We start from the raw sequence: 144,179 nt of genomic DNA, 5'->3' as shown, positions 1-144,179 counted from the left end.
TTTATCATCCCCTCTTTTCAAGTAGATATTGTTTTTAAATCATTCTATCAGAATCACGGACAAGCCATGAGTGTCCATTACTTCTGCCTAAGTATATTCCCTCTAGAGTTTCTCAAGAGTTATGAGAATTTTTTCTCCCAGGTAGGGATATAGCCAGTTTCATCTTATTGGCTAGCAGTTTTTTCTTTTCCTTTTTTTTTGGGGGGGGGGGTTTGCAAGGCAGTGGGGTTAAATGACTTGCCCAAGGCCACACAGCTAGGTATTCTTTTCCCTTTTTTATCTTTTCGTGTATCTGTTGAGCCTCCTGTTTGAATCCTAAATTTTCTATTTAACTCTGGTCTTTTCATCAGGAAAAGTTGTAAATTTTCCATATTGTTAAATATCCATCTTTTCCCCTGGAAAAGAAGGCTCAGTGAATTCTTGGCTGCATTCTAAGTGCCCTTGCTCTTCAGAATATCATATTCCAAGCCCTTCAATCATTTAATGTTGTTGTAGTCAGGTCCTGTGTAATGCTTACTGTGGCTCTTTGTTTTCTAAATTGTTTCTTTATGACTGCTTACAGGATTTTCTCTCTTATCTGATAGTTCTGGAATTTTGCCACAATATTCCTTAGTGTTTTCATTTTGGGATCCCTTTCAGGAAGGGATGGATGAATTCTTGCAATAATTATTTTGCCCTCTGGTTCCATGATATCAGGGCAATTCTCCTTCACTAAATCCTGAATTATTGACACAGGTTTGTCTTTTTTTTAATCCTCAGTGTTTTCAGGAAGCTCAATGATTCTTAAGTTGTTTCTCCTGGATCTATTCTCCAGGTCAATTGTTTTGCCAGTGAGGTATTTTACATTTTCTTCTATTTTTTTTTTCATTTTTTTGGTTTTGTTTGACAGATTCTTGTTGTCTCATGAAGTCATTAATTTTCACAATTTCCGATCTTTTTTTAAAGAAGAATTTTCTTCATTTACCTTTTGCAACTCCATTCCCAATTATCAATTTTATTTTTGAAGGAGTTTTCCATTTTCCTAATTGTTGTTTTGAGAAAATTAGTTTATTTTTTGTTCAATTTGTTTTCTTGTTACAAAATGATAATTTTCTCTTCCAAAGTGCTAATTTTCTCTTGCATTTCTTTTCCCATTTTTTTTCTAATTGATTTTTAAAGTCCTTCCTGTTCTCTTCTAAGAAGTCTTTCTGGGCTGGAGACCAATTCATATTCTCCTCAGAAGCTCTAGATTTCTCTGAGTTAGGATCTTTTCTTCAAGGTAGCTTCCAATGGAACCCCCTTCCACTGGCTTTCTTTAGGATCTTGTAATGGGGAAGGGGCTGATTCATAGACCTTTGTTGTTGAAATCCTTAAAGGCTTTGCTCACTGTGTTTAATAACTCCAAGGGGGCTGGCCAGTAGGGGATGCTAGACACTTTCTCTGGAGTGTCTGTGTCCTTGATTTGTGGCCCACACTCTAGACCTGGGAGGGTAAACAGGGCAGCAGGGTCTGGATTATCCTCAAACAATGTGGGTTGGGCCCTCAGGCTATATAGTTAATCTCCTTAACTATACTCAACACTGAGGGAGATCTGCAGCCCACACCTGAGCCTGGGGGAATGGGAGGGGGCTGTTACTGTGTTCCTTCTGGGAAGAGTTACTTTCTCCCATGGAGATGGGGGGGGGGAACTCAACTGGAAACACAGGGACTCCATTGAAAATATGAGGCTTGCAACCCTGTTTTCTAGACTAGGCAAGCTGACCAGATTGATGTCTAGCTGCACTCTGGAATTCTCCCACCTACTGCAATGTAACTCTCCATCCAGCCTTGCTGGAACTCTCCTGCCCTCTCCTCACACAGTCAAAGCTTCCATGGCTATGCTCAGATTAATCCCCTGGCCTCATCCTGCCACCCCTGTGCTGGCTCTCTATTCTCTGGCCCTGTCTCACCCATGCTTCTCTGAGACAGACCTTATTGGTAGATGTTCTCCTAAGTTCTTTTCTGCATTTTGTGGATCCAAATTCTGTTAAGAGGCTTGATTCATGTTAGTTCTGAGGGAAAGCCAGGAGAGGTTAGGATAGTGCCTGGTTTCTCTCTGCCTTCTTGGCCAGAATTTAAAAAAAAATAGGATATTTGTTAATGTTTTTCATGCAAATCTTTCTGAGTAAATCCTCTCCCAATATCTTTCATCTTTTGTCAATATTCCTTTTTAATATTTTAATATTTCATTTCCCCAATTGCAAATAAAAACAATTTTTTAAATATACATTTCATAAAATTTTGAGTTTCAAATTATCTCTCTTCTTCTCTGCCTCCTCCCTTCATTGAGAAGACAAGCATTTTGATATAGGTTATATTTGTGCAGTCATGAAAAGCATATCTCCATGTTAGCCACAAAAACACAAAAAGCCCCAAGAAAAAAATTTTAAAGTATTCTTTATTCTGCATTCAGACAAATACAGTTCTTTTTTTTGGAGGTGAATAACATTTTTCATCTTCACTTCTTTGGAATTATTGTGGAACATTATATTGCTAAGAATAGTTACGTCATTCATAATTGATCATCTTACAATATTGCTGTTACAATGTGCAATATTTTCCTGGTTCTGCTTTTTTTCATTTTTCATCATTTCTTAAGTCTTTCCAGGTTTTTCTGGAAGCATCTTTCTCATAATTGCTTAATACAATTATATACCTTATATACCATAGCTTGTTCAGCCCTACCCCACTTGATAGGCATCCCCTCAATATCTGATTCTTTACCATCACAAAAAAGAGAGAGCTATTATAAATTTTTTTTTGTTTCTTATTTCTTTGGAATATAGATCATATTGTGGTATTGTTGTATCAATGAGTATGCATGGTTTTTATAACCCTTTGGGCATCATTACAAATTCTTTTTCAGAATGTTAGATCAGTTTACAACTCCATCACAATGAATTTTCCCACATCTTCTCTAATATTTGTTATTTTCCTTTTCTGTCATATTAGTCAATTTGATATATGTGAGGTGGTACCTCAGAGTTGTTTTATTTGCATTTCTTTAATCAATAGTGATTTAAAGCATTCTTTTATATGACTTTGGATAACTGATTTCTTTGTCTGAAAATTTCCTCTTCATATCTTCTGATCATTTGGGGAGTGACTTCTATTTTTATAAATTTGAGAAGTGAGACCTTCATCAGAAAAACTTGCTGTAAATTTTTTCATAATTACAATTACTGTATATTTCTCTTCATCCTACTGGTCCTCATTGTATTTATTCTCTTTATTTATTTATTTTTAAATTTTCTTTATTTACAAATTACTAAAATATTCTTGTTTAAGAGTAAACATAATATCCCCTCCTCTATCAAAATTTAAAACCTCATGAGAAATAAAGTGAAAGAAAGAGAAAAAAAATGTTTTAGTCTATGTTCTGATATCATCAGCTCTGTCTTGGGTGGATCACAATCTTTATCTTAAGTCCATCATAGAAGTTACTTCCATATTTTTCCACAGTTGCTGTTGTTGATTGTAATTTTCTCCATCCATTCCTCCCCACTACCATCTATTATATTTTCTCTCTCCTTTCACTCTGTCTCTTTTCAAAAATGTGCTATAGGGCAGCCAAGTGGCACAGCAGACAGAGCATTGGCCCTGGGGCCAAGAGACCCTACGCCCATATCCCATCCCAGAGACCCAGCAACCACCTGGCCCCATGGTCTGGACAGGTCACCCAATCCCACCACCTTGCAAAAAGTAAAAAAGAAAATGTGTTATATTTGACTATCCTCTCCTATGATCTACCCTCTCCTCTTTTACTCACATCCCCTCCTCCCCTACCCCTGTCCCCCTTTTCTCCTTTTTCTACTAGATGTCTATATACTATTGAGTGTGTATGCTGTTTCCTCTCTGAGTCAATTCCGATGAGAGTGAAGGCTCCCTCATTCCCCCGTTCCCTCCTTCCATACCATTGCAAAAGTTACATGAAATATCTTAACCTATTCTACTTCTCCTTTCTCTTACTCCCAGAACATTTCCCTTTCAGCCATTGACTCCATTTTTACAATATATTATATCTTCAAATTAAGCTCTCTCCTGTGTCTCATCTATAAAAGCTCCTTCTACTTGCTCTATTAAATGAGAAAATTCATATGAGTATTATCAATATCATCTTCCCATGCAGGAAGGCCCTCATACTTTACCCTTCTTGTCCACCCTCTCTATGCTTCACCTGAGTCCTGTACTTGAAGATCAAACTTTCTGTTCAGCTCTGTTGTTTCAATAGGAACATCTGAAATTCCCCTGTCTCATTGAAAGTCCATCTTTTCCCCTGGAGGAGGATGTTCAGTTTTGCTGGGTAACTGATTCTTGGTTGAATTTCAATTGCCCTATGAGACCTTAATATATACATATACATATACATAGATAGATAGATAGATAGATAGATAGATAGATACTGCTAAGTCCTAGGTAATCCTGACAGTAGCTCCATGATATTTGAATTGTGTCCTTCTGGTTGCTTGTAATATTTTCTCTTTGACTTGGGAATTCTGGAACTTGACTATAATATTCCTGGGGGGAGGGGGGGTTGGAATCTCTTTCCGGGGGAGATCTCTGTGGATTCTCTCAATTTCTATTTCAGCCTCTGCTTCTAGGATCATAGGGAAATTTTCCTGTAGAAATTCTTTAAAAATGAAGTCAAGCCTCTTTTCCTGATCATGACTTTCAGGTAGCCCATAATTTTTTAATTATCTTTTCTGGATCTGTTTTCCACATCAGTTGTTATTTTCAATGAGATATTTCACATTTTCTTTGAATTTTTCATTCTTTTGCTGTTGAATTATTGTGTCTTGATTTCTTGCAACGTCATCAGCTTCCTTTAGCTCCATTTTACATCTGAAGGATTTTCTTTCCTCAGAGAGCTTTCTTATCTCCTTTTCTACCTGGCCAATTCTGCTTTTTAAAGCTTTCTTCTCCTCAATAACTTTCTGAACTGTTTTATTCATTTGACCTAAACTGGTTTTTTAACATGTTATTTTCTTCAGCATTTTTTTTTTTGGATCACCTTGACTAAGTGCTGACTTCATTTTCATATTTTTCTTGCATCTCCCTCATTTTTTCCCAATCTTTTTCTACCTCCCTTACTTGATTTTCAAAATCTTTTTTGAATTCTGTTATAGACTGAACCCAACTTCTATATCTCTTGGAGTCTTTAGATACAGAAGCTTGGACTTTCTCATCTTCAGAGTGTGTATTTTGGTCCTCCATGGTACCAAAGTAATTGTCTCAGGTTCCTTTTTCCATTTACTAATTTCCCCAGGCTGTGAGAAATTTTGGGGTGCTTTCTGAGCTTTTGAACATTATTGGGACACCCCTTGCAAGGATCTCAGTAGGTAAGGCTCTGACTGCTCTCCTGGTCTGCTGACTGGCCACAAGCTCACCCCTCTGAGGCCCCAGACTGTAACCAAGGTTGAATATGGTCAAAGTCCCAAAGTACTGTCCCAGGGACAGAGGACAGACCTCTGCAGTCTCCCTTCACTCCCTTACCTTCTGTGGTCTGAGAGCTCAGGGAGCAGCTGCCAGATGGCTCCTACTGGGTGGTCCCACAAGCCTGCTTCCATTTCCTGGAATCTGGGCTGCACTGAGGACTGTGGTCATGCTGAGGAGGGCCAGGCTGGACTGGGCTTCACACTCTCTCTGGCAGAGGTCTCCCTGATGATCTTCCAAGTTCTGTTTGGTGCTCTCTGGGGTGGTGGGTCAGGAAAGTGCCTCTGCTGCCAGGAGCCCAGGGGCTGTTCCCCAAAGGCTGAAGTTCCTTTGTTCCAGCATGCTGCCACTTCTACAACAGAGCCTTCTCATTATTTTTCAGGTAACCTTGGACTAGAGAATTGCCTCACTGGATGTTTCTGTGGGTTCTGTCTCTCAAAAATTTAGTTAGAGTTATAATGATAAGGTTTTTGAAATGTTTTGGAGAGAGCATCTAAGAGAGGCTGTTCTCCTGCCACCATCTTGGCTCCCCTATTCATTCCTTTCACTGGATCATCTCATAAAGTGTTTTTCTTTTGGTTGCCAACTCTCTCAATCCACCTTTCTTTCTATTAGCACTTCACACTCTTCTCTTATCCTCTTCCCCTCCTACTTTCCTGTAGTTTAGTGGAGATTTCTATATTTAACTGAATGTATATGCTATTCCTGCTTTAAGTCAATTTCAAGGAGATTAAGGTTCTATTACTCCCCTATCTTCCTCTTCACTGTACAATCTTTTTAACACTTCTTTAATGTGAGATAATTTACCCCAATCTACCTTTCCATTCCCCTTCTCCCAGTGCATCTTTTTTTCTCATACTTTAATTGAATTTTCTAAAATGTCATCCCATTGGGTGGCTAGGTGGTGCAGTGGATAGAGCACCAGCTCTGGAGTCAGGAGTATCTGAGATCAAATCTGACCTCAGATACTTAATAATTACCTAGCTGTGTGGCTGGCCTTGGGCAAGCCCCATTGCCTTGCAAAAACTAAAAAAAAATATCATCCAATCAATTCATACCCATACTCTCTATCTATATATACTTTTCTAGCTTCCCTAATAATGATAAAGTTCTTAGAAGTTATAACTATCATTTTTCCATATAAGAATATAAATAATTTAAACTTATTGAACCCCTTATGATTTCTTTTTCCTGTTTACCTTTTTATAGTTCTCTCAGGTCTTGTGCTTGAATGTCAAATTTTCTATTTAGCATTGGTCTTTTCATCACAATTGTTTGAAGTCCTCTATTTCACTGAAGATTAATTTTTTTGTCACTGAGGGAGATGATTATTGTGAAGACAGCTCCTTTGCCTTTCAGAATATCATAGTCCAAGCCATCTGATCTTTTAATGTAGAAGGTGCCAAATCTTGTGCTATCTTGTTTGTGGTGTCACAATATTTGAATTGTTCCTGGTTGACTTGAAGTATTTTCTTTTTTGATCTGGGAGTTCTGGAATTTGATTATAATAGTCCTTGGAGCTTTTGTTTGGAAATTTCTTTCAGGCAGTAATTGGTGCTTTCAATTTCTATTTTACTCTCTGATTCAAGAATAGCAGGCCAGTTTCCTTGACAATGTGATGTCTAGGCAGTTTTTTTAATCATGAGTTATAGGTAGTCCAATAATTTTAAAATTATCTCTTCTGGAACTATTTTCCAGGTATGTTTTTCCAAAAAGATATTTCACATTGCTTCTATTTTTTCAATCTTTTAATTTTGTTTTTGTTGTTTCTTGATTTCTCATAAAGTCATTAGCTTCTATTTCTTCAATTCTAATTTTTAAGGAATTATTTTCTTCAGTGACTTTTTGTACTTCCTTTCCATTTGGTCAGTTCCATGTCTTATGGATTTTTTTTCAGTGAATTTTTGTACCTCTTTTTTTTCCATTTGGCCAATTTTGCTTTTCAAAGCATACTTCTCTTCATTGACTTTTTGTATCTCTCTTTACCATTTTGACTTGAGACCACTTCATATTTTTCTTGGAGGTTTTGGTTATTGGAGCTTTGATTTTGCTATCTTCTTTTGAGTGTGTTTTTTATCTGCTTTGTCACTATGGTAACTTTATATGGCCAGAATTTTTTGTTGTCGTTTGCTCACTTTTTCAGTCTATTTCCTAACTTTTCCCTCTTTGATAATGTAGGACTCTATTTCCAGGGAGGAGAGTGCATTATCCCAATGCTTCAGGATTTCTGTGCAACTTTTCTCAGAGATAATCTAGGGACCTGTATGTTTTCAGTCCTTCTAAGGAAGTATGATCTGAAGAGAAGTGAGTTTACTACTCTTCTGCCCTATGAGTGACCATGAGCACTACTTTCTGCCCTGGAACTATAATGAGGGTCCCTGATTCTCTGTTGCCACAGACTCTGGTGTACTAGTGCTCCTCCTTGCCCTGGGAGTGCCAACCATGACTGTGAACCAGATCTAAATATGGACAAAGCAGAAGAGTCCTGATTGACTGCTAGAAAAAAGACCTGAAAACTCTAGAAGTAGCCACTGCCACTGCTGATTCAGTCACTTCCAAGTTCTGTTCCTGGTTTACAGAGGCCCAGTATTTGCCAGCACAGTCTACACTGGATTATGTTCCACTCTTACCCAGGTGCAACAGATCTTTCCTACTGACTTCCTAAATTGCCTTTGACTGAAAAGTTATTTCACTCCAACCTTTGAGTTTTGCCACTCCAGGAATTGTCTTATGGCATTAATTAAAGTATACAGTGGAGTTTGGGAGAGAGTTCAGGTGAACCTGCCTTTTTTTCTGCCATCTTGACTCATGTCCTCTTTCTAATTTTTTTTTTTTTTTGCTTTTTACAAGACAATGGGGTGATTCGCCCAAAGTCACACAGTTAGGTACTAAGTGTTGGAGGTTGGATTTAAACTCAGATCTTCCTGACTCCAGGGCCAATGCTCTATCCATTGCACTACCTAACTGCCCCTCCTATTCTAATTTTTAAGAAATTTTCTTCAGTGAATTTTTGTATTTCCTTTTCCATGAGGCTAATTTTACTTTTAAAAGGAATTCTTCTCTTCAGTGAATTTTTGTTCCTATTTTCACATGTGGTCAATTTTGTTTTTTTAAGGCATTTTTCTCTTGAGTTGATTTTTTTTGTCCCCTTTACCATTTGGCCTATTTTGTTTTATGAGGTTTTATTTTCTTCAATATTTTTGTGCCTCTTTTACCAAGATATTGACTCCTTTTTCATGATTTGAAAAATCATGTATCACTCTCATTCATTTCCCCAGTTTTTCTTATTTTTCATTTACTTCTATTTAAATATCATTTTTGCACTCTTCCATTAATTCTTTTTGGACCTGAGATCAATTCATATTTTTCTTTGAAGCTTTGGATGTAGTGGTTTTAACTTTCTTGTCTTCTTCTGAGTTTGTGTTTTGATCTTTCCATCACCATGATTACTTTCTATGGTCAGATTCCATTTTTGTTGCTGTTGTCTCATTTTTACAATTTACTTTTTAACTTTTAACTTTATGTTAAAATTCATTTCTGCTCCCATGGTAGAGGTGATAGGGGTCCAAGCTTCAGGTTTTTTGTGCAGCTGTTTTCAGAATTAGTTCAGGGTCTCTAAGTTTTCAGTTCTATCAAGGTGGTATGATCTAAGAAGACTGTAAACTTTTCTCCTGGCTCTGATCTGTGAATAACCTCAAGCACTCTTTTCTGCCCTAGAACTGTGTCCAGGGTCTGCATTCCCTGTTGTTGCAAGTTGTAGTTAGTTCTTCTCCTCACCAAGATTATGACTCAGATCCATGTATGGAAAATACAACAGAGTCCTACCCTCTAGTTCTCGGAAAGAGTCCCTTTAATCTTTGCTTAATGCCTTTAGGATCTGTGTATGGAGAGCTCTAAGAAGTCTCTACTGCTGATTCAGCTCTACTCAAGGTCTACTTGATCTCTTGTTTTCTTGGTTCAGCTTCAATCTTCTGGACTTCTGGACTTGATATTTATGAGCATATACTCTAATTTCTTCCTTAGATTCCTCTTTCCTGGAGTGAGAAGTTTTCCTTCATGTATGACATTTGTCCTAATTATTGTCATATTGGTCCCCTGAGAATGTTCTGACATAAAGATAAATGTGAATTCCTTTACTTGGGTTTTGGGAAAAAATTATATGCATGGCTATCCAAAATGAGGCAATCATCATGGCTAGACAATGATTCTATGAAAAGTCTAGAGAGCTTTTTAGTGGACTCACTATGAGCTCACAACATCACTTGGCTGCTAGAAAAGATGATTCAATCTTTGGCTACATTTTGAGAGGCATGGTTTGCAGAAGAAGGCAGTTATGAAACCTGGCTTTATCTTGAGTGTTTTTATCTGCTTTTGTTGACTAAAATAAAGCCTTATAGCCCTGAACTGTCCACTCCCCAACCCCATTAACCACAAACACTCTTGGAGACAGAGACTTTACTGACCATAGAAGTAAACAAAATATGTGAAGATCTGCAGAATTGAGGGAAAGGTAGGTAGATCTAATAAAATTTTATTTTGGAATCACATTGTTTTCACTTGTATTTATGTTTTATATAAATTAAGCCTTATGTTTCTTCTCCTTCCCCATCCTTCTCCAGTAAGAATAGACTCCTTATCCCAGGAATCAAGGAAGTATAGGGAGGTATCTGAAAACCAGCATCAAGGAGAAACAAATGGTTCCCATTGTAAAATTGGATTTCTGATTGATGATAGATTTCTAAAGGAAGCCATGTTCCAAAATGATCTCTATATTTTCTCTTGTACTTCCTACCGTAAGTGAACAGAAATGGGAAAATCATTTGATTAAATTGCAGGTACCCATCCTGTAAGTTGCATAGAATTTTGGAGTTGAAAGAACACTTAAAAACACTCTAGTCCAATGCCCTATTTCATAGCTGAGGAAGCAAAAGCCAAGAGAATTCCATACAAAGTCATGAAGCAAATGCCAGAACCCAGGTGTCCGCCCTGACCTCTTGCTGTGGCTGTCTGGTAGACTTTCTGTTATAGTTCTGATGTATTTTTTCCCATATATTCAGCAGGAAAGGGCTTTCTCCTTCAGTAGAGGTGGCTTTGTTAATATTCTACATTCTTGGATTAAATATAATCCTGATGCATTAACACATTGCCTTTTATGTTCTTTGGAAACAGAGCCCTCTGACCTTCAGATATTTCTGGTTTTAAAGAAAAGCCTTTTCAGCAGCTACTTGTTTTATCAGCTGTTACACTGGCCTTTTTGCCTCCTAATAAGGTTTAAAATGTTTTCCCAAGGCAACTTTCTTTAGATCAAAGTGTCTAGTAACCCTGGCTTCTCCAAAGTATTCTAGAAGGGAGAACATAAAGAACTGAGACAGAATAAAGTTTACTCTTGCTCCTAAAACAAAAACTTGTACAGCTTTACCAGACATTTTGAAAGCTCCTTGCTAATTGAAAAATTACATTTGTATTTCAAAGACCTACAATTTTCAATGAGATCACTACTGCCACAGATCCATTCAATTCCTATTTTCCTTCTCTTCTCTACTTTTCTCTACTTTGTCATTTATCCATTTATCATCCTCTTGCTCTTCCTTCTCCCATTGACTTCTACTCTCTATCTATGTACACAAATATCCACCTATTCCATTCATTGTCTTCCATCCTTCCTTTTATCATTCATTCATGCATTCAACCACCCATCCCTCCTTCAATTCACTTCTTCCTCCCCATTGTTTCCCACCCTCCTATCCATCTTTGTATCCACTCAGCTTCTTTTTCTCATTGCCCTACACCTTTTTTTAATCATCCATCCATCCATCCATCCATCCATCCATCCATCCATCCATCCATCCATCCATCCATGTTTCCATCCATCCATCTTCACCTCCTCCTCTTCCTTACAAAGATTCATCACTCTAGTGTTAGAAAGGACCTCAGGTGCTTTATGGTCTACATTTTTCATTTGACATATGAGGAAACTGAGATCCAGGGAGATGAAGTAACTTGCATGAGGTCACTCATGTAGTAAGCATCAGAAGGAAATAATAATAATAATAATAATAATAATAATAATAATAATAATAATAGTTACCATTTATGTGGGGTTTTTAAAGTTTGCATAGGACTTTAAAAAAATCTCTTTTCATGTTCTCAATATCCCTAGGAGGAAATGAATGATATTATCCTCATTTTATAGGTGAGAAAACTGAGGCTGGCAGCAGTTATTCAAGATCACACAGTTAAAGAGAATCTAAAGTGGGATACGAACTTTGGCCCTCCAAATTCCAGATTCTGCCCTTTATTTTTTAAAAAATTTATCCATTTATTTTCATCCATATGTACATGCATAATTCCAAGTTACAAAATTTCTCCACCCTCCTTTCCCACCCTGCTCCCCTCAGCAGGGAATAGTCAGGTTAGCATTTTACATATGTACTTTGTTAAACATGTTCACAAATTAGTAATTTTTGGCATGAGGAATTAAGGGAAAGAGATACATAAAATATAATTTTTATAAAGTGTTAATCAGATTTGGAAGGTTTGTTTTTTTCTGTGTGTTTTGTTTTTCTTCCTCTGGTTGGGGATAATATAGTATTTGTGTACCATTACTTCTTTAGCCATTTCCCAATTGATGGGCATCCCCTCAATTTCCAATTCTTTGCCATTACAAAAGAGCTGCCTTGAATATTTTGAAACATGCAGGACTTTTCGCATTTTTTGTAATTTCTTCTGGATATAGACTTAGAATTGAAATTTATAGGTTAAAGGGTATGAACAGTTTTAATGATTTTGGGGCAAAGTTCTATATTGCTCTCCAGGAAGGCTGGATCTATTCACAGCTCCACCAGCAATGCATCAATGTCCCAATTCTCCCACAACCTTTCCAAGATTGATCACCTTCCATTTTTCTCATCTTGGCTAATATAATAGGTGTGAGATGATACCTCATTTTTATTTTAATTTGCATTTCTCTAATAAATGATGATTTGGAGCATTTTTTCATATGATTATATATATATACATATATATATATATATGTATATATATATATATATATATATATATATATCTTTAATTTCTTCATTTGAAAACTGTTCATATCCTTCGACCATTTATCAATTGGGGAATAACTTGTGATCTTATAAATTTGATACAATTCTCTCCATATTTTAGAAATGAGACTTTTATCAAAACTCCTGGTTGTGAAGATTGTTTCCCAGCTTTCTGCTTTCCTTCTAATTTTGGCAGCATTTATTTTATTAGTGCAAAACCTTTTTAATTTAATAAAGTCAAAATCATTCATTTTACAGATTTTAATGTGCTCTAATTCTTCTTTGGTCATAAATCTCTTTTCTATAGATCAGATAGAGTATTTTTTGTCTATTAATTTATCTGTGGTATCACTCTTTATGTCTAAATCCATTTTGACCTTATTTTGGAATAGGGTGTGAGATGTGGATCTATGCCAAGTTTTTGCCATACTATTTTCTAGTTTTCCCAACAATTTTTGTCAGATAGTGAGTTCTTCTCCCAGAGGCTGATGTCTTTGGGTTTGTCAAATGGTAGATGGCTGTAGTCATTTACTTACAGTTTCTTTCGAACCTGTCCTAATCCTCTGATCCATTACTCTATTTCTTGACCAGAACCAGGCAGTTTTGATGACTGCTGCTTTTTAGATCTAGTAGAGCTAGGCCACCTTCCTTTACCTTTTTTTCATCATTTCACTTGCTATTCTTTCCTTTTTATTGCTTTGGATGAATTTTGTTACTATTTTTTCTAGTTCAGTAAAATAGTTATTTAGTAGTTTGATTGGAATGGCACTGAATAAGCAATTTGATCTGGGCAGAATTGTCATTTTATTATATTATATATTTTATAATATATATTATTATATATTATATAATATATTATTATATTAGCTTGTTCTGACCATGAGCATTGGACATTTTCCCAAATATTTAGATCTGACTTTATTTGGATGAGGAATGCTTTATAATTGTGTTTATACAGTTTCTGGGTTCTTGAGAAGTAGATTGCCAAGTATTTAACGTTGTCTAGAATTATTTTAAATGGAATTTCTCTTTCTACTGCTTGCTCTCAGGTTTGTTGTTCATATATAGACATACTGATGGTTTATATGTGTTTATTTTCTATCCTGCTACTTCGCTGAATTTGTTAATAGTTTCAGGGTTGTTTTTTTAAGATGCAGGTTCACTAGGTATACCATCATATCATCTACAAAGAGTGAAAGTTTTACTTCCTCATTGCCAATTCCGATTCCTTCAATTTCTTCTTTTCTTATTGCTACTATTAGTATTTCTAATACTATATTAAATAGTAATGGTGGTAATGGGCACCCTTGTTTCACCCCTGATTTTACTGGAAATTCTTTAAGTTTATTCCTATTAAATATAATATGAATGGTTTTAGATAGATACTATTTATTATTTTAAGGAAAACTCCATTTATTCCTAACTTTCTAGTGTTTTTTTAATAGCAATGGATGTTGGATATTATCAAAGGCTTTTCCAGCATCTATTGAAATAATCATATGATTTCTGTTGGTTTTGCTATTGATATATTTAATTATGCTGAGTGTTTCCTAATGTCAAACCACCCCTACCTGCCTGGTATAAATTCAACCGATAATGTATTATCTTGGTAATAACTTGCTGCAATCTCATTGCTAAAATTTTATTTAAGCTTTTTGCATCAATATTCATTAGGGAGATTGGTCTCTAATTTCTTTGTCTGTTTTGGTTCTTCCTGGTTTAGGTATCAGCACCATCTTGGGGTCATAAAAGGAGTTTGGCAGAACTCCTTCCACTCCTATTTTTTGAGATAGTTTATGTAGATTAATTGTTCCTTAAATGTTTGGTAGATTTCATTTGTAAATCCATCTGGACCTGGAAACTTTTTCTTAGGAAGTTTATTGATGGTTTCTTCAATTTCTTTTTCTGAAATGGGGTTAAGTAATTTATTTCCTCTTCTGTTAATCTGGGCAAATTGATTTTTGTAACTATTCATCCATTTCACTCAAGTTATCCAATTTATTGGTATACAGTTCATCAAAGTAGCTCCAAATTATTTCTTTAATTTCCTCCTCATTGGTGGTTAGTTCACCCTTTTCATTTTTGATACTGGTAATTTGGTTATCTTCTTCCTTTTTTAAAATAAGATTAACCAAGTTTTGTCCATTTTATTAGGGGGTTTTTTCATAAAACCAATTCTTAGTTTTACTCATGAGATCAATTTTTTCTTGCTTTCAATTTTATTCATTTCTCCCTTGAGTTTTAGAATTTCTAATTTGATATTTAATTGTGAATGTATATATATAATTTGTTCTTTTTCTAGCTTTTTTAGTTGCATACCCAATTCATTGAACTCCCCTTTCTTTTATTCATATAGACATTTAGAGATACAAAGTTTCCCTTCCAAACTGACTTGATTGCATCCCATAAATTTTGATATGATATCTCATTATTATCATTTTCTTGTATTTCTATTATTTGCTGTTTGATCCACCCATTATTTAAGATACAGTTATTTAATTTCCAATTTGTTCTTGGTTTATCTTTCCCTAACCCGTTATTACAAGTAATTTTTATTGCATCATGGTCTGAGAAGTGTGTATTTATTATTTATGCCTTTCTGCATTTGATTCTAAGGTTTTTGTGACCTAGTACATATTCAATTTTTGTAAAGGTACCTTGAACTGCCAAGAAAAAGGTATCTTTTCCTATCCCCATTAAGTTTTCTCCAGAGGTATATCATATCTAAGTTTTATAAGATTTCATTCACTTTCTTAACTTCTTTCTTGTTTATTTTGTGGTTAGATTTATCTAGTTCTGAGAGAGGGAGATTGAGGTCTTCTATTATTAAAGTTTTGCTGTCTATGTCTCCTTGTAATTCTTTCAGCTTTTCCTCTAGGAATATGGATGCTATACCATTAGGTACATACATGTTTAGTAATGATGTAGCTTCATTACCTTCATTGTATGTAGCTTCATTGCCTTCTAGGAAGAAGCAGTTTCCTTTCTTATCTCTTTTAATGATATTGATTTTTTCTTTTCCTTTGTCTGAAATTAGGATCTCTACCCCAGTTTTTTTTTTTTTTACTTCAGCTGAGGCATAATATATTTTGCTCCAACCTTTTACCTTTACCTTGTGTGTATCTCTCTCCTTCAAATGGGTTTCTTGAAAACAACATATTGTAGGATTCTGGTTTTTAATCCATTCTGCTGTCCACTTCCATTTTATGGGACCATTCATCCCATTCACATTTACAGTTAAGATGATTAATTCTGTATTTCCCTCCATGCTATCTTTCTCCATTTATATTTCTTTCTTTCCTTTTCCCTGTTTCCTCCTCACCAAAATTTTACTTTTTCCCTTTGACTTTTATTTTAAAAATTTAATTTTCAGTTTATTTTCACTTATACCTTCCCATCCCTTTTATCCGTCCCTTCTTCCCTTATCTCTCCCTTTCCCTGTCACCCTCTTCCCTGTAGATTAAGTTAGACTTTTAAACCCAAGTGGGAATGTATCTTATCCCCTCACTGGGTTAAATCCATTGAATAGAATTCACTCAGCATTCGCATGCTCCATTTTCCCCCTCTAAAACTATAAATCATTGTTCCTCTTCTCTTGGTGTTATTTATCATTCTAATATTATTAATCAGGTATCATCAATCACAATTTCATTATTTGATTGCTTGATAAGCTCCTATTGTTATTAAGATATCATCATAGACTGTTTACTTCATTGCTTGATAAACAACATTGACTCAAATTCCATCAAATAATAATTATAATCATTTTTACCTTACTTCCTTCATAGGTATTTTTCAAGGACACACAATCTTCCTCAGGAGCCAAAGTATCATCCAGAGCCATATCATTTCTTGAACTATTTGTGCTCCCCCCCCACACCTATTCTCTTTCACACTTTACCTCACCTCCCTCCACCAGGTACTTAACACCTTGTTAAATGATGCAAGGCCTATTCTCTCTCCCACTTTACCCCCACCCAGGGTACTTATCTCCTTATTAAGTGAAGTGCGGGAACTAATTAACTGTAAGAATCTTAAAGATCTATAAGTACTGGGGGGCTCTGGAGGTCTCACTTGAGAAATTTACAAAAGATTATAAATTACAAGGTACTAAGCAACCTGTGATTAAAGTGAGTCAAAGGATAATGAGACAATTAAGTTAAAAGTTAACAGCCCTGCATTTCTTTAGGGCTTTCTGTCTCAAACTTAAGATGTGATCTTAGACCTCTACAATGGAGAGATAAGATCCAATTATACTCATATCCTTTAGGTTCATTCTCTTCAATTATAGTCTACCCTCCAATTATCCTTAGAGAAATAAAGTTCTAAAGAATTACAAATGTTATAAAAGGGAAGACCTTTTGAGGGTTATATGCAATTTGATAGTTTTGATTAACATTTGTTTTGTTTTGTTTTTTCTTTCCCTTTTTCATTTATCTTTTTTATGGAACTCCTGAGTTATGTATTTGGTGATTGAATTCTCTGTTCAGTTCTGTTCTTTGTGTCAAGGAATTCTGGAATTCTGCTATATCATTGAACATCTATCCTTTTCCTTGACAGCATACACTGAATTTTTCATGGTAGTACATTCTGGGTTGTAATCCTAAGTCTTTTGCTCTAAAGTCTTCCAGTCCTTCAGTGTTGAGGCTGATAGTCCTGTGTGAATCTAATTGCGTTTCCTTTATATTTGAATTGTTTTCTTTTTGCTGCTTGCAGTATTCTCTCCTTTATTTGAGAATTCTGAAATTTGTTTATTACAGCCCCTGGAGTTTTTATCCTGGGGTCTCCTTCTGGAGGGGTTCTGTGGATTCTTTCAATGGTAATATTGTTATCTTGTTGTAGTAGATTTGGACAGTTTTCCCTTATAATTGCCTGCATTATGTTTTCCAGGTTCTTTTGTTGGCCCAGGCTTTCTAGTAGTTCTATGATTCATAGATTTTGTCTCCTGGATCTATTTTACAGGTCATTTGTTTTCCTAAAGTGAACTTCATATTTGCTTCATTTTTTTCAGTCTTTTTATTTTGTTTGATGGAATCTTATAGTATTGTAGATTCATTGGTTCTTAGTTGTTCAATTCTAATTTTTAGAGTTTTATTTTCTTCAATTAGCTTCTGTGTTTCCTTTTCCAGTTGGTTATTTTCACTTTTAACAGAGTTCATTTCTTTGGTCAATTTTTCATAATTTTCATGCATGATTTTAACTTCTCTTTTCCATTTTTCTTCCTCTCTTCTTTGGTTTTTAAATTCTTTTTAAAGCTTATCGATGAGCTTTGTATTTTACTCCAATTTATAGACTGTTTTGATACTTCCCCTGTGAGTGATTTTTCACTGCTTTCTTCTTCAAGCATGGCATTGCTGTTATCTTTGTCAGTAAAGTAGTTTTCTATAGTGAAAGTTCTTTTAGCATTCTTGTTCATCTTTGCTGTTTTAGTTCTACTCCTGGGCTACCTGGAGTATAGATCCTGTTAGGATCCAGTTAGACTAGCTGCTCCGTAAGTGTTAGGTTCCTGCCAGCTAGCCTAGCCTCCTTACTCAGGCGAAGTTGAAGGGGTAGGAGACAAGGATGACAAGTTCTCCTTAAAGTTCTCCTAGTTCTCCAAGTACTCCAAGATCTCCATTTATTAAACCAAATCCCACTCCCATGGTACTCTACAATAAAGCAGTAAAACAAGGCTCTGATGCTTAAGGACACCAGGTGATGAAAGTTTACAGTGCTCCCACACACAACAGTCCCTAATAAGATCCAAGCTTTTTTTTTTTTTTGGCTGGGGCTGGGATCTGATCCCTGGCTTACCTATGCAGTCCAGGCCTTGCCTTTGCAGGGGTTCTCCCCTGCCCATTTTATATTGAGGTTCTGACAGTGGTTCATTTCTGAGTCCATCCTATCTTTTACTCCAGTGTCCAGTGTTTACTTCCAGAGTTCAGACTTTGTTGGGGCTAGAGTACTCCCTACTGGTTTGCTAAATAGCTTCTGGGACCTCTGCTGTGTAGTTAAGCTGTAGGAACCTGGATTGCATTTGGCTAAAAGCCCTCTGCTGGCTTTCCCACTCTCCTGCCTTCTGGACTTTACTTCCACTTTTCCCCCAAAGAGACAGGCTTTCACTGAAGATCCTCCACAGTGTCTACAATTGAAAACTTCTTTGAATCTTCTCTTTTCCTTGGTGGGATCTATAGTTTGAATTTCAAAGTAGAGGCTTCATTTATCTTTGGTAGGGAAAAGCTCCAGGAGCATGTTAGTTTCACACTGCCATCTTGGCTCTGCTCCAGAAGTCCCTTTCTCTGCAGATCCTGCCTTTTATCCCCAGCACTGAACTTCCTATTTGTACTCAGGTTTTCTTCTTCTCTAGCTCTGACTTTTTCCTCTTACACTATATTTTAAGCTTTCAATATATAATACATATATTATCTCATTTTATTGTCACTGCTTCCTAGTGAGGGTAGTACTTTGGTTATTATTGCTTTTATTTTGTAATTGAAGAAACCAGAGCACATACTGGGGAGCTCAATTAAATCTTGTATTAGTAGTTGTGTGAACTTAACAAATCATTTAACTTCTACCCTGCAAATTGAAGGGGTTGGACTAAATTATTTCTAAAATCCTTCTTATTGTCTTGATGTAGTGGTCTCCTCAGTCCTGAAGGTTTTCAAGTTCTGACTGAAGAATCACTTGTGGGGATGTGGTAGGAACAATAAATGGAAATTACAGGGAGACAGATATAGATTTGAGATAAGGTAAAAAATGTAACAATGAAAGCTGTCAAAATTTGGGAAGGTTTGTCTTGAGAGGTAATGGGTTCCCCATCAGTGGAGATCCTCAAATAGAGGCTTGGCTCACCACTTAATAATGATATTGTTGGCTATTGGTTCAGTATGAAATTGGTGACCTCAAAGGTTCCTTCTGTATCCAAAAACCCACTTCTTTGACTCCTTCTATCTTTAAATCCTATGTGCTGCACAGAGTCCAAATAGGTTGTAAGGTCAGCCTCGTAACAAATAAATAGTTTTGTTTGCATTATATATAACACAGTAATACTCAAGACCATTCAAGAGAGATCTACCTAGTCTATATTTGTACCTAGGAAACACAGTTATTGGCCAGATTATGTTATATAGTTGGGTGGGAAATATATCCATATCTAGATCGATCTATATTGTAATCTCTCTTGTGCTGTGCTTTGTCCAATATGGCACTATCTAACTGGCAGACAACTATAAAGAGATAGATAGAAGTTTCTATTTTTTTCTTGCCTCTAGCACCTAACACAGTGCATATCATGAGGTAGGAACTCAATAAATGCTTGCTGATTGATTAGCATTCCCAATATATAGTACTCATACTAGAAATGTTCACCTGACCCAATGCACTGGTAGCTGGGGCAGTGGCCACTGAATCCTGCAGATGTTTTGGCTTAAAAGTTTATCAAAACGTTTTCTTTAAAAGTTTGTCAAACCTTTTCCAAAATACAGAATGAAGGAAACAAGCCTTTATTAATTACCTACATTATGTCCTGTATGTAGAGTGATTTACAAATATTATCTCATTTGATTATAGTAAGTGCCATTAATATTCTCATTTTATCCATTGAGGAACCTGAGGCAACCGAAGGTGAAGTGATTGGCCTGGGATTTTACAGATTTGAATTCAGGTCTTCCCACTTAAAAGTTCCATCACGGTATCACCTCATTGCTTCTTCTAAGATAAGCTCAGCCTAGCCCTCACGCACCAACGGGTGTCCTACTACTGTTAAAAGTGCACTGGATGGGTTCCATCTGATTCTACTAGACCACATACTAGCTGTGTCCTTGGGGCAGTGGTTCAAAAGCTGTTACTTCCTTATGCTGACTAGATGATAATTAAGTCTTGACATTCTCTGATCAGTGAGTGCTAGGAACTTAGAGGATGACAAGGAAGGGAGAAGAGCAACAGACAAATTTCTTCTAAGCCTTTTCATTTGCAAAGAAGTGAGTTCCAACTTCTACCTGACCCTTCCTACATGTCAGCTGGAGGATTAGAGATTAGGGTTAGCCATAGTAATTATAGAAATTTTTGAATTCCTCATGCTAATTACTTTGTAGAACAAGCACATTAATTGCTATAATTAGATCTGTATCAGAATAGCTTTGCTATAGGCTCCATTTTCTTTTTTAGCATCAAACTTTCTTCATGCTCACAAAGTCTGCTATTCTTAGAATCATAGAAGCTTATAATCATTGAGTGACAATGTGCTGTAGTAGGATAGGCAGCTGATCTTGAAGCAAGGAAGTCTCTGAAGTACTAATAGGTGTGTGATCCCAGGAAAGTCATTTAAATTCTCTGTGCCATTGGAAATTCTCTGAAACTGCACCTTGTAGTTTTAAAGTTTATGGAGTAGACACAGGAATTTCCTTGGCAGATTTTTCTCACTTAGAATTTTCCATATCAGTGAAATCTTAGGATTTGTTCCTATTCCATAGACTGTGAGAAATAGAAAACTCCCTAGAGTTTGGATAGAGTATTAAACTTAAAAGTCAAGAACACCTGAGCTCAAATCCAGTTTCAGATACTTTCTAACTGTACGACTCTGGGTGAGTCACTTAATCTCCATTTGCCTCAGTTTCCTCAAATGTAAAATGGGGGTAAAAATAGCTCTACCTTCTAGAGTTGTGAGGATAAAAAGAGTTAATATTCTTAAATTACATTGGACATTATTATTGTTTTTATAGTTATCACATTCATCTCAAATAAGGACTATATTGGACAAGGCATTTGTAGTTATCAAAACAAACAAGGGCAAATTATCTGCTTTCTCAAAAAGAGAAGGAGAGAGGGAAAGAATTTGGAACTCAAAATGTTAAGAAATGAATATTAAAAAGTGTTTTTATATGTCATTGGAAAAGAAGAAAATATTTAATTTAAATGAGAAAAACTCCAAACAAATAAGAGATGGCCTCAGCTAGTTATGATATAGTACAATATGATGTTCACATTGAGAATGAGTTGGTCAAAAAATAAGGAAGTCATTAATGTCTTGGTAGTCTTCCTTAGTCAGATAACATTTAGTATATCATGTTTGGTTCTGGGCACTACATTTTAAGAGGGGAGACCTTATAAAGGTGAAAGGCCTTGAGTTCATGAACATTGCCTGAAAAACTTGAAAATATTTAACTTGGAAATGAGAAGATAAAGGAAGGACAGAATAGCTGTATTCAAATACTTGAAAGGGGGGTGGCTAGGTGGCATAGTAGGGGCAACTAGGTGGCATAGTGGATAAAGCACCAGCCTTGGAGTCAGGAGTACCTGGGTTCAAATCCAGTCTCAGACACTTAATAATTACCTAGGTGTGTGGCCTTGGGCAAGCCACTTAACCCCATTTGCCTTGCAAAAAACCTAAAAAAAATATCAAATACTTGAAAGGAGATGGTGAGGCATAAATTAGTTGCCCCTTTTTCATCAAGTTTCCTTGATGAAAAAATAGGAGTAGCATGTGGAAGTTGTTACAAAACAGCTTTAGGTTTCAAGTCAGATAAAACTTCCTAACAATTAGAGCCATCACCAGAAGGAGGGAATGGCCTGCTTTGGCAGACTTAGCAACCCTCCTTATAAGAAGTTGTTAAGTAAAGTACCTATTATGTACCAGATATTATACAAATATTGTCTTCTTTGATCCTTGCAACAGCCTGTGAGGTAGGTTCTATTATTATTCCCATTTTACAGTTGAGGAAACTGAGGCAACAAGGGGTGAACTGAATTTCCAAAGGTCACACAGTAAGTGTCCAAGGTTAGATTTGAACTCTAGTCTTCCTAACTCTAAGCCCAGGATTTGATCCATTGTGTCACCTAGCTGTATGAACATTGGTTGAAGGCACTGGGGATGTTTAGTGTGTAGATTTAAGGAAAACATAGCAGGAAATGATAGATGTCTCTAAATACTAAAATTCTGTTCTGTGGAAGAAGGATTACAGGAGTTTCTCATGGCCCCAGAGGACAAAATTTCAAGGAAATAGAAATAGCAGAAAGGAAATTTTGGTTTGATACAAGGAAAGATTTTCAAATAATTAAAATTACCCAACAGTGAAATAAGATTCCTTCCAGGAGTAGAAGTAAGATAAGATTCTTTCAAAGGTAGCCAGAGAGCCAGGAAGACTCCTCTTCAAGAGTTCAAATCTAGCTTTGACCCTGTGCAAGTCACTTAAACCAATTTGCCTCAGTTTCCTCATCTGTAAAACAAGCTGGAGAATGAATGGCAGACTTTCCAAAAAAAAACTCCAAATGGATTCACAAAAAGTCAGATACAACTGAAAAACAACAAAAGAGCAAGGGGTGAAGGACATCCTCTCACCTGAGGTCTTTAAGTCCTGAAAAACTTCTTTCTGGAAGTAGAGAGATTTTTGTTGTACAGCCTCGGGTTAGAATATACAGTTTCTTATATATCTCCTAACTCTGCACTGCCATGGCATTGCGGGCAGGGATCAAGAACCAAGTAAAAAGTCTAGATCCATCAGGCTACTAGAAATGTTGGATGCTGATAACAACTAGCCTCAGATTGGGCTCCCTTGGCTTTTGTCCAGGTGGGTGACTGGGGTTCCTCCTTTCTCTCCCATCAGCAATAAAGAAAATCAGAGTAGCAGCCAATGTCCTCCAGGTCACTAAGTATAGGAAACTGATTGTCCACTTGTTTGTCATGGCCATAACAAGAAGCTACGTTTTTTAGGTTTTTAAGGTAATGGGGTTAAGTGACTTGCCCAAGGTCACACAGCTAGGTGTATCAGTTAAGTGTCTGAGACCAGAATTGAACTCAGGTACTCTTGATTCCAGGGCCAGTGCTCTAATCAATGTGCCACTTAGCTGCTCTAAGAAGCTATTTTGATGACTTCTAAGGTTTTTTCCCATTCTAAGAGTGGTTGATGGAAAGGTGATTTTGAGACCCAAAGCCATGGAAGATTTAGCAATTAAACAAAGATCAGAGAACATTGATATTCACTATTTTATTGCATATTTCTAGGGACAACTTGGGTGACCCGAACTCTGTGAATTCATGGCCAGTTACAACAGGTGCATGTAGTATCAAAGACAAGACCTGCCTGGCAGTGTTGCTCATAGGTATGTCCATTCGCACAGTTGTAGAAGGAGTTCTTGTTACCAGGGACAGGATAAAGGCCACTGGCCCTGTTGGCACAGAATCCAGTGCCACCAGAACTGCCTCCAGAGCTGCTGCTGCTACCGCTGCTACTGCTGCCATCACTGCTACTGCTGTCACCACCGCCAATGGGACTGATGTTCTCAGTAGGGGACTTGCAACCTGGGAAGGAACAAAAGTAGATAATTAGTTCTCTCTACCCATGGTCTGAGATGCCAGAAGTAAGGCGGCTCCCTCTCAAGTCCTGTTTCTGGTTCCTCCAGGTCTCTGCATGGTCATTCCCCAATGGTTGGCCATCCTCTTCTCATGTTCCCATGTTAACCTGGCTGATCCAACTCTGACACATTCTTCAAGGTCTTGCTTAGTTCCCATTTTTACATGAAGCCTTCCTTGACCACTCTAACCCTCAGTGACTTCTCTCTCCTAGAACTCAAGAAATTACTAATCCAAACAAAATAATAAACTGCTTATACCACAATTTAAATTTTAATATGTCCTTGAGATATCTCAACTGGTCTGAAAATTCCCTATAGCCAGAAAGTTTAGCTCATGCCTCTTGATATCCATCAGTGATTTTCATATTTTCCTGATAGGATTCAGGACTTGATCCTAGAGTCAGGGGACTAGTGTAGTTGCAAGTGCACTTTCTCAAAAATTTCTTCAAGATCTAGTTGAACCAACAGACCTGGCATGAAATATGCATTTCTCTCTAGTATCTTTCAAAGTTATTGGATACCTTGTGCAAGAAAATATTCTTTTGTATTCTTTGTATGAATAAATGGATTAGTGTAAGGTGACATGGGACTATCTCTGTTAAACTACCTTGAATGGCTTGGTAATCATTTGTTGACTTAGGGATTTTCCCTAATTATGAACTTAATAAAAACTAGTAAGATTTTAATTTGGCCAGATTTCATAATTTCCAAATATTCTGAGATTCTGAGACTAAGTGGTTCATTTCTCAGTTAGAAAGCAATCAAATATTAAGAATTCTTGTTTGAATTTCTCTCTTTTGTAATAGTTTCAAATTCCAGGGATTGGAATGAACTCCTTTCCTCAGTATTTTTTTTTCTTTTTAAACAAGTATTGAGGAAAGGAAAGGGAAAGGACACACCTCTAAATCCCACTCACTTGCATTCTCCAGTCCCAGGGTTTTCTTCAAGGTGCTGATCAGGGGGTATTTTCCTTGGTTACAGAAACTTCCAGTGAAGTCATCCAGATCAATGGCCCAGACCATGGCTCCTCCAAAGTTATTCCTCTTTAGCCACTCAGCCTGTGGAGGCAGGAGTTATGTATACTCTAGGCCCAGTCTTGGACTCTTCCAAGGTTTTGAGCTATACATTGGAATTCAAGGAAACCCAGTGAATTACTCTACCTTAATTTGGAAGCTCTTGGGGTTGTCATAGCCAATCCACTCATATCCTTTATAAGCATAGGGGACCTCCTCAGAAGCATCCCACACCTGAGTAGCACCCTCCTTCAGGAAGGGACAGATCTGAGAAAAGAAAATGATGAGATCAAACGTTTGACAAAAGTTTTCAGGAAAGAAGCAGCTAGGTGGCCAAATGGATAGAGCACCAGCCCTGGAGTCAGGAAGATAGTTCAAATGTGGCCTCAAATACTTAATAATTACTTTTCTATGTGACCTTGGGCAAGTCACTTAATCCCAATGCCTTGTTAAAAAAAACAAAAAAATTTCAGGAAGGACATTGATAATATTTTTTTTAATTTTTTGAGAATAAATTTTAAAAATTCTTTCAAAACTTATTAAGAATGTCACACACAAAAACATGAGCATTTCTATTTATAAAATATATCAGAAAGGAGTCATTTAGTCACTCAGCAATCATTATGTCCCCATAATGTGCCAGAAGTATGATAAGAGCTGAGGACAAAAAAGGAGTTTAATCTAGACTTTGATCTTCAAAAGCTCACCTACTATTGGGGAGTCACCATGCAAAGAATACATAAAGCAGAAAATATATAGGATAAATTGAATATAAAACCAAGGAGAAGGCACTAAGAATAGGGACTAGAAAACATTTATGGCAGGAGGTAGGACTTAGCTGAGACTTGAAAGGAGCCAGAATGCTAGCAGGTGGAGATGAAGAAGGAGAGATTCAGTCACTGGGGATAGCCAGTATATTATAGTGTGATTTAATGTAAACTATTTCAAAGGGAAAGCACATTACCCTGTCTGTTGTCATAATTAACAAATATTGGAATTTTAAATCCTGATCCTTTTTAGCTATTTATTTTCAGTAATTAAAAGGATGATGGGAAGGTTAAAGTGAGGGTCTTGTCTTGGATGGTGAATGTATCCCCTTCAACTGTAATATTTTCTTCTTGCAGGACTAAGCTGCATTGGAAGGAAGAGCTGCCCTTCTCTAGATGTAGGGAGGCCCTGTGCTGTGTACAGTAACTGCTTAAACCAGGTCTCCAAATGTGGACTGCAGAAAACTCTAATGAATTCCAACTTAAATAGACAAACAGTCACCTACTTCTTACCTCTGATCTGATACATTTATTTCATGAATCCCTGATATCACATCAATACTACTTCCTCTGAAACAAATGACAACCCCTTCCATTCCTTAAATGGACAGTTTCATCACTGCTGTGGCCCGAAGTCATCATTGTTCATTGGCCAGCCCTCTAGTCAAAATATACAATGGTCCTATGTCAATAGAACATTAATGGACCCAGAATGAAAGTCTCTCTAAATTGATAGAAATTGCCAAAATTTGTTCTCTCATAGTTTGGAAAATCTGCTATCAACTTCATGGCAATAAATCAGACTAGGACTTTGATTGAAATCTTCCAGTGAATAATCCCTTTGTAATAAAATCAAATTTTATATTTCCAAATTTAATAAAATTTGACAAAGAAGAAAAACCAAGCATTGTTGGGGGAACATGTCACCTTTGTATTTTTATATATGAGGAGACGCCACAAATAACCATTTATCATCTTTACACAGCTTTCTAGCTACACACCTCATAGTATGCCCAGAATCCAGCCTGCCTGGTGTAGGCTCCAGCAGGGCCGGGGCCAGTGGTGGCTGCACCGATGCCATGGTTGGAGGGGTTACTCAGCATGAAATTATGTCCATAGGTTGGGAATCCAACAATGAGTTTCTCAGTGGCAGCTCCATGATTTTTCCAGTAGTTCATGGCATAATCCTGGAAGAGAGGCACATTAGATAGACCTGGAACCATCTCTCTTTTCTGCTCCATTTCTCCCTGCCTCCCCAGTATAAAAGTACAAAAGGGATCCTGCCCTCATGTGGTCTTCTAACTATGTACTTCTGTTAAGTACTTTTTTTATTTAGTATGCTGCTTATTTGTGTTTATAGGCAGTCAGGTAGCACATTGGATAGAGCCTAGAGTCAGGAAGACCTGAATTCAAATGAGATCTTAGATTCTTAGTAGCTTGTGTGACCTTGGGCAAATCACTTAATCCAGTTTGACTTAGTTTCCTCATCTCCAATATGAATTGGAGAAGGAAATGACAAGCCACTCCACTTCCTATGCCAAGAAAATTTCAAATGGGGTCAAAAAGAGTCAGACATAATTGAAACAATTGTTCAACAAGAAATATCATGTCTTTCTTTTTGGATTGTTAGCCTATGAATGGTGACCCTCATTCATGACTTTCTTATATCATTACATCTTCCTTTGTACTTAGCACACTATCTTGTTTCTAAATGTTTGATTCTCAATTGCTAATTGGGGGAATGCATGGCCATGTACTAATCATTAACTCCACTCAGGAATTAAACTGGTCTATAAGTCACCCTCTCTTGTCCTAACTGATAATGCTATCAGAACATTCTTAATGATTTACGAATTAATTGATTTCATATTAGAGGCAGTGAATCAACCTCTAGACCTGGAATCAGAAATTTGAAGTCAAATACTTCCTCATTGTGTAATTCTGAGTATATAATTTAATTTCAATCTCTATTATTTTAACTCCAAAATGAAGATATAATAGAAATTACCTCCCAGAATTGTTGTCAATATCAAATGAAATAATATTTGTTATGTTAAGAAATATAAGAAAAGTCATTAACTGAACAACTTCATTTTATTTGTTGAGGGCTTACCTTCAACTTCCCAAGTACTCTTGATTGAAATCCTAGTACTGTTGTTGTTTCCCTTTTCCTGGCCCTAGCCCACTAATTTGCCATCTAATCTATGGTAAAGTTCTACTAATCCTATCTCAGTACTGTCTCTTGTTTATCCTCTGTTCTGCACTCATTCTGCTTGAGCCAACATGAATCAGGTCATCTAATTCATATTAACACACTCCCTTCTAACTAGTCTCCTTGCTTCTAGCCTCACCCTGTCTAGTGCATTTTTTCATGCATATGTCAAAATAATCTTCATAATGTACAATTATAAACACAGCTTTCCACTGCCTACTAGATAAAATCCATATTTTTCCACATATATATAAGATTGCCATAATCTGACTCCAACTCTTATAAAATTATGTCATTCCCTTCATATAGTTATCAATTCTGGTAAAGTGCAATATTTAATTATTCTTCCTCTTCTTTTTGTTTCTACACAGATTCCACTGTTGCTGACTAGAAGATATTTTTCAGATTCTCCTTGACTAGCATTGGTCAGTTAATATGCATTTTTAAGCTTCTTGTGCCAGACTCTTCTATATCACATTTTATCTTACATTATTCATTTATGCACATTTTGGAGATTCACTCTCTCCCCCAACCATATTAGATGTTAGCTTCCTTGAGGGAAGACACTGGCTTAGTTTTTACCTCTACTTACTGAAACTTCTCTTTTTTCAAAGGTTCACTCAGCTGCTACCTCATCTGTTAAACTTATTTGAAACCTCTATCTGTGATAATCTTATTTGCCATATTTTTAATAGAACTTTTTCTTTAACATTCTTTTAGCTCCTGGTACATTCTACATTGCATAGTATTTATTTTGAAACATTGTTTTGTGATTATGCCCATGTTACGGCAGCCAGGTGGTGAGCAGGGTTGGAGGAAGGAAGACTTGAGTTCTGGTATCCCCTCAGACAAGGTTTGAGACCCAAGCAATCCTCTTAACCTTTTTTTGATCATTGCTTTTGATGATTGTTTTACATATCTTTAAAATGAGGACAATAATAGCTTTGACCTCATAGGGATGTTGTGAGGACCAAATGAAAAAATATCTGTAAAGCACTTTGCAAATGCAAACTTGCTTATAGAAATGTTAACTATTAATATTATTATTATTATCATAATTTCCTCAAAGCTGTGCTTTTGAAGTTCTACCCAACTAAAGTTCCTTACACATAGTAGACACTGAATAAATCTGCATGGAATGTAATGAAATCTCAGTTATATTTGTGATCTTGATGTATTTCAGGCTGGCTGTTTCAGTTCTCTGTAGTTCTCATGGTATTTAGAGGACTCACCACATTGAGGTAGGCATTACTGCCAGTATCTTGAGGGTTTTTGTAAAGTGGACTGTTTTCTCCTGTGTAGCTTTCCCAGGAGCCATGGAAATCATAGGTCATGACATGGATGAAGTCCAAATACCTGGAAAGAAGAATAGGCTTGAAAACCAAATTCTGGTCATTGTTTTCCACCTCTTTGGAGGAATGTGATGAACTAAGGATTGGCTTTCTCAACACAAAAGATTAGAGATATTATGGGAGGCAAACCACAGTACTCACTGAGAGAGCTGGGGGATGTCATAACCAGACTCAATGGTGGAAACACCAGCAGCTACAGCAGCAGTGACCATCAGTCTGGGTTTGCCTATGTTTTTGGCTTCCTGCTCAAAGGCTTCACGCATTTCCTATGGGAGAGCAAGTGGATAGAAGCCCAAAGTCAGATTTCTTTAGCAGTTCTCTGGAATCAACCAGGATCTTTCATTGATGGTACTTCATTGTACACAGATTCAACTGGAGCCCAGCTTGATAATTGGTACAAAAAAGGTACTAGTTTCATAAAATATTTCTGCTTGATTGATTACAAGTGACCTCAGACATCAAGCATTTATTGAGTCAATCACCAGGGATAAAAACAAAAGCAAAATAAAAAATCCCAACACAACCAAACCAAATAAAAAATAAAATGAAATAATCCTTGATCTCAAGAAGCTTATATCCTATATGTGGTGGTGGAGAAAGGTGTTGTGTATGCATGGTGGTGTTGTAGATATATATGTAATTAAGGAAATACAAAATGCATATGAGATAAATATAAAGTAATGTTGGTAGTATGAGAAGCACTAACAACTGAGAAAATCAGAAAAGACCTCTTGCAAATGTTGGTACTTAAGCTGAACCTTTAAGTGCACCAGGGATTTCTTGATAATGGGATTAAAAAGGGAGTGGGTTCCTTGTCAATGCCATAGAAATGGAAGATGTAATATTATGGAGAAAAGCAAATTTGACTTAAATATAGAGTGTGGAAAAGTTATGTGTAACCAACCTGGAAATAATTTGGAGACAGATTGTGAAGAAATTTAAATGTCAAACAGAGGAGTTGGTATTTTTTGCCTATAGGTAATAGGGAACCACTGAAGTTTATTGAGTAAGAGAGTGATACTGTATCTGAATGCTGGTTTAGTAAGGGGAGGGGCTGGAGTTAGGGAAATCAGTTAAGAATATATTGCAATCTTCTTGCCAAGATGATGGAGAGAAACCAGGCACTGTGCTAAGGTCTCCTGATTTCCCCTTAGAAATAATATGAAAGAAACCTCTTAATAGAAATTCGATTGACAAAATCCAGAAAAAGAAGCTAGGAGAACATCTCCCAACAAGGTTTGTCTCAAGGAAGTGTGGGTAAGCTGGGGGTAGAGAGCAGAAAGCCAATGGGGGTAGGGTGAAGCCCAAGGACCAACCTAAGCCAAGGAGGCTTTGACTGTGGGAGCAGAGGTCTGGGGAGCCCCAGTGGGACTGGAGGACAAGTTCCAACACAGAGAGTTGCAGAGTGTAGCTGGATATCGATCCATTAGGCTTGGAGTTGTGAGCTCCATAACAAACATAGTAACAGTTCCCCCAATCCTCCTGACTCAGGCATGGGCAACAGAGCTCCCTCAGCTGAATAGGAAGATTAACATCCTTGCTCCAGGGTCCAGAATGCATTGTTCAAGGATAGCAGTATCCAGCTGACCCCTTATCCCCTCCAAGCCTAGGAAGAGGGCCTCAAATCAAGTTCACAGACACTCCAGAAAAAGTAACCAGCACCTCCTACTGGCTGGCCCACTTGGAGCTACTAAACCTGGGGAGCAAAGCCTCTAGGATTTTCAACACCAAGTATCTGAACCGCCCCCCCCAACACAAGTTCTTAGGAAAATGAAGAAAGGACAGAAGTAGGGGGTCCATTGAAAACTAGCTTGAAGAAAAGATTATGACCCAAAGAGATCTAGAAATTCTGAGGAGATTATGGATTGATCTCCAGCCCAGAAAGACTTTCAGGAAGAAATGAGGAAGGAGTTTAAAAATCAACTGGAAAAATTGGGAGAAGAAACTCAAGAGAAAATTAACATCTTGCAAGAGAAAATTAACATCTCTCAATAAGAAAACAAATCCTTGAAAAATACAGTTGAACAAATGCAAAAAGAAAATAATTCTTCCAAAATCTCAATTGGGCTAATGGAACACTCCTTCAAAAATAGATTTGACCAATTAGAAAAGGAGTTGCAAAAGATAATTGAAGAAAATTCTTCTCTAAAAAAAAGAGAATGGAAACTAATGACTTCATGAAACAACAAGAATCTGTTAAAAAAAATCAAAAAATTGAAAAAATAGAAGAAAATATAAAATATCTCATCAGCAAAACCACTGACCTCAAGAAAAGATCCAGAGGAGACAACCATCATTGGGCTTCCTGAAAACATTGAAGAGAAAATAAACCTGGACTCAATATGACAGAATTTAGTGATGGAAAATTGCCTTCATAATATGGAACCAGAGGGCAAAATAGTTATTGAAAGAATACATTGATCCTATCTGGAAAAGGGATCCGATCCTAGAATGAAAACTCCAAGGAATATCGTGGCCAAATTCCAGAACAATCAGATAAAAGAGAAACTCCTGCAAGCAGCCAGAAAAAAACAATTCAGATACCAAGGAGCCACAGCAAGGATTACACAGGACCTGGCTGCATCAATTTTAAGGGATTGAAGGGCCAGGAATGCGATATTCTGAAGAGCAAGGGAGCTTGGTATGCAGCTAAGAGTTCACTATCTGGCAAAACTGAGTCTTCTCTTCCAGAGGTACAGATGAACATTTATGAAATTGGAGACTTCCAACTTTTCCTGATGAAAAGACAAGAGATAAATAGAAAATTTGTACTTCAAACAGGTGACTTAAGAGGCACATGAAATCGTTAAAAAAAAGTGTAAAGAAAAAATAACTGCTATACAATAAGATAAAACTGGCTATATCGCCACCTAGGAGAAAGATTCTTATAACTCTTCAAGAATTATAACTCCATTAGAGAGGATATACTTAGACAGAAGTAGTAGACACTCATGACTTTTCCATGACTCTGAAAGAATAATTTAAAAACAATATCTCCTTACAAAGGGGGGACAGCAAAGAGATGGGAGGAGGGAGGAGACTGAATGGGGTAAATCACATTACATAAAGAGGTACAAAGGACCTATTGCAATAGAGAGGAAGAAGTGGAGAATTTAGAACTGCCTGATTCTTACTCTTATCAGATTAGGACTAAAGTTAACATACACACTCAGTTAAGTTAAAAAAAAAACTTATCTTACCTTTCAAGTATTGACAGGGAAAAGAGGGAGAAGGAAGAAAATAGGAACTAACAGAAGGAAGGGAAGGAAGAAGGGGAAAGGGGAAAGAAAGGGGAGGTGGTTGGATATAGGAGGGCAAACACACTGAAGGGGGTGGTATTCAGAAACAAAATACTGGGGAATATGGATAAAGGGAAAAAAGGGGGAAATATAAACAGAGGGAAGATAGCATGGAGGGTAATAAATAGATAGTAATTATAACTTTGAATGTGAATGGGATGAACTCTCCCATAAAATGTAAGCAAATAGAAGACTGGATTAAAAACCAGAATCCTACAATATGTGGCTAATAAGAAACTCATTTGAAGTAGAGATATACATACAGAGTAAAGGCAAAATGTTGGAACAAAATATATTTTGCTTCAGCTGAAGTGAAAAAAAGCAAGAGTAGCAATTCTTATCTCAGACCAAGTAGTTGCAAAAATAGATCTCATTAAAAGAGATAATGAAGGAAACTATATTCTCCTAAAATGTACCATAGACAGTGAAGCAATTTCAATACTAAATATGTATGCACCAAGTGGTATAGCATCCAAATTCTTAGAGAAGTTGAAGGAGTTACAGGAATATGTAGACAGCAAAACTCTGCTGGTGGGAGACCTCAACCTCCCACTCTCAGATTTAGATAAATCTAACCATAAAATAAAGAAGAAGGAATTTAAGGAGGTAAATAAAATGTTAACTTGGACATTATAGACCTTTGAAGAAAGTTGAATGGAGATAGAAAGAATATACTTTTTTTTCCTGCAGTACATGGCACTTACACAAAAACTGACCATGTACTAGGGCAGAAAATACCAATAATCAAGTGCAGAAAATCAGAAATAGTGAATATATTCTTCTCAGATCATAATGCAATAAAAGTCACATGCAAATGGGCCAGGGAGATATAGATCCAAAACTAATTGAAAAGTAAAAAACTTCATTTTAAAGAATGAGTGGATCAAAAAACAAATTACAGAAAGAATTAATGATTTCATCCTAGATAATGACAATAATGAAACAATATACCAAACCTATGGGATACAGCCAAGACAGTTATTAGAGGATATATTATATCTTTAAATGCTTCCATGAATAAGTTGGAGAAAGAGGAAATCAATGAACTAAATATGCAACTAAAAATTAGAGAAAAAATTAAAACTTCCAATTAAATACCAAATTAGAAATTCTAAAAATTAAAGGAGAAATTAATAAAATCAAAAGCAAAAAAAAATTATTGAACTAATAAATAAAGCCAAGTTGGTTTTATGAAAAAAAAACAATAAAAATGATAAACCTCTGGTTTGATTTTTAAAAAAAGGAAGTAGAAAACCAAATTGCTAATATCATAAATGAAAAAGGTGAACTTACCACTAATGAGGAGGAAATTAAAGTAACAATTCAGAATTATTTTGCCCAACTGTATGCCAATAAATTTGATAATCTAAGTGAAATGGATGAATATCTACAAAAATATAAGTTGCCCAGGTTAAATAAAGGGGAAAACAATAACAAACCTATCAAAAATCATAAGAATATGTCAATAGATGCTGAAAAAGCATTTGATGAAATACAGCACCCATTCCTACTAAAACATTAGTGAGAGTAGGAATAAATGGATTGTTCCTTAGAATGATAAGCAGTATCTATCTGAAACCATCAACAAGTATTATATGCAATGGAGATAAGCTAGAGGCATTCCCATTAAGATCAGGGGTGAAACAAGGCTGCCTGTTATCACCACTACTATTCAATATTGTGGTAGAAATGTTAGCTTCAGCAATAGCAAAGAAACTGAAGGAATTAGACTTGGGAAGGAAGAAACAAAACTCTCATTCTTTGTAGATGACATGATAGTATACCTAGAGAATCCTAAAAAACTCATCTAAAAATCTACTAGAAACATAAAGCAAATCTAGCAAAGTTGCAGGATGCAAAGTAAACTCTCTTAAATCCTCAGCATTTCTATATATTACTAGCAAGATACATCAGTAAAGAGCTAGAGAGAGAGAAATCCCATTCAAAGTAACTTTAGACAATATAAAATACTTGGGAGTCTTCCTGCCAAAGCAGACTCAGAAACTCTATGAAAACAACTACAAAACACTTCTCACACAAATAAAGTCAGATTTAAATAACTGGGCAAATATCAACTGCTCATGGATAGGCCAAGCTAATATGATAAAAATGACAATTCTACCTAAATTAAACTACTTATTCAGTGCCCTACCAATCAAAATTCCCCAAAATTACTTTAATGAGTTTGAAAAAATGATAACTTCATATGGAGAAATTAAAAAGTCAAGAATTTCCAGGGATTTAATGAAAAAAATGTGCAAAAAAAAGTGGCTTAGCCCTACCAGATCTAAAATTATATTATAAAGCATCAGCCATCAAAACTGTCTGGTATTGGCTAAGAAACAGAGTGGTGCTTCAGTGGAATAGACTAGCAGGAAGTGATTGTAGTAATCTGCTATTTGATAAACCCAAAGAATCCAGCTTTTGGAATAAAAACTCTCTCCAATAAAACTGCTGGAAAATTGCAAGTCAGTATGGCAGAAACTTGGATTAGGCCAACACTTCACACCCTATACCAAGATTAGATCAAAATGAATCCAGGATTTAGACATTAAAGTCAACATTATAAGCAAGCCAAGAGATCAAGGAATAGTTTACCTGTCAGATCTGTGGAAAGGGAAGCAGTTTATGACCAAGGAAGACATGGAGAACATCATTAAAAACAAAGTAGAGTCCAGCTTACTTTGACCAAGACAGTAAAGAGGTTCTTGTCCTGAGGAGGGCTTCCACGAGAACCAGGGTACTCCCAGTCAAAGTCCAACCCATCAAATTCATACTGGCGCAGGAAGTTAATAACTGATTTGATGAATGTCTGACGGTTCTCAGGAGTGGAAACCATGGTGGTGAATCTATAGGAAACAGAAAGAAAATGAAGTCAGGAAATTCATTTGCAGATATCACCAATCTTCTTCACCTTTCTAAGGAACCTATAAAGCTCTGTTGATAAGATTTTGCAGACTTGTGCACAATTCCAGTTCACCCCATTTCATTTCTCTTCCATGCAATCACAATGATCTAGCCATGGATTCTCAAATTGAGAATGTCTAGATCAAACTAATGCCTTGGGATCAAATTTGACCTACCATCTATTTTTAAGTCTCCTTCTAAGAGGAGTTTTTCCAAAAAAAAATGTAAAACTCATGGACCTTATGAAAGCATATATTTAAGTACATCTGGCTGTCGGTCTGTAATTGATTTCCATTGTCACCTCATCTTTGTCCTTCATGTTTTCCTTCTTCTTTATTCCCAAAGTCTTATTTCTTTTCTTTTCTCAACATTTTTAGAAGCTAACTCCTTATTTCCTTTTAGTGACTCTTCTTTTCCAGATCATAATTTCCTTCTTGGTTTTTGTCTTTCCCTTCTTTCTGGAATCTTCTCCTATAATGGGATCCTTCAGATAATTCTCTTGGATAAACCACTGTGGCTGTATTTTTGACTATGATTCAGCAAATCCAAATTCTTCATAATTTGCTTCAAAACTATTGATTCACCCCAGTCCTGACCAGTTCACTTCATTTAGTTTCTCCTAACTCTGCACCTATAATCTCTACTCTATCTAACCATACTAACAGAGTGTATATCCTTTTTGTATTCCTTCCCTTCCTACCTCTGATCTTTTTTCCAAGATAGATTTGGTGCTAATAACTTACTCCTGGCCCTAACACATCACTCTCCACTATCATTTAGACAGTTCCTGAGTTCCTATAATCTCCCCAACTAATTGGAGGAAACATGGTGATCTCCCTTAAATATGGAGGCTTTAGACTTCATTATCACCTTCTAAACACAGCAATACCACATCCTCAGCATTCATGCCAAGGATAACATCATATAACTAGATCCTTAGAATTGTAGAATTTGAAATTTGGAACATACTCCAGAGGTCATTTAATGTTAGTTACCCCTTCTGAACAATAATCCTTTCCATTCCATTCCCAACAAGAAATCATTCATCCACTCACTTGAATGCTTCCAGACGATGGGGGAAATCATTAGCCCTTGAGGTAACTCATTCTACTTTTGTAAAACCTTAATTTTTCCTTAGGGACAGTCAAAATCTTTATTATTTTTTGAAGATGATTATTATGTCTCTCCTAAGAAGTCTCTTCTGCAGGCTAGATGCAAACAATTTTTTTTCAACAGATCTTTGTATGGCACAGTCCAGGAACCCTCCCTCATCCTGGCTGCCCTCTTGTGGATAAACTCCCTTTAGTCAGTCTTCTTTTACACATCCTGATTTTCCTTTTTCCTCACTGTACTCTCCATGTCTTGTCATGTTGTGTCATATCATGCCATATCATGTCAAGTCATGTCTATCCTTAATTACGGTACCTAAAATGACCAGAACACAGCAGATGAAATCTGAGTCAGCCAAAGTCCCTTTTCTACTTCAATAATTATAGATTGTTGAAGCTAGAATGACTCTTAGAGATTACCTCTGATATATTCTTAACTCTGGAGGAAAGGGTCCATGAACTTGGTTTTTAAAAGATTTTGATAACTGTATTTCAATTGACATCCTTGACAATCTTCTATATATTTATGTGTTTAAAAGTATTCTTCCCAGGGGCAGCTAGTTGGTGCAGTGGATAGAGCACCAGTCCTGGAGTCAGGAGTACCTGAATTTTCAATCTCAGTAATAGAGTCAGTCTTAGACTGTATCATTCCTTGAGGAATGGGAACACTGAATTTAATGTTCTTTTGCTTAGTGTTACCACTTACAAAGAGATTCCTAAATCCTTCTAAGTCAATTATGATAATAATCTAAAGGAAAGACTTACTGGACAGTTCCAAAGTTCCAGCCTCCAATTGCCAGGAGAGTCTTCAACTCTCTAGTCCTATAGAGACAGAAGTAAGAGGGAATGTTAAAACATCTTTGTACTTGTTTCCAATAACTTCTCACAGTGAGAGAAATTAACTCAGTAGGAAAGTTTTTAGAATAGATCTGATTGGGTGCCAAAAGATTTTTGTTAGGTTGTTGTACATGTTCCTTGAAGGTTTAACATGGTGAATGTTTTCGAGTCTTTTAAGAATAAGACTACAGCAGGTTCTATCTGCTTTTAAGGTTTCCACTAAGATGCAAGAAAAATTATCCTCACTCTTTCTTTGTGCCTGACTGTGGCAGTCTAGATTGAACAGGGGAATATAAGAGGTGACTGAACAAGCCATCACCTCATCTGTATGTGTGAGTGTTTTCTAATTATTTTCTATTTTTTTTTGGTGGGGATTTTGCTATGGAAATAGGACAGGAGTATATCCCAGCCATGCAAATTTGCTAGACCTTTTGATTTGAGCTAGTTCTTTTAAAATTAGTTTGAAATAGATTTGGATCTTTGAATATATAGGTCAGATTCTAAAATAGGAATTGTTATAGAATGAGACTATTTTGAAGAAGATTAAGGGCAGAAGTATAACAGGTCTGAATTAATTTTAAAGCCTAGAGTTCCTAGTTTGCAGTTAAAAGTTTTAATACTAGATACATGGTATTTCCAGGCTGATTTTTTTTAAAGAGAAGCTCAAGTGTTGAATCCTCTAAATAAAAATGAGTTTTGTGTCTGAAAAAAAAAAACTAAGACTACAATGTTCATTTGTGAAAACAAGAGACACTGTCAACATCTTTGGTTTCCTGCCATGCAGCTAATTTACAAATTTAGCTGTCTAATTAGAAAAGGGCATGGCTTCTATTCTATGGGAGGAAACTGCAAAATTTGGCATGTAAAATGAGTTGGATGGCTCTTTAGTTGAACCACCTCCCAGTTGTTGGAACAGAGAGCCTCTCGGGTTCTTTGATTTTTCACCTTTGTCTGAATAAACTAAATTATGAGGCATGCCCAACAGAAATTATTTCCTCCTGGCATTTGTTGGTTGAAAGAATCTTTGAGTATAATTAATCCAACCATCTCAGGCAGTGAGATGGCGCCATACTGCATAGAATCCTGGGTCTGGAATCAAGAAGATTTATCTTCCCAAGTTCCAATCCTCAGATACTTGGAGTTGTGTTACTTTGGACAAGTCACTCCCCTATGAGGTAGGTATTATAAGTATTATTATCTCCATTTTACAAGTGAAGGACTAAGATGCAGAGTGGTTTAATGACTTGCCCATGGTTACACATTAAGTGCTAGAGACCTTAATCTAGAGAATCTTGGTTCTCTTTACCTTCTATCAGGCTCATGAAATTCCAGTAATTATTACCAAGGAAATGGTGATATCATTCAGGCCAACAGATTCTTTCCAGGTTACAAGAGATCAGAGGTTAAGATATATTATGCAAGTAGTTGTACTTTTCTCCAAAAATAGAACTCTTTATTTAAATAATAGCACATAATAAATAACTTGTTTCTGTAAATGTTAAGTATGAAAATGATACATTTTTTTTCAAAATACAATGTTTAGGGACAGAAAGTTCCTTCCTACTTGTTTTAAATAACATTTATCTGTTTTTCTTTTATTTAATCTTAATCTTTCTTGTAACAATCATTTCTTGAATATCTTAGCACAGATAATCTTTTCACATTCTACCTCTTCCATTTTTTTTAGGTTTTTGCAAGGCAAATGGGGTTAAATGGCTTGCCCAAGGCCACACAGCTAGGTAATTATTAAGTGTCTGAGACCGGATTTGAACCCAGGTACTCCTGACTCCAAGGCCAGTGCTTTATCCACTATGCCACCTAGCCGCCCCCTCCATTTCTTGAAAATACAACATCTTGGGTGAGATCTGATGAGTTAACTGCCTTGTGTGGGTTTGTTCACCATAAGTGTCCTTTCTCATTGGTGCCAAACTCAAATGGAAATTGGGGCACTAAACTCCACATTAGGGTTCAATATTGTATTATATTTTTGTTGTAGATTCCTGTGGGCTGCAATTTGACTGAGTTTTAAAATGTAACATTTATGTTTCATTGTAATTGTACTTGTTAAATATTTCCCCGAAGCATTTTAATCTGGTTTGGATGGCAGTTGGGAATACTATGGGTTTCTTGTTTGACACCTCTGTCCCACCTAATAATTTGCAAGAGGATCTCAATCTTTTGTCTTCAGCTATTTTCACTCTCCAGCTTGTCTTTTTCCTACTTGGTCTTTCCATATCTAAAGCCTTAATGCACCATTATTCCTGGATTTTTTCTTTAATGCTATTATCCCCAACTCCCCAGATATAGGCTCATTAATCAATTGATACTCTCCAGTGAAGACTTACTCTGTACTGCTCTCATCTTTTCCCCCAACTTAAAAAGTAAATATTTTGAACAGAAAAGTAATTTTAAAATACACATCTTTATAATCTCTAAAGAAGACAATGGTGCTCAAGAAATATTTAGTGGACTAGATGGAATATCTAGGAAACGCAGTGGATAGAGCACTGGCCCTGGAGTCAGGAGAACCAGAGGTAATCTAGCCTTAAACAACTGATGCTACCTAGCTGTGTGACCCTGGGCAAGTCACTTAAACCTGATCGCCTCAAATCCAGAGCCATCTCCAGTGGTCCTGATTCATATCAGGTCATTGGACTCAGATGACCCTGAAGGAGAAAGTGAGGCTGATGACTTAACACAGCACTCCCCACCCCACTCAAATCCAATTCATGTGCTAATCACCTCCCTGATATCATAGTCTTCTTTGAGAATGAAGGACAGACATCATGGTGTGGACAGGTCTTTGATGATCTAGATAGGAAGCAAACTCCTAGAGAAAAAAATTACTCTTTGTGTCAGCCTCAAAACTAACAAGACTATATCAAAAATCCATATGACTTGTGTGGACCTCAGATACCTCTAGTTCTAAATACCAAGTAAGTTGGGTTTATGTCTTGTATGGAAGGAGTGTTTTAGAGTCTTGCTTGACTTCTGATATCTGAAGACAAGCTCCTGAAGGGCACAGACTTCTTTTGACTCTTGTGTCTCCAGAACTTAGTGCAGTGCCTGCTAAATAAATATTTATGTATAGCATGGAAACAATGTAAAGACTACCTTCTGTGGGGAGTGGGGGAAGGAAAGTGAGATTGGGGGAAAAATTATAAAATTCAAAGAACAATATTTATTGATTGACTATTGACTGATTGGTTGACCTTCATTGACTAGTCTAGAGGATTCTAGCCCAGTATCAACACCCTAGGCTTTTCTTCCACCTTACTTGTTTTTCAAACCATTGAAGGATTTGTAGAGAGTTTCATCATTCCATTCGATGGTGGTGATCTGATTGTTCTTCATCCCAGCAAAAGCATAGATCAAGTGAGTACAGAGACAGGGGTCGATGTTCTCAGGCGTGAAGCGCCCCAAGCCTGGCCTGTACTGGGCCCAGTTGGAGAAGTAACATGTCAGATGGTAAGCAGAACCTGTTGGCAGCAAGGAGCAGATATCATAGTGAGGCACAGCAGCAGAGCCTCCTCATTCATTCATTCATTCATTCAACAAACATCTATTAAGTATCTAGTATGTGCCAGACACTGGCAATACAATGATAAAAATGAAATAGTTCCTATCCTCAAGAGCCTACATTCTACTGGGGAAAACAATATATATAGATATAGATATAGATACAGATACAGATATAGATGATATAGATGATATAGATATAGATTAGGTATAGATATAGATACAGATACAAATACAGATATAGATGATATAGATATAGATATAGACATAGATATAGATATAGATAGATATAGATGATATATATATATAGAGAGAGAGAGAGAGAAAGGTAAGTTATATATACACAAACCAGATATGAAGTAATTTCTAGGACAAAAGAGGGTACAAATAAATGAGAATGGGGAAGTAAGAGGCTAATCAGGATAGATCTACTGTAAGATGTAGGACTTAAACTGAACTTTGAAAAATAATAAATTTAGCAAGCATTTGAGTATGAGAAGCAGTTTTTACATGCATCTGATCCTCACAAAAACCCTGGGTAATAAATACTATTATTATCCCCAATTATAGATAGGTAAATTAAGCCTGAAAATGGAAGTGACTTGCCTATGACTATAAAGTTAGTAAATGTCTTGGGCAGGAGTTTCAATCTTCATGAATTAATGTCCTGTGTTTCATAAGCCCTGTCATCTTGCTGCTTAAAGATTTCTTTGTTTCTTTTTTTTGGGGGGGGGGGGAGAATTGAGCTTAAATGACTTTCCAAAAATCCCTAACCAGCAAGTGTCTAAGGTTGGATTTGAACTTAGAGCCTTCTAACTCTAGGGTTGGTACTCTATCCATGGCACCATCTATTGCCTAAGGATTTCAATAGCTGGAGATACATAGAGAGAGCATTTGAGCTTGGGTACTGCCTGGATTAAGACAAGACAGAGATGGGAGCTGGAATGCTATATATTGGAACAGCCAGCTTATCTGAAGCATGATGTGTCTGTAGAGGAATAATGTGTAACAGTCCTGCCAAGGGAGTAGCTGCTCTTCAGATAGCTCCATCAAAAATTCCCAGTAAGGGTTTGATCAAGTCACTCTCTTTGTATTTAGTCTTTGGGGGTGCCAAAAGCCTTATAGTTGAGTTGTCAGTTCTGTACCTTTCTCTCTTAACTTGCCTTGGCTTAGCTTCCTCTGTTAACTGTCCAGACCAAGCTTTTTTATGAAAATCTTGATCAAAGAAAAATGAAAGAAGGAAAAGCCATTATCAGAGTCAAGGGACCTGGGTTCAAATCCCAACTAGATGACTAGTTGTTTGACCTTGGGCAACATACCTTATCTCCCTCAACCTCTGTCTTCTCTTCTGTAAAATGGCGGGTGCCATTACTTTTACTAGATATTGTGAAGAAAGTGCTTTGTCAATGATAAATAACAGCCTATCATAGGAGTCACTACTTCAAAGAGCTATAATTTTACATGTGTGAATAATCCTTCCATAACTTCTGTGACTTTAGTAGATGATTTTTGAGAGGTATTTGACCAAAAACTTTGTATTGTTCCATGATGAACTTTCCTGAACTTAATTAAGGGGCCTGGGGTGATTTCATGCCAGGATACACTAAGGAATCATAAAAGAAGGACTGAAGTATAAGGGATAGTGAACCAAGGGAAATATTCATATAAATGATAAAATAAACAGCAGTATCTTACAGGAGGGTAAAGGTCCCAGACCAGAAGTTTTTTTTTTTTTGTCAATAAGAATTTCTTTGGCTTTATATTATTCTCTTTTTTAAAAAGTTGAGAGAGCAAGACTCCACAGGACTAAATCAATGCTCAATGGGAATGTGGGTAAGATCTTTGGATGATTTGATAGAGAGCATCTATGTTAGTAGCTGAGTAGGTTCAGCTGCTAAAACAGGTTGGCCTTCTCTGAGCTCATGTTATATAATGTGCAAAGAAATTATCTGCACTTAGATGTTTGAGAGAATGAAGAAGATCATGATGTATTAGAAAAGAGATGAGTGAGGGAGATAAAGCAGAAGCCTATGACTTACCAAGTTGGGTAAGTAGCACCAGGGCTAGACCTAGAGAAGGGGGAAAAACACAACACAAATTAACAATATCTTATTAAGTTAATTACCAAGTACTTAAAATAGGAGTAATGATGGCTAAGAGGCAAAGCAGAAAGAGAACTGGATCTAAAGTTAGGATAATCTGAGTTCAAATGAGGCCTTAGATTCTTACTAGCTGAGTGACCCTGGAGAAGTCTCATAACCCTGATTGCCTCAGTTTCCCCAAATGTAAAATGAATTGCAGAAGAAAATGACAAACCACTCCAGTGTCTTTGCCAAGAAAATCTGAAATGGAGTCATAAAGATTCAGACTTGGCTGAAAAGACTGAAAAAGAACAAAAGGGATAAAAAGAAACTCAAATCTCCCTGCCCTCAAGAAGTTTGTATTCTATCAGTAGCATTCTATTTGATGTTATTAGAATTTTAGTGTCCGATCTTATGAATACTTAGAGCTCAATTTATCTTAGGTCATAGTCTTTTAAGTGGATTTTCAGAGAAATTGAATGGGGATATTTTGTGGCAAAGAATAAACTCTGAAATAATGCACATGTAAGTCATGCTGGCGAGCTCTGAGTCATATAGATGTTAACAATCTATAGGCTCCTCTGACACAGAATTGCAAAGAAGAAAGAGACCTCAGAGAACTTCAGGTTTTACCTGTACAGGAATTCTCTATATAAGATATGTGACTTGTGGTCATCCAAATTCTGTTGGAGGGTTCCCAGAGAAGGAGAGCCTCCTATTTCAATTAGACGGAGCAGTGGATGGAGGATGGGATTTGAGATCAGAAAGAGCCATGCTCAAATTCTGCCTCAGACATATGAGCTCTGTGACTCTGGATAGGTAACAATCTCTCCTCAACCTAAGTTTGCAAAATGGGGTAACTGCCAGAGTTGGGGGAATCAAAGGAGATACCATAGGGGAAATACTTTACAAACCTTTAAGTTCTATAAAGTGATTCACTTTTATTATTCCAGCTTGGACAGTTCTAATTACGAAGAAATCTTTCTTTAAATTGAGATAAAATAGAACCCTCTCCAACTTCCACCCATCACTCCTTGTTCTGCCATCTGGAGTCAACTGGAATAAGGCTGAATAATCCCTCTTGTACAAACTATTTCCATACTTGAGGAACTCTCTCCTGTTCTCCTTCCTTAAGCAGAGTCTAGCAGAGACATCCCCTACAAGTTCTGGATTCTAGGCTCACTTAATGAAGCTTAAGATCCCACCTTTTCATGTCAGAGACAGACTCTTTAGGAGCCTAGAGGTCTGATTTGGGGGCCCAGAACCTTGAAGTCAAGGAGGTAGTTATTATCCAGCTCTCTTCAGGAAATTGTCTAAAATTTCCAGAACCCACAGAGGTTCTATCTACAGAAGCCTCCCTTCCCTCTACCCATTGTGTACCTTGGGCTGGGGCCAATCATTCAGGTGATTTACATCAGATCCTATTTGAGGAAAATGGGCTGGATGGAGTCTTTCAAATGACTGGGAACAGTGCAAATTCTATGATGTATGTCACAAAAAAATTAGAATCAAATGTCAAAGAGAAGTTAATATGAAAAAAAATGTGGTGTGGTGTCTGCCTGTCTGCTTTCACTTTTATAAAGACCTGAACCAATGCCTCATTCTGATCCTCCTCTGTACTCTTCTCTACTGTACAGACTTTTACTTTTCAACTTTTCTTCTCCTGGCTGTTATAATTGTTTTGGTAAAGAAAATTAAGGAAAACCAAGAGGGTGTGACAAGAGAGGGAGTTGGAGAAACTGGAAAAACCTAAGATGTAGGGAAAGGAGGTGGGAGCAAACAAAGCACTCTAGGATATGCTTGGAGAGTGAAGAAGTCTTGGGATAAAAACAAAAATCAGTCATGGGAATAGGACATTTCAGGATTTCCAAAATCATTAAATTCATTTCAACACAATAAGTATGTACTATTGTCTACAACAACTCCCTATGTTAATAACAAGATATAGTACTTTAAGATTTGCAAAGCACTTTACAAATATTATCCTCATTACCCTAGAGAAGAGGGTTATTATCATCCCCATTTTAGAGATGAGGAAACTGAGGCACAGACAATTTAAGAGATTTGCAACAATTTCATACAATTAATAAGTGTTTGAGGTTAGAAGTGAACTCATGGCATCCTAATTTTAGACCTGGTAGGGTATTCATTATGCTCCCCAGCTGTAGGGACTTTTACTTTTCTATTTGTTGCCTTTGGTTAGCACAGTAGTTCTCAACGTTTTTGTTCTTTGACCACCTTTCAACAATAACATAAAACAAATTATGAACATCCAGGGTAATTTAATATATTGCTCATTATGCTCTTTATAATTATTTGTTGTTTAAATCACCATTAGGCAATTTTTTGCACAAATCCCTTGGATTATTATCACAAACCACCTAATGCAATATCTAGCACAGCAGTAGGGACTTAATAAATGTTTGATAATTTGTTAATTCCAAGACACTGTGCTAGATGCTGGGGACCTGGACAAAAATGAAAAAAATGCTACAGTCTAGAACAGAGGTTCTTAAACTTTTGGGGTTATGGGCTCCTTTGATAACATTTCAGGACCTCAAAAATCATTGAATTCATTTCAGCACAATAAGTATTTACTAACTGCCTCTACTAACTCCCTGTGTTAATAATAAGAGGTAGAACTTTAAGATTTGCAAAGTATAGGAGGCTAGGTGGCACAATGGATAGGGCACTGGTCCTGGAGTCAGGAGGACCTGAGTTCAAATCCAGCCTCTGACACTTAATAATTACCTAGCTGTGTGGCCTTGGCCAAGGCACTTAACCCTATTGCCTTGCCAAAAAAAAAAACCCTAAAAAAAAAGATTTGCAAAGTACTTTACAAATATTATCTTCTATTATCCTCATTACAACCCTAGAGATGAGAGTTATTCACATTTAACAGATGAGAAACTCAGGCACAGAGAATTTAAGAAACTTGCACAGTTTCATACAATAAGTGTTTGAGGTTGGATTTGAACTCAGGGTTTTCTGATTTTAGGCCTGGTGATATAATCATTATGCTACCCAGTTATAGAGACTTTTACTTTTCTCTCTGTTCCCTTTGGCTGTCACAGCATTTCTCAACATTTTTTGTTCATTGAATACCTTTCAATAGAAACAAAAAACCCCATATTTTGAACACACAGGGTAATTCAATATATTGCTCATTTTTTATAATTATTTGTTATTCAAATCACCATTAAGCAATTTTTAGAACAAACTCCTTGGATTGTCACCACAAACTACCTAACACAATATCCAGCACAACCATAGGGGCTTGGTGAATGTTTGATAATTGGTTGATTCCAAGACACTGTGCTAGATGCTGGGGACATGAACAAAAATGAAATAAATGCTATTTTCTAAAATAGGGGTTCTTAACCTTCTTGGGTTATGGGCTCCTTTGATAACCTAAAAAAATATAGATCTTTTCTTAAAATATTTTAAATCTACAAATACTGAAATATTAAAAAAAGAAAAAAGTTTGTGGAGGCCAGGTTAAGAATTTCTCTTCTAGAATGATAGCATCATCCTAGAGTCAGAAATGATTTCACAGGTCATGTGGTCCAATCACTTTCTCCCATTTCATAGGTGAGGACTTTGAGGCCCAGTGGAAATTATATTCTATAGGAAGTAAAAGCAGCAAGGGTTCAGTAAAAGAAAAGAATATATAATGAGATTAAAATGCAAAGAAATGGAGGTGTAGCTGGACATGGACTTAAGAGTGGAGAAGACCTAGATTCAAATCCTACCTGAGATACTAACTGTGTGATCCTTGGGCAAATCACTTAGCTTCCCTGCCCCTCACTTTCCTCATCTGTAAATATAATAGATTGGACTTAATGGGCCCCAAGGTTTCTTTCTAGCTCTAAACCTTAGAGCTTATTATCATACCTTGAGATTTTTTGCAAAGAACTCATAAAGAAAAGCAAAGGAAGAAAGTCACCAGGGATTGAGTTTCCCAAAGAGCATTGACTCACCAGGGAGGAGAATGTTCTTTGCCATGGCTGTGGTCTGTAGTGGTCTAGAAGGGACTGGTCTCCAACTCTTATATTCCTCACACAAGCCTTAGTGGGAGGACTCCTACATATGAGTCATCTAACCCTGAAAGTTCATGTGACTAATAAGAAGATCAACAGACCTCTCCCCAACTCCATAAAATAAAGGGATAACAATGAAATGACACCTTCAAATGGCAGTGATGCCATGGAAGGGCTGGTTTACTAACTCTTGGGGAAGTTTCCAGAGCTGATAAGCCTTTGGAAAGCAAGTCTAGTTGGGTCTGTTCTATGGACCTAACATGCTTGGAATCAAAGCATGTTTTCCTCAGTATAGAAGCATCCAAGTTTTTGAAAAGTAAGCCTTAGATGAAAAAATGATTTCTCTGTGTGCCATTATTTATTCTCATTTGGTCTAACTTAGGTCAAGGGAGCTCTTTTTCCTCCGTAGGCTGATTGTATTGATTTCTAACATATCTGTTCTTCAGAATAACTTCAAGTCATGATTTTGTGATATAACTATCTAGAGATCTCTGGTTCTCAAAGCATGGGACATGAGGGTCCCCACATGTTCAACAATCTAGCACAGAAGTCACTTTTTGTATCTGACATAAATTCCTGCTTGCTTCTCCAAAGTAATCTCTCATTACTCCTTTCTTCTAGGACCATAATTATGGCAAAAAAAAACAGGGCTTTGTCCCAAGATATCAGAATTTAGAGGGCCATTCAATATCTTCTTCGGTAGATAGAAACTCCTGATCTTAGTATTTACTTAGCAAAAAAAAAGAGTTATTTAATAGATGATACTACCTTTTATTCGTCTCCCAAAGCTATGCTCTAAGTCCTTATCGATAACAAGGAGGTTGATATTTCCTTTGGTGTTGCTTGCCCCAAGTTGATTTTGTGGTCTTTTCTCTAATTACCAGAATTGTTTATTAAAATTCCTCTCTCTCGTCTCCAGTAAAAACTGTTCTTCAAAAACATTTTCTACTTTACACCTTCATACCTTTGTTCATATTTGCTCCCTTACCCCAAAAGCCCCCTCTTACTTCTCTCTACTTAATCATATGTCACCCAGTCTTCCAGACTCAGTTCAGGTTTACTTTCCCCAGGAAACCTTCTGTGTATAAGTTAACACCTAGCATCCCTCCTTTGGATTCTCATGGTACTTACTGTTTTTCCTACTTATTTGTGATTGCCTCATGGCACAATCTCCTGTTTATCAACAGGAGTGACTAATTCAAATAGGAATTCACAGAGTGATTATGTCTAGGTGTAGTCCCATGCTTGCCAGGAAAGTCATGAAGACTCAAGAATACAATCTTGAGGAAAGGGAACTATATTTTTATCTTCTTTTGTTTCTCCAATTTTTACCACAGTGCATAACACATATGAAATATTTCATTAATGCTTGTAGGGTTATGGATTGACTGAATAGTTAGAATTTGTGAATTTAACCAATCTCATAAGAGATAGATCTATAATCCAGAGTGGCACTAATCGATAATGGGAACTATCCCAGACAACACTATTAATGCCTATCATCTGCTCTGATAAACTTACCTAACAGGGAGAACAAAGGTATTTAAATAAAAAAATTTTTTTGGTTAAGCAAAGAATCAGAAAAAAGGAGACTGTTGTTAAAAGCCAATAAAATTTGCTATCTATTCTACAAATATGGATTTGTGAAAAATAATTCATTTGGACCCCTACTCTAATCCAATCAATATATGACATAGATCATATCCGGATAGATAGGTTCCTATAGTGAAACTCGAATTTTAAGGTAATGTTCACTACTTGTTTACCAAATTATGAGGTTCACTTATGCAACAACAAGAATTCTGACAGAGTTATTTCCATCTTATTTTGCTAAAATTCTTTGTCCAAACCTAAGGTTAGTGGAATATCTTGATATTTTGGAAAGTTCCCCAGTTTATTTTTATATCTCCTGACCTTTCTATCTTGTCCAACATGAGCAAGTGATCATCTTATGACCATTCAGTCAGTGATGCACCATGCTTCACCCAACCCATGATCCTGCTGAAATCATTTTTGCATATTTAAGTTTATGTTTCACTTGTCAATCAATGGGATTCTGCATTGTAAAATTGCTCTAGAATGTCTAGGTAATAAATGATATCAAATCATAATAAAGATATGTCTTGGGGTAGCCAGGTGGTACAGTGGGGCAGCTAGATGACTCAGTAGATAGAGCACTGGTCCTGGAGTCAGGAGGACCTGAGTTCAAATGTGATCTCAGACACATAATTACCTAGCTGTGTGACCTTGGGCAAGTCGCTTAACTCCATTGCCTTGCAAAAACTAAAAAATAAGTCTTGTAAGGAGGGGGCATTTCAGATCATGAGAAATATCTTCAGTCTACTTCATTGGAGGGGAAACATGGACCCTTTAATGAAGTGCCATTGGTTCATACCTCTCCTCCAATCTCTTTTATTGTAGGTTGGACTATTTTAATCCCCCAATCTAAATAAGTTTTATTGATCAATAAAATCAGATCCTCCTTAGTTTTGGAGAACCCTGGAGAATATGTGGTCTGAACCTCTTTGAAATAAGGGACTCTAGGTCTAGAATGAGACTTTTTATATTTGGGGGACAATATGGATCTAGAAAGGTATCTTGCTTGACTGTATATTTGTTACAGGCATTTTTTTCTTGTTTTTTTTTCAGTGGGAATAGTGGTGAGAGGTGGGAGTGAGATAAGACGGTCAATTTGTCAACTGAAAAAATGTATGCATATATTTTTTTAAAGGAGTGGATATTAGAGCTGAAGCCCAAAGCAGGTTTGAAAGCCTTTTAATCTTATGCTGAGAGGATTAAGCAGATATCAAGGACTCTTAGTACCTCAGAGCGTTATTCGATAATATTATTGAATTTCCTGCATTCCTGAAGACATTGCCCTACTCAAATACAATAATTTGAGATGTTGAAGATGCTACACTAGAACTTGATTCCACATTGGAGTTTAGGTCTCTCTGAGATGAGGGGAGACTGCTACTTCAGGAGTATGCTTTCCTTGAAGACACAAGTTACTTGTAAAGAGCTGTCCTCTACAGCAATACTTCTTGTAAAAAATTTTCCTTCTCAAAAAGTCCTTGGTTTTTGTTTTTTTTTCCTCCAAACTCAGTACATTGTTTGATTTCCTATCATTCTCCCCCCGCCCCAAGTCCAGGGCTTTCCCAGCAGTGATAGGTCAGGAGCTTATGTGAAGGACATAATTTCTAACCATGCCAACTTATCTGTATCATTCATGAGCTGGAAATATCCACAATTTGGGGAAGATAGCCTGAATCTGACAAAGAATAAGCTTCCTGTGACAAAAAGGGTATCATGGGACAAAGAGACTACAGACAGGAGCAGACTTCCCTTCCCTTCCATGTTGGGAGAAGGAACTATGCTGAATAGAACAACTCCATAAGTTTCAACTTCAATTGTAAGGGAGGAAAAAAGTTAAAGGGATAGGTTAATAGGAAAGTCAGAAGAACAGGACTCATAAAATATGAAAGTCTAGATGGTCACTTACAAGTAATGAGAGTGAGCTTGGCCATCTTTGTCTCAGTGATGAACGAATGCTGACTTTGCCTGCCTTTTATACCCCATCCTTCCACCCCAGTGACCTCCTCTTTGGTCACTCCTAGCTCCAAGGTATATGTTGATACTTGTAACTATTACAATGCTTAGCTCTGTTTAAGGCCCCATTATTGATCAGGAAACAGCACATCATAGTTTTTGCTTTTAAAGAAAAGACTGTACTCCAAAGTGATGCCAATACCAGTAAGTGTAATTATTAAGCAACAGTTTACATAACTCCACAATTTATGGAATTGGAAGAATTATATCCATCTGTATTTAGGTAGTTCTCTAGCTAACAGGACCTCAGCTTTCTTGTTCATCCTTTGGGATATTAAAAGGCATTGGGCACTCACTAGGATTGTAACTTCTGGACAGAAATGAAGCTCCAGAGGATTGGGATAATTATAGTCTCAGTATCTAAAGAATCATAAAATTGGGGCAGCTAGGTGGCACAGTGGATAAAGCACCAGTCCTGGAGTCAGGAGTACCTGGATTCAAATCCGGTCTCAGACACTTAATAATTACCTAGCTGTGTGGCCTTGGGCAAGCCACTTAACCGCATTTGTCTTGCAAAAACCTAAAAAAAAGAATCATAAAATCTAGAAAAATCATTGATGAATGCTATCTTGACTGACATGTGTAGTATCCTTCTGGAAGAAATCATGGCTCCATTAAAATATTGAGAAGTTTATAGTTGAAAGTTGATGACTTTATTGTTTTCCCTTTTTCAATGTTATTTTATTTTTCCCAATTACATTCAAAGTTAATTTTCAGCATTCATCTTTTTGTAAACTTCTTTGTTGCACAGTTTTGTACCTCTCTTTCTGTGCATGTTATACATGCACAATCATATTTAACATATTTCACAACTCATGGTGTGATAGAAGAAAATGAAACCATGAGAAAAAAATTGAAAACAAGTTTTTTTTAATTATCTTAATATTTTATTTATTTTCCAACTATGTACAATAGTAGTTTCTACCAATCATTTTTGGCGAGGTTTTGAATTTTACAATTTTCCCCCTTCCCTCCTTTCTTTTCCCCTCCCCCAAAAGAAGGCAATCTGATATAATCTTTACATACAAAATTGAATGCATGAAAAAAAATCTATCCTTAAGGAAGAAATAAAGTATTAGAAATAACAAAATTATGTAATACAGAAGAGAACTTTTTAATAATTGAAGATAATAATTGGTCATTGTTTAAAGTCCATAGTTTCTTCTCTGGATACAAATGGTATCCTCTATCACAGATCCCCTAAAATTTTCTCTGATCATTGCACTGATGGAGTGAGCATACTCATCAAGATTAATCATCACCCTATATTGTTATAAAGGTGTACGATGTTCTTCTGGTTCTGCTCATCTCACTCAGCATCAATTCATGCAAGTTTTTCCATGCTTCTCTAAAATCGCATCCTTCCTGATTTCTAATAGAGCTCTTCAGGATATAGACCCAGTAGTGGTATTGATGGATCAAAGGATGTGCACATTTTTATTGCCCTTTGGGCATAATTCAAAATTGCTCTCCAGAAAGGTTGGATCAGTTCACAGCTCCACCAAAAATGTATTAGTGTCCCAGATTTCCCACATCCCTTCCAAGATTGATCATTATCCTTTCTGGTCATATTGGCCAATCTGAGAGGTGTGAAGTAGTACCTCAGAGATGCTTTAATTTGCATTTCTCTACTTTGTAATGATTTGGAGCAATTTTTCATATGACTATAGATAGCTTTGATTTCCTCATCTGAAAATTGCCTTTGTGTATCCTTTAACCATTTGTCAATTGGGGAATAGTTTGTTGTTGTTTTTTTTATAAATTTGACTCAGTTCTCTATATATTTTAGAAATGAGTTCATCAGAAACACTAGTTGTAAAAATTGTTTCCCAGTTTACTGCATTTCTTTTGATCTTGATTAGAGTGGTTAGAGTGGTTTTGTTTGTACAAAAGTTTTTAAATTTAATGTAATCAAAATTATCCAGTTTGTTTTTAATGATGTTTTCCAACTCTTCTTTGGTCATAAACTGCTTCCCTTTCCACAGATATGACAGGTAAACTATTCCTTGTTCTCCTAGTTTGCTTTTAATATTATCTTTTATGTCTAAATCCTTTACCCATTTTGATCTTATCTTGGTATAGAATGTGAGATGCTGGTTTAATCCAAGTTTCTGTCATACTGTTTTCCAGTTTTTATCACAGTGAGTTCTTATCCTAGAAACTGAACTCTTTGGGTTTATCAAATAGTAGATTACTGCAATCACGTCATTGCATTTTTGCCATAAAATCCTTTGATATTCTTGACTTTTTGCTTCTCCATAAGAATTTAGTTACAATTTTTCTAGCTCACTAAAGTAATTTTTTGGAAGTTTGATTGGTATGGCACTTAATATGTACTTTAATTTAAGTAGAATTATAATTTTTATTATATTAGCTCAGCCTACCCATTTTAGATCATTTTTGATACTAGTAATTTGGTTTTCTTCTTTCTTTTTTAAATCAAATGTTGTGGCTTGCTTCCTTGGGGCCCACAGCAGCGACCTCCCTCCAGGAGAGGAGCTGAGAATAAGGAGTCAAACCACTACTGCCTTATGCCTCCAGCTCAATTTTATTATTGCTTAGCTATTACATATATACTGTTAGGTCTTCCGGGGTAGAACAAAGAATAATGAGATAATGGGGGGTGCAAGCGGGGTGTACATGCAGCTTCTTGCATTACAGGATGGGGGGTACGTTAGGGAGGAGATGATAAGATACAGCTATGTCTAGTGCCCTTGGTCAGTGAGGTGGAATGTCCAGCTCCCAAGGACTCTGGCTCCCAGGGACTCCAGCTCACCTTATCTCTCAGGGCAGCATGCCAGCTCCTGAGACTGTCCGGGTGGTGGCTTACTTGGAGATGATTTGTGTCATGGCTGTTAGAATAGCCTGTGTACCCACAATCAAATTAACCAAAGATTTATCTATCATAAAACCAACTCTTTTTATTTAGTTTTATTTATTAGTTCAATAGTTTTCTTGCTTTCAATTTTATTAATTTCTCCTTTAATTTTTAGAATTTCTTATATAGCACTTAATTGGAAGTTTTTAATTTGTTCTTTCTCTAACTATTTTTTAGTTGCATGCTCAGTTCATTGATTTCCTCTTTATCTTATTCATGTAATCATTTATAGTTATAATATATTCCTTATTAACTGCTTTGTCTGTATCCCAGCTGGAATTGATCCAGAATGATCTTGACTGACATTTAGTTGGATCCTAATTTCAGCAGTTTTCCTCACTTCAATGAAATTCTGAGGAGGGTATTGTCCCTGCCCATTCTCAGTGCTTAATCACCAGCCCTCCCCACTAGAAGGATATTATCTGACTGATGACTGATAGTGATTGAACTGTTTGTTCAGAAAACTACTTGAAAAGAATTAAGAGGCCAAGGACCTGTGTGGCCACCTGGAGTAAATCTGAGGGAAGAAAAGGCTGTGGGCATTGTCTTTTCTACCCTGAAAGAAGGAAGTTGGAACTGGCTACTCTAGCCGGTGATGGCACCTGAAATCCTCTGCAAGGCTTTCACTTAGAGGTCCTGGACTCTTGTAACATCTTGTAACATCTGTGGTTCTCATTCTTTCATATTCACCACAAACCAAGCTAAGGTGGTCTTTATACCAGATTTCACTGGACAGTTACTGCTCATCTCCTAGATAATATCTCCCTATAGGACAATATGGAGGGACTTCTTTGGGAATCCAAGGAGATTAGACATGTGTACTTATCCAAATACTACAAAGATTCTTGACTTAGTGATCAGCTTATCTGTATTTCAATATGTTTCATTTCCTGAGAAGCTTTCTCCATGCCCCTTAATGCTGGGGTCTTCCCTCTGTTGATTATCTGCAATTTATTTTTTATTTAACTTGTTTATATATATTACTTGTGTCTTGTCTCCTTCAGACTATGAGCTCCTTGAGAGTAGCAACCATCTTCTCCCCTGCCTATTTTTTTGGTCTCTTCAATGATTACCTCAGTGTTAGACATGTAGGAAACATTAATTTTTATTAAATAAGAAGGAGTTCATAGGCTTTGCCAGTCAAAGGGGCAGTCATGAGACAAAAAAGTCCAGAACCACAATGTCATGAGACAAAAAAGTCCAGAACCACAATGATTATAAATTAGTCATGTAAAGATATTGCTTCTTCATGAATTTTATAGAGAGTTTAGATTGCTGTTATAATTACAAAGTTGTTGCTCATCTCCTAGAATTTGGTTTTTAGTGCATACTGGAGCAAAGGTTGAAACCTAGGAAAAGCAACCATGACATGGTACCCTATGTACTGCACCAGTCAAGGTAATCTATGACTAATTGCTAAAATGGGATAAGAAATCTGTACCCTGTAAATATTTATTTCTGTGGTTTTGTATTTACTTTCTCTTATATTTGTAGCTCATTTAAAAAAAGTTTGAAAAATTTTTGATAGTGTTCAGTCATTTTAGTCCCGAGTCTTTTTGATCCCCATTTGAGGTTTTATTGGGCAAAGATACTAAGTGAATTGCCATTTACTTCTCCAGTTTATTTTACAGATGAAGTAAATGAAGAAAAGTTTTATAATTTGCCCAGTTAGTAAGTATCTGAGAGTAGAGTTGAACTAAGGTCTTCTTGACTCCAGGGCCAGCACTCTATCCACTACCCTTGAAAGATTTTAATCTTTTCTAATTTCAACTAAGGGGAAAAGATGTTCCCCCAAAAGATTTTTTTATATCTGAGTTGGTATAGGCAGAAAAACCAGTTTTTTGAGGTCAGGAATGGTAGCATCTTCAGGAATGGTAGCATATTCAACTTTTGAGTTTCCCTCATTCTTAAAGCTGAGATCACTATGCAACAGATCTTCTCATTTGCCGTCACTGATCATGGTATGATATACTACTTCTTCCTAGATCACAAGTCAGAATGAGACTTGGATAATATTTTGACTTTATTCTTGAAGAAGACCATGATATCATGGAGGTGATGCTATAATATGCATGAGTGAAAGGGGCTGTGCAACAGTTACCAGACTCACTTTTTCCTCCAGAGTCATCTGGGTCCAGTGGCCAGATATGAATCAGGATGACTGGAGTTGGTTCTGAATGTAAGAGAACAGGGTCAAGTGACTTGCTCAAGGTCACACAGATAGTAAATGTCTGACGTCACATTTGAATTTAAGTCCTCCTGACTCTGGGGCATTGCTCTATCCAATGTGTCACCTACCTTTACTTGGAGCACCCCTGCATGGAACCAGATTACATTGGCTTCAGCAAGCCTCTGGCTATGATGCTTATCAAACTGTTGGGAATGGGAATCACTGCTACACAAGATATTAGAATTGGTATAGAAAAATAATGTAGCATTGTGAGATGATGGGGAAGGATATAATCCAGGAAGAAAAACTTTCAGTAGGATGTTTGATGAAGGTGACTCAGTGAAGGAGTTAGCATATCCACAAGTCTATACCAAAATGGAAACCTGTAATACGTAAAGTATGAAACCTCAGGAAAATAGATTGTCAGAAAAATTAAATTAGTAAAACAGGTATTTTAATAACATCCTTGGTCATACAACCCTCTCCCAATATCCCTCCTGTCTTCTATTTTTTTACTTTTTAAATAAAAAAGAATTACTCTTTTTAATATTTTATTTATCCCCAATTGCATAAAAACAATTTTTAGCATTTTTTATAAAATTTTGAGCTCCAAATTATCTTTTTTTCTCCCTCTTCCCCATATTGAGAAAACAAGCAATCTGACATAGGTTACATATGTACAATCATGTTCATATTGGCCATGCTATGAAAAAACCCACAAAAACAAAAAAAAGCCCTAAGAAAAAATTTTTAAAGTATGCTTCAATCTGCATTCATACAATTTTAGTTCTTTCTTTGAAGATGGATATCATTTTTCGTCTTATGTCCTTTGGAATTACTTTGGCTCATTTTATTGCTAAGAATAGTTGTCATTCATAATTGATCATTATGCAATATTGCTATTACTATGTATGATGTTCTCCTGATTTTGTTGATTTCACTTTTTATCAGTTCAAGTCTTTCCAGATTTTTCTTGAAGCATCTTGCTCATCATTTCTTATTGCACAATAGAATTTTAACACAATCATATACCATAAATTATTTAATCATTCCCCAATTGACAGGCATCCCCTCAATTTCTTAGTCTTTGCCATAGCAAAAAGAGCTACTATAAATAATTTTTTTTATTTCTTACATCTTTGGAATAGAGATCAAGTTGTGATATTGCTGGGTCAAGGAACATGCACAGTTTTTTTAGCCTTTTGAACATAGTTACAAATTGTTTTTCAGAATGTTAGATCAGTTCACAACGCCACCTGTTAACAGTTCATGGGTCTGGATTTTCCCACATCTTCTCTAATATTTGTCATTTTTCTTTTCTGTCATTTTATTCAACCTGATAGGTATGAAGTGGTGCCTCAGAGTTGTTTTATTTACATTTCTTTAATCAATAGTGATTTAGAGCATTTTTTTATATGACTAGGGATAATTTTGATTTCTTTGTCTGAAAACTCCCTTTTCATATCTTTTGACTATTTATCAATTGGGGAGTTACTTGTATTTTTATAAATTTGAGAAATGAAGCATTTAGCAGAGAAACTTGCTATGTTTTTTTCACAGTTATGATTGCTATGTATTTCCCTTCATCCTACTGCTCCCCACTCTGTTTATCCTCCTTCCTTTCACTGTGTTCATCATCAAAAGTGTTTTGTTTTTGATTACCTACTCCCTCAGCCCACTCTTTCTATCAGTGCCCTATAACCTTCTCTCATCCTCTTCCCCTCTAACTTTCCTGTAGTTTAAAGGGAGATTTCTCTATGTAACTGAGTATGTTATTATTGCTATGAGACAATTTCAGGGAGATTAAGGTTCAAATATTCCCCTTCTATCTTCTTCACTGTAAAAGTTTTTTTAATGCTTCTTTTATGTGAAATAATTTACCCCATTCTACCTCTCCTTTCCCCTTCTCCCAGTGCATCCTTTAATCTCACTCCTTAATTGAATTTTTTTAAATATCATCCCATCAACTCAGACCCATACCTTCTATCTATGTGTTCACCTTAAAACTTTCCTAATTATGATAAAGTTCTTGGGAGTTATGACTACCATCATCCCATGTAAGAATATAAATGGTTTAGACTTATTAAACCTTTGTGGTTTCTTTTTTCTGTTTACCTTTTTATGCTTTCTATCAAGCCTTGTTTTTGAATGTCCAATCTTCTACTTAGCTTTGGTCTTTTCATCATAATGTTTTAAAGTCCTCTATTTCACTGAAGACTCATTTTTTCCCCTGAAGGATTATATTCACTTTTGCTGAGTAGGTGATTATTATGATGATAGTTCCTTTGCCTTTTGGAATATCATAGTGCAAGTCCTCTCATCTTTTAATGTAGAAGGTGTCAAATCTTGTGTATCTTCTCTGTGGCTTCATGATATTTGAATTGTTCCTTTCTGGCTGTCTTGAAGTGCTTTTTTTTGAGTTAGGAGCTCTGAAATTGGATTATAATAGTCCTAGGAGTTTTTGCTTTGAAATCTTTCAGGAGATGATTGGTGGATTCTTTCAATTTCTATTTTACTTTCTGATATCTAGATATCAGGTCAGTTTCATTGATAATTTCTTGAAAGATAATATCTAGACATTTTTTAAAAGTCATGTCTTTTAGGTAGTCCAATAATTTTAAAATTATATTTTCCAATGAAATATTTCACATTGTCTTCTCTTTTTTCATTCTTTTAGTTTTGTTTCACTGTTTCTTGATTGCTCATAAAGTCATTAGCTTCTATTTGTTCAATTCTCATTTTTAAGGAGTTATTTTCTTCAGTGAGCTTTGGACCTCATTTCCATTTGGTCAATTCTACATCTTAAGAAGTTTTTTTCTTCAGTAGCTTTTTTGCCTCTTTTTCTCATTTGGCCAATTCTGCTGTTCAAGGTGTACTTCTCCTCATTGATTTTTTTTATCTCTTTTACCGTTTGGCCTAGTTTTGCTTTATTAATTTTTTTTTTATTTAAGGCAATGGGGTTAAGTGATTTGCCCAAAGTCACATAACTAGGTGATCATTAAGTGTCTGAGGTGAGATTTGAATTCAGGTCCTCCTGACTCCAGGCTGGTGTGCTATCCACTATGCCACCTAGCTGCCCCTACCTAGTTCATTTGTTAAGGTGTATTTTCTTATTTTTTGTGTCTCCTTTACCAAGCCTTTTCATGATTTTTTTTTTGCAACAACCTCATTTCTCTTCCTAATTTTTCTTCTACCTTACTTTTCAAAATCCTTTTTGAGATAGTTTGTGGTCTGAGACAAATTCATATTTTTCTTGGAAGCTTTGGTTTTAAGAGCTTTGTCTTTGCTATCTTCTTTTGAGTGTTTTTGATCTTCCTTGTCACCAGGGTAATTTTCTATGGTCAGAGTCTTTTTCTGTCATTTGCTCATTTTTTTCAGCCTTTTTCTTTACTTTTCCCTCTTTGTTAAAGTAGAACTCTACTTCCAGGATGGAGAATGCATTGTACAAAGTATCAGGGGGTTTGTGCAGTCTTTTTCAGATAAAATATTGAATTATAAGTTTTCAATTCTTTCAAGATGGTATGATATAAGGAGAGGTAAATTTACTGCTTTTCTGACTTATGAGTGACCACAACTTTTCTGCCTTGGTATTATAATGAGGGTCCCTGATTCCCTGTTGCCACAGATTCTGGTGTGCAAGGGCTCCTCCTTGCCCTGGGACTGACAACGATAACTGCGACCCAGATACGAGTATGGGAAAAGCAATATAGTCCTGCTTTAATGCTAGCAAACAGACCCCTGTAATGTCAACCCCCTTACATCTGTGGGCTTAAAAGTCTGGAAGTAGCCACTGCCACTGCTGATTTGATCACTCAAAAGTTCTATTTCTGGTTTACTTGAGACCAAGTCTTTGCTGTCACAGTCTACACTGGACTATGTTCCACCCTCACCCAAATGCAACAGACCTTTTCTGTTGACTTCCTAAGTTTCCTTTGCCTGGAAAATTGCTTCACCCCATCCTTTGTGGGTTCTGCTTCTCCAAAAATTGTCTTATGTCATTAATTAAAGGAGTTCAGTGGGATTTTGGAGAGACTTCTAGTGAATCTGCCTTTTTTCTGCCACTTTGACTCACCTCACCCCTATTTTAATTTTTAAGAAATTTTCTTCAGTGAATTTTTGTACCTCCTTTTCCATGAAATGAATTTTACTTTTTTTGGCAAGGCAGTGGGGTTAAGTGACTTCCCAAGGTCACACAGCTAAGTAATTTTTAAGTGTCTGAGATCACATTTGCACTCAGGTCCTCCTGACTCCAGGACCAGTGCTCTATCTACTATGCCACCTAGCTGTCTCTGATTTTATTTTTTTAAAGGAATTTTTCTCTAAAGTGAATTTTGTACCTCTTTTTCTATGTGGTCAGTTCTCTTTTTTTAAGGCATTTTTCTCTTCAGTTCTTCTTTTCTGTCACCACAGTAATAAGAAGAAGAAGAAGAAGAAGAAGAAGAGGAAGAAGAAGAAGAAGAAGAACAACAACAACAACAACAACAACAATAAGAATAATGATATTTGTCCTTCATTCTCGAAGAAGACCAGGACATCAGGAAGGTGATGCTATGACAAGCACTTGAATTGGATTTGCAATGAGGGGCTGCTGTGCTGTCATCAGCCTCACTTTCTCCTCTAGAGCCATCTGGTTCCAGTGGCCAGATATGAATCAGAATGATTGAAGATGAGAGTGGAGACAAGGTAATCAGGGTGAAGTTACTTGCCTGAGGTCATGCAATTAATAAAGGTCTGAGGCTGGATTCAAGACCCTCTCCTCCTGACTACTAGGCCTACGCTCTAGATTCCTTTTTTGTTGTTGTTTTCTTATTTTTCCAACTTACTTCTTAACTTCTAACTTTATGTTAAAATTGAGTTCTGTTCCCATGGTAGGGGGGCATGGTTCCAAGTTTCCGGATCATTGAACAACTGTTTTCAGAGTTAGTTCTTCCAAGGTGGTATGACCTAAGGAGAGGTCTGCTCTCCTGGCTCTGATCTGTGAATAACATCAAACACTCTTTTCTGCCCTAAAACTGTGACCAGGGTCTGCACTGCCTATGGCTGCAAACTGTAGTTTGCTAGTGTTCCTCCTCACCAAGATTGTGACCCAGATCCATGTCCAGATAATGAAACAGAGTCCTGCCCTCTAATGCCAGGAAAAGGATTCATTTAATCTTTTTGTCTGACTAGCTGTTTAACCCCTTTACACTATGCCAAATGACAGCTCTGGTAGTCTCTACTGCTGATTCAATTGCTCCCAAGTCCTGCTCCATCTCTTGTCTTCTTTGGTGCAGCCTTAGTCCTCTGGATTTGATGTTTCCAAGCTTGTTCTCTGGTTCCTTCTTTGAATTCCAATTTGGAGTCTTTACTTCTTTCATGGTGTGAGAAGTTTTCCTTCAAGTATGATATTTATCCTTATTACTGTCATATTGGCCCCGGGCAAATATTCTGACAAAAGGACAAATGAGAATTACTTCACTTGGGATTTTGAAAAAAAAATCATGTGCATGACTATCCAAGATGAGGTAATCATTATGGCTAGACAACAGTTCTATGAAAAAGTCTAGAGAGATTCTAGTGGGCTCACTGAGTCAACAGCATTACTTTGCTTCTAGAAAAACTACATTTTGAGGGCAGCATGCAAAAGAAGAGAATTATTAAACCTGACTTTGTCTTGAGTGCTTTTATCTACTATTGTTGACTAAATTAATTAAACCTTATAAGCCCTGAACTGTGCCCTCCCCCCACTCCACTAACCACTTAATCCTAATGGAGGCAGAGACCTTAGGAGCTATAGAAATAAGCAAAATATGTGAAGATCTGCAGAAGTGAGGGAAAGATGGGTAGATCTAATAAAATTTTATTTTGGAATCAGATTCTATTCATTTATATTTGTTTGATAGAAATTTAGCCTTATGCTTCTTTTCCTTCCCCAAGAATCTCCAATGGGAATAGATTCCTTATCCCAGGAATCAAGGAAGTATAGGGAAATATCTGAAAACCAGCAACAAAGAGAAACAATGGAGGTGGATCTCATTGTAAAACTGGATTTCTGAATGTGAATAGATTTCTAAAGGACTCCATGGTCCAAAATCACTTCTCCCCACCCTAAGTGAATAGAATTGGGAAAAATATTTGATTAAATTGCCTATAACCATCCTGGAAATTGCATAGATTATTGGAGTGGAAAGGACACTTAAAAACACTGTAGTCAGGGGCAGAGCCAAGATGGCATCGTGAAGGCAGCATTTCCCAGAAACTCTTTCCCCAAAAAGCACCAAAAGCCATCAAATTATGACTCTACCCAAAATTTGGAGGGGCAGAACCCATAGAAAGACTGAGTGATACAATTTCCCAGTCCAAGATAACTTAGAAGTTCCATTGCAAATTCAGTTGTGTTTCACCAGGAAAGGTGTGGTTCACTGGAACTGGGGGTGAATAGAACACTGGTCTTGGAGTCAGGGGCACCTGAGTTCAAATCTGACTTCATACACTTAATAATTACCCAACTGTGTGGCCTTGGGTAAGCCACTTAACTCCATTGCCTTGAAAAAAAACAAAAAAATTGGCTCAGAGAGGAAATAGCATACACACTTAATAGGGTATAGAAATCTATCTTACCCTAGAGAAAAATGAGAAGGAAGGGATGAGATAAGGAGGAATGAGGGGAGAGAAGGGGAGGGAATAGATGATAGAAGAGAGGGAAGATTGTGAGAGAGGGTACTCAGATCTGATATACTTTTGGACAGGGACAAAATGAAAGGAGAGAGAGAATAGAATAAATGAGCGTCAGAAGGAATAGAGTGGAGGGTAAATACAGCTAGTAATCGCAACTGTGGGAAAAATATTGAGGCAACTTCTCTGGTGGACTTTTCATAAAGAAAGCAACTCACCCCAGAGACAGAGCCATTGGAATATGAACACAGACTGAAGTACATTTTTTTCTCTCTCACTATTCTTGAGGTTTCTCATCTTCTTGGGGGGGGGGGGGGCTTATGTTTACTCTTATAAGAAGATTATTGTAATAATATAAAATAAATAAACCAAAAAACCCCACTCTGGTCCTTCTCATCCACCCCCTCTATGGTTCACCAGTCCAATGCCCTTATTTCACAACTGAGGAGGCAGAGATCCAGAGAGTTTCATGCAAAGTCATGAAGCAAGTAGTAGAACTGAGGTGTAGCCCTTTCCTCCACCAACCTCTTGCAGTAGCGGCCTGGCAGACACTGTATTATAGCCTCCATGCATTTTTTGTTCCATATATTCATCAGGAAAGGACTTTCTCATTCAGCAGGGGTCATTTTGTTAAATGTTCTACATGTCTGGGTTTAATATAATCCTGTAGATGACATTAATGCATTGCCTTTTATATCCTCCTAGAAACAGAACCCTCTGACCTCCAGATATTTCTTGTTTTAAAGAAAATCCTTTTCAGTAGCTGCTTGTTTTATCAGTTGTTACACCAGCCTTTTTGCCTTCTAACAAGGCTTAAAATGTTTTTCCAGAGCAATTTTCTTTACATCAAAGAAGGGAGAACATAAAGAATTGAGACAGAATAAAGTTTACTCTTCCTCCTAAAACAAAAACTTTCACTGCTTTCCTAGTCATTCTGAAAGCTCCTTGCTAATTGAAAAATTATATTAATATTTCAAGGACCTACAATTTCCAATGAGATCACTATTGTCACAGGTCTAGTCAGTTCCTATTTTCCTTTTTTCCTTCTGTTCTATACTCTTTCATTCATCCATCTATCCATCCTCTTTCTCCTCCCATTTTCTTTCACTCTCTTATCATCTATGTATGTCTCCATTCATGCATCCAGTCAACCTGTTCCTCCCATTGTCCTCCACCCTTCCTTTTATCATCCATCCATGCATTCAACCATCCATCCCTCCATTGATTCTCTTCCTCCCTCCATTATTTTCCAATCTCCCATCCATCTTTGTATCCACTCAGCTTCTTCTTCCCATTCACCACCACTCTTTTATCATCCATCCATCCATCCATCCATCATCTATCCATCTTCACCTTCTCCTCTCCTCCACATAGATTAATCATTCTAGGGTTAGAAGGGACATTAGAGGCTACATAGTCTTCATTTTTCATTTGACATAAGAGGAAACTGAGACCCAGGGAGATTAAATATCTTGCATATGGTCACTCATGTAGTAAGTATCTGGAAAAGGACTCAATAATAAAAATAATTAGCATTTATATGGAGCTTTGAAAGACTGCAAAGCATTTCACAAACATCTCATTTTATGTTAACAATATCCTAGGAGGAGAGTAATAGTATTATCCCCATTTTACAGGTAGAGAAGCTGAGGCTGGCAGTAGTTAAGTGACTTATTCAAAATCACACAGCTAAGAAGAGTCTAAGGTGGGATATGTACTTTGGTCCTCCCAATATCAAATTCTATCCTTTATCCACAATGTTGAGCTACCTATTTGTACTCAGGATTCCTTCTTCTCTAGCTCTGACATTTTTCCTGCACTATATTTTAAAACCTCCAATATATTGTACATATATTTTTCCTTCTTTTCCTTCTGTTCCATACTCTTTCATCCATCCATCTATCCATCTTCTTGTGTCACTGCTTCCTAGTGCAGGAGGTACTTTGGTTATTATTATTTTTATTTTGTAATTGAAGAAACTGAAGCAGGGACTGAGAAGCTCAATTAAATCTTGTATTAGGAGCTGTGAGAACTTAAGCAAATCATTTAACTTCTATGCCTGTAAATTGAAGGGGTTGGACTAAATCATTTCTGAAATCCTTCTTATTGTCACAATACAGTGGTCTCTTCAATCGTGGGGGTATTCAAGTTCTGAGTGAATAATCATTTGTGGGGATACTGTAGGAACAATGAATGGCAATTACAGGGAGACAGATTTAGATCTGAGACAAGGAAAAACAACCTAACAGTGAAAGCTGTCAAAATTTGGGAAGAGTTGCCTTGGGATGCTCCCCATCACTGGAGATCCTCAAGTAGAGGCCTTGACTCACCACTTTCTAATGATATCATTGGCTATGGATTCAGGAAGAGATTGGTGACCTCAGAGTTTCCTTCTGTCTCCAAGAACCCACTTCTATGATTCCTTTTATCTCTAAAACCTATGTGCTACACAGGGTCCAAATGGGTTGTAGGGTCAGCCTGGTTACAGATCAATGGAGTTGGTTGCATTGTATATGAATAACTCAGTAATATTCAAGATCATTCAAGAGCGATCTACCTAGGGGAAGCCAGGTGGTGCAGTGAATAGAGCACCAACCCTGGAGTCAGGAGGTTCTGAGTTCAAATTTGAACTCAGACACCTACTAATTACCTAGCTTGTGTGACCTTGGGCAAGTCACTTAACCCTGTTGCCTTGCAAAAAAACAACTAAAAAAAGAGAGAGATCTAGCTGGTCTAAATCTGATCCTAGAAAGAACAAGGTTATTGGCCAGATTATGTTATGTAGTTGGATGGGACATATATACACATCTAGATAGATCTATCTAATAAACTCTCTCTCTCTCTCTCTCTCGCTCTCTCTCTCTCTCTCTCTCTCTCTCTATATATATATATATATATATATATATATATCATATGTATATGTGTTTATGTGTGTGAGTTTATAACTAGATTTTTGTTGTTCATTCTTTTTATAGTTGTGCCCAACTCTTTGGGACCCCATATGAGATTTTCTTGACAAAATGCTGAAGTAGTTTGTACTTCCTTCTCCTGGTCATTTTATAGATAAGGAATTTAAGACAAACAAAGTTAAATGACTTACTCAGGGTCACACAGATAGCAAATTTCTGAGACCAAATGTGATCTCAGGAAGACAAGTCTTCCTGACTTATATATCCTGTGCTTTATCAAGTGTAGTACTACCTAACTGCCAGACAGCTATAAAGAGATAGATAGATTTTTCTCTTTTTCTTGCCTCTAGCACCTAACACAGGGAATATCATAAGGTAGGAGCTCAATAAATACTTGTTGATTGATTGGACTTCCCAGTATCTAGCAATATTCTCAATATGGTAGCCCTACTAGATATGTTCACCTGACCCAATGCATTGGTAGCTAGGGCAGTGACCACTAAATCCTGTAGCTGTTTTAACTTAAAAACTTATCGAAACTTTTCCTTTAAAAGTTTGTCAAACCGTCTCCAAAGTACAAAATGAAGGAAACAAGAATGTATTAATTACTTGCATTATGTTTTGTGCAGATTACATTATCTCATTATCTCAAATATTATCTCATTTGGTCACAGTAAGTGAAGGTTAAGTGATTTGCATGATGTTGTACTGATTTGAATCAGGTCTTTCTGTTTAGAGTTCTATTCATCATATCACCTCATTTCTTCTTATAAGACCAGTCTAGCCCTCAAGCACCAACAGGCGTCCTCCTGCTGTGAGAAGCACGATGGATGAGCTCTTGGTGGGTCAGCCATCTGACTGTATTAAACCATTTACTAACTATGTTCCTAGGTCAGTGCTTCAAGAGTTTTTACTTCCTTATGTTGACCAGATGATAATTAAATCTTGAGATTCTCTGATCTAAGAGAGTTAGGAACTTGGAAGATGATAAGGAAGGGAGAAGATGAACTCTGGCTTGTTTCTTCCAAACCTTTCCATTTGCAAAGAAGTGAATTTCACGCTTCTGTCTAACCTTTCCTATATGTCAGCTGGGGGAGTAGAGGAGAGGAGGGTTAGCCAGAGTAATTATAGAAATTTTTGTGTCACTCATGCTAATTACTATATAGAACAAGCACATTAATTTGGTATAATTAGATATGTACCAGAATAACATGCTAGGCTCCATTTTGATTTTAGCATCAAACTTTCTTCATGCTCACAGTTTTGTCTTCAGCTTATTGCTCAAAAAACCTGCTATTCATAGAATCATGGAATCTTAGAATCATTGAGTGGTAATATGCTGTAATGAATAGGCATCTGGTATTGAAGTCAGGAAGTTTCTCACATATTAGGTATGGGATCCCAGACCAGTCATTTAAGCTCTCTGTGCCTTCAGAAATTCTCTGAGACTGCAAGTTGTAGTTCTAAAGTCTATAGGGTAGGCATAGAGATTTCCTTGACATATTTTTCTCATCTAGAGTTTTCCATGCCAGAAAAATCTGAGGACTAGATCCTATTCCATAGACCATGAGAACTAGAAAACTCTCTAGAAATTGGTTGGAGTGTTGAACTTAAGAGTCAGGAACACCTGCGCACAAATCCAATTTCACTTTCTAACTATTAAACCCTGGGTTAGTCACCTAATCTCTATTTGATTCAGTTTCCTTATCTGTAAAATGGCAGCTCTATCTTCTAGAGTTGTGAAGATAAAATGAGTTAACATTTTTAAACTGCATTGGAAATGATTATTGTTGCTGTTCTATTGTCATCAGCATCATCTTAAATAAGGATTACATTGGGCAACACATTTATGGTTATCAAAACAAACAAGGAAAAATTACCTGCCTTCTCAAAGAGAGGGAAAGAGGGGCAGCTAGGTAGTACAGTGGATAGAGCACTGGCCCTGGAGTCAGGAGTACCTGAGTTCAAATTTGACCTAGCTGTGTGACCTTGAACAAGTCACTTAACCCCATTGCCTTGCAAAAACTAAAAAAGAGAGAGGGGTAGAATTTGAAATCAAAATTTTAAGAAATGGATGTTAAAAATTGTTTTTACATGTCATTGGAAAAGAAGAAAATATTCATTTTACATAAAAAACTCAAAATAATAAAAGATGGCCTTGGTTGAGTAGGATATGATGTAATCTGTTGTTCACATTGAGAGAGATTTGGTCAAAAATAAGGAAGTCATTAATGTCTTGGTCTTCCTTGGTCAGATAACATTTAGGATATCATATTTGGTTCTGGGCACCGCATTTTAGGAAGGGTGACCTTAAAATTCTTGAATTCATGAACATTGCCTGAAATAACTGAAAATATTTAACTTGGAAAAGATAAGATAAAGAGAAAACAGGATAACTGTGTGATAGTGAGGCATAAATTTGTTGCCCCTGATCCTTGATGAAAAAATAGGAGCAGCATGTGGCAGCTATTGCAAGACTGCTTTAGGCTTCATGTCAGAAAAAACTTCCTAACAATTAAAATCATCACCAGAAGAAGGGATGGGCTGCCTCGGCAAAAAAAGGAATCCTCCTTACAAGAAGCTTTTAAGTAAAGTACCTACTATGTACCAGATATTATAAAAATATGATCTCATTTGACTCTTACATCAATCTGTGAGATAGGTTCTATTATTATTATTCCCATGTAACAGTTGAGGAAACTGAGGCAATGAGCAGTGAACTGAATTTCCCAAGGTCACACAAGAAGTATCCAAACTCAGATTTGAACTCAGGTCTTCCTGACACTAAATCCAGGGTTCTATCCATTGTGTCACATAGCTGTATGAACATTAGTTGAAGGCACTGGGGATATAGACTTGAGGAAAACATAGCAGGAAATGACAGATGTCTCTAAATACTGTTCTATGGAAGAAGGATTACATGAGTTTTTCATGGACTCAGAGGACAGGATTTCAAGTAAATAGAAATAGCAGAAAGGAAAATTTTGGTCTGATATAAGCAAAGATGTTCTAATAATTAGAATTATTCAAAAATAAAATAAAATTCTTTCCAGTAGTGGAAATTAAATAAGATTATTTACAGGGCAGCTAAAGAGTCAGAACTGGAGTTAGGAAGACTTCTCTACAAGAGTTCAAATCTAGCTTTGACCCTGTGCAAGTCACTTAACCCAGTTTGCCTCAGATTACTTATCTGTAAAACAAGCTGAAGAATGAATGGTAAACTACTCCAATATCTTTTCCAAAGAAACTCTTTTCAGTTACAGCTGAAACACAACAAAAGAGCAAAGGATGGTGGGTGTCCTTTCACTTTAAGTCCTGAAAAACTTTTTGGAAGTACAGGGGATTTTTATTGTTGTTCTGCCTCACGTTAGAATAAATAGTTTGTTATAAACCTCCTAATGTTGCAATATTGTGAAAAAATCTGATGTTTGGTTCTATTTGTGAACAGGGATCAGGAACCAAGTCATAAGTCTAGATCATCAGGCTACTAGAAATGTTGGCTGCTGATGACAACCAAACTCAGATTGAGCTACCTTGACCTTTATCCAGGTGAGTGACTTTGGGGGTTCCTCCTTTCTCTCTGATCAGCAATAGAAAGTCAGAGTAGTAGCCAATGTCCTTTAGGTCACTAAGTAAAGGAAGCTGACTGTCCAGGTGATTGTCATGGCCATAACAAGAAGTTAGTTTTGATGACTTCTAAGGTTCTTTCCCATTCTAAGTGTAGTTGATGAAAAAGTGGTTTTGAGATCCAAAGCTATGGAAGATTCGGCAAAGAAACGGAGATCATAGGACATTGATGTTCACTATTTTATTGCATATTTCTGAGGACAACTTGGGTGACCTGAACTCTGTGAATTCATGGCCAGTTACAACAGGTACATGCAGTATCAAAGACAAGACCTGCCTGGCAGTGTTGCTCATAGGTCTGTCCATTCACACAGTTGTAGAAGGAGTTCTTGTTACCAGGGACAGGATAAAGGCCACTGGCCCTATTGGCACAGAATCCACTACCACCGGAACTGCCTCCAGAGCTGCTGCTGCCACCGCTGCTACCGCTGCCACCACTGCTACTGCTGCCACCACCGCCAATGGGACCGATGGGCTCAGCAGGGGCCTTGCAACCTGGGAAGAAATGAAATTAAGCCATTAGTTCTCCCTACCCATGGTCTGAGATGCCAGAAGTAAAGGGGCTCCCTCTCAGAGTCCTGTTTCTGGTTCCTCCCTCCAGGTCTCTGCGTGGTCATTCCCCACTGGTTGGCCATTCTCTTCTCATGTTCCCATGTTGACCTGGCTGATCCAACTCTGACACATTCTTCAAGGTCTTGTTTAGTTCCCATTTTTACATGAAGCCTTCCTTGACCACTCTAAACCTCAGTGACTTCTCTCTCCTAGAACTCAAGAAATTTATAATCCAAACCAAATATTCACCATTCAATAAAATCCTGCCAAAGACGAAACTGCTTGCACTGTAATTTAAATTACAGTATCTCTGAGTTATCTCAACTGGTCTAGAAATTCCCTATTTCCACAAAACTTAGCTCATGTCTCTTGATAACCATCAGTCATTCACACATTTTTTTTCCTTCTAGGACCAGTAGGATTTTTTTCCAGTAGGATTTTTTCCTGTAGGATCCAGGACACACTCCCAGAGTCAGGGGATTAGTGTGATTGTAAATGTACATTCTCAAAAAATTCCTTCTAGATCTAGTTGAATTACCAGACCTGGCATGTAAGATGCATTTCACTCTATTATCGAGCTCTATTTTCTTGTGCAAGAAAATATTCTTTTTTATACTTTGTATGAATAAATAGATTAGTGCTGGATGGCATGGGACTGTCTCTGATATGCTACTCTGATTGACTTGGCAATCATTTGGTGACTCAGGGCTTTCCCTTAATTCTGAATTGAACAAAGACTTGGAAAATCATAATTTGACTGTATTTCAAAATGTCCAGATATTCTGAGACTCTGGGGACTAAGTGGTCCATTTCTCAGTTGTAAAACAATCAAATATTACAAGTTTTTGTTTGAGTTCCTCTCTTTCCCAATACTTTCAAATTCCAGGGACTGGAATAAACTCCTTTCCTCAGTATTCTTTTTTTAAAACCAAGTGATGAGGAAGGGAAAAGGAAAGTATATATTGCCAAATTCCACTCACTTGCATTCTCCAGACCCAGGGTTCTCTTCAAGGTGCGGATCAGGGGGTATGTTCCTTGGTTACAGAAATTCCCAGTGAAGTCATCCAGATCAATGGCCCAGACCATGGCTCCTCCAAAGTTATTCCTCTTTAGCCACTCAGCCTGTGGAGGCAGGAGTTATGTATACTCTAGGCCCAGTCTTGGACTCTTTCAAGGTTTGGGGATATAAATTGGAATGGACTGATTCAAGGAAACCCAGAGAATTACCCTACCTTGATTTGGAAGCTCTTGGGGTTGTCATAGCCAATCCACTCATTTCCTTTGTAAGCATAGGGGACCTCCTCAGATGCTTCCCATGCCTGAGTAGCACCCTCTTTCAGGAAGGGGCAGATCTGAGAAAAGAAAATGATGAGCTCAAAAGGTCGACAAAAGTTTTCAGGAAAGAAAGGGGATAGGTGGCCCAGTGGATAGAGCACGCAGTCCTGGAGTCAGGAAGAACTGAGTTCAAATTTAGTGTCAGACACATAATAATTACCGAGCTGTGTGACCCTGATCAAGTCACTTAATCCCAGGACCTTGCAAAACCTTTTCAGGAAGGACATTGAGTATAAATTTTAAAAATTATTTTAAATAATTATTAAGAATGTGCCAAACAAAAACATGAGCATTTTTATTTATATAACAGAAAGGATTCATTTAGTCACTCAACAATCATTGTGTTTCCATTATGTTCTAGGGGTATGTTAAGAGTTGAGGAAAAAGGTAGGGTATAATTTAGATTTTGATCTCAAAAAGCTCACCCACTTATTGGGAGTCAGTGTTCAAGGAACTACATAAAAGCAGAATATAGATAGGATAAATTGTAAATAATCCCAAGGAGAAATCCCTAAGAATAGGGACTAGAAAAGGCTTATTTGCAGGAGTCATTAACTCCTCTCAGCTAAGTCTGAGACTTGAAAGGAGACAGGAATGCTAGCAGGTGGAGATGAAGAAGGAGAGATTCAGTCTTTGGGGATAAGCAGTATATTATAGTGTGAATTAATGTAAACAATTTCAAATGGAAAACACATAAACCTCTCTGTGAGTTTACTTAACAAATATTGGAATTCTAAATCCTGATCCTTTTTAGCTATTTGTTTTCAATAATTAAAAGGATGATGGGAAGTTTAAAGTGAGGGTCTTGTCTTAGATGATGAACACATCCCTTTCAACTGTAAGATTTGCTTATTGCATGATTAAGCTGCATTGGAAGGAAGAGCTGCCCTTCTCTAGATGCAGGGAGGCCCTGTGCTATGTACAGTAGCTGCTTACCCCAGGTCTCCAAGTGTGGGCTGCAGAAAACTCTAACAAATTCCAACTTAAATCGACAAATAGTCACCTACTTCTGACCTCTGATCTGAAACATGTACTTCAAGAATCTCTGATATCACTTACATCAATACTACTTCTTCCGATGCAGATGACAACCCTTCCATTCCTTAAATGGAGTTTCATTACTGCTGTGGCCCAAAGTTGTCATTGCTCATTGGCCAGTCCACTACTCAAAATCTGAATGCACTGGTTCTGAATAAATAGAACATTATTGGAGCCAGACTGAAAGTCTTTCTAAATAGACAGAAGCCACCAAAATTTGTTCTCTACTGTCATAGTTTGGAGAATCTGCTGTCAACATCACGGCATGGCAACAAATCAGACTAGGACTTTGGTTGAAGTCTTCCTGTGAATAACCCCTTTGTAATAAAATCAAACATTCCAGTTCCAAATATTAATCAAATTTAACAGAGAAAAAAACCAAACATTGCTGGGGGGAAAATGTCACCTTTGTATTTTTATCTATGAGGAGAAATCACAAACAATCATTTATCATCTTTAAACAGTTTTCTAGCTACATACCTCATAGTAAGCCCAGAATCCAGCCTGCCTGGTGTAGGGTCCAGCAGGGCCGGGGCCAGTGGTGGGTGCACCGATGCCGTGGTTGGAGGGGTTACTCAGCATGAAATTATGTCCATAGGTTGGGAATCCAACAATGAGCTTTTCAGTGGCTGCTCCATGGTTTTTCCAGTAGTTCATGGCATAATCCTGGAAGAGAGGCACATTAGATAGTCCTGGGACTATCTCTCTTTCCTCCTCCATCTCTCCCTACCTCCCCAGTATGCCCTCATGTGGTCTTCTGACCCTATGCATTTCTGTTATGTATTTTTCGATTTAATATGCTAGTTATTTCTGTCTAAGGTCAGTCAGGTGGAACAGTAAATAGAACCTGGAGATAGGAAAACCTAAGTTCAAAAGAGATCTTGGATTCTTTCTAGCTCTGTGACCATAGGCAAGTCACTTAATCCTGTTTGCCTCAGTTTCCTCATCTGTAGTATGAGTTGGAGAAGGAAATAACAACCCACTCCACTTCCTATGCCAAGAAAATCTCAAGAAGAGTGGGACACAAGGGGCGGCTAGGTGTTGCAGTGGATAGAGCACTGGCCTTGGAGTCAGGAGTACCTGAGTTCAAATCCGGCCTCAGACACTTAATAATTACCTAGCCATGTGGCCTTGGGCAAGCCACTTAACCCCCTTGCCTTGCAAAAAACACCAAAAACTAAGAGTGGGACACAAATGAAACAACTCAACAATAACAAGAAATGCCATGTCTTTCCTGTGAGATTGTTAGCCTAAGAATGGTGACACTCAACATGATTTTCTTATCATTAGCTCTTCCTTAGTATTTAGCACACTATCTTGTTTCTAAATGTTTGATCCCTAATTGCTAAGAGAATGTACTAGTCATTAACTCCCCTCAGGAATTTAACTGATCTATTAGGTCACCCTCTCATATTCTGATAAGGCTATCAGAATATTCTTAAAGATTTGTGAATTAATTAATTTCCTACTAGAGACAGTGAATCAACCTCTGGACCTGAAATCAGGAATTTTATATCAAATACTTCCTCATTGTGTATTTCTGTGTAAATAATTTAATCTCTGCCTCTATTTTCTTATCTCTAATATAACAGAATTTAGCTCACCAAGTTGTCAACATCAAAAGAAATTAGATTATTTTTAATAATAAATATAAGAAAAGTCATTAACAATTATTTTTGATGAAGCCATCCCCCTCAGTATCCCAAATTCTCTTGATTGAAATCCTAGTGTTGTTATTTGTTATTGTTGTTTCCCTTTTCCCGTCCCTAGTCCATTCCCTTGCCATCTAACTAATGGCAAATTCGTACTAATTTAACTCAGCACTATCTTTTGTTTATCCTCTATTCTCCACTTATTCTGTTTAAGCCACCATGGATCAAGTCATCTAGTTTGTATGAACACATTCCCTTCTAACTAGTCTCCTTGCTTCCAGCCTCACCCCTCTCTCATGCATTCTTCATGAATATAGTAAAATAATTTATAATGTCCGATTCTAAACACAGCTCTTCATAGTCTAATAGATAAAATCCACATTGGTTCCAACTCTCATATTATGTCATTCTCTTCATATAGTTATCATTTCAGATAATCTGCAGTATTTAACTATTTTTTCCTCCTCTTTTTGTTTCTATGCAGCAGTTTCCCTTGTTGGCTAGAAGATACTTTCTAGACTCTCCTTGACTAATATTGTTCAGACAATAAGTATGTATTAAGCTCCTTGTGTCAGACTCTTCTAAATCACATTTTATCTTGCATCATTGATTTATACACATTTTGGAGATTCACTCTCTCCCCAACCATATGAGGTGTTAGCTTCCTTGAGGGAAGACACTGGCTTCTTTTTCAGCTCTATTCATTGGCACTTCTTGTTTTTTTCAAAGGTTCACTCAGCTGCCACCTCATCTGTTAACCTTATTCAGAAACCTCCATCTGTGATCATAATAGAACTTTCTCTTAAACATCTATTTGTCTCCTAGAACAATCTACATTATTTTGAAGCCTTGTTTTGTGATTTTGCCTATGATATGGCAGCCAGGTGGTGTTCTGGGTTTGGAGAAAGGAATACTTGAATTCTGATCTCCCTTAAGACATTTACAAGTTTTGAGACCCATGCGGTCCTTTTTACCTTTTTTGATCTTTGCTTCTGATCATTGTTTTACATATCTATAAAATGAGGACAATAATAGTGTTGTCCTCACAGAGATGTTGTGAGAATCAAATGAGAAAATATCTGTAAAGCACTTTGCAATTGCTAACTTGCTTATAGAAATGTTAACATCATTATCATTATCATTATCATAATTTCTTCAAAGCTGTGCTTTTGATGTTCTACCCTGAGAGGTTACTAAAGTTCCTTACACATAGTAGACACTTAATAAAACAGGTGGAATGTAATGACATCTCTCAGTTATATTTGTGATCTTGATGTATTTCAGAATGACCATTTCAGTTCTCTGTAGCTCTCATGGTGTTTAGGGGACTCACCACATTGAGGTAGGCATTATCACCAGTATCCTTGGGGTTTTTGTAAAGGGGGCTGTTCTCTCCAGTGTAGCCCTCCCAAGAGCCATGGAGATCATAGGTCATGACATGGATGAAGTCCAAATACCTGGAAAGAAGAACAGGATCAAAATCAAACTCTGGTCATTGTTTTCTACCTGTTCTGAGGAATATGATGGACTGAGGATTGGCTTTCTCAACAGAAATGACTAGAGATATTTGGAGGACCAACCACAGTACTCACTGAGAGAGCTGGGGGATGTCATAGCCAGACTCAATGGTGGAGATACCAGCAGCTACAGCAGCAGTGACCATCAGTCTGGGTTTGCCAATCTGTCTGGCTTCCTGTTCAAAGGCTTCTCGCATTTCCTATGGGAGAACAAATGGACAGAAGCCCAGAGTCAGACTTCTCTGGAAGCTCTGTACTCAACCAGGATCTTTCATTGATGCTGTTTCATTGTTTACTGATTCAATTCAGTTCATAGGATTGGAATCCAGTTTGATGACAGGTAAGAAGGTACTAGTTTCATAAAATATTTTTGCTTGATTGTTTACAAGGGGCCTCAGACCTTAAGGATTTATCAAGTCTTAATCACCAAGGATAAAAACAAAAATAAAATAAAAACCCCACCAAAACCAAAACAAACAGAAATAAAATTAAATAGTCCCTGATCTCAAGAAGCTTACATTCTATATATGGTGGTAAAGTGTTATGTGTATGGTGGTAGTAGAACATATAGTTAAGTAAATATAAAATATATGTGAGAGAAATACAAAGCAAGATTGGGAGAAGCATTCACAACTGAGGAAATCAGGAAAGACCTCTTGAAGTATTGGTACTTAAGCTGAAACTTTAAGAACGCCAGGAATATTAAGATATGGTGACAAAGAGGCAGAGTGTGTTCCTTGTCAATGGCATAGAAATGGAAGATGGAATGTAATAGAGAAGAGAAGTTATATGTAACCAGCATGGAAAAAAATAATTTGGAGACAGATTGTGAAGACATTTAAATGCCAAACAGAGGAGTTAGCATTTTTGCCTATAGGTAATAGGGAATCACTGAAGTTTATTGAGTAAGAGAGTGTTTTGGTGTGCAAATATTAGTTTAAATGAGGGAGACCTTGGAGGTAGGGAAATCAAATAAGAATGTATTGTAATAATACAGGCAAGAGGTTTTAAGAGTCTAAATCAGGATGCTTGTGGTATTGAGTAGAATAAAGGGGCAGGATGTTAGAGAAGTTGTTGAGGTGAAATCCATAGTACTTGGAAGTTGAATGATTGGATGATAGAAAAGACAAGGTCAATTTAGAGTCAAGGAACTTACATTCTCTGCATTGCCTTACTGGTATTGGCTATATGCTTCTCAATCATACTCAAAGGTGTCCAACTTACTTTGACCAAGACAGTGAAGAGGTTCTTGTCCTGAGGAGGGCTGCCACGAGAGCCAGGGTACTCCCAATCAAAGTCCAATCCATCAAATTCATGCTGGCGCAGGAATCTGATGACCGAGTTGATGAAAGTCTGGCGGTTCGCAGGAGTGGAAACCATGGTGGTGAATCTGTAGGAGACAGAAAGAAGATGAAGTCAGCAAATTCATTTGCAGATATCACTCATCTTCTTCACCTTTCTGAGGAACCTATAAAGCTCTGTTGATAAAACTTCTCAGACTTATGCTCATTTCCAGTTCACTCCATTGTATTTCTCTGCCATGCAATCACAGTGTGTTGGCCATGATTCTCAAGTTCAAAATGTCTAGATCAGGGATTAGCAGACTACTGCCTCAGAGTCAAATTTGCCTATCATCTGTTTTCATGTCTCCATCTAAGGATAGTTTTCCCAATAGAAAAAATGTAAAACTCATGGACTTCATGAAAGCAGCAAGTACATTTGGCTTTCAGTCTGTAATTGTTTTCTATCATCACTATCTTTGTCATTTACATTTTCTTTCTTCTCTTTTCCCAAAGTCTTACTGCTTTTCTTTTCTCAACATTTTAGAAACTAACTCCTTTCTTGTTTCCCTTAGTCACTCTTCTTTTCCAGACCCTACTTTCCCTCTTGGTTTTTGTTTTGTTTCCCTCTTTTTTTTTCCTGATCTCTTCTCCTACAATGGGATCCTTCAAATGATTCTCTTGGATAAACCATTGTGGCTGTGTTTTTGACTATGGCTCAGCAAGTTCAAATTCTCCACAATTTGCTTGAAAACTTTTAAGATTCACCACAGTCCTGACCAATTCATTTCTCTTGGTTTCTCCTAACTCTGCACCTATAATCTCTACTATATTTGACCCTATCAACAGAATGGCTGTTTTCTGTAATACTTCCCCTCCTACCTTTGTTCTTTTATCCAAGGTGTATTTGGTGCTAATAAATTCCTCCTGGCCCTAACTCATCACTCTCCACTGTCATTTAAACAATTCCTAAGTTCCTCAACTAATTGGAGGTATAGTGACCCTCTCATTAAATATTGGGCCTTTATAATCTAATTATCACCACCTAAACACATCTATACCACATCCTCAGGGTTCATTCCAAGGATATTATCTTATACCTAGATCCTTAGAATAATAAAATCTGAAAATTGGGATATTCCTCAGAGGCCATCTAATGTTACCCCTTCTGAACAGTCATCCTTTCTATTCCATTCTCAGTAAGAAATCATTCATCCACTCACTTGACTGCTTCCAAATGATGAGAAAATCATTAACCCTTGAGGTAAATCATTCTATTTTTGTACAACCCTCATTTTTCCTTAGGTGAAACCAAAATTTTTCTCTCTTCCTATTGGAAGGTGATTATCATATCATATCAAATAATCTCTTCTTCGGGCTATATACGAACAATTATTTATCAATAGATCTTTATATGGCACAGTCTAGGAGCCCTCCCTCATCCTGACTGCCCTCTTTTGAATGAGCTCCTTTTATTCATTCTTCTGTAACAGACCTTGATTTTTCTTTTACTTCATTGTACTCCTCATTCTTGTCATATCATGTCATAACATATCATGTTAAGTCATGTACAGCCCCAAATATGTTATTTTAAAATGACTAGAACACACCAGATATAATTTGAGCCAGCCACAGTCCCTTTTGTACTTCAATAATTATAGATTGTTGAAGCTAGAAGGACTCTTAAAGATTATCACTGACATATTCTCTGGGGAAAGGGGATCATGAACTTGATTTTAAAAAGATTTTGATAATTGTATTTCAATATAATCGGCATCCTTGACAATCCTCTGTACATTTGTGTGTTTTAAAGTATTCTTTTGAGAAGAGATTTATAGACTTTCCCAGACTACCAGAGGGCACAAAAAAGAGTGAAGAATCCTTGATCTGATCCAGACCCTTCATTTTTCAGTAGAGGGATCCAAGGCACAACAAGGTTTGAGAATTTTTAGAAGCTCACATTGCTGGGATTGGTACAGGGTCTCCCATCACCCATGCTGATAAAAGCACCATTGAATAAAACCCAAGGAAGAACCTCTATATATTGAATTATGCTCCAGGGGAAAAATTCTATCAATATTATTCTGAAGAAAAAAAAGACACTCTCTCTATCTTACCTTGGCTGGAAGCATAAGGGATACTCATGGATCTCCATCCCTCTAATCTATCCAGGAATTTTGATCTGCTCCATTTCTTATCCAGGTAGATTTGCCCTTAATTAGTCAAACTTCCATTCCAAGGGGGATTGCCATATGCCAGACTGATTCCTGACAGACTTAGCATGCTGTACTTCAGGACTCTCCAGCAGATGCAAACTGCCAGCCTCAGTCTCCCAAATAATCACCATGATTCCCAGCTATAATTATTCTTCACACATGTCTATTTTATCTTGATTTTTAAAACTCAGTCATAGAGTCAGTCTTATACTGTATAATTCCTTAAGGAAAGGAGAAACTGGATTTTATGTTCTTTTGCTTTTTGTTGCCACTTACAAAAAAAAGATTCTTAAGTCCTTCTAAGTCAATTATGATATCAATCTTAAGGAAAGACTTACGGGGCAGTTCCAAAGTTCCAGCCTCCAATTGCCAGGAGAGTCTTCAGTTCACTGTTCCTATAGAAATGTAAGTAAGAGGAAATATTAACTCATACATGTACTTACTTATTGAAATAATTTCTCATGGCGAGGGAGACTAGTTCAGTAGAAAGGTCTTTGGAATTGAACTGATGGGGTGCCAAAGGGCTTTTTTTAGGTTGTCCATGTTCCTTGAGGAGTTAACATGGTCAGAATCTTCCAGTCATTTGAGAGTAAGAAGGCAGTGTTCATTTGTGAAAACAAAAGGCACTCTCAGCATCTTTGTTTACCTGCCATGTACCTAATTTACAAATTTAGCTATCTCATTAGAAAACGGTATGGCTTCTATTCCATGAGAGGAAAATTTAGCATGGAAAACAAGTTGGATGGCTCTTTAGTTGAACCACCTCCCAGTTATTAGAACTGATAGCTTCTCAGGTTCTTTGATTTTTCACCTTTGTCTGAATAAATTAAATTATGAGGCATGCCCAACAGAAATTATTTCCTCCTGGCATTTGTGGTTTGAAGGCACCTTTGAGATCAACCAATCCAACTGCTGCAGGCAGCTAGATAGTGCCTTATTTCATAGAATGCTGGGCCTAAAGTCAGGAAAACATCTCTTCCCACATTCCAATCTAGCCTCAGATACTTTGGAGTTGTGTGATATTGGGCAAGTCACTCCCCTATATAAGTATTGTTATCTCCCTTTTACAAGAGAAGGAACTGAGATTCAGAGTGGTTCAATGACTTGCCCAGGGCCAAACATTAAGTGTTAAAGACCTTGATATATAAAATCTTGGTCCTCATTCCCTTATATAAGTCTCATGAAATTCCAATATCTGTTACCAAAGAGATAGTGGTACCACTTCAGCTAACAGATTCTTTCCAGGCAAAGAGATCAGAGGTTCAGATATATGATGGAAGAGGTGCTTTTCTCTAAAAGTAGAACTCTTTATTTAGATAATAACAGAAATTAAGTAACTCATTTCAGGAAGAGATAAGTTTGAAAAAAAATCAAGAATTTTTTTTCAATATAGAATGTTTAGGGACAGAAAATTCCTTCCAGATCATTATAAATAAAATTTATCCATTTTTATTTTATTTAATCTTAATCTTTCTTTATATTCTACCTCTTCCATTTCTTGCAAAGATACAAAGACTTGGGTGAAATATGACACTGAGTTAGCCACCTTGAGTAGGCATGTTCACCATAAGTGTACTAACTCATTGGGGACAAACTCAAATGTAAATAAGAGTACTAAACTCAGATAAGGGTTCGTTATTGTATAATTCATTGTGGTAAGGATCCCAGTGGGCTGCATTTTGACTCAGTTTTAAAATGTAATGTTAGCTATGTTTTATGTTATTTTTACTTAATTTGTTAATTTTTTCCCCAAATACATTTTAATCAGGTTTGGACGGCTCTTGGGAATATTATGGATTTCTTGTTTGATACCTCTATCCCAGCTAATAACCTGCAATGGGATCTAAATCATTGCCATCAGCTTTTTTCACTCTCCAGCTTGTCTTTTTCCTATTTGGTCTTTCCATATCTTAAACATTAAATGCATCATTGTTCCTGAAATTTCCTTTTAATACTATTATTCCCAGTTCCCCCAGATATAGATATCTGGATAATCAAACTGTTAGCATAGATAATTCCTAAGATTGGATCTTTGATTCATCCTTGATGCTCAATGATTGCTGTTTATGAATCTTTCAGTTTCTATTAAATATCATTTATAAACTGGGCCATACATCAGCTTCTACCCTCCTCAGAGAGACTGCTTTTTGTTTCAGTAAATACTGAAATATTTTCCTTTATTCATTATCTTCTCATTATTGTTAGAATGAAAGTTCCTATGAGGATTGTTTCATTTTTTTGTTTTTATAACCCCAGCACTGACATATAGTGTTTAATCAAGGTTCCTCAATCAATTGATTGCTACTCTACAGTGAAGATTGCTACTCTAATACTACTCTCCTCTTTTCCCTAAAAAATAAATAGTTTGAACAGAAAAGTAATTTTAAAAAACACATCTTTATAATCTCCAAAGAAGATAATGGACTAGATGGGATACTTTCACTGACCAGTTGATGTGAACAAGTCTTTAATGATCTGGATAGAAAACAATCTCCTAGAGAAAAAAATTGCTCTCCGTGTCAGGCTCAAAACTAATGACTATATCAAAAATCCATGTGACTTGCATGGACCTCAAATATCTCTAATTCTGAATACCAAGTAAGTTGGGTTTACCTTTGCTATGGAAAGAGTGTCTTAGAGTCATATGAAGATAAGCTCCTCGAGGGCCTGGATCATCTTTTGACTCATTTTGTGTCTCCACAACTTAGTACATTGATTGATTATTGATTGATTGGTTATTGACTTATTGACTGACCATCATTTGACTAGCCTAGAGGATTCTAGCCCAGTGTCAATAGCCTAGCTTTTTCTTCCACCTTACTTGTTTTTCAAACCATTGAAGGATTTGTAGAGGGTCTCATCATTCCATTCGATGGTGGTGATCTGATTGTTACTCATTCCCGCAAAAGCATAGATCAAGTGAGTACAGAGACAGGGGTCGATGTTCTCAGGCATGAAGCGCCCCAAGCCTGGTCTGTACTGGGCCCAGTTGGAGAAGTAACATGTCAGATGGTAAGCAGAACCTGTTGGCAGCAAGGAACAGATATGATGATGAGGGCAGCAGCAGAGGGTCCTCATTAATTCATTGATCCATTCAATAAGCATCTACTAAGTATCTACTATGTACAGGCACTGGCAATACAATGATAAAAATGAAATAGTGCTTGCCCTCAAGAAGCCTACATTCTATTGGGAGAAAACACCATACACACAAGTAAGTTATATAAACCCGAATCAGATATGAAGTAATTTCAGGGGTAAAACAGAGTACAAATAAATGAGAATGGTGGAGTAAAAGGGTGATCAGGATAGATCTCCTGTAAGATGTAGGATTTAAGTTGAGCTTTGAAAAATTATAAATTTAATTAGCTTTGAGTATAAGAAGCAGTTTTTATATGATTTATCTTATCTGACCCTCACAACAACCCAAATAGTATTATCTCCAATTGCAGAAAGGTAAACTAAGGCTGAGAATGTAAATAACTTGCCTATGGCTATAAAGTTAATAAGTGTCCCAGGCAGGAGTTTCATATCTTCATGAATCAAAGTCCTATGTTTCATAAGCCCTGTCATCTTGTTGCTTAAAGATTTCTTTCTTTCCTTTCTTTTTTTAGAGAGATAATCAAGTTTAAGTGACTTGCCCAAAATCTATAGTAGTGTTTAAAGTCAGATTTGAAGTCAGGGTCTTCTAATTCTAGGGTTTGTGCTCTATCCCCTGCACAATTTATTGCTTTTGAATTTCAATGGCTGAAGGTAAGTAGAGAGAACATCTGATCATGGGATACTTGCCTGCATCAAGACAGGACAGAGATGGGAAATGGAATTCTATGTAGGAAACAGTCAACTTATCTGGAGCATGATGTGTGTGCAGAGGAACACCCTGTAACAGTCCTGGGAATGTAGGCTGGAGCTGTTCCTCAGATATCTCCATCACAAAATCCCAGTAAAGTTTTGGGCAAGTCAATCTCTTTGTATTTGGTCTTTGGGGGTGTCAATAGTCTTACAAATGAGTTCCAAGCTCTGTACCTTCCTCTCTTAGTTTGTCCTAGCTTAGCTTGCTCTGATGTGTTAACTGTCCAGAACAAGATTTTTATGAAAATCTTAATCAAAGCAAAATAAAGGGAGGAAAAATCATGATCAGAATTAAGGGACCTGGATTCAAAACCCTACTCAGACATTTACTAGCTGTGTGACTTCGGGCAACATTTAATCTCCTTCAACATCAGTCTTATCTGTAAAATGGGGATGCCATTACATTTACTAGACATTGTGAAGAAAGTGCTTTGTCAATGATAAATAACAGCCTATTATGAGTCATTATGTCAAAAAGCTATAATTTCACAATGTGAATTTCCCTTCCATATTCATAGATCACAACTGGCCTATGACTTTAATCGATGTTTTTTGAGAGGTAGTGTGATCAAAAAGATTTATCAATTTCAATGATGAACCTTTCTGAACTTAATTAAGGGACTTGGGGTGATCCCCATGCCAGGATAAACTAAAAACCATAAAAGGAGGACTAAAGTAGAAGAGATAGTGAACCAAGGGAAATAAACATCATTATCTTACAGGAAAGGTTCCAGACCAGAAGCTTCTTAAACAATAAGAATCTCTTTGGCTTATATTATTCTCCTTTGAAAAAAAGCTGAGAAAACAAGTCTCCATGGGAGTATATCATTCTTCAGTGGGAATGTGGGTAATGTCTTAGGGTGATTTGACAGAAGGGAGCTATTGGGGGTGACAATCCTCAAAATGATTTTTGTCTCTCCTTAAGATTTGTATAATAGAGTGGCTGCTCTGAGTAGATTCAGCTATTACAACAATGTGGTCTTCTCTGAGCTCATACTGTATAAGATACAAATAAATTTTATGCACTTAGATGTTTGAGAGTATGATGACTATGATGATATCAGAAAAGAGGTGAGTGAGCCTATGACTTACCAAGCTGGGCAAGCAGCACCAGGGCCAGACCTAGAGAAGGAAAAAAAACACAACGTCAATTAACAATTATCTGCTTATAAAGCACTTTCTCAACATTTTTTTGTTCTTTGCACACTGTTCAACAATAACCAAAAAAAATATTGTGAATACCCAAGGTAATTTAATATATTGCTCATTATACTTGTACAAGTCACCATTAAGTAATCTTTAGCACACACTGCTTGGATTGTCATCACAAACTACCTAATACAATGTCTAGTACAACAATTGGCACTTAATGCTTGTTAATTTATTGATTTCAAGACACTGTGTTAGACACTGGGTACGTGGACAAAAATGAAACAAGTGCTACATTCTAGAACAGGGGTTCTTTATCTTCTTGGGTTATGGGCCCCTTTGATAATTTAGTAAAACATATAGATCTTTTTTAAAATATTTTATGTCCCAAAATACTGAAATATTAAAAAAATTAAAAATATTTTTAAAATACTGAAATATAAAAAAAAAGAAAAAACCTGGGGCCCAGGTTAAGAATCTCTATTCCAGAAGGATAACACCATAAAATCATAATCCTAGAGGCAGAAATGACTTTTCAGGTCATCTGACCCAATTCCTTTTCCTCATTTTATAGATGAAGACACTGAAGCCCAGGGGAAATTGTATCCTATAGGTAGTAAAAGCATCAAGTGTTTAGCAGAAGGAAAGAATGTATAATGAGATTAAAATAGGAAGAAATGAAGGTGTAGGTAGGCATGAGCTTGAAGAGGGGAAGACCTAGGTTCAAATCCCATCTCAGATTCTTAGTAACTGTGTTAGACAAATCACTTAACCTCTCTGTCCCTCATTTTCCTCATCTGTAAAAATAATGGAATGGACTTGATGGGCGCTAAGGTTTCTTTCTAACTCTAAACCTCAGAGTCTATTATCATACATAGAGATTCTTTGCAAAGGACCCAGAAAGAAAAGAGAAGGAAGAAAGTCACTTAGGGATTAAGTTTCTCTTAGAGCATTGATTCTCCAGTGAGAAAGATGATCTTTCCCATGTCTGTGATCTGTACAGGGGTTAGTCTACAACTCCTATATTCCTGACACAATCCTTATTGGGAGGGCTCCTACATATGAGGCATCTAAGTCGGGAGTTCAAGTGACTAATGAGTAGATCAATAGATTTTCCCCCAACTCTATATAATAAAAGGAATACAATGAAGTGACCCCTTCAAAGGACAGTGATGCCATGAAGGGATCAGCTTACTCTCTCTTGGGGAAGTTTCCAAAAGTTGATAAGAGAGAGGCTAATTGAGTCTGTTCTATGGATATTACATGCTGGGGTCAAAGCATGTTTTCCTTAGCATATAAGCAACCAAGTCTTTGAAAAGTAGTTCTTAGATGAAAAAATGTTCTCTACATGAAATTATTTAGCCTCATTTCATCTAACTTGGAGTCAAGGGAATCCTCTTTCCTCCATAGGCTGAATGCGTTGAATTCTAAGCACTGTATACACATACCTATTCTTCAGAATAATTTCAAGTCATGATTTTGTGATAAACTGTCTAGAAATCTCTAGTTCTCAAAATGTGGGACATGAGGGTCCCCAAATATTCTACAGTATGGCACGGAATCTCTATCTACTTTCTTTTCTTTTTGATTTTGTAAGGCAATGGGGTTAAGTGACTTGTTCAAGTTCACACAGCTAGGTAATTTTAAGTATCAGGTTAGATTTGAACTCAGGTCCTCCCCTGATTTCAGGGATGGTATTCTATCCACTGTGCTACCTAGCTCTCCCTATATATATACTTCCAAAAAATATTGGTTAACAATGAAAATTGTAGTCTCTTTTATTATTATTTATGACCTGATGATGTCACTTTTTGTGTCTGATATAAATTCCTGCCTGCTTCTTCTCCAAAGTAATCTCTTCTTACTCCTTTCTTCTAAAATCATAATTATCTCAAAGAAACCAGGGCTTTGTCTTGAGATATCAAAATTTAGAGGGCCATTGCACTTCCTTGGCAGATGGAAACTCCTGATCTTAGTATTTACTTGGCAAAAAGAGTACGCTAAAAGAAGAAGCTAATAGATGGTACTACCTTTTATTCTTCTCCCAAAGCTATGCTCTGGCTAGGTCCTTATCAGTAACATGGAGGTTGATATTTCCTTTGGTTGTTACTTGCCACTTGTGGTCTTTTCTCTGGTTGCCAGAATTTTTCATTAAAATTCCTCTCTCTGCTCTCCAGTAAAAATTGTTCTCCAAACATACTTTGTACTTTCCCACCCTCATACCTTTGCTCATACTTTCTCCCTTGTCTCAAAAGCCTACTCTTACTTCTCTCTACCTGTTCAAATGTCAGCCAACCTTCCAGACTCAGTTCAGGTTTATTCTCCCCTAGGAAACCTTCTTTGAACAAGGTAATATCTAGTAATCCATCCTTTAGATTCTCATGGAACTTACTGTTTTTTTACTGTGCATTTGGCATTGCCTAATGGCACAATCTCCTGTTTATTAACAGGTATGATATATAGACTGGCTGACTGATTCAAACAGGAATTCACAGAGGGACTATTTCTAGGTGGAGTCCCAAGCTTGCAATGAAAATCATGAGGACTCAAGAATACAATCTTGAGGACAAGAGTTGTATTTTTATCTTCTTTTCTTTCTCCAGCTCTTACCTCAGTGCCCAACACATATGAAATTCTTTATTAATGCTTTTGGATTATGAATTGACTGAATAGTTAAGAGTTTGTGAATTTGGTTACCTTAACCAATCTCACAAAAGATAAGTCTATAAGTCAGAGTGTCAATTAATTAATCAATAATGGGAACTATGCACAGCAACATAATGCCAATCATTTTCCATGATTAACTTACCCACATCAGAAGATAAAGTTACTTAAATAAGAAAGTGTTTGTGGCTGAGCAAAGAATCAGAAAAAAAGGAGATTGAATGTTGTTAAAAGTTAATATAAATTTGCTATCTATTCTACAAATAGTGGTCTTGTGAAAAATAATTCATTTGAACCCCTACTCTATTCCAATTAATTTGATATACTACATAAATTATATAGGGATAAATAGATTCTTATAGTGGACATCAAACTTTAATGTAATGTTCTCTACTTGTTTAACCAGTTATAAGGTTCACTTGTGCAACCAAAATAAATCTGACAAAGATCTGTCCATCCTGTTATGCTAAAATTCTATGTCCAAACCTAACATGAGTGGAATGTCTTGATGTTTTGGAAAGTCCCCCACTTCATTTTTGTACCACCTGACCTTTCTATCTTGTCCAATATGAGAAAGTGATCATTTTATCACCACTTAGTAAAGATGCACTATGCTTTACCCAACCTATGACCCTACTGATATCATTTTTGCTTATTTTAGTTTATGTTTCATATTCCAATCAATGGGATATTGTATTGTATAGTTGCTTTAGAATGTTTAATAAATGGTGAGAAACCCTATAAAAATAAGGCCCTGTAAGGAAGGGACATCTCAGATAATAAGGAAGATCTGAGGTCTACTTCATTAGAGGGGACCAAAGACTCTGTAATGAAGTGCCATTGGCTCAGATCTCTGTTCCAATCTCTTTTATTATAGGTTAGATAATTTTAATACCCATAGTCTAAATGAATTGAATTGATCGATAAAATCAGATCATCGGAGAGCACTGGAGAATTTTAGGTGTGCACCTCTTTCGATTGTTGGACTCGGGATCTAGAATAAGACTTTTTATATTTTTAATACATTATCAGTCTAGAAAGGTAGCTTGTTTGACTAGAGATATTTTTACAAGCACTTTTTTCCAGGTTTTTCAGTGGGAATAGTGGTGAGAGGTGGGAGAGAGATAAGATGGTCAATTTGTCAAATGAAAAAAATATACATATAGAGCGCTAGCCCAAAGCAGGTTTAAAAGCCTTTTAGTCTTATATTGAGAGGATAAAGCAGACATCAAGGACTCTTAGGACCTCAGAGACTTATTGTTTAATACTATTGAATTTTCTGTATTCCCTGAAAATATCGTCCTACTTGAATACAAGATTTTGAGATGAAGATGTTGAAGACACTACATTAGAACCTGATCACACATTGAAGTTTGGGTCTCTCTGAGGCCAAGGGAAACCACTCTCCTTCAAAGTGCTTTCCTAGAAGACCCAAGTTACTTGTTAAAGAGCTACCCTTTACAGCAATACCCCTTAGGAAGACCTTTTTCTTCTTGAAAAGTTCTTAGCTTGGTTTTTTTTTTTAAACTCAGTATGTTGCTTGATTTGCTATCATTCTCCCCCACCCCCGCCAGGTTTGTAACCATACCAACTTATCTGTGTCCTTCAGGAGTAGGGAACATCCATTGTTTGGGGAAGACAGACTAAATCTGACAAAAAATCAGCTTCCTGTGACAAAAATGGGATTATGGGGTAAAGAGTCTATAGACAGGAGTAGAATTCCCTTCCCTTACATGTTGGAAGAGGGAACTGTGTTGAATATAACAACCCCATAGGTTTCAGTTCCAATTATAAGATAGGAAAAAAAGTTAAAGGTATAAGTTAATAGGAAAGTCAGAAGAATAGGAGTCGTAAAATATGAAAGTTTAGATAGTCACTTACCAGTGAGGAGAGTGAACTTAGCCATCTTCGCCTCAGTGGTGAATGAATGTTTGACTTCACCTGCCTTTTATACCCCATCTTTCCAACCCAGTGAACTTCCTGGGTGCTCTTTTATCACTCCTAGTTCCAAGGTAAATGTTTATATTTTTAACTTTTACAATGCTCAGCTCTGTTTAAGACTCCATTATTGATCAGGAAACACCACATCATAATTTTTGCTTTTAAAGACAAGACTGTCCAAAGTGATGCCAACACTAATAAGCATAATTATTATGCAACAGTTTATGTAACTCCACAATTTATGGAATAGAAGGGATCATATGTCTTTTTAGGCGGTTCTCTAGCCAACTGGACCTTATCCCTCTAGTTCATACTGTGGGGTATTCAAAGGCATTGGTCCACTGCGCTTTCACTCAGACTGTTCATAATGGACAGAAATGCAACTCCAGAGGATTAGGATAAAACTCTAAGGCAATTGCAGGCTCAATTTCTAAAGAATCATAAAATCTTAGAAAAATAATTGATGGATTCCTATCTTGACTGACATGTTATACCCTTTTTGAAGAAATCATAATTCTGTTAAAATATTGAAGATCTAACAGTTGGACTTTATTGTGTTTTCTTTTTTAAATGTTATATTATTTTTTCTAATTACATGCAAAATTAATTTTCATCATTCATCTTTTTGCAAGCTTTTTTGTTCTAGTTTTCTACCTCTCTTCTCTGCCATAACAGCAAGTAACCTGAGATATTAGACATGCACAATCATGTTTAACATATTTCCACAACTCATGTTGTGAAGAAGAATCAGAATTAAAGGGAAGGAGGCAGCTAGGTGGCACAGTGGACAGAGCACCAGCCCTAGAATCAGGAGTACCTGAGTTCAAATCTGGCCTCAGACACTTAATAATTACCTAGCTGTGTGGCCTTAGGCAAGCCACTTAACCCCAATTCCTTGCAAAAACTCCCCAAAAAATAATAACTAAAGGGAAAAGAAGCCATGAGAAAAAGGAAAAAAAAATTAAACTATGAAAATAGTATGCTTGATCTGCATTCAAACTCCATAGATTTTTCCCTCTTGATATGGATGGCATTTTCCATCACAAGTCTCTCAGAATTGTCTTTGATCACTGAACTAATAAGAGGAGCTAAGTCCATGATAGTTGGTTAATGTGCATAATGTTCTCCTAGTTCTGCTCACTGCACTCAACATCAATTCATGCAAAAGGCAGGCTTTTTTGGTGTCTGCCTACTCACAATTTCATATAGAACAATAGTATTCTATCACATTCATATACCATAATTTGTTCATCCCCTCATTTTCCAATTCTTTGCTACTAATCAAAAGAACTGTTAAAAATATTTTTGTCAAGTGAATCTTTGCCCCTTGTTTATGATCTCTTTGAGATACAAACCTAGTAGGGATATTGCAGGATCAAAAAATATGCAGTTTCACTGCTCTCCAGAATAGTTGGCTCAGTTCACAACTCTTCCAATAGTGCAATAATGTCATAGTCTTCCCATATCCCCCTCAACTTTTATCATTTTCCTTTTTTTGCCATTTTAACCAATATAATAGATATGAGGTGGTACTTTTGTTTGTTTTCATTGAGTTGTTTTAATTTGCATTCCTCTAACCAATAATGGTTTAGAGCATTTTTTTCATATGACTATATAGATAACTTTAGGACATTGATGATTTTAGAACAATGATCTTCAAAAGGTGATCTGAGAAATCCTATGGGTCCCTGAAAACCTTTCAGAGGTTCTATGAGGTAAAAACATCACCAATAAAGATGAGAAGATAGCCCAGTTCACAATTAGTGGTTTTAATTGTTTGAAAGTTGTTTATTAAATGCTAAAACTTGTCTCTTTTACAACTTCCCCTCTAATTTTTATCCTTGAGACCAAAGCAAAACAATTCTGATCTCTGCCTCATATGACAACCTTTCAAATACCTGAAGGCAACTCTTACTTGCTTTCTAAATCTTCCTTTCCCAGGGTTGTAGGTATTTCTTTCAACCAGTCCTCCTGTGACACATTTCCCAGTCACATTTCCCCATTTTGGCTGGTATTAATATGCTCCAGCTTCTCGATGACTTTTCTAAAATATCGCTTTCAGAATTGATTGCTGTATTCCAAATGGTCCTAAATGAATGGGGACATTTGTATTTGTCTTATAAATATGATTGTGGTTAGGATAGGGGGTGGAAAAATGATATACATATGTTTCTTTTTGCTTGTGTCCAGAGGGGAATGAATGAATGAAAAAGCATATTTATTAAGTTCTTTGCTATATGTCAGAATTTAGCTATATGTGCTAAGTTCTGGGGAGACAAATAAAAAGAGAGATATCCCCTATCCCCGACTGGCTTCCATTTTAATGGGGGAAGTCAGGGAAGAATGTTTCAGTTTGGGAAGTCATATTGAAGAAATGAACTTGTGGTGCAAATAACTAACACATTCTTTTTTTTAATAATATTTGTATAAGGGGCGGCTAGGTGGCACTGTGGATAGAGCACTGGCCCTGGAGTCAGGAGTACCTGAGTTCAAATCCAGCCTCAGACACTTAATAATTACCTAGCTGTGTGGCCTTGGGCAAGCCACTTAACCCCATTTGCCTTACAAAAAGCCTTTAAAAAAAAGCAATATTTGTATACACCTGCTATGTGCTAGACCCTTTCCTAAGTACTTTAAATATATTCATATGAGGGACAGCTAGGTAGCACAGTGGATGGAGTCAGGAGAACCCCAGTTTTATCCCAGTCTCTTGGTACTTGATACTTGCTAGCAATGTGACCTTGGGCAAGTCACTTAACCCCATTACCCCACCAAAAAAAATTCATTTGATCATCAGATCAACCTTATGAAATAGGTACTGTTATTATCCCATTTTACAGTTAAGGAAACTGGAACAAAAAGAGTTATATCACTTGTCCAGGGTCATATAGCTTAGAAATGTCTGAGGCCAGATCAGTCTTCCTGACTTCAGAACCAACATTCTATCCACTATGGTACCACCATCCAATCTTCCATATAACTCCACCTCTTCTCCAAGAAATTAAATGAGGAATGAACTCTTTTTCTAGAACGTAGAGTTGTGCATTAGATTCCTGGGACCCTTCCCTATCACTGACTTCCTTTGGTTCCAACAATGAAGTATAGCAGTAGGGTTTCCCCTTCTCCTCTCATCTTGAGAAGTAAGGAAGAAGGACTCCTATGAATTCTTGTTCATTCAATACCAGAGATAGATACTGTTATTTTGAAAACCTCTGAGCCCCATTGACTGAGGCTCCAAGAAAGCATGGATGATTGATTTTGCCTAATCCATGTTTTGTTTGTTCAAGAGGAATCCTTCAAGGGCAATTAGGAGGAAGGACATTTGTCTCTCACTGTGGGATAAAAGTTGGTTGACTTCAGCAAGGGGAAAATACAGGTTCAAGTCACATTACTGCATCTGAATAGGGAAAAGAATATGGATTTGGGATCAAGAGACCTGAGTTGTTCCAGTTCCTTCACAAACTCTGTGTGAACTCAGAAAATGTACTTTTATTCTCATAATCTCAGTTTCTTAAACTGTTAAATAAAAAAAGGGACTAGATCTATTTCTCCAATTAGTAATATATCTTTGGGCAAATGACAAACTCTTTGAATTTCAGTGTCCTCACATGTAAAATTAGCAGATTGGCTTAATTGGTGTCTAAGGTCCTTTTAAGCTCTGGGAGTCTAATTGAAATGTCAGTAGGATATAAATCTTTGGAGCTGTGGAAAATGAAAGAGGGTGTCATGTGGAAGATAGCTAGAAGATAAAGTACTCTAGGGACTGAACTAGTCTGTTCCCATCATCTACTATCATATTTCTTAGACAGTTGTTCCCTCTGTCAGGATAGGCCTTCTGATTGTTGAGTCTGGGAAAAGTTCTTGAAAACAGTTCCAGAATATGTGGAGAGAAGTAAAATATAAAAAACCTGGAAAGGCAGAAAAGGGATATGTTGTAAAAGTCTTTAAAAATTCAATGAGAGAATTTGATATTCAATCCAGATAGTACTAAGGGAGCCACTGAAAATCATTTAGTTGGGGTGTGACATGTTCAGACTTCTATTTTATGATAAATTCTCTATTCAATAAATTTTCTATTTCTTCTGAGATCAAATATACATTCCCTTCATTCTGTAGTCCAGTCAAATTGGCCTCTGCTGTGTTCCTTACAGATGGTATTATGCCTACAGTCTCTATTTCTGAACTGATTCTCCCCCACGCCAAGATTACATTCCCTTCTTACCTCTGTCTCATAGAGACTTCATGGCTTCTTTCAAAACTCAGGTCAAGTACCACTTTCTGCATGAAACTTTTCTTCCTTCCCATCCCCATCACAGATTGGTCACTGCCCTATTTGGAGTGTGATTAGTCCATAAATCTTCTCCCCTCGGACCACCATTATAGAGTGATTCGTATCTTGAATGAACAAGCGAGGGCAAGGTTATAGGTCTACATTAAGGACAATGTGAAATATAGGCCATCATGATGACCATCAGGGGTGCATTTTGTTGTTTTTTTGTCTCTAAGAAACATGGATGACTATAACCATTTATTAACTAAAAGGTGCTCAAATGATGCTAACACTGCTCATACGGAATACAGGGAAACCTGTGTTCCAAGTCCAGCCTGTTATTTCCTGACTGCATGACCCCGCCAAATCATTTAACCTGCCTCATCTTTGGCTTCCTAGTACAAAATGGGGGTATCAATAGTACCTACTTTAAGGAGGACTAAATGTGATATGCTATGTGAAATACTTTATAATATACTTCATTTCCAGTATTCCTGTAAGAGTATAAGGGATCTCCATCCACACTAAACCGTGTGTGGAGGGTGGAGGGAGGGTTAGATGTCAATGTCTAGTTCTAATATCAAAGGTGCTGCACAGTAGAATTAGATGAACCAATCCACATCAAAAGCTATAGGCCCTTCAGTTTGTTGTGTTTAAGGGAAGGTCTTCAAAACAGGACCACTTCTTTAACAGGTCACAACCAAGGGAGCTACGGAAAAGAACAAGAAAAGGGAACCAGGGCATTTTACCAATCCCCTTAGAATAGATGACCTTAAACTGAGTAATCCCATTGACCCTTTCATACTGTGTGGACTGAGAGAACTAATATCTCTACTCTGGCTCTAAGGAAAGGGATATAACCAGAAATACCATCTGGGAGATTTGGCCATGATAGACTTCAGGTAGGAGCAGGAGAGGAGATTCCATAATGATCTTTTAGGGTATTTCTCTCAGGACCTGGTAATTAGAAATATCAATCTCTTGTTGGTACTCTTGAATTCATACTTGAAGGTAGCTCATTCAACTTAAAGAATAAGATTATTCCTGAATTGGAGTCATTTGCGTGTTTTATAGGAAAGGGAGAAATATTATTCAAGGGAAGGTAACTGGTTTCCTGCACCTGAGGTCATAGCAAGAAAGGTACCAATTAACTTAAAAAAGATGGTTCCAGTCATTGGGGATTCAGAGTGTTGGGACAGGACTGACATAAAGGAACAAAGAGCTAAAATAGGATATATGGATCATAAATGAGGGGTAGACAGTCTTTTGGCTCAAGAAAAAAAAACAGGTGAGTAAACTCAGGCTATAGGAATTCTTGTCAGAATTCAAGATGGAGATGATAAAGGGTAGATAGACTTCCAAGTATTAATTGTGTGTTCTATGGACTGGTGAATAAATAAATAGCATTGAAGATTTTAATAGATTATGTCTTTTGTAGGACTGTTAGATGAGTTAATGTTGCTTACCTGGATGATGCTTTAATATTTCCACATTGTAAGTTAGACTATATCATAATGGATACAATTTATTCTGTTCTGGCATCATGCTTGTCATGCAAGATGAACAAACAAGGAGATAACTTTCATTTCCCTCCATTAACCTTTTGGAGGATTCGTTTTAGGGACGATCTATCCATAATACCTGCTGTCCATGTGCAACTGACTGTCACAAGGAGGAGGAAGTCCTGCTTCACTTAGGAAATTCTTGGCATTTTCTGTCTTCTTTGTACCTCCTACATGTTAGATATTAGAAGTCTTTTTATCTAAACTCAACCAGACCCAAAATGCAGAATTTTGTATTCTTTCCTAGATGCCATAGCCCATTACAGCCCTGGAGTCAGGGAAACCTCTGTTTGAATTCTGCCTGCTATTTTCTGATATTTTGACCCTGCCCAAATCACTTAACCTGCCACATCTTTGGCTCCTTATATGTAAAATAGGGGCAATAATAGTACCAACTTCACCAGGTTATTGTAAGGACCAAAGGAGATTCTCTATGTGAAACACTTTATAAACCTAAAAGTGATAAATAAATGCTAGTTAATAATATTATTTCAGACACCTAGGTGCACAGAGTACTGGATCTGGAGTCAGAAAGACTCATCTTCCAGAGTTCAAATTTGGCCTCAGACACTTAGTAACTGTATGACCCTGGACAAGTCACTTAATCCTGTTTGCTTCAGTTTCCTCATTTGTAAAATGAGCTGGAGAAATAAATAACAAACCACTCTAGTATCTTTGCTGAGCAAATCCTAAGTGGATCATAAAGAAATGGACCAAAACAATAACAAAAATTATCATCATTATGTACAGTAACAATAAATAATAATAAAATAAATAGTAATAAATTATTATCAATAATAAGTTAGTTTCTATCTTATTACTCTCATCAACTGTATCTCCTCAAGCATCCACACAACTTCTACCCTTAACTCTCCCCTGAAGATTTCACCTAATATTTTGATAAGAAAATAGAAGTTATTGGCCATGAGTTCCCTCTTCTTTCCTGTTGTTCATCCTTCATTTTTGAAGACATCCAATGACAAATTGATGTCCTCACTTTTACACAAATTGGATTTAAATGAGGCAGAGCTGTCAGAAGTCATCACCTCTTTCTCTCTTCCAGTCAGTGAAGTCCAATGATAAGACCAAGTCAAGAATGGACACAGCACAAGATGTAGTGAGTGATCTTGTCATCTTTGATGCCTGCCCATGCTCTAAGTCCATTCAATGGGGCTAAGTCTTCACTTGCTTGGGATAAACACCCCCCAGCTCATCAAAAAGTTTGAGGTCCCTTGGTTACTCTCAACCTGGGTTAGCCCATTTGTCCTTAAAGGTGATGCATTACAGTGAACATTACGTCTTCAATCAGGAACATCTGAGTTCAAATTTGACTCATACATAATCTAGCTGTGTGATCCTGGGCAAGTCACTTAATCTCTGTTTTAGTTCCCTCAATTGTAAAATGGGGATAATAATGGTACCTCCCACTCAGAGTGGACATCAGATATGGTAATAGTTGTAAAACATACAGCATAATATCTGATAATAGTAGACACTTAATAAATGTTTAATCTCTTCCCTTCCACTTTTTCTTCTCATTGTCTACATTGCATAGAGAATTTGGCTCTTCCCCTAGAGCTTCCACTCATCAGAAGTGGTGAAATATACCCATAGGTGTTTTCATTGGGCAGTCTGTCCTTGCTTCTTCAATAGTAAATATTCAGTACACATTCATTTTGTGGTAGTTTAGTCATTTTGATCAAATGTGACTTTTCATGACTCCATTTTTGAGGTGTCTTGGTAAAGTGATTTGTCATTTCCTCCACAACCTCATTTTACAGATGAGGAAACTGAGGCAAACAGGGTGAAGTGGCTTGCCCAGGGTCACATAACTAGCAAGTATCTGAGACTGCTCAGTTATTAAGTATCAACTATATGTCAGTCATTGTTATAAATATTGGGGATATCTCTAATATAAAAAGAAAGTATCTGTTATTAAGAAACTCACAAATTAGGGGCAGCTAGGTGGCATAGTGGATAAAGCACCAGCCTTGGAGTCAGGAGTACCTGGGTTCAAATCCAGTCTCAGACACTTAATAATTACCTAGCTGTGTGGCCTTGGGCAAGCCACTTAACCCCATTTGCCTTTCAAAAACCTAAAAAAAAGAAAAAGAAAAGAAAAAGAAACTCACAGATTAATGAGGGGGAGAATAATGCATAAAAGAAAGCCGATAAATAGTAGGAGGGAATGATACTATGGGAGGGAAAGGGGATATAGAAGAAAGGTCAAAAAAGTTCAAAATTAGTTTACTACTCAACATAGCAGCAGCCCTTTTTCCCCTCCACAGTGGTCAGCTATGACTCCCTACCTCCCCAATGACCACGTCGAAGGGACCTGTAGTTGGCATTGATCTTGGCACCACTTATTCCTGTGTGGGAGTTTTCCAACATGGGAAAGTGGAGATCATTGCTAATGACCAAGGAAACAGGACCACCCCACGCTACCTTCCTTGCCTTCACTGACACAATGTTTAATTGGTAATGCTGCAAAGAATCAAGTTGCAATGAACCCCACCAACATGGTTTTTGAAGCCAAATGTCTGATTGGTTGAAGATTCAATGATGCAGTTGTGCAGTCAGACAAGAAGCATTGGTCTTTCACGGTGGTGAATGATGGAGGCAGACCTGAGGTCCGAGTGAAGTACAAAGGGGAGAACAAAAGTTTCTACCCAGAAGTATCTTCAGTGGTCTTGACTATGAAAGAAATTGATGAAGTTTACCTTGGGAAGACTGTACCAAATGCTGTGGTTACAGCACCAACCTATTTCAACAATTCCCAATGTCAGACCACCAAAGATGCTTGAACCATTGCTGATCTCACTGTGCTCCATATCATCAGTGAGCCAACTGCTATTACTTTTGGCTTGGACAAATAAATTGGTACTGGGGGCAGCTAGGTGGTGCAGTGGATAGAGCACCAGCCCTGGATTCAGGAGTCCCTGAGTTCAAATCCGGCCTCAGACATTTAATAATTACCTAGCTGTATGGCCTTGGGCAAGCCACTTAACCCCCATTGCCTTGCAAAAACCCTAAAAAAAAGTTGGTACCAAGAGAAATGTGTTCATTTCTGACCTTGGAGGTGGTACTTTTGATGTCTCCATTCTTACCATTGAAGATGGCATCTTTGAGGTCAAATCCACAGCTGGGGACACCCACTTGGGTGGAGAGGACTTAGACAACTATGTGGTCAACCATTTCATTGCTGAGTTCAAGTGAAAGCACAAGAAGGACATCAGTGAGAATAAGAGGGCTGTTTGCCATCTGCACACTGCTTGTGAATGTGCAAAGCATACCCTCTCTTCCAGGATCCAGGCCAGTATTGAGATTGACTCCCTTTATGAAGGTATTGACTTCTACACATCAATCACCTGAGCCCATTTTGAGGAGTTGAATGCTGATCGTTTCTGTGGCACCCTGGACCCTGTGGAAAAGACATTAAGAGATGCTAAGCCAGATAAATCACAGGTTCATGACATCATCCTGGTGGGTGGTTCCAATCGCATCCCCAAAATCCAGATGCTTCTGCAAGACTTCTTCAGTGACAAGGAGCTCAATAAGAGTATCAGACCTGATGAAGCTGTTGCCTATGGTGCAGTTGTCCAGGCTGCCATTCTGTCAGGAGATAAATCTGAAAATGTGCAGGACTTGCTGCTTTTGGATGTCACTCCTCTTTCCCTTGGAATTGAAACTGCTGGTGGTGTGATGACAGTTCTGATCAAAGGTAATACCACCATTCCCACCAAGGAGATACAGACTTTTACCACCTATTCAGACAACCAGTCTGATGTGCTTATTCAGGTTTATGAAGAGCCATGACAAAGGATAACAATCTTCTTGGCAAGTTGGAGCTCACAGGAATCCCTCCAGTACACAGGGGTGTTCCTCAAATTGAAGTGACATTTGACATTGATGAAAATGGTATTCTCAAGATTTCTGCTGTGGATAAGAGACAAGAACAAGATTACCATCACCAATGACGAAGGTCATCTAAGCAAAGAAGACATTGAGTGTATGGTCCAGGAAGCTGAGAAATACAAGGCTGAGGATGAGAAGCAGAGGGACAAGGTGTCCTCCAAGAATTGCCTTGAATCTTATGCTTTCAACCTGAAAGCTACCATAGAGGATGGAAAAAATGCAAGGCAAAATTGGTGATGAAATAATCAACTGGCTGGATAAGAACCAGACTGCTGAGAAGAAAGAATTTGTGCATCAGCAAAAAGAATTGGAGAAGGTCTGCAACTCCATTATTACTAAGCATTTATGACTAAATGCAGCAGAAGAAAGAGCCCATACAACTTTCCCAAAATTGAAGGACTCATATTTTAGCCAAGGTTGTAGCCAGTTTAAAAGTAACATATAACTGTATAAATCTGGGCATTCTGAATACTTGAATGTGTGCAGAGAGAAAGAAGTGAACAACATTGCGCTTTACCAGTATTGTAAACAAGTGGAAATGCAATTCTTATCCTGGAGAATAAAATCTATTTAAAATTTGCATCTAAAAAAACAAACAAAAAAAAATAGTGTAGCTAGGCGAGAAATGAGGAGATGCTAGAGGTATTAGTTCTGTTCCCTTTCCTTAAATGGAAGAGTCTATGGCTTTACCCTCCAATGAAATGGGCAGAGGATACTGATGTAAAGAAAAGTAATTGAGCTGACTGAATCTTGAAAGATGCTGGAATTTCTCAATGATGAGTTTACTAGGGCCATGTTGGAGAAGCTGATTAAGCAGGATCAGGTAGATAAATGGGAATTAAATCTCTAGTATCTTCCCTTGAACAAAGTAGACTCGATCAATGTATGTTGAATTGAACTAAGTAGACCGATTCAGTTAAAATACAAAGTATGTGGAGAAGAGTCTGAAACAAGGCTGTAAAGGTAGAGTGATGCCAGAGTAGTCTTAAGTGATGAAACAAGGAGTTTGAACTTTGTTCCATAGACAAAGGGACCCATTATGCAAGACAGGAGTTTTCCCTTCAGTGCACACATATTCCATGCTTTCTTGATACACATATAAAAGTTGTGTGTAAACAATCTTAAACCCTGCCAGCAGTTAGAAATAAAGACATTTCACTTCAATGCTAAAAGCCCATAGTGATATCTGGGCAAGAATTCTCAATAGCATTGATGAAACCTCACTTAACTTCTAGACAGTTTTTAATCTTAGCCTTCTTTATGCCTCTTGATTGGGTATTTGAGACTTTCCAAGTTTCCTCATTTCCCATTTTTTTTCATCTCTCAGCTCACATGTTCTTTCTATTATAGCTAATATGACTTACCTAGGTGGGGCAGCAGATGCTGTTGTTGCTGTTTGATCTTTGTTCTTGAAAAAGACCATAGTATCAGGTAGGTGATGCTATGACCTGCAAGTGGATTGGATCTAAGTGAATTGTGCAAAGTCACCAGCCTCACTTTCTCCTCCAGAACTATCAGGGTAAGCTATAGATCAGAATGACTGGAGATGGCCTTGGATGCAATGGAAGACCTTTGGCTTTTTTGAGCTAAGATCTTGGACAGTTCTCAGTTTGACTGAGGCAACACTCATTGAGTGACTAAGGTTACAGAAGAAAGAGATGTGTCAAAGGGCAAAGAATGACCTCTGTTACAGAGTCTAAAAATAAATCAAGTTGGGAGGGCCAGACTCTCATGGATTCTCAGTGATTAAGACAGAAAAGAAAGAAAAATAGCGGGTGGAATGTCAGACTTGGAGTAAGGAAGATCTAAGTTAAAATTTTGTCTCAGACACTAACAGTTTGACCCTGGATGAATAATTTAACTTTTATGGAGGAATGTGGAGGGCCTTAAATCTAAAAGAGAAAGACTGAATTGGTTATAAGCAGATAATCTAACAGTGAAAAAAATAAAAAAATGAAAAGATAGGACATTAAATAAAAGTATATATCACATATGTTAATGGATATAACACATTAAATAATAATTCTGCTTTTCAGTATAGATCTCCTAGAAGAACATGACGCCATACTGAATAGCATGCTTTAATAAATAAAGTAATAATACCATACTTTAAGAAGTAATTCCTAAAAAGTTAGAACATGCAAATATAGAAAAACAAGTATTAATTTATAAATTCACACAATATTATTAAAGAAAGAAAACATTCTTATGGTTCCAAGGCATGAAATAGTTCAATTTTAAAATTTTAATATCAAACAAGATTTCCAAACAATCAAAATGACTCAACCTTGAAGATACATTGATTTGAGTAACTCAGAATTATTCCACAGGCATGAGAAATCATAGAAAATATTCCAAAACACAAAAGAATTCAGGTTACAATCAGAAATAATACCTTCAAAAACTGTGGCCAATCTTCAATGAAAAATAGATGAATTATCAAATAAAGAGATTTGAGGCATTTCTTAGAAAAGAAGTCACAAAAGTGAGTAGCACATGACTCTCCATTCATGAGAAATATGTCAATAAACAAAAGCACAAGTACTAATAAAAAGTTAAGCAATGAAATAAATTCTCTCATGTTTATAGACTATTGACTTTTAAAAAGAGAAAATGAATTTAGGAAAAGGGAAAGGATAAAGAGGGTATCATTTAGCAAGGAAAAAATCTAAGGCACTAAAAATTTAAGATCATGTGATATTTGAAAAGTTTGAGAGACATAATTTCTGGGTATTTAATCAGTTTATTAATAATACAAGTATTTTAATAAATGAAATTCATGACACTCTTGATTGCCAAAGACCAGTCATGGTGGTGGGCTCATAGTTTTTATGTCCTTGAAAGAGAAATTGTACCTGAGGGTAGTAATCGATTCTGATTAATAATTAATGAGAGAATGAATATTACAATGAAAAGTAGACTTAGCCCAATGAGAGGCTGAAGGAATATCATTCCTGGACAAAGAGACTTTCTCTATACGCAGACCATCCCTAGCTTTGAGCAATCTAGTCACAGAATATGTCCTCTTCCAAACCTGAATAGAACACAATGGGACTAAATTCTTTGAAAGGTTGGGTGAGGTCTGACCAAGATTGAAAAGAGTTAATTCAATCTTATTATCAACCTTCAACAGATTAACCTTTGAAATAAGGACTATGAAAAAGGGGGAAACTGGATCTCCCCAAATCATTGGCTATTAATAATCATTTCTCTCAATCATAAAGAATCATGAGATAGAAATGAAGAGTTGAATTAATAATATATAACCCAAATTCCAGGTTCTCCTATAAATGAATATATATATGTGTGTATTTATATGCATTTATATGCATTTGTATGTATATAGTAGATATATATATATATATCAATATAGTTATATAGCTATACCTTCATATTGTATGGCATACAATACATAATAGATATGCTCATATATGTGTATGAATGTATGTACATATCTATCTATAACATGCAAGCTATATATGTGCAGAGACACTTTTGTTTTTGTATCTCATGCCTAGAATTGAACTTCGTACATATGAGGCACTTTATCCTTATGGAATAGAGTTGAATCTGACATTTTGGAAGTCCTTGATGGCTTATAGAGGGATTTCAAAAGTATTTTGTCTTTAGATCATCATGTCATGATGTGAAGTAAGGCAAGTAAACATATTCCCAAATGTAAGGCAGGTACCATCATCCCCATTTTGAATATGACAATACTGAGACTCAAAGAGTTTAATGACTTGACTAAACTATTTAGCTAGAAAAAGGCAGAAGTGATTTGAGTTCCAGCCAAATAACTCTTAACTCTCAACTTTTAGCAAGGAATGGAACTCCCTGAAAAAGATATGGGGTATATTTTTGTCCTCACTCTCCATTTTAAAATTCTAAAATAGTCATTTTTTAAAAAATGTACATATAACCAGCAAATGACAGAGCTAGAAAATGATGGTAATGGTGGATAAATATTAATAAAAGGGACTGCATTATGTATCTTGAATGAACATTATCTGGAAAGAATTGCTTTAAGGAGTTGAATTGCCAGGATACTTCTGCTCTTGTGAGGTTATCTGTTATTAGTCAGGAAGATGAGAAGTAGACTATACCAGCCACAGGATAACCACAGAGTCTGACTTGAGGAGTCCCTCAACCACAAAACAGTGACTCTACCCATATATAGGTCTTCATGGTCAACATGGTGCCCAGTATCACCCTGATTAATTCCCAGGCAACCTTTTCCCAAAGAAATTATGGGATGACCAAATAGGAAGAAAAGAAACAGTAGTTAAAAAAACTATTATTGGATAGTGGCTTGACATTAAAAAAGGGTCAAAGGAAGTATGGTGTCCCATAGTGGTAAAGACCTCAAGGCTTTAAAGTTCCCTGAGACTACTATTTAAGGAAATTACCAGTATTTTGCCATGGTATCTACTTTTGTCATTTGTACTAGGCCCAGTGGGCAATAAGACTCTCTCCTGGCCCCTCTTTCCCTTTTTATTTTTCTTTCTCTTTAAGTTTCTTGTTAAGAAAATTTCTCTTTAGCAACTTTTGCAAAGTCATGGAGTATAAAATAATTCTTCATAAATCCTCAACTTTTCTATATATGCCAAGGCAGACTCGGAAACTTTTTGAAAACAATTACAAAACTCTTCTCACACAAATAAAATCAGATTTAAATAACTGGACAAACATCAACTCCTCATGGAGCTAATATAATAATGACAATTCTACCAAAGCTAAATTTCCTATTTAGTGCCCTACCATTCAAAATTCCAAAAAATTACTTTAATGAGTTAGAAAAAGTTGTAAGTAAATTCATATGATGAAATAAAAAGTCAAGAATTTCCAGGGATTCAATGAAAAAAGTGCAAACGAAGGTGGCTTAGCCCTACCAGATCTAAAATTATATTATAAAGCATCAGTCACCAAAACTGTCTGGTATTGGCTAAGAAATAGAGTGGTGGACCAATGGGATAGACTAGGTGCAATAGCAGGAAGTGATTATAGTAATCTGCTGTTTGATAAAGCCAAAGAATCCAGCTATTAGGATAAAAACTCTCTCTTTGATAAAAAACAACTGCTGGGAAAATTGGAAGTTAGTATGGAAGAAACTTGGATTAGACCAACACCTCACACCCTAGACCAAGATAAGATCCAAATGGATACAGAATTTAGACATAAAAAACATTTTTATAAGCAAACTAGAAGATCAAGGAGTAGTTTCCCTGTCAGATCTATGGAAAGGGAGCAGTTTATGACTAAGGAAGAGATGGAGAACATCATTAAAAACAAACTAGATAATTTTGATTATATTAAATTAAAAGGCTTTTGCACAGACAAAACCTACATCAAAAGAAATGTAGTAAACTGGGAAAAAATCTTTACAACTAGTGTTTCTGACCAAGGACTCATTTCTAAAATATACAGAGAACTGAATCAAATTAAAAAAAAAAAAACAAGCCATTCCCCAATTGACAAATGGTCAAAGGATATGCAAAGGTAATTTACAGATGAGGAAATCAAAGTGATTCATAGTCATATGAAAAATTGCTCTAAATCATTACTTATTAGAGAAATGCAAATTAAAGCATCTCTGAGGTACCAACTTATACCTCTCAGACTGGCCAATATGACCAGATAGGACAATGATCAATGTTGCAAAGGATGTGGGAAAACTGGGACACTAATACATTGTTGGTGGAACTGTGAACTCATCCAACCTTTCTGGAGAGCAGTTTGGAATTATACCCAAAGGACAACAAAAATATGCATACCCTTTGATTCAGCAATACCAATACTTGGTATATACCCTGAAAAGATTATAAAAAAGGTAAAAACATCACTTGTACAAAAATATTCATAGCAGCCCTGTTTGTGGTAGCAAAGAATTGGAAATCAAGTAAATGTCTTTCAATTGGGGAAATGGCTTAACAAACTGTGGTATATGTATGTCATGGAACACTATTGTTCTATTAGAAACCAGGAGGGATGGGAATTCAGGGAAGCCTGGAAGGATTTGCATGAACTGATGCTGAGAGAGATGAGCAGAACTAGAAAAACATTGTACACCCTAACAGCAACATGGGGTGATGATCAACCTTGATGGACTTGCTCATTCCATCAGTGCAGCAATCAGGGACAATTTGGGGCTGTCTGGGATGGAGAATACCATTTATATCCAGAGAAAGAATTGTGGAATTTGAACAAAGACCAAGGACTATTACCTTTAATTTAGGGAAAAAACCTGATATCTTATTGTCTGATCTTGCTATCTCTTATAGTTTATTTTTCTTCCTTAAGGATATGATTTCTCTCTCATTGCATTCAATTTGGATCAATGTATACCATAGAAACAATGCAAAGATTGGCAAATTACCTTCTGTGGGGGGTGGGGGGAAGGAAGTAAAATTAGGGGGGAAATTGTAAAACTCAAAATAAATAAAATCTTTAAAATAGAAAAAAAGTTTTTCTTTCTACAAGTATGGGAGATACTTTATAAGAATGCTGCCTTTAACATTAATGCCTTCCCTCCAATGGGAGTGCTGTATATGTTTTGCTGTTCTTATTGTTTTATTCATGCTGCTGTTGATGATAATGATAATGATGATGATGACGATGATGATGATGATGTGCTCCTATAAATTCTTTGTATTGTCTATACTTTCTGTAGGATGAAATAAAGACTGTCTTCTATGGTTATGCCTTTGTAAAAATCCAAATGTATGGAAACTTAGATATGAAATATGTTTATATATTTTCCAAGAGTAAATCCCAAGTTCCAAGATAATGAGCCAAAGTGAACAAAAACCCTACTGTGTCAGGTCCAGGATTAGGACCAGTCCATGTGAACCCAGAGTCTAGAGAGGACCTTGGGGCATGGGCTTATTTTTTGTATATATTTTGTATTCATTTTTCTGTACAAAACTGTTTCCCCTCCAGTGAAGCTATAAGCTTTTGGTGGGTAAGGATTATATTTTTTTATCTCAGTGATTGATGCATACATGGTAAGTGATTAATAAATGCTTGTTACATGGGATTGTGCCTTCATGGGAGAAGTGGAAAAAATAAAAGTTTTGGAAGCAAAAGATTTGGGTACATATTCTGAGTCCTAGTTTATAACATTGGGCAAGGCATTTAATATCCCCATACCACACTTTCTCTATTCCATGTATCACTCACTGGGGGAAGGGGAGAAGACCTTATATTCTTAGTCTAATGGGCAGAACCTTCAGAAGGTTGGGTCAGAGTAGCCACCTCGGAAAAGGGGTAAAGGATAAATTCCCATCCACCTTTGCCACCAGGGACACTATATGGGTACCAAATTGCCACAGAGGAGAGGAGACTAAGAAGAAGTCTTAGCTTACCAGATATAACTAGGACAAAAATATAGCTTGTCATGAAGGAGGGGGCACCAGATGGTGGGGCAGCTAAGCAAAGGACTTTGTAAAAATGACACTTGTATTTGAGCTAAAGGAGAGGGAAATTTGGCCTTCACCTCTGTAAGGATAAGAAGGAAAGATGTGGGGGCCAGCTGGGTAGCACAGTGGATAGAGCACTGGCCCTGGAGTCAGGAGGTCCTGAGTTCAAATCCAGCCTCAGACACTTAATTACCAGCTGTGAGACCTTTAACTTCATTAACTTCACTTAACCCCATTGCCTTGCAAAACCTTTAAAAAAAGAAGAAGAAGAAGAAAAGATGTGGCAATTCAAAGAGAAAGCTGAAAGGGGAGGGGAGGGGATAAGTGGTTACAATGGAAAGGAAGTCTCCCACCCCCAGAAAGCTTATTCCTCTGCTCCTCCCTCCAAATGTCAGTGTCTGAGGTCAGAACTCTATTTGACCCATGCTTGTTAAAATTTTGTGATGCATCTTGTGCCTACTGCAATCCTCTTAGTATTACAGGTCCCTAATTACCAGGTATCTAGTTCAGCAAGGCAAACAAATCAGAATTCAGTTGCAAAATATAACTTTAATAATCATTCTTTTATGAAAGTTCATGCCCAGTTACAACACGAGCAACTGGTATCAAAGACTAGACCAGCCTGGCAAGTTTCCTCGTAGGTCACCCCATTCACACAGTTGTAGAAGGCATTCTTGTTCTTGGGGTTTGCATGGAGTCCATTGGATTTGCCAACACAGAACCCACTTCCTCCTGAACTACCACCACCAGGGGCTGCTGTGACGATGGGGGCAACACTAGTGCCCAGGGTAGAGGTTGGCACCCGACAACCTAAAGGAATAAACATTATCAAGTGTCTACTAAGAGGCCAAGTGCTTTACAAACATTAACTCATTTTATCCTCTCATCAACCCTATCAGATAGGTACTGTCATATCCCCATTTTACAGTTGGGAATCACCCAACTAGTCAACGTATGAGACCGAATCTGAACTCAGATCTTCCTGCCTCCCAGTTTCCCAAAGAAAGCAAGTGAAGGAGTCAATACACCTAAATTCCCCAGTGGGCTTCTGACCAAGGATCAATAAACCTCCCAAAGGATAGTGGTACCTTGTAGCTTAGCCTACATTCAGGGAGCTAATAGAAGCAAGGTCCTGCATTCTAGATACTATCCTCCAAGAACTAGTTTTCTCTCATAGCTTTACTTATTATGGTAATCTTACTTAGTTTGGAAACTGATTCTGTTCTCATTTCCTGAGTAGGCTGCAAATTGTTCTAGAGGGTTCATTTGGTTCCCTCCTCATCCCCTTTAAACTTCTCTGCTTTGTTCTAGACTTATCATCTCTGTATCTTTCTCTCCCTGACTTCTCTTGTCTCTTCATCAATTCCCATGGCCAGTGGCAGAGTTTGAAGGAATTAATGTGCAAAGTGAATGACTCTTCCTTTCCTTCAAATCTTATATCTGGTTGTCCCATTTTATTGAAATCCATTTATATCCTTCTGTCAAAGGAGAACATTCTCACAAGGAACATTCACTCGATAAGCTATGATCTTATAAGACTTCCTTTCTCTTCCTTTGCCAGTTGTAGGCTGAACATTTTAGGACAAGTAGAAAAAATAGGTTTAAAAGTCTTTAAAATACAATCAGAGTGAAGAGAGTTCCAGTTTGATGCTCTTCCTTAGCAACTTGTCTGCTTTACAAGTCCCTGGATGGTGGAGGTGGGGTGGGATCACTACTTACTTGGAGTGGAGACGCCCAAGGCAGATTTGATAGCATTCATGAGTGGATATTTGCCTTGTCCACAGAAAGTTCCAGTAAAGTCATCCAAATCAATGGCCCAGACCATAGCTCCTCCAAAATTGTTTTTTCGCAACCAGTCTGCCTATTGGGAGAATCAAAGGCAAATAGAAAGCTTGATCAGTGGGGACTTCCAAAAAGCCAAAGTTCTGGGACTTTCGGGGTTACTATCTTAAGAGATGTGAATTGGAGGTAGAGAAAAGAGAGTGGAAGTGAAAGAAGATAGAGTCTAGTCAGTGAGATGCCATAATTGATAAAAAAAAATACTGAATTTAGAGTTAAGAAATTCTGAGTTCAAATCCTGCCCCAACACTTACTAATTATATGATCCCAGGCAAATAATGTAACCTTTCTCAGACTTAGTTTTCTTATTTATAAAGTGAGGAGGTTTGACTCAATGGTCTTTAGGGTACCTTCCAGATCTATATGTATGATCTTATGAGGTAGAGAATATACCTTCCTCCATCACTAGTCTCAATATAGGGAAGGAAAGGGTATGTAGGCAAGTAAGGAGAAGAATTTGAGAGGAACTATACAATTGTAAATGGATTAATGGAGATTTTCAAAACAGAAGGTTTTGCTAAGGAGGAAAAGTAGATCGTCTTGGATCCAAAGTAGCAGTTTCTTTTTTAACTCTGTCCTGATGTTCCACCAGTTGAGAATACTCTCTGAATGATTCCTGTGAACCCTGAGATTCCTGGTGAGATTGTGTTATGAAATATTATAGGGTATCTACCCCAGGGTGAAAGTAGAGTGAGGATTAGAAAAATAGATAACCCAAGGGGTAGAAAATGGAGCTGAATTTGCCTCCTTATGGATCTAGGCAAATGTACAACAAAAATGACTTTCAACTCAGTGGGAGGATAAAAATGATGGCACCTAGATTTGGGGCTGTAGAGAAATAAATGTAGAAAGTCTTTATTTTTTTCTTGGAATAGGAGGGAAGGATTTGTTCTAGAGAAAGAGATCTTAATCTGGAGTTCTTGAACCCATAGGGCATTTGAGTATAGATTTCAAGAGGTAAACTTGAATGAGGATAAATGACATTCTTAATTCTAATAGAATTGGTTTCTTTTGTTATAGTATGGGAAACAGAAGGTGTAGGGAGATATCCAGTCACTCTGAATCATTGAAACAGGTTCAGGCTGCTCAGGACTCAGTTTCTTTGGTTCAGAGGATGCCAGCAAAGCTAGCTAATAGCAGTGAATCTCTAAGACCAAAGAAAGGAGAGGGGGGGAAATTGACTTGAAATACTTGAGAGATGAATAGAAAAAGTAGCAGAGATGGAGGGATGATGAAATACTACTTATTTTTACTGTAGGCATTATATTTGTGGGTTCCCTCTCCCTACATCAAGAGGAAGAAGCAGGACTCACTTTGAGAGTGAAACTCTTGGGATTATCATAGCCAATCCATTGGTTTCCTTTGTAGGCATAGGGAACTTCTTGAGGGGCATTCCACACCTCAGTGGCACCTTTCAAGAAGCCACAGACCTAGAATAGGAAATAAAAGATGGGAGTCAGGAAACCTGGGGTCTAGACTTGATTTTGCTGATTTATAGTTACTCTTAAACAAGTCACTTCTCTCTAGTCCCCTTCCAGCTGTAGTATTCTGGGACTACACATTCAATTCCCTAAAATATTCCTTTGCTCTAATCATTCCTTCCATCAAACCTGGCTACCATTTTCCTCTCCTGGGAGAATGAACTGCCCTCTAACTTCCAGAGTATCAGTAGGAATGAAAAATAGCTGAAGCTTCAGTCTCAACTAAATTCCCTTCATTTGGTTTCAACTTGGATGCCTTTGTAGCTTCTGAAATGCTCACTGAGCTCAAATCTGCTAATCTGAAATCTAGTCCTGATTATGTCTTTAAAGAGCTGTGTGATCTTAGGTAAGTCATTTAACCTCATTGGGTCTGTTTCTTTATGTGAGTAGTGCTATTTGCCTTGTACTCATGAAAGGACAGAAAGGAGGCTGACATGGGTGCATAAGTATGTAGTATTGGGGAAAGTTAAAATAGCAGGTACTGGGGGTGGCTAGGTGGCACAGTACATAGAGCACTGGCCCTGGAGTCAGGAGTACCTGAATTCAAATCTGACCTCAGATGCTTAATAATTGCCCAGCTGTGTGGCCTTGGGCAAGCCACTTAACCCCACTGCCTTGCAAAAACCTAAAAAATAAAAATAAAAAAATAGAAGGTACTGCTATCAAAACATGGATTGTATCTCTCAAGAGACTGGAAGTTCATTGAAGGCAGGAATTCTTTCAGGATTTCTTTTGTGCCTTTCATTCTTATTAATACCTTGTAGACATATTTTGGATGTCTAATAAATTTGGCACTTGATAAAATTGTTAAACTGTACTCATGTGTTCACATCCACCCAAAGCAGCAACTTGGCATTCCAGGAGACCCAGTGGAATCTCTCCCACCGTGTTTTCCTAGCTGAGCCCCCTGGGGACCTTACCTCAAAGTAGGCAAGGGATCCAGCTTCCTGAGTATAGGGTCCGGCAGCACCAGGGCCAGATGTAGGAGCATCCAGACCATGGTTGGAGGGGTTGGTGAGCGTGTAGGTCGCAGCATAGGCACCAAAACCAACCATCAGCTTCTCAGCAGGGGCCCCATTGTTCTTCCAGTAGTTCATGGCATAGTCCTCAAGGACAAAGGAAGGGAAACATTTAGAAAGTCACTAAGCTAGGACAGTTCTAGGGATGGGCTCTGCAGCATGTAGTGGTAATCTGTCCTTTCTGTTCTTCTCCCCATCAATATTGGTATCTCTGGGTACAGATACTAGCCAACCTACAGATACAAGATAACCTGCTAAAAAAGGAAAGGGGCAAGCAAGAAGCTGGTGAGCCATTGTACTGGCTGTCCAATTTTTACTAATCAATCAATAATTATTAAGTGTCTCCAGTGCTAGGGATACAAAGAAAGGCAAAAGACAGTTCGTGCTCTTGAGAAATTTACACTATAATGGAGGTGCTCACAGATTAGACTGGAAGCTTCCTGAGGGAAGCTTCTTTACCCTTCCTAATACTAGCACAGAAGACATACTAAACAGAAATACTTGTTAGAATGACTTTGGAAAAGATATGCTCTCAATTTCAGTGTTCTCCCTCTAATGTTAACACTTGAAGTACAATTTAGGCCTCGAATGGACCCATTTTTTTTTTCTTTCAGTGTCTAATGGATTATACAAATCATTCTTCATTATCTTATAGAGGTTTCCCCCTTCAGAATGCTATCCAAATATTAAATTCTAAATCAACTTCCATGTACAGTCAGTATGTTTCTGACTAACCTCAGAAAGAAGTTTTAAAGGTTTCCTTTATTGGGGATAGGGTGAGTGGTGAGTGGGGCAAGAAGTCATAACATACAGCCTTGAAATAAATAGAAAGGATTTGGGGATTATATGTTATAGATATTCACTCCAGTTCCCCCCCTTTTAAACACAAAGAATGGAGAGTTGAGGGCAGTTAATCTTGAATTTGAAAGCAGAGTCAAGAAGATAGGAAACAAGGGCAAGAGGAAGGGAAATGGCATAATTCAATGACACGATTTAAAGGAACTCGATAGTTCCATAGTCTCCTCTTTAAAATGCAGGCTTTAGGTGTAAACGAACTCTGTTGTTCCCAGCTCTTCATCTGTGAGATGACCCATAAGTCCTATAACCTGGAAGCTGGGTCTCCTGGATGCTCAGTGATGCATTCTCTTTTACTGCTATTACTGTCCAAAGGCTCAAGGTGGCTATCGTGTCTGGGCTTTCCTTACCACATTAAAGTAGATGTAGCTTCCCTTGTCCTCGGGTCCAGCAAACAGAGGACTGTTCTCTCCAGTAAAGCCCTCCCAGGAACCCCTCAGGTCATAAGTCATCACATTGATAAGATCCATGTACCTTACGGTGAGGAAGAAAAGAGAGAAACAAGTCAAAGAAGATGAGGCTCAGGGTCTTCACTCTCTTCCCTCTATGACCTGTACCCCCTCCCCTTAAGGTCTTTCTCCCTAGACTTTGACCATCATAAGATCTTTTCCTTCTATGCCATTTACCTGATGCCCTCTTGCCCATCCCTGATCCCTATCCACTGGCTTACTTTGTAATTTTTCTCAAGTTTTTTTTTTCATTTGTTTGTATGTTGGTTTCTAAAAAGGCTACACAATGGCTACAAGGTAAATGGAAAGAATAATTACACAAAACCATCAAAAAAATGAATGTGGCAAAATGATGAAGAGCTTTGGAACTTAGCCCTGAGGATGATATGGGAAAAGACATTCCTATCCCTCCCCTCTTTGCAGAGGGTGTCCATGGGTATGGGACACTGAATGTATTTTAAAGCTTTTGCAATAAATGGATCAGTTTGGCTGATTTAACTCTCTTGTTTTTCTACCCTCCACACACACACACACACACTTTAAAAATATCATTTATATATATGAGAAAGGATAGCTAGGGAATGCAGTGACTAGAGTGCCAGTCCTGGAGTCCAGAGGATCTGATTTCAAATCTAGCCTCTGATATGGGCTAGTTGGGTGATCCTGGGCGGTCACTTAAATTGTGTTTGCTTCAGTTTCCTCAACTGTAAAATGAGCTGGAGAAGAAAATGGCAAACCAATCCAGTATCTTTGTCAAGAAAACCCTAAATATGGTCATGAAGAGTTGAACACAACTGATCACACAAGAGTTAGCTCCCTGGGACTGGGAAGAAGGAAAATTATGGGAAATTCTGATGTTAGGGCAAAAAAAGATTTCAATAAAATTCTATTAAAAAGTGGAAGATCAAGGGGCAGCTAGGTGGTGCGATGGATAGAGCACCCACCCTGGAATTCAAATCTGGACTCAGACACTTAATAATTACCTAGTTGTGTGACCTTGGGTAAGTCACTTAACCTCAATGCCTTGCAAAAAAAAAGCCCAAAAATATAAAGATCACAGGGTAGGAATGACTTTTTTTTGTATAGAATCTATCTGCTACCAGAGAGTACCTTGCAGATGTACCTTGTAGTACCTTGATGTCTCTTATAATTCCATATAGGAATTGAAGTTTTGCAGATTGGTTTCTTCAGGAGCAGGAAAGTAAATAAATAAGTTCCATGCTCAAGACATAAGGGAAATTTGGGATAGTAGGTGATATGGAAACAGTTTATTTTCCTCCAAATAATCTTCTAGAGAAAAGATCAAAATATTAAGTCTCAAATTAGCTCCCCCAGAGGAAGAAAACCCTTTCCCTTTCCAGGTTGGTAACCTCCCAGGTCTCTGACTTGCTTCCCTCTTGGTGGAGTCTACGTGAGCAATTCCACTTCCTCCATGACTCGGTTGAACCCTGACATGAGGACTCCCATGAGCTATGAGATACTTACTTGGACATCTCCGGGATCTGGTAGGCTGTCTCAATGGTGCCTTTGCCAGCAGACACAGCAGCAGAAATCAAGAGTCGGGGCTTGTTGCTCTGAGTAGCCTCTTGCTCAAAAGCCTCATGCATTTCCTGGGATATGGAGGACACAGACATTGTAAAGTTGATGTATGTGTGTGTGTGTGTGTGTGTGTGTTTGTGTGTGTGCGTGTTGTGTGTTAGAGAGAGAGAGAGAGAGAGAGAGAGAGAGAGAGAGAGCTCAGAGCCATTCATTTCCTAATTACACACACTCTTGAGGTATTTGATTGTTATCATGGTTCTGAAATTGGAAGAGACAGAGAGGAATAGAGAAGAGAAAGGAAACTTGAAACTGAATAAGGAGTTCCAGATCAGTGAAGTGGGATCCAAATTCAGATCTTTTTGTTTCCTGGACCAGTGTTCATTCTTCATCAAGCTAAGATCTGCATTCAAATTCTGATAATTATATTACATTGACAAGTTATAAGCTTTCTGGATCTGTTTACTCACTCTTCACTAGATGATATCTGAGATCCTTGAAATCATTAATATTTTTTAAAATTTTATTTATTTAAGGCAATGGGATTAAATGACTTGCCCAAGATCACACAACTAGGTAACTAAAGTGTCTGAGGACAAATTTGAACTCCAGTCCTCCTAACTCCAGGACCAGTGCTTCACTGAACCACCTAGCTGCCCCAAAGCTTTGATATTTTGCCTCTCTGTGTGATTTTTTTAAGCTCCACAAAGACAAGCATTGGAAATTCAAAGTCCATCTGACTTGACGGCACCTTTCAGAGTTTGTTTTCCACCAGCATAGTCTTTGAAAACTTGACTTAGTTAAAATTTAATTGTATGTTATCAGATCAGTGGAGGGTAGACTCAAAATACATGTAGGTTCATAGCTGATAGAGTATGAAAGTAGACCTGGAAATTTTCTTGGAGGCATGAATAGCTAATGAAAAGCAGAATTATGGCCAGGGAGCTGAACCCATGGGAACATCCCAAATAGACCATAAACATCTAGGCTTTTGGTTATTGGGCTGATAGGTCAAGGAGTGATGCCTGGCAGAAGATCCTCAGGGGATAAAGGCTCCCATACAAAGTCAAAGAGAACACCTGACTAATAAGAGAAGACCTTGACACAACCTGGAAAGAGCTTTTACTTACAAAGACTCTGTAAAGAACAATTCTCCCATACACACACACCTTAGCTATTATATAAAATAATTAACTTGGGTGTGGAGGTGGCTCTCTTGGGAGTCTATTATTGAAATGATATCTAAAGCTATAGCTTATTGTGTACCAGCTCCATATTTTTGTAATGGCCCTAGGGTCAGGGCCTGAAATGTGCTCACTAACTCCCAACTAGAGAATGGAACTAAGAACTATAAATGGATGGGTACATGCAAATACAGGCATGTGACTATGTTGGGATGTAACATTGGATCTTTGTGATAGATAAGGCTTTGGAATGTCAGAATTTTTGTTTCTATTAATGTGGAACAAAGGGCAGATCACTGGTCCCAGGGAAGAAGATAGACATTTGCATCTAGCTATGTCCTGAGAAATCCTGGGGAAATCACATAATCTCTAGACTATGGGCTGGGATGTCAGGGCTGCAAACCATAATAGACCCTAAAAATGATTTAGTCTGGCACTGGCAAGGCAACCACAGATGGGATTAGAAATTCAATAAATCTAGAAACATTTTAGGAGTGAATTACTTAAATGCTTGACCAAATATAGCAGGCTGATTCGTTTATTTTGTATGACCTTAGAATAATGTTATAAATATCCATATGATCCTTGACAGAAAAAAGTTCCCCACCCCAGCTCTAGACCTTAGCTTCCTCATGTATAAAATGGGAAGAAGAGAACTAGATGATTTCTCCATTTCCTAGCTCTAAGTCTTGTGGATTTATGACCCATCTTTCATTTCTCTTTCCTTCTCTCATTTAGTTTCCTATCATCTCCTTCCCTACTTACAATTGCCTCTTCTCATATCTTCTCTGAGAATTAGTTCCTTAAATATTAATCCTGCCATAGGCTACTCTGGGATGTCTTCCTCTCCCTCAGAATTCTATACTAGATCAAGAAAAGGCATCAGTCCCCACCCTATTCAAAGAGTACCTCTCTGGAGAGGTAAGGGCATCCTAATCTCCCTTGGACACTAGGAAGAAAAGATTTACCTTCAATAGGACTGTAAAGAGTTGTTTTGTATCTGCTGGGCTGCCACGATTCCCAGGGTATTCCCAGTCAATGTCCAGTCCATCAAAGTTGTACTTCCTCAGAAACTGGATGGCTGATTGGATGAAGGTGTGGCGGTTTGCAGCAGAAGCCACCATATCAGAAAATCTAGAATCAGCAAAAAACAAAAATGAAACAAAACTAAACTTATGACAGACTTTTCCATGAGCTAAAGGGGAACCCATTCCTTTGTGAACTAATCTTTTACTTTCAAAGGTCTAGAGCCCATAGAGTCTAGATCCTGTGGTCGGGGATCCTGGGGACTTTCCCAGTCCGTTCTAAGGACATTGTTCAGCCTTGCCCCAGACTTCTGCTAAAGATGCTGAAGAGGAAATATCTAACAATTTGACTGCTAATAGCTTCAGGCTGTAGAACCATGAGGACAACTGCTCTGGAAAGACTCAGAGACATTTTCTCTGGGTTTGAGTTGGAAAGGAATGAGGAATGGGGGTAGGGGAGAGAGAGGGAAGGTAGTTCTGATTTAGCTACTGGTACCAGAAATTCTTATGTTTTACCCTTGAGTTCCAAAATTCCATCCTCCAACAGAAAGCAGGGTTTTCAACTCGGTGTTGCTGTTGATAGAAAGTTACCTGGTTTATAGAAAAGCCACTGGCAAAGAAAATAATTATCCTATGAACAAAAACAGTATTTTGCATTTGAGAAATCCCTCCATATGTTCAGGAAATCTCATTTGCATATTAGAGCCACCCCTCCCCCCCCCCCCCCCAGCTATTGGAAATCTTCAACCTTTCCTCTGTCTGGGAGCTTGATGAAGAAGAATAAACACTGGTCCAGGAAACAAAAGAACTGAATTTGGATCCCACTTCATATTTCCTAATTGTATTGACCTTGAGAAAGTTGCCCATCCTTTCTGAGACATTTTCCCTATTTTCCTCTCAAAGCTACTTAGTCAACCAATCAATAGGCATTTATTAAGCTATATATCAGATACTGTACTAGGTTCTGGGATGCTAACATGACAAAGGAAACAGTCTATATGAAGGAGTTTATAGTCTAACAAGGAAGACAAGAAAGGCATATGAAGAATAAATATGAAGAGAATAAATGCAAAATGGTTAAATATAAGATTTTGTTTCTGTCATGTCCCCATTTAGGGTTTTCTTGGCAAAGATATTGAAGTGGTTCGTCATTTTCTTTTCTAGTTCATTTTGCAGATGAGAAAACTGAGGCAGACTGAAAGATTCTATCAAGGAAGTGTCTGAGGCAGGATTTGAATTCAGCCTTCTTGACACCAGGTCTAGAACTCTCCTCACTGTAATTTAGCAGCCTAAGTGAGATAGAATACTAAAGGAGCTAAGCGTTGTGTGGTTGTAGATAGGATCTAAGAGCTGACTGTCTTTGAACCCTTCTCTTTTTTGACTCAGGACTTTGCAGACTCAAAGAACCCAGCCTAAACTTACTAGGTCTTGAGATTGTTGATGCCAGCATAGAGGGCCTCATCGTTCCACTCGATGGTCTTGATCTGGTTGTTGGCCATGCCAGCAAAGGCATAGATGATGTGGGTACAAAGGCAGGGATCCACATTCTCAGGCATGTAGCGGGCAATCCCAGGGCGATACTGACTCCAGTTGGTGAAGTAGCAGACAATGTTGAAGGCTGAGACTGGAGTTTCAGAAGAGGGAGAATGGGTACCACATGAGCTGACTGATTATCTTCCCAGACTTACCCACCTTCCCACCTGGGAGCAAACCCACTTACCCAGCTGCAGCTGCAGCAGGAAGGCCAGACCTGAAGAAGGAAAGAGAATCTTGTCAGAGAATGATAGGCAAACCCTTTTCCTGGTTTGAAGGCAGACAGTCTAAAATCTAAATGGGCAGTAAAGAGAAGAGATAAAGAGAAGCAGGTGCCTCTAGTCACCACTGCCTATGGGTGTCTGACCTAACCTCCTTGGAGAAGAGAGATACAATGTGAATGGGAAGCAAACCCAACGGTCAAATCTATAGTTCTCTGAAACAACTAGAAATCTTTCCTCTGAGGATGTAATAAGATTTAAATGAAGTTCTTTAGCCCTAGTATCCAGTGGTCTAAGGGAACCCCCATAATATCACAGAAGAGATCTTAAAGATGCTCTAGTCCTGTGCCGACCTGAACAAGCATCTCATGATTTTATAACTTTCCTGATAAGTGGCCATGTTTTTGCCTTACTTTTTATCTCCGGAACTTACATAGTAAGAGTTTACTAAAACTTTATTAACTGGGGCAGCTAGGTGGCACAGTGGATAGAGCACTGGCCTTGGAGTCAGGAGTACCTGAGATCAAATCCAACCTCAGACACTTAACAATTACCTAGCTGTGTGGCCTTGGACAAGCTACTTAACCCCATTTGCCTTTCAAAAAAAACCCTAATAGTAAATTTTAAAAAATTTTATTGACTGACTGGCCTCCAAAATGACAGGAAACCTACTATCTCCTGAGATAGTCCCTATTCCATTTTGGAACTGTTCTAGTTGTTAAAAAAAAATTTTTTTTTCTTTGCTTAAAGCTCAAATTTGCCATTGTTCTTTGTTCTGCCTTCTGGATCCAAATAACCCATTTTATCCCTTTTCCAGGTGGTAACCCTTCAGAACATTAACAGTTGTGAAATATCCTCTCACTAAATCTTCTCTTCTCCAGTTTCCTCTGCTAGCTCCAGTCTTGTCTCTCTGAGATGTTAGCACTTTGCCTCACTCAGCAATCTGTAATCTCTATTTCTTGACCTGTCAAAAGTTTCCCCCTCCCCTTTTCCTTTCACTTCCCACCCCTTTTCTAAAGCCTAATCCACATAGTCAACTCTGCTCTTTTGGGCTCAGAAACTGAATCTCAGTGAGCTCTCTTCATCTAAGGGCTTAAGTGTGGGTCTCTTCCAAGTATCAATTACTCAGGTTGCTGTCTTTTTAGCTTTGTTTATCACTCTTTCTCCCATGGAAGAAGATGGAAATATTCCTCCATTTTCCTCTGTTATTTTTCCCATTTGGTAGACTAGCTTAGTTTCATCATCCAATGGAACTACATTGCCCCACCAATCATTAATTGATTCAGTCAATAAATGGATCCAAATCTGGGACTTCAGGGAATCCAAAGTGAAAACAATCCTGCCTTTAAGATGGTGCCATCCTCTATCATATAGCCAACTCAAGGATTTTTCTTCTCCAAGGAGCCAGAATACATGAACCCTAGTCAAGGAAATGTCAGGTATTAAAAATGACAGCTTAAGGAATTGATGGATAGATGAGTGGATAGAGAGAAAAGAAAAGTTTGAGAAGGTAATTTCCAGGGAAGGAGAAAGAGCAGCTTTCCATGGAGGCTCTAGTCCATTCACTTAAATACAAACTCACCAGTGAGGATCAGTAGTTTGCCCATTTTAATGCTGGGTTGTCACTACAAAGTCCTAGCCCAATGGGACTCTTGACTTGCTTTTATAGGAAATCATGATGACCTGCCTCCTGCCCCCACCCACCTTCTTGGAGTGAAATTCAATGGTGTGCATGGTGGAATGATGGAGATGTGAACTTACACTTGGCTCCCCTTCATCTCCTCTGAATCTTATCTGTTTGTTCTCTCTTGTGTAATTAGCCCAAAGTATAGGAAACATTAAAATGGAAACTTCTGAAGCACTGGTTGTTGACTGAAGTTACCGACTATTGTAGAAAAGAAGTCACATGCAAGAGGTCAGCTCAAGGGACCATGAGAAGAAAGAAGGGCCCCCTTCCCAAGGCAATTGGGAATTTGTGAAAGGTTGTGTCAAGGGGGAGTATGCTCCTCCTTGAGGCTACTCTCCCTAGCTCTTGGGGAACTCTTCTCTGAGTCTATTCTTTGGCATAATGGAAAAGTAAAAGAAATTAAGCTACTCCTTCTCCCTTGGTATGGCCCTGTAGATGAAGCTGAAAAGGCAGATTGGTGCTAGATCACAGAAGGCATCTAAAAGCCAGACTAAGCAGTTAGGCTTTTATTTGGTAACAATGGGGAGTCAATGAAGAGTTTTGAGCAAAAGAGCAAAAGATCAGATTTACGAATAAATAAGATTACCTGAGCAACAACATAAAGGACAGGTGGAAAAGAAGAGACTGGAGACAAAGAGACCTTCTAAAGAAGAAGTGATGAGGTCTCAGCTTGGATGAAGATAGTGGGAATGGAAAGGCCTAGGAGGAGGAGAGGAGAGTGGGTACTCTAGCAGGATTTTGTGGCCAGATAACAGAACTAAAACAAGACATGGTGGGTTAGACATGGTCTCTTGGTACTCTTTCAGTCTCACTATGTAGACAACCACCTACACTGTCTTTAAAAAACCTTCCATGCATTGTGACTCTTTTCTAGTCTATTCCTACCAAAGGCATGGCCTTGGTTAGTCTTTCTCCATCTGGTTGGTAAAGGATTTACTGTGATTTTAAGATCCATAGGATAAAACTACGGACTCTAGCTATTGGTCTTTTGTGTAAGTTAACTAGACACTGTGATAAGCACTGAAGATAAAAGAAAGGAGAAAAAATGCTTCAATGGGAAGGCATCATTTCCCTCTCATTTGGTTCTTTAAAGCTAAGGACTAGAAACAAATGAGGGGAAAAGAACATCATACACATTACCTCACTAAGCCTCAAATAAGAGAGCAGGCCTATACCACTGGCCACTGTAACTTTCACAAAAAACATAGAAACAGAGAAATTTCTAGTTATTCTTTGACTGGGGTACTTGCCCACATCTCTTGAAGTAAGCAATTCTGATGGGAAGAATCTCAGGGCTGGAGAGCTCAGAAAGTAAGAGAGTTTGCAAGTGTCTATGTCTCCTGGGTCCCTAGCTAATAAATAATGTTGTTGGAGATAGGTCAATGCCATGAAGATAGGTCAACGAGCCCAATAGCCTCTGGAGGTTCTTTCCATCTGGAAAACCAGGGGTTCCTGTCTAAAATTTCAGCCTCAGGAACTATGTCCTGGCAAAAGTTGATAAGTGCAACTTAACTATGAAGAGATAGTGTTAACAACTAATCCATGCAATCAGACACATTCCCAACATTTCCTTAAGATAAAGTCCTTGAAGATTTCCCTCTTGATTTTCCAATTAAAAGTGTCTTCCCCTTTCTTCAGGAAGATGACATTATATTTACTTCTCCAGCATTTTGTGTTTCTTTATCTGTGCATATATAAATACCCCCCTCCCCATCAAATAGTCAACAGGTAATTTTTAAATCCTTAGCATGCTCCAGAGTACAAATACAAATGCTCTGAATATGCAAATGCAAAAAATGAAGCAAATCTTGATTCCCAAGATAATTGCATGATAATATGAGTGGAGTGAAAAGTGAAGGACCTTTAGGAATTTAGATCAATGTTTAATAGGGCAGAGATCCCAGGTGCAGATCAAAGCTTTTGAAGGACTTTTCCCTCTAAAGGTCTTCTAGATGCAATATTATACAAGTAAGTGCTTTGACAACTGCCTCTATAGGAAGCCTTCTATATTCCTGTAGTTGTTAGCATCTCTCTTCTATTTATCTTGAATTAACTTATTTCTTTCCCTATGGTATTCCCCACTAGAACCAAAATTCTTGAGGACAGGTACTATATTTTCGTTCCAATGTAGCACCTTTACCTTACACAACAGACAACTAATAATTCTTTGTTAATTTTAAATGAACCCTGAGATCCACACTGAAGTGTCAACTCTGACATTTAAAACAGTGGCCAACTTGTTCCAGTCCGTGAATGAAGGACTGAACTAATTAATTAATGAAAAAACATTTATTAAGCACCTCTTACATTCCAAGAGCTGAGAACAAATGGGGGGAAAAGCTAGGATAAGACTATGACAATGTATTGTTGTTGGTTTGTCCTTCATTCTTGAAGACCATGACATCAGGGAGGTGATACCTTGACATTCAAGTGAATTGGATTTGAGTGAGGATGTACTGTGCTAAATCACCAGTCTCACTTCCTCCTCCAGTCATCTGGGTCCAGTGGCCAGATATGAATCAGGATTGCTGGAGATAACCCTAGATTCACAGCAATCAGGATTAAATGACTTGCCCAAGGTCATACAGCTATTAAGTGTCTGAGATAAGATCTGAATTTAGGTCTTCCTGACTCCAGGGTACCTGCTTTATCAGAAGAACCACACACACAACTCAAAGTAAATGTTGGAAAGTTATACAATACCTAGAATTCTGAAATGTGAGCTAACAGAGCCCATCAGAAGTGGAAGATCTGCACATATTTTCTAGACTTTTCCCAAGTATTGATCAGATTTTTTTCTCTTCTTTATCTTTTTTGCCTTTAAAAATATTATTTATTGAGGGCAACTAGGTGGCGCAGTGGATAGAGCACTGGCCCTGGAGTCAGGAGTACCTGAGTTCAAATCTGGCCTCAGACACTTAATAATTACCTAGCTGTGTGGCCTTGGGTAAGCCACATAACCCTATTGCCTTGCAAAAACCTAAAAAAAAAAGAGGGTAGTAGAAAAATGTGTAACTTATAAATAATTGAATGAATGTTGAAAACTTTCATAATATTTGGAAAAATAAAATAAAATGATCAGCAAACATAAAAATATTGTTTGTAATATGGTGTGACTCTAGGACTCTTCTTTCTTTCACTTTGTCTAAATCTTTAATATTGTTTGATTTCATAAGTACAATATGATCCATTGTCCTCTGAAACATGGTGCTTCTTCCATTTGTCACTTCTGCTCTTTGTTTCAGCTGCTGGTTGTGATCATATTTTGGCTTATTATTCCTGTCTGGCTCCTGTCTGCCAAGGCCCATTCCCAGTTGGGAAATCAGATTCTCTCCCCCTCCCCCCTTCCCTCCATCCCTCCCTCCCTCCCTCCTCTTTCCCTTCCTTCCTTCCTTCCTTTCTTTTTTGCATTTATTTTACCAGTGCTTAGCACAGTGCCTGGTACATAGTAGATACTTAATAAATGTCTTCTGACTATTGATTTTAGATCTTTTCATTGTATCTGTAGTAAAATCATTATCTCTCCATTTTGTCTTTGTGTGACTTTCAATTCTTTTTCTTTTTTCTGTACCGATGAATGGTCAGTCACTCTACCTTTTCCAAATCATTTCCTATTTTAAATATTACTGATCAGATCTATATCTAAACCTTCAGCCATTGAATTGATATAGGAAAGTGTTTTGTGGACACCCATTACTGAAGAGAATCAACAAGAGGGTGAACCAATGCTCTTGACAATACCATGGCATCATGGTCAACTATATCATTTGTTCTGAGCATATATGTTCTCATACTTCCTTAGACAATCAGCCATTCTCCACTGAAGTACATTATAAAAGCTATGCCTAATTTATATTGTAAAGCTCCAGTGAATTATCTAATGTCCAACCCATGAACATTTATTGGGCACCTTCTTTGTTCAAGCCTTGGCTTCCATTCCCTTCTTCAATCCACAATCTACCAAGAGCATGGCTGTATTACTACACATCGAGGTTTTTGATTATTGAACAGAATATCTTTGATCAGGAATAAGACTAGAAGGGTAGGTGTGGGAGGTGTTACCTTGCTCATTTTGAAAAAAAAATTCTTTTAAAAATATACTTTAAAAATACATTGATGTTTTTTGTTTTTATATCACAATCATTTCCAGAAAGTTCTTTGGCTCCCCCCCAACCCCTGCTCCCACCCAACAGTAACTATTCCTGATACCATATACTTAATCAATACCCCTAGTCCCCTACCTCTATTGAAAGAAGGTAGGTCTATTTCTTCATGTTGTCTTGAGGGTCATGATTAGTCATTATAAACTGATTCTTCTCCTCCTTTATATTTTACTATGAATGTAGTCACATTTTATTTTGTTTTCTTTCCTTATTTCCTTCACCCTCAGAAACATCATTTTTAATGGCCCTCAAAGTTTTCTTTCCATAGGTTCAGATTAAGGAAGACCCAATGTACAACTTAAAAACTCATTCTGGGTTTTTCATTTGTGTGTGTGTTTGTGTGTGTGTGTGTGTGTGTGTGTGTGTGTGTGTGTGTGTGTTGGGGTGTAAGAGAAAGATAAATAAAGAAATCCAAGTTTTTTCTGGGGGGAAGAAATGATTCTACTAATAAATTTCAAAGTTTCATCCATCTATATCCCAAACCAGTTGCTGCTTCTAGATTCCTTTCTTTGAAGTTTGATAGAATTCCCAAGGAGAAAAGTCTGCAGTGACTAGCTTAGAAATCTACCATTTTTCAGGATCTTTTGTTTTGAGATCTCTGGTCTAGACCATCAAATAGCAATCAAAATCCTTGACGGCCATTGCAGAGTACCTCATATTTCAAAAATGTTAAGGATTTTTGATGACTCAGAACTGATTGGTAATACCAAGGCTATTTTTACTCATGGTCCTCAAATACCTGCTCTTCCTTAATTTCTCTTATCCAATTTAAACTTAATGAGGATCAGAATAGGACACCCATCTTCCAAACTGATCATACCTCCCCTCTGGGATTACTATTCATCTACTTTCTGTTTATTTTGTTACTTATACATTATCATCTCCATCAGAATGTGAAGTTTCTTGAAGGCAGGGGTTGGTTTTGTTTTACTTTGTATCCTAAATCACACAAATAATAAGCCTTAATAAATGTTTGTTGACTGGCTGACCAATCTTGTGAATGTTTCAAGTCTGGTAGTTCTTCTTGTTCTTTGCCTCATCATTGGTTATCATCACTGTCTCTTCCTCTAATAAGAATCAGGTCTGTCACCCTTGGAGGAGAACTGCTATTCCCATGAATGATCCTGAGGTCCCCTCAGGGCAAAGAGGCTGGAAGAAAAGGTCAGGTCAGAATCCTCTCTAAGTCAAATACTGACACCCTTCCTCCTGCTTCTAGTTTTCTTATCTGCTCCAGGATGTTTGCAAGGTAAATGCCTCCTCCCTCCAGAAGCAGGTGTGAGGGAGGGATAATTCTATATAGAGTTCTGAGTCTAGGACCCAGATAATAGACTGTAATGAATTCTTGAGGTCCATTGAATGGATCAATGGCTATCTGTGGCCATCAGGAAGCAAAATTAATATGCTGATCCTTTCTTTTTTAAGTCCACTCCTAAGTCTTGGGTGGAAGAAAGCAAAAGACTTTCTAAAATCAGTGATGGATACATCAGAAAAAAATGTCTACTGGCCCTGCAGAATAATGTTTCAGAAAGCAAGGGTGGGGAAGTAAGAGGTTGAGTGGGATAATGAAAACAGTTGGTCTCAAATTAAGAGGTTGAATGGTTTGAACCCCAGTAGGCTTGAATGTGAAGACAGATTATTGTAAAGGTAAAGCAACAACACTCAATTTTCTTATTATATTCTATTTTTATTTTTTCTATTTATTTTTTATTCTATTTTATTCTATTCAGCCCCTTGAGAATGAAGTGAGGTTATCTGGTGGAATGGGTAGAAAGGCAAGGATACCCAGAATCTTAGGGTATCCTCTTATGAGTATTGTCAAAATGGCCAAATGTTCAGATATTTCTAGTTTAAGCTGCAAAGAAAAAGAAAACAATTAAAACCAAGATCCTCTGTGCTTGAAACAAGGACACAAATCTATTGGAATCTGAGCAATAGTTCATAAAACCCTTTTGTCAGAGGACTCTGGTTTTGTTTTTGTTTTTGTTTGCTTATTATTTATGGGCCAAATCTGGGAGAATCAGAGATCAGAATAGGGGCTGGGAGAACTTCCCTAGGACAGAGATGAGAAGGAAATGAGTATCTCTATAACAATGCACATGTTGTTGCTGTTCAGTTATTTTCAGTCATGTCTGGCTTTTGATGATCCCATTTGGAATTTTCTTGACAAAATTCCTAGAGTAGTTTTCCATTTCATTCTCCAGCTCATTTTACAGAAGAAACTGAGACAAGCTAGGTTAAGCAATTTGCCCAGGGTCACAGAGTCCGAGGTTGGATTTGAACTCATAAAGATAAATCTTTGTGGCTTGTAGCCTGGCATTCTATGTATGGACTATGGTGCCACTTGGCAACCCAACAATGTAAATACCCAAATGTTTTTGTACAAGTCTTCCAATCTTCTACTATCATAGAACATCAGAATTCCAAAGAATCTTTGAGGGGCCCAAGTCTGAACTCCCTCATTTTAGACAAAGAAACTTAGATTGAGAGGTATATGACTTGATCAAAGTTACACAGCTACTATTCAACAAAGTAAAGTTGTAATTTGAATTAAGTCTTGAGCCCTTCCCTTTTCACATAGCTACCTCTGATTCCTTCCTACTTCAATACCTTTCTTGGCAGACTCCAGGGTCTTCTTGATGGCCTGGGTGAGCGGGAACGGACCCTTCTTACAGAATTTACCAGTAAAGTCGTCCAGGTCAAGGGACCAAATCATGGCCCCTCCCAATTTTAAGTTCTTCAAAAATTGGACCTGAAGAAATATATAAGGATATGGGCAGGAGGGTTGAGAAGAGCACCTAGTGTTTCTCCTAGGTCTCTGGGAGTGGTTCAAAATCAGGTGTTGGTCCAGATGAGGGAATTAGTTCATAATTTAGCAGCAAACATTTAGATTAGGCAGAGAAAAGAACTTCCTGATAGGAAGAGGCAACTGAGGGAGCCCACAGACCCTACCTCCTTGGAGGACAGGGGAGATGCCTTCATTTCTTTCCCTCATTCCCTCCCCTATACAACAGTGCTCCATGGTATCATTGAGCAGATGCCGACACCAGAATTCTCATGGGATCTGGAAGTACTTGGACTCCTGAACCTTGGAACATAGAAAGGGGACTGCTTCAGTTACTGTGGCCTTGGAAATGGTTAGATGCGTGATACTAACTGTGAAGAGCAAAAGCAAAATAAACAACCATGGAAACAATAGAGTTGCCCCCACCAGCCCCTGTCCAGAACAGGAGCAAGTAGCTGATGGTATCAGTACTGCTCCAGAGAAGTCTCTGAGATTAAGAAAAATGGAACTTCAACACTCACTACCACTGCCACAATTTTCCTCTTTTATTCTTTCTTTTTTCCCTTTTACTTTCTTTCTTTCTTTTTTCCTTCCTTCCTTCTTTCTCTGCTTTCCTTTCTTATTTTTATTTCTTTTTCCTTTACTGCTTCTTTGCTTCCTTTCTGCTTTCCTCCCATTTCATGTTATTTTCTCCTTCCTTCTTTTCTTTTTTTCCTGCTTTTCTCTCTCCTTTCTTTCCTCCCTTCTTCCTTCTCTCTTTCTTTTCTCCCTTTCTTTTTTCCTTCCTTCTTTTTTCCTCCCTTACCCCCTTTCTTCTTTCCTTCCCTTTCTTTTTCTTTTCTTCCTTCTTTGCTACTTTCCTTCCTTTCTACTCTCTCCCTTTGCTTCCTTTCTGTTTCCCTTCCTTACACACTTTTTTCCTTCTTTCTTTCCTACTTTCTTCCTCCCTTGCTCTGCTCTTCTCTTTCTTCTTTTCCTTTTCCCTTTTCAATATTCTATCCCTCAGGTGCTCAGAGACCTTTTCAACTTCACTATTGACTTTAGCCTAAAGAAAACACTGGAACTTCATCTTAGAGCCACCCTAAGGGCATCTCTGCCTTTTTTCTTTGTGTTCTGGGTTTGGTTAGAGTTTTCATATGGTTTTCATCACCTTGATCACACTTACTTTGGTCTCCACACTCTCCACATCATCAAAGCCAATCCACTGGTTGCCCTTGACTGCATAGGGGACCTGCTGTTCTGGAATTTTTTTGAATGTGGCACCTTGTAAGAACTGGCATATCTAAGAGAATAGGGAGGAGGGAGAAAAAGTGTGAAGAAAGCAGTTAACCCTGGATTCTTCTAAGGAAGAGATTCTTAGCATGGTGTCCACAGACAATCCCTGGATAGATTTCAGGGGGATCTGTGGGTTTGTTTTGTTTTAACATTTTGATCATTGGTTTCCTTTGTAATATAATGTATTTCATTTTAAGCATTTATAATAGTGTCTTGAGAAGAAACCTTGAGGCTTCACCAGACTCCCAAAGGGCCCTTGACTCAAAAAAAATGAGAAACTCTTCTCTGAAATAATGTCCTCTACCTAAGCAAGGACACCTGTCTATAGAATTCCCAACAAGTGGGTTAATGAAGGAGATTCCTTCCAATGTTTTCCCTTAAGTCATTGAAACCTGAAGTCATTGAAATCTGACTTCTCAGCTGTACCATAAGACCAGAGAGGGCAAAAATTGATTCATCCTCGTGGTACCTACTGTGCCTTACATATAGGAAGTTCTCAATGTTTGTTGAATAATTGATTCATTGACATTCAGAGTCATTTGTACTTTTTTTCATGTATTCTAGGGAAGATTCAAAGGAAGCAAGGTACTCCCTCTCCCTACTCCCATCCATGGACTAGCATAGATTACCAATGGTCTGAGTCTTGGAGCCTTCTGACTAAGTAAACTGGCTTCCTGAGAATTTAATTCCCCTGACTACTTTGACCTGGTCATCCTTCCTGACACTAATATGGCAGGAAGTTCAGTGCAGGTAAAAATTTTCAGGTACCTCATAGTAAGCCAAGAAGCCTGCTTCTGCAGTGAATTGGCCGGGAGTGCCAGGACCATTGGCAGGGGCCCCCACATCTGAGTTAGATGTAGGTATGGAGAGGGTGAAGGAGCGGCCATACATAGGGATGCCCATGTTGATCTTCTCCCCTGGCATTCCCTGGCTGTTCCAATATTTCACAGCATATTCCTGGGGAAGGAAGGCAAATGGAGACAGAACTGAGGCCTGAGCATGGAGAGAGAAATGAAGGGAACTGGTACATCTCTGCCTTCACTCCTGCTTCCCTGAGCTCCAAAACATCTGTCCCATTCTTCTCTAAACTTCAACTTCTCCATCACTGGGTCATGAAGCCACAAGATTTAAAGAGTACACTTTAATCTCTGCCAATAAGTTGCTAATTGGTCTTCATGTAGTATTTCCTGACCCTAATGAAACTAGCATATTATTTATTTTAAATAGATGAATGAATGAATTTTTAAATATTAAAATAACCTAGTAGGGAAATTAGGAAGAAACTGGAAACCCTGTCAAATAGGTCTTTGTCATCCACGCTGCCAATTTCATCTTATCCTCTTCGGATTGACAGCTCATGGCACTTGTCTTAGAAATAGAGATGAAGTGGAACTAGTTATTGTCTGGTCTCCAAAAAGAATCACCAGCATTAACTGGTAAGAGTAGAAGAGAGGCTAATTTGGGACTTTTTTCCCTCTTTGGTCTATAGTAGAGGCCAGAAAGAAATTGTAAGATTGGATCCATTCTCCTTATTCCAAGTTCTTCACACAAGGTGAGTGCTTATGAAAATTTGTTGAATGAATTATTCAGATTGATTGGATGTGGGAGGGTAAGTATCTGATGTGAGAAGTCCCCTACTATGAATATATCAGCTCTTGGATATTATCTAGTTCAGTGACCTTTTTGGAATTCAAATTTCTGATATAAAAATGAACACACAGAAAGCCAGTGTCCTACCGAGATGATTTGAACCCAGATCCTACAACTACAAATCAAGCACCAAACTGAGATGAGAAGACATAAATAAATCATAACACCATTTCTCAAGATGACAAGTCAAATGAAGAAAGCTGTAAAGACCTAGAAAAATTTTTCAGAAAAAAAATAAATCAAAAATATTTTCCCATTTCCCCAAAAATATTTTTCAGGAAAATAAAAAGAGCATATTCTAAAAAGAACACTGAAGTGAGACTAAAGTTAAAGGTATGCGATTTTCCCTAGACTTTCTCTGTACCATCTCTCCCAGTCTTTATAAGTCAATTTTAGATAAATTAGTTTTGTCACTGTTAAGCGTAGATTTTCCTCTTTTGTCTATGCTAAAAGGCTATCATTTGAATTAAAACAGAAAAAGAATGTCCACTTTTTTTGACAACATGATATAAAAATGATGGTAACTTATAAGAATGGAATGGGGTTAGGAATGATTGTTACTTAGCAGAGATAGGTCAGTATAGGATATTCAAATTGGGAAATGAAGGTTGAGGCAGCAGCACATACTTTGCCATTTGATGAAAGTGATGATTGATTGTATCTTAGGCACAATTGTGAAGAGGCAATTAGGTGGTGCAGTGGATGGAACTCTGGATCTGAATTCCGGAAGATCTGAGTTCAAATCCTGTCTGGCCTGGCTGTGTGACCACCTGCCTTGGTTTCCTCCTTTGCAAAATGCAGATAATAATAGTATCTATGGACCAGGGTAGTCATTAGGAAGAAATGAGATAATATTTATAAAGTGCCTAGCATATGGTAGATATTAAATAAATTCTCATTTCCTTCTTTTCAGCCAGCATCCTCTGTCCCTCTCTTGCTGCAGTTGTATTGATCCCCCATGCAAAGCATTTTCTCTTGGATAGGAGGCACCTGGGTTAGTCTTGAGGCCATGACTCATCTTTACTAGAAAGAAAACCATGAGGAAGACTGAAAACTTTTATATATCATATACAAATGATATATTTATAAATAATATTTCTCACTTGAAGAGGAAAACATGAAGAGTGCCATGAACTTTTAAATCTCATAGATATTTAGTTTAGTATAACTCTTTGTGCTCATAATTTGGGGTTTTCTTGGCAAAGAAATTAGATTGATTTGTGATTTCCTTCTCTAGCTCACTTTACAGAGAAGGAAACTGAGGCAAACAGGGTTAAGTGACTTGCCCAGCTAGTAAGTATCTAAGGCTAGAACTCAGGAAGATGAGTTTTCCAAACTCCAGGCCCAATATTCTATCTACTGCATCACCTAGATGCCCCACATAGAAATTATTTACAAATCATGTTTCTCACAAGAAAGGGAAATTAAGAAGACTATGAACTTTTATATATCATACAAAAATAATATATCTATAAATCATATTTTTATACTAGAGCTTACAATGCATATCATATGATGACTGATAAAGATTGTGCTTAAAAAAAGGTCCCTCTCCTTTGATCATCCCTCTCAGCTCTTCAGTCTTACCACATTATAGTAAGCGCTGTTCCTCTGGTCATGGATCCCTTTCCTCAGAGGGCTGTTGTGGCCAGTAACTAGGGGATTATCCCAGGATCCATGAAAATCAAAGGACAGGAGGTTGATGAAATCCACATCTCTAGAGAATCAAAGAGCAAAGGAAGTAAAAACATTTTTTTCCCTGAGAATCCATAAGAAATTGTAAGGGATCATGCATATTAGGCTTAAGGTATAGAAAGAGAGAATGAGGTTAGATAAAAGGAAAAACTTCCTGAATGTGAGAAGTCTGGAGTCTGGGTAGGTGATTAAAGAAGGCCTTCTAGAGAAATCTTTAAAAATTCTCTTCTTCCTCACCTTCCATGTCCAGAAGATCATTTGTCCAAACTAGGTTAAAGGCAGAGGAGTAGATCAGATGACTCCAGTTATTCTCACCTTGCCAGATCCTTGATCTCATAGCTGTTATCAATTTTCTGTTTTCCTGCAGCCACCCCCACAGACAGGAGAAGCTTCTCTTTCCTGGATTTTTTGGCTTCTTCCTGAAAGGCAACAGCTACCTCCTATGGGACATAAGAAAAGAGATGCCTAAGTGTCAGAGTTTGAGAACAAAACTTTAGCTTGGTACTTGGAAATGTCAGAAGCAGATATTCTTTTCTGAGAAAGTCTTGGGAATTCTGGAATCTTATGGGTTAGGAAAGGATAGTCCCCCCCCCCAGATGCCTCCCATGTGGACCCACCCCCCATCCCTATCTTCCTGAGACCCCTCAGGAGCAAGTTTCCCCAAGTTTCTTGTGCCTAGCAAAAGATTAAGAGGGCTATTTCCCATTCAATCCCATATGATTCCTGATATCCTTTTCCTTAAACTCTTATGACTCAGGCTATATTTCCCTATTGTTCTGATAGCTGACCAAAGACCTAGTTTCTTTGTCATACCAAGAGGTAAGGGTCTGAATTTTCTTCCATAGACAAAGATACAGGCTCCTCCTTTCTGTAATACTCAGTGTGGGACTCTATACACAATATAGGGGAATAGACCAACTGTTCCTTGAGACTTGATCATACATGAATTAGAGAAGCAAAAAGAGATTTTTCATTTATCTCAGGGTATAACCAGGATATATCCAGTCCATTGAAGTCATAGTGCCTCAGGAACTGGATCGCAGAGTTGATAAATATTGATCGTGATTCTGTTGAATCCACCATGGGATGGAACCTGATAGAAAAAAGATTGATGTCTTTTGGAAAGAACTGGCAAGGAGGCCAGTATACATGATAGCCCAGAGACTATGGAAGTTCACAATGGTGGTCTCTTTTCTATCATCTAAACAGGACCTCCAGAAACCATGCCTAAGTATAGCCAAAAAACCCTCAAGTCTGAACTCCATGGGTCCATGGATCTATCAGCTTCACTACAACCATTTTTTTTTGTGCCTCACATCTCTTCCACCTCCAAGAACCAAAATCAAATCAACACCACCATTGCCTCTGTAAAAGGTAGATCAAGGGGCTGACTACTGTATTCCTATGATTTCCTAGAGTTTAGATCAAAACAGATTTCCCTGGAAACCACTCCCCTCTATGAGTACTTTCTATTGATTAGAATGTTGAGTTCCTTGAGGGTAGGGACAATTTAAATTTTTATTTTCATCATAATAGAGATCTTGGTACATAGTAAAAGTTTAATAAGGATTTTTAATTCACTCATTTATCCTCCTTGCAACCTCCCCGACTTGGTTGATCTGATGCCCTTTTAAAGTCAAGAAGTCCTGGTTTCAAATCTTTCCTCTGACATAGCATAATTGGGTAAACATAGTTCTCACTTAACCTCCTCTAGTCCTCAGTTTCTTCATCTGTAAAATAAAGATAATTCTTATAATATCTTCCTCACATGGTTGTTATAAAATAATGTATGTAAAATGCTTTATGAATGTTAAAATATATAATATAAATGTCAACTATCTTCAGAAAACATTAAGGATCTAGAATTGGATTAGCAAGAGAACTCCTATACCTGGCCAGGGCTATTAACATATCTAATCCATTAACAAATAATCTCCCCAAGGGCAGATGCTATTTTTTACTTTTTCTTTGTGCTCTCAGAGATTAGCACAATCTTTGGCATATTGTATCAGTTAAATAAACATTTGTTAACTGATTGAAATATATAATTGGAGCTATGTACTTACCCTTTGGAACCAAATTTGAAACCTCCAATGGACAAGAGAGTTTTCAGCTTGGGATTTCTGCAATAGAAAGATAATGAGTTTGATTCACTGTTGAGATGGTGTGTACCAGATAGACTGAACTAGCTTAAGCTAAGACTGTCATGGCCCCAGCTACCAAAAGAGACACAAATTTCTTTAGGACTGCCCAAGATTACTTTTTAGTAATCTCTTTAATAGTCTTTCCTATTAATAATTTAGAAGGACTAGCATTAGCTCATCCACTACCATGATAGTAGATAGTAGATGTATCACTTAACTATGATTTTGAAGGACTGGAACAAAGGATAAGCAGATTTGGATGGAGAAGAGGTGGGGAAAGGCATATGAAGTGCCAAATGGGAAAGGGAAGTTTTGGGGTGTCCTGAGCAAACAGGGTCAGTATAAGGACTTTATGCATGGGACTTGAAAAGAGAGGTGAAGGAAAAGTATTAGATGATGAAGATAACTTCACTTTCTATATAATTTTGCCCAAATTTTGTCCCATGCCTCTCAAGAGAAATTAGAGAGAGAAGTACTCCTTTCTCATCTTTTCTGATCTACTCTCCACCCTCATCTACTGTATGACAAAGGAATTTCAATATCAAGGGCCTGCCTTCTTCTCATCCTGCATCAGATGAAAAGGTAAAGATTCCACATCAATCCAAGATGGATATACCTAGGAAATAACTTTAGATACCCACCCCCACCTCATTTATGCTCATGCTCATCCTACTAACCTTTTCTTGAGATCATTGAAGGGATGATAAAAGCTAATATCATTCCATTCAGGAGTGATCTGATTGTTGCTTATATTGGCAAAGGAGTAGATAAGGTGAGTACATAGGTGTGGGTCAATGATTTCAGGAGTAAAATAACCCAGTCCAGCTCGGTACTGGGACCAATTGGTGAAGTAGCAAACCAAATTGTAGGCAGAGCCTGTAAAGGAGAAAGGAGAGATTTCATGGAGCCAATCATGGGACCTGAGCAGTTGCCAGATTCTTTCTTAGACAAATGAATCTCCAAATTGTGAAAGGAACCTCAGGTCATTTATTCCAACCCATCTCTTAAGAGAAACTTCCTCTACAGTATTTCATTCAAATGTGAATCATCCTCTCCTGGGAGAACTTTGGTAGAAAGAGACACTCACTACCTCTTGAGGCATCTCAGGTCATACTCCCACAGCTCCAATTGTTAGAAGTGTTTGCTTACATAGAGTCAAAATTTGCTTTCCAGTCACTCCTCCCTCTTCCCCCATTGTTATTAGTTCTACCCTTTGGGACCAACAGAACAGGTGTGATACCTCTTCTAATGGTCAGACTTCAAGGACTTGAAGATGGCTACCATAGCCCCACTGTCTTCACTTTAACGGGCTAAAAAATTCCCAGTTACTTCAACCATTCTTCTTATTAGTATGGTTTCTAGTTTGTCTATGCCCTCCATTCTAGTCACCAGGAGGCTTTCTAGAAGCTCCATTTTGTCCAAGTTTTCCCTTGCCCAATAATATGGCACCAAGAAGGAAGCACAACACTACAAATTTTGCCTGAGTAGGAAATACTATAGCAGGATTATAACAACTTTGGTCCAGGACACTGCACCCTATTCATTCAGCCTGAGATACAATTAGCTTTTGGATTACATATATCATGGTGGTGAGAATTAGTATTCCATAGTGACTAAAGAGCAAGCTTTAAAGCCAAGAAGACACATCTGACTTCCTTTCTCAAGATAGTGACAGAGCTAGAAATAGCTCTCCAAAACAAACACAGATACAGCTAAAACTTAGTGCATTGCACATCGTAAATGCCCCCAAAATGTTTACAAGATGAAGGTAGGTGACAACTAATAAAGAGACAAACATTGATGATAAGAAAAAGAAAATTGTAGATGCAAAGAGAGTGAAGCACAGGATGAAGACCTATAGGAAGACAAAGAGAAGCACAGAGAGGCCAAGGGGTAGAGACAAAAAAAAGGAATTTTATCACCATCATTATCATCATCACCACCATCACAATCTTGATAATCATTATCATCACCCTCACCATCACTATTATTGTCATTATCACCACCACTACCACCATCATCACCTTCGTCACCATCAGCAGCAGCAACAGCAGCAGTGACATCATAGCTAGTATTTATTTTGAGGTTTCAACAACTTGGTAAGATAGGTATCTATCATCATCCTCATAGTATAGATTAAGAAATTGAGACTGGGAGAATTTAGGTGAGTAGCACAACTAATCAGATTTGAACACTGATCTTTCTTACTCCAAATTAATCCTCTATCCATTATGCCAGACCCAGAAAACCAGAGCAAGATATGTAACAAAATCACTACTTACCACCTTGAAGAAGCATTAAAGCAACAACACCTGCAAAAATAAAGACGAAGAAGAGGATTTATAAGTCCAGAATTTTCCCTCCAAGGTATGACCCATCACTATGACAAGAACTGCCAACTCTCTCAACTCCTTTGAGGACCTTCTTACTAGCAAGGGGCACCCAGATCTTAGATCCTGAAATGCCCTGGGCTACTGCAACTTTGGAAGCATTCTTTAGATCCTAACAAGGGTGGTTTTCTCACTGGGGCAAATGGAGCATCTCCTCCCTGGGACTGGACTATGATATCACATCTTTTTGTTTCATATTTCCTGAAAGTTGATAAAGGAGCAGAGATCTGAGTACCTCATAGTGTCTACTCCAGAATCTGATCTTCTGCAAATAAGTTCAGATTTCTTGTGGAGGTGGAGAAGGAATTATCTAATCTGAGGCATCTCCACTGGCATATGAAGAAATGGAAGCAGTCAGGGAGAGGGAAATGACAGCTTTTCCTAGGGAAACCCCCTGAAGTCAGTGATTCAGAGAATAGTGGGAAGAGGGAACCAGTACCATATATTGTTTGACAATGGGTAATATTTGTCTCTCCTAGTCTGACTAATACTCAACCATACTGGAAAAGGATTACACCCATGCTCAGTGAGATGGCCATAGTAACCCTCCCACTCACAAGGAAAAGTCTGACTTCCACTTCCTTTGCTCAATTGGCCTGTGTATTTTATGTAAAATGCCTACTACATATTGGCACAGAGGTGGTATCTGAACTGGTGGGCAAGTGTGAGATTATCAAGGTAAAGATTAGAGAGAAACAGTTGAAGAAGGTCAAAGACAAATCCTAAGAGAATGCACATCTTAAAGTATCAAAGAGAGAGCAAAGAATTGGCAAAGAACATTGAAGAGATGGTAGGAGGTGAATTGGGAAAAAATGGTATTTCTGAAGCCAGGGGAGAAGAGAAAAATCTAGAAGAGGATGGTCAATGGACACAAAAAATGGCTGAAGCAAGATTAGAATTTAAAAAAACTAATAGATTTCATTATTAGAAGATCACTGATGGTCTTTGGTAGCAAGTAGTGGCAATATAAATTAGATTACAAGGAGATGACAAAAGTGTGGAGTTTACTGGAATTATAAATTAATGAAGTAGAAGTATTGAGTGTAGGCTATTTACCCCCAAGAAATAAAGAAGAAAAAGGGAAAAGAAAGATGACTTGTAGTAGCTCAAAGAGATGTAAAGGAAAAGGGAGAGGTCATTCCCAAAATGATAGCTTTCCTAGCTTGGGTTGGATGTTTTAGAGGTCACAGGTATACTATGCACTTTGGTGGGCATGAGGATAGCTGCATATTTAGAAATTGCAAGGAGAAGGAGAATAGCAGCATCACTTCTGCCAAACTGATTTTTCCTCTCATTTCCTTTACTCATATCCATTCAACAGTCTTCTCAGTCCCTACTATCAATGAAGATAGAAGGGAGGAGAGCAGAGGCTCAAAGCAGGGGCATCTTTATTCCTTATATCTCAGGATAGATCCATAGAATATTAGAACTTAATGAGGGGTGGCTAGGTGGCACAGTTAATAGAGCACCGGCCTTGGAGTCAGGAGTACCTGGGTTCAAATCCAACCTCAGACTCTTAATAATTACCTAGCCATGTGGCCTTAGGCGAACCACTTAAACCCATTGCCTTGAAAAATCTAAAAAAAAAAAAAAAAAAGAACTTAATGAGACCTTTAGGTTCAGGTTCATCTGGTTCAGTTCTCTCATTTCAAAGTTTAGAAAATCAAGATCCATAGACTCCCTGTGCATAGCCTGTATCCTGTGGCTCCCAACCAAAGTGAGTCACTATATCTCTTGCCACATCTCTAGGAGGTGGTCATCCATAGGACTTAGACTACTATTGTCTCTTTTGCCAGAAAAAAAAAATTAAGAAACTTGGTTCCCTGAAAAACATTTCCAGACATTGTTCCATTACTCCCTAAAGAAAGTCCATTGACTTCACATTTATTTCTATTAAATTTCATATTATTAGATTTGGCTCAGTGTTCTAGCTTGTAGAAATCCTGATATCCTTCCTCCTAAAATAATGCATTAACTATCCTTTCTAGTTTTGTATCACTTGAAAATTTGGTAAGTATGCCATCTATACCCTCCTTCAAGTTCCTGATTTTAAAATATTCAACAGCACATTATCAAAGGCATATGCAAAGAAAACATCAAGTCATATGGGCTTAGCCTCTGCATCAGTTCTGAGTGTGGTCTAGTCTCCATCTCTCTATTATAGTCCCAAGAAGAGCATGAAAGATTTCAACTTCTTAGGGCTTAATTTTCCTTATCTATCAAAAGGAAGGGGCTGTGCTAGATGATATGAAATAAAGCTTTTTGGTTCAGCTATCTCAGTAGTCTCTACAGAGAAAGGAGTGCTTGGTGTTCATTTTTGAATCTTTCCATAGATCATTCTTCCTGCCTTCCATCTAGCTCCTATCCCAACCCAAATCCTCTGCCTGATGAGTCTGTTGGATTCATACTCACCCCACCAGAGGAGCTTCTGGCCCATGATGACAGCTCCCAGTTCACCAACTTGCTTTGTCTTCTTCATGTTCTCAGGTCCTTTTATGTTCCAAGATCTTAAAAGCCTGACTTCCAAGAAGGAAGCTGTACAATCCACCCAACTATTCCATTGCCCCTCCCTAACCTAATTAATCTTGTGCAATTTGTGGAAGACTGGCATATACTTAAGCAATGTTTTTTTCTCATCATGTCACAAGAGTTTAGAGGGACAGTCTTATAGGGTTACATACTATCACACCACACACACACACACACAGTCTTATATACTTATGGTAGTATAAATATACTACTTGCAACTCTGGCCTTCCTCCTTAGTCCCACATGCTAACTTACCCTGAAGTCAAAACCCTTGATCTTCCTGATATGCATTCAAGGAGACCCTCTGCAAACAGATGTTTTTCTGAAAAGTGATAGGTAGCCCCCAAAGAGCCATTGTTCCCTAGGTCAGTGCCAAAGAAGATAACACTCTCAACCCTCTCTCTTCATCATTTACTCACATAATTTATTTATCCTAGCCCATCCAAGCTCTATGGATTCTATTCTTCCCCAAAGAACCGTCTCTTGAAATCCATCCTCCATTCTGTACTTCCTCTTTCTTCCACCTCTCTGTCCCAGCTTTTCAGCCACTAATCCAATTGGAACTAGATCCCTGACTGCTTTATACTGGGCTCTCCCTTTTTCCATTCCCAGACTTTGCTGTGCCTAATAGAACAATAGTAGTAATAAGAAGAGTTGAAATACAAAAACCTTTCTCTAGAGCACTGAAATCTATAAGGCAGAAATATTCCACATATGCATTCTTTAGAAGCCAATGGCACAGTAGAGAAGAGTGATGGACTGGACATCAGGAATATTTGAGTTCAAATTCAGACTAAAAAATTTAATTACTACTCTTGTTTCCTCTAGTCATACCCATTCCACAGTCTTCCTAGTCCCTACCATCAATGATGTGTGAACCTGGGCAAATAACTCTACCTCTCTCAGCCTCAATTTCCACAATTGTAAAATGGGGATAAAAACAGCTCAAAGGGTTATTATGAAGATCAAATGAGATAATATTTATGAAAAGCACTGAGCGCAGGAGATATTTATTCCTTGCCTCCATTATTTTTTGCATCAAGAATTTCAAAACTGACTTGAGGGAACCTTTTATACTACTTGCCATAAAAACCATAATTTTTGGTTGCATCCCTAAGTATGTGATCTCAGCATCTGTGAGCTCCTAGAACTTGAAAGTCACCAATAAGATAGTATGTGGAAAAGGGTGTCCACAATGGATAAAGGGCCTCCAGATGATTTCATCCAAGGATTAGGTGCAGAAATTGGGATGTTTATCTTGGGATAGAAAAGTCATTGAAGGGAAATGTCCACTTATCTTTAAAGGTTTGGGCAGCTAGGTGACAACATAGTGAATTAAGCACCCAGGCTACAGTAAGGAAAGCTCATCTTCCTGAATTCAAATCTGACCTCAGACACTGAACAAATCTGAACAAATCACTTAACCCTTTTCTCTGTTTCCTCATATCAAAATAAACTAGAGAAGGAAATGGCAAACCACTCTAATATTTTTACCAAGAAAATCCCAAATGGGTCCATGAAGAATTGGACAGGATTGAAATGACTAAATAAAAAATGGGAAAGCACTGGATGTTTTTGAGCCAAAAAAATCATGAAAAATGAAATTATTTTTTAGGATTATCACTTTGGCATGATACATATGATTGACAAAAGGATACAAGGGGATAGAGGAAATGATTGTAAACCAAACTGAAAGCAAGCTAAGAAACTATGGCAGAGAAAGATTCTATATATCTCCAAATTTTAATTGTAATACTTTTTGTCATAGTAAAGATTGGAAGGAAAGTGAATGCCTATCAATTGGGAAATAGCTAAACAAATTTTTGTATATGAATGTAAACAGAATATTACAATTCAAAAGAAATGAAGATTAGATTAAGTAAATAAATGAAACCGTTTCTTATATAATATTTGATAAGTTCAGGGATACTAACACTATGATAAAAGACTTTTATTTTGATAAAATTTACTGGGAAAACGGGTTAGGTCAGCACGAACATGGTACAAGAGTGCTGACCTAACCCATTTTCCCAGTAAATTTTATCAAAATAAAAGTCTTTTATCATAGTGTTAGTATTGCCTTAATTTTTTAAAAAAATCTTATCTTTAAAAAATATAGAGGAAAAAGCAAAGATACATTTCTCATGACTATGGCAAGGGAAAGAATTCTTAATAAACAAGTTAGAAATATTAATAAAAGATCAAATGAAATCCTTTAAATTATACAAACTGAAAAGTTTTTGTTAAGAAAATTAAATAAATGCAGTTTGAGTCAAAAGGAAAACAATTATTTTGGGAAAAATTCCCCATAAATCTCTCTGATAAAGGTCTAACATCCAAGATTAAAAAAGAGATAAAGAATTGATACAAAAATATAAGAATAAACCAATCTTCACCATATGTTGTTAAAAAACTAAATAGGCATTTCTCAAATGAAAAAATACAAGCCTTGAACAAACTATCTTTAAAATGTTTCAAGTCACTAATTATAAGAGAAATGCAAATAAAAATGATCCTGAGGCTCTACTTCATATCAACAGGTTGGCAAAGATAACAAAAAAAAGGAAAATAGGAATTGTTGGAGGGAGTGTAAGAATTACCCACATTAGGGCGGCTAGGTGGGTAATGGATAAAGCACCGGCACTGGAGTCAGGAGTACCTGGGTTCAAATCCGGTCTCAGACACTTACTAATTACCTACCTGTGTGGCCTTGGGCAAGCCACTTAACCCCATTTGCCTTGCTAAAAAAAAATGGATTACCCACATTAGTGGGTTGTTGATGGAGCTCTAAATTAGTTCAACCATTGTGGAAAACAATTTGTAACTATATCCCCAAATATATAATGAACTGTAAATATATCCTTTAGTATAGCAATACTATCAAGTACTTATCCCAAGTAAGTTAGTGTCAGAGGGAAAGAATTTATATGTGTAATAATCTTTGTAGCAGCCGGTTTGTTATGCCAAACAATATGGGCACCTACTGATTGAGAAATAGTTGTACAAATGATGGCAAATGAATGCAAATAAATTTTATTAAGCTATAAACAATTATGTCTATGATGGATTCAGAGAAGTATAGAAAAACTTATATAAACTGAATTGAGCATAACCAGGAGAAAATTTACCACTAACTGACATAATGTAAGGGCCTCATAACTTTGACTAAAGCATAGTCATAACTTCATGATGAAACCTGTCTTCCATCTCTTGGTAGAGAGATAATAGACCCTTGGAACTGAACCAGAATGCATTCTCAAATATGAACAATGCACATTTTTGTTATAAGAGAAAGCTTCTGTGTGCAGGAACTAGGAAGGTTTGTAGGCAGTGATAGATAAGAAAAGTAGTACCAGTAAGATAGATAAGAAAAGAATACCAGTAAGTGAATTTAAAACTTAGAGAAGAAAGGAAGGAAAAATTCCTGAAGGAGATAAAACAGAGTAATTTGTTTATCCCAGGTAAAAGCAATACACACCTATATAAAATATAGCCCTATCCCTTGAGTTCCTAAGACTACTTTATCCTCTACTTCCCTTGTGTCAGCTATTATTAACATATTTCCCTTTATGTAAGGGAACACTCCTTAAACTACCTTGCAAGAGTGGATTTTGATTTTCCCAAAAGACATTTCATCCATGACCATTCTGTACAGTGATGTTATACTCAGATAGAAAAGAAATCCATTGGGGCAGCTAGGTGGTGCAGTGGAAAGATCAGTGGCCCTGGAGTCAGGAGGAACTGAGTTCAAATCCAGCCTCAGGCACTTAGTAATTACTCAGCTATAAGAACAAGACACTTAAACCCATTTCCTTACAAAGAAGAAAAGAAAAGAGATCCACTAATATGCATACGCATGTTTGTGTGTATACATATACACATAAATGTTTTTATAAAAAGTACTGTTTGTTCTTGGCCTTATACTAAGGTTTTTTTTATTTCTAAAGAATGATAAAAGTCATCAATATTGTATGTGGTAGAAGTTCACAGTTTCTTGTCTAGTCTTCTCTTCTTTATGACTTGAGATATTTGTGATTATGAATAATTGTTGAATTTACAAGGAAAAAAATTTTTTGAAGAGAACAATGAATTTGAAAAATTCAGAGGAACAAAACTGAACATTGTGAATGTTGGATATATTATCAGACATGGTTGATATGTTGGTGTGTTTCCTTAAATATTTTGGGTTTGGTTTTTTTTTTGGCAAGGTAATGAGGTTAAATGACTTGCCCAAGGTCACACAGCTGGATAATTATTAAGTGTCTGAGGCTGGATTTGAACTCAGGTCCTCCTGACTCTAGGGCCTCTTAAATGTTTTTTTCTTTTCTACTTGGTTAAGCTCACAGGGGCATGTATGAGGAAGTCCCATGAGTTTATCTTGAAATGATTGATACAAAATCAAAATATGTCAAAAAAACTTTTATTGAATGGGATACCATTGATATAGTAAGAGGTAATGAAGGCCTATACTAGGTGGAAGCAATGAGATCAGAAAATGAGTGGATAGAAGGGAGGTTATATGGGACCACTCAATAGACTTTGGCAACTCACAGTGTAGTCACTGGCTATGATTCTGCCTATGAGGAATCATTATTCAGACTGGGAAAGCATGGGTGGAAATAAAACAAAAATTTATTGAGGGGCAGCTAGGTGGTGCAGTGGATAGTGTGCCAGTCCAGGAGTCAGGAGGACCTGAGTTCAAATTCGATCTCAGACACTTAATAATTTCCTAGCTGTGTGGCCTTGGGCAAGCCACTTAACTCCATTAGCCTTGCAAAAACCTAAAAAAAAAAGTTTATAAGATATAGGAAGGGGGGAGAGAGAGAGAGAGAGAGAGAGAGAGAGAGAGAGAGAGAGAGATAAAAGAACAGCCAAGGAGCTTTGGTTGGGCCATGGTCAGAGAATACTGAGCCAGCCCTGAACTGAACAACTCAGGTTTTCATGTCTTGCCTCTCATCCAGAAGGCAAATGATGAACTCCTTTCCCCTATACTCAACCGAGAATTAGGTAGAGGGTAAAACCCTCCAAGGAGATCAGGATATAAATTTTACATTAAACAATGGTACTTTAAGAATGGGGAGGGTCCCCACCCAAGATTATAATTATTTCTGTTACAATCATAATTCTCTACTTCAAGTTAATTTACATCTCAAGAGTCAATTTACATCTCCACCCAAATTCTTTCTGTTACATTCAAATTCTCTTCATCCTCCCCTGCATCAGCTGGTCTAAGGAGAAAGGAAGAGTCAAAGTTAACTCCAAATTTTAACCAAGGTACCTGAGAAAACAGAAGTAGAGGTCTCTGAGGGTGGTGACTGATTTTAGAGGAAAGCTGCTGAGTTTGGTTTTAGACACGGTGAGTTCTAAGATGGGTGTAAGACATCTAAGGGGAACAATCCAGAAGGAAGTTAGAAATATGGAACTAAAACTCCAGAGAAAAGTTAGGGCTGAATCATCACTTTGAGAAGCATCTAGTTAAATTTGTCAATTGAAGCCATGGGAGTGTGTGGCAATGACAAAGAAGGGATATAAATTCAGAAGAGCTGACTGAAAATACCTAAGACTTGGAGAATATCCAAATTTATGTTGGTGTAGGGTGTGGGATAAACAAAGGAAACAATGACATGTTCCTATTACCAGCTCTCCTCACTATATGAGTGACTGGCCAAGTCACTTAATATTAGAGCAGATGGCCTTCTAAGGTGGATTCTAGCAGGAATTTTTAAACCATTTTTGTATCATGGACCCATTTGGCAGTGTGATGAAGCCCATTAAATACCTTTTCAAGAGAATGCTTTTAAATTCATAAAATCATATTCATAATATCCTAATGGCAAGCAATTATATGGAAATGCAATTATCAAAATAATTTTTTTTAGAAATTTACAGACACCAAATTCAGAACCCCTTTTCTAGATATCTGCCTATGATCATTTTACATGTTAGGGAAACTAAAGTTTGAGGAGGTTAAATATAAATTTGAACTTCAGATTTCAAACCTTCATGTCTTCCCACAACAACCCATACTGTGTCTTTCTCTAAATTATATTGTCTCCTTCACCCTTCAGTAGAGCCTTTCAGCTGTCTCCTTGGGCAGGTGCACTCCCTAATGAGCAAAGGTTAACAATCATAGACAAAAACCTTCCCTAAATGACAAAGTTCACACTGGCATCCCATGCTAAGGTGGCTCTGTATTTTTTTCATGGCAGTTATTTGTGTTTTTCTCATAGCAGTGATCTGTGTTACTCTTTTTTTTTCTCTCTTCCCAATCCTTTCACCTGGGACATATTTATTTCTCTCTTTTTTTGGCACTTACAAGACCCTCCTTTCCTCAGTTTTCCTAGCTACAAATTCATTTGACTTGTTGGTAAATTCCTGCTGTCCCACTTTGTTTCTTTTCTACATAAGTAGATGAATTGTTCATACAAAGGATGTTTATAAAGAAACGATGAATTTATATAGGCACCAGAATTTACTGTACAAGGAAGAACACTCTGTGGACCAAATCCTGTTGGATTCTGCAAATACACTGAATTTGCATCTTGTTGTTGAAGCCAATGTCCCCTTAGTTCTTTCTTAATCCTGTTCAGGGGTCTGCATAACACATCCATAGCACATCATCATGCTTTACAAACCACCACTTTCTGTCCTCAGCATCTTTTCTAGTTTCCTGATCAGAACTAGAAACTACTCTTGCTTAGCCAGGCTCCCTAGCTTCTGACCACAAGATCTGGTGGGGAGGGGCAGGGAATGGGTTATATCTACAGAGGACCAGTAATTAATTATCCCTACTTCTAATTCCAATTCACCTTTGATTCAATTAAAAATTCTTTTTTTAATTTCCTATTCTAGTCAAAGCACTTTACTAAGATCTGAGGGCAATACAGAGATAAATAAAACATGTTCTCTACCCTTAAGGAGTTTGCAATCAGATAGCTACCTAAGGATATAGACATATACACAAATAAAGGTAATTCAAATTAATTAAGATTTTGATAAGGACATAAAAGAAAAACCAAAAATCCCTCAGGGAAGGATTCATAGATTAAGTCATTATTTCAAAAAGTATAGAAAGATAGTGGGGAGGGGCGAGCCTATTCCAAGTGTGAGCAAAGGAATGGAGAATGGATTTGGCAGAATTAGAGAGTAGCATAGTTTGGTAAAGCAATTGTCTATTTGAGGGAGAGTGCTTAGTGTAAAATTCTATCCAATAGATGATGAGTTTTTGACCATGATCATTGCTGAACATTAGAATGATCACACCAGCAGTGTATAGGAAAGACTGGAACAAAAAGAGAAATAGCCAGGAATAGAGGTGAGAAGACTCTGGAACTGGAACTGGCGTCTCAAGTTTCCCCATGGCCATATGCTCTGGTGTGCTGGTGCTCCTCCTCATCCAGGATAAGACCACAAATTCCTGTCAGCAAGGTGTACACTTTAATCTCCTTCTGGCCAGTTGTCTGGTACCTTTCTTGTCTGTGGGCTGAGAACATTAAGTCGCTGCTGCTAATTCAGATACCCCCAAGGTTTACACTGGCTTTCTGGGA

The 144,179-nt window shown here is 37.5% G+C and overlaps 4 protein-coding genes, 1 non-coding gene and 1 pseudogene across 5 annotated transcripts; 2 read left to right on the top strand and 4 right to left on the bottom strand.

Annotated features, from left to right (window-relative positions):
• Positions 1–23,463: 23,463 nt before the first annotated feature.
• LOC141490051 (acidic mammalian chitinase-like) lies at positions 23,464–46,954 on the bottom strand. Its single transcript, XM_074190323.1, has 11 exons — positions 46,908–46,954; positions 42,886–42,915; positions 40,605–40,806; positions 37,256–37,312; positions 35,158–35,323; positions 29,317–29,441; positions 29,056–29,179; positions 26,613–26,798; positions 24,992–25,111; positions 24,748–24,889; positions 23,464–23,778 (listed from the first exon to the last, which is right to left on the bottom strand). The coding sequence occupies exons 1-11, from the start codon at positions 46,930–46,932 to the stop codon at positions 23,513–23,515; spliced, it is 1,443 nt and encodes a 480-aa protein (XP_074046424.1). The 5' UTR covers positions 46,933–46,954; the 3' UTR covers positions 23,464–23,512.
• Positions 37,495–37,625, top strand: LOC141490325 (small nucleolar RNA SNORA31). Its single transcript, XR_012469164.1, has one exon. It is a non-coding gene; the product is annotated as a small nucleolar RNA SNORA31 (small nucleolar RNA).
• Positions 46,955–68,961: 22,007 nt separating the features above from the next.
• On the bottom strand, positions 68,962–88,026 carry LOC141490050 (acidic mammalian chitinase-like). Its single transcript, XM_074190322.1, has 11 exons — positions 87,951–88,026; positions 83,349–83,378; positions 81,226–81,427; positions 78,743–78,799; positions 76,133–76,298; positions 74,984–75,108; positions 74,725–74,848; positions 72,220–72,405; positions 70,599–70,718; positions 70,347–70,488; positions 68,962–69,309 (listed from the first exon to the last, which is right to left on the bottom strand). The coding sequence occupies exons 1-11, from the start codon at positions 87,973–87,975 to the stop codon at positions 69,044–69,046; spliced, it is 1,443 nt and encodes a 480-aa protein (XP_074046423.1). The 5' UTR covers positions 87,976–88,026; the 3' UTR covers positions 68,962–69,043.
• An 8,132-nt stretch (positions 88,027–96,158) lies between these two features.
• LOC141489472 (heat shock cognate 71 kDa protein-like) lies at positions 96,159–98,106 on the top strand (annotated as a pseudogene).
• Positions 98,107–105,749: 7,643 nt separating this feature from the next.
• On the bottom strand, positions 105,750–117,924 carry LOC141490049 (acidic mammalian chitinase-like). Its single transcript, XM_074190321.1, has 11 exons — positions 117,900–117,924; positions 116,284–116,313; positions 115,986–116,187; positions 115,080–115,136; positions 114,507–114,672; positions 112,304–112,428; positions 110,720–110,843; positions 109,416–109,601; positions 108,328–108,444; positions 106,895–107,036; positions 105,750–105,985 (listed from the first exon to the last, which is right to left on the bottom strand). Exons 1-11 carry the CDS (start codon positions 117,922–117,924, stop codon positions 105,750–105,752), a joined length of 1,410 nt encoding a protein of 469 aa, XP_074046422.1.
• Positions 117,925–124,014: 6,090 nt separating this feature from the next.
• On the bottom strand, positions 124,015–137,383 carry CHI3L2 (chitinase 3 like 2). Its single transcript, XM_074190074.1, has 11 exons — positions 136,516–137,383; positions 133,996–134,025; positions 132,391–132,589; positions 131,636–131,692; positions 130,512–130,662; positions 129,885–130,009; positions 129,462–129,591; positions 126,993–127,181; positions 126,115–126,231; positions 124,775–124,916; positions 124,015–124,019 (listed from the first exon to the last, which is right to left on the bottom strand). The coding sequence occupies exons 1-11, from the start codon at positions 136,580–136,582 to the stop codon at positions 124,015–124,017; spliced, it is 1,212 nt and encodes a 403-aa protein (XP_074046175.1). The 5' UTR covers positions 136,583–137,383.
• Between the last annotated feature and the right edge of the window lie 6,796 nt (positions 137,384–144,179).

The sequence above is a fragment of the Macrotis lagotis genome, chromosome 5 (genome assembly GCF_037893015.1).
Source record: "Macrotis lagotis isolate mMagLag1 chromosome 5, bilby.v1.9.chrom.fasta, whole genome shotgun sequence".
NCBI classification, from domain to species: Eukaryota; Metazoa; Chordata; class Mammalia; order Peramelemorphia; family Peramelidae; genus Macrotis; species Macrotis lagotis.
This window is presented reverse-complemented; position numbering and strand designations above follow the sequence as displayed.

Bases quoted from the DNA above. Each gene is read 5' to 3' on its own strand.
- LOC141490051 (XM_074190323.1), bottom strand. From the start codon at position 46,932: ATGGCAAAGAACATTCTCCTCCCTG. The intron at 26,799-29,055 runs GTGAGTCCTCTA...CCTCTCTTCCAG, and splicing joins GTAATGCCTACCTCAATGTG to GATTATGCCATGAACTACTG. The intron at 25,112-26,612 runs GTGTGTAGCTAG...TTCTTTTCTCAG, and splicing joins GATTCTGGGCATACTATGAG to ATCTGTCCCTTCCTGAAGGA.
- LOC141490050 (XM_074190322.1), bottom strand. From the start codon at position 87,975: ATGGCTAAGTTCACTCTCCTCACTG. The intron at 78,800-81,225 runs GTAAGGTGGAAG...ACATTTCTATAG, and splicing joins TTCAATGGTTTGAAAAACAA to GAACAGTGAACTGAAGACTC. The intron at 74,849-74,983 runs GTGAGTACTGTG...TCTTCTTTCCAG, and splicing joins GACATCCCCCAGCTCTCTCA to GTATTTGGACTTCATCCATG.
- LOC141490049 (XM_074190321.1), bottom strand. From the start codon at position 117,924: ATGGGCAAACTACTGATCCTCACTG. The intron at 116,314-117,899 runs GTGAGTTTGTAT...TTCCTTCTTCAG, and splicing joins CAAACTACTGATCCTCACTG to GTCTGGCCTTCCTGCTGCAG. The intron at 109,602-110,719 runs GTAAGGAAAGCC...TTTGTCCTTGAG, and splicing joins GCTACATCTACTTTAATGTG to GACTATGCCATGAACTACTG.
- CHI3L2 (XM_074190074.1), bottom strand. From the start codon at position 136,582: ATGAAGAAGACAAAGCAAGTTGGTGAACTGGGAGCTGTCATCATGGGC. The intron at 130,663-131,635 runs GTAAGTACATAG...TTTTTCTATCAG, and splicing joins TTCAAATTTGGTTCCAAAGG to GTTCCATCCCATGGTGGATT. The intron at 127,182-129,461 runs GTAAGACTGAAG...TTCCTTCCCCAG, and splicing joins ACAGCGCTTACTATAATGTG to GAATATGCTGTGAAATATTG.